The 143,259-nt window shown below is 43.9% G+C and overlaps 5 protein-coding genes and 3 pseudogenes across 5 annotated transcripts in view; 6 read left to right on the forward strand and 2 right to left on the reverse strand.

Annotated features, from left to right (window-relative positions):
• Nucleotides 1-9,182: 9,182 nt before the first annotated feature.
• On the reverse strand, nt 9,183-13,578 carry LOC127214698 (sex-determining region Y protein-like; annotated as a pseudogene).
• A 13,015-nt stretch (nt 13,579-26,593) lies between these two features.
• LOC127214692 (ubiquitin-like modifier-activating enzyme 1 Y) lies at nt 26,594-46,584 on the forward strand. Its single transcript, XM_051174991.1, has 24 exons — nt 26,594-26,709; nt 26,840-26,895; nt 26,979-27,147; nt 27,235-27,369; nt 27,880-27,986; nt 28,221-28,311; nt 28,827-28,959; nt 30,593-30,690; nt 30,785-30,931; nt 31,033-31,209; nt 31,297-31,401; nt 31,484-31,564; nt 31,917-32,072; nt 34,139-34,304; nt 34,496-34,692; nt 36,452-36,516; nt 36,713-36,908; nt 37,473-37,547; nt 37,653-37,842; nt 39,171-39,259; nt 45,566-45,658; nt 45,774-45,965; nt 46,272-46,373; nt 46,480-46,584. Exons 1-24 carry the CDS (start codon nt 26,626-26,628, stop codon nt 46,582-46,584), a joined length of 3,009 nt encoding a protein of 1,002 aa, XP_051030948.1. The 5' UTR covers nt 26,594-26,625.
• A 164-nt stretch (nt 46,585-46,748) lies between these two features.
• On the forward strand, nt 46,749-60,329 carry LOC127214701 (uncharacterized; annotated as a pseudogene).
• Nucleotides 60,330-60,540: 211 nt separating this feature from the next.
• On the forward strand, nt 60,541-62,485 carry LOC127214702 (uncharacterized). Its single transcript, XM_051175003.1, is given in 5 exon segments — nt 60,541-60,550; nt 60,827-61,342; nt 61,345-61,422; nt 61,425-61,757; nt 61,998-62,485. Coding segments are annotated over 5 exon segments (1,425 nt in total).
• A 9,718-nt stretch (nt 62,486-72,203) lies between these two features.
• Nucleotides 72,204-81,919, forward strand: LOC127214693 (RNA-binding motif protein, Y chromosome, family 1 member B). Its single transcript, XM_051174992.1, has 8 exons — nt 72,204-72,384; nt 73,451-73,557; nt 74,605-74,779; nt 76,949-77,101; nt 77,623-77,731; nt 80,443-80,568; nt 80,642-80,730; nt 81,577-81,919. The coding sequence occupies exons 1-8, from the start codon at nt 72,276-72,278 to the stop codon at nt 81,915-81,917; spliced, it is 1,209 nt and encodes a 402-aa protein (XP_051030949.1). The 5' UTR covers nt 72,204-72,275; the 3' UTR covers nt 81,918-81,919.
• A 15,562-nt stretch (nt 81,920-97,481) lies between these two features.
• Nucleotides 97,482-118,546, forward strand: LOC127214691 (ubiquitin-like modifier-activating enzyme 1 Y). Its single transcript, XM_051174990.1, has 25 exons — nt 97,482-97,573; nt 97,704-97,759; nt 97,843-98,011; nt 98,099-98,233; nt 98,743-98,849; nt 99,084-99,174; nt 99,693-99,825; nt 102,244-102,341; nt 102,436-102,582; nt 102,684-102,860; nt 102,948-103,052; nt 103,135-103,215; nt 103,562-103,717; nt 105,784-105,949; nt 106,142-106,338; nt 108,095-108,159; nt 108,356-108,551; nt 109,115-109,189; nt 109,295-109,484; nt 110,800-110,888; nt 117,186-117,278; nt 117,394-117,585; nt 117,892-117,993; nt 118,099-118,199; nt 118,367-118,546. The coding sequence occupies exons 1-25, from the start codon at nt 97,490-97,492 to the stop codon at nt 118,500-118,502; spliced, it is 3,141 nt and encodes a 1,046-aa protein (XP_051030947.1). The 5' UTR covers nt 97,482-97,489; the 3' UTR covers nt 118,503-118,546.
• A 515-nt stretch (nt 118,547-119,061) lies between these two features.
• LOC127214703 (sex-determining region Y protein-like) lies at nt 119,062-129,971 on the reverse strand (annotated as a pseudogene).
• A 384-nt stretch (nt 129,972-130,355) lies between these two features.
• The window catches only part of LOC127214704 (F-box/WD repeat-containing protein 5-like), a 14,186-nt gene continuing 1,282 nt past the window's right edge, over nt 130,356-143,259 (forward strand). Inside the window, 1 exon segment of the mRNA XM_051175005.1 lies at nt 130,356-130,408. Coding sequence (XP_051030962.1) covers nt 130,356-130,408 — 53 coding nt within the window.

The raw sequence follows: 143,259 nt of genomic DNA on the forward strand, positions 1-143,259 counted from the left end.
CATCAAAGTTCCAGGACAGCAGAATTACACCTAAGGTAATTGTAACATCCTTTGCAATTTAAGCTGATATAAAATCTGAGATAAATTGTTCTATAACTATGGCAGATAATTTTACTATGCAGAACTTTAGGAATTATTTTACTTCATATGTAGAAGGGATTTTAGCAGAAGAAACTTATGATTGAACCAATATATACTTTTATTTTGTAATAGCAATGGGTTTCATCATTAACATGATATTCTTAAAGAAATGGTTTGAGATTACAGCAAACAATAAGGAACTTGTACAAACCATGGGAGACTTAGTAACAAAGATTCGAAACATTGAAAATGATAGAATTCAAAGCATAGAGACAAGGATTCAAAACATTGAAAATGATGGAATTCAAAACATAGAGACAAAGATTCGAAACATTGAAAATGATAGAATTCAAAGCATAGAGACAAGGATTCAAAACATTAAAAATGATGGAATTCAAAACATAGAGACAAAGATTCGAAACATTGAAAATGATAAAATTCAAAGCATAGAGACAAGGATTCAAAACATTGAAAATGATGGAATTCAAAACATAGAGACAAAGATTCAAAACATTAAAAATGATAGAATTCAAAACATAGAAAATACAGAAAAAAAGATTCAGAATATTGAAGATGGCGTTGGCGAGCTGAAAGGTATAATTTGTTTAATGTCAGATACTTCAATAACCAGAACAGAAACAATGCAATGCATTAACAAACTAACAAAAACAGCCCACTCCTGGTCGGAGGAAGCTACTAATAAGTTTAAAAAACTGGAACATCAGATAGAAAGACTAGATGACAGAATCTCTTCCATGTCTGAGGATAATGACAAGCTAGCAGATAGAACATTGTTTCTGGAAGGCAGTTTACACGCCATTCAGATAATATCTAAGGATGATAAGATTAAAAACATGAAATCATTTGTAGTTGGAGAAAGTAAGAAACTGACTGATACAATGAAGTCTCTAAAAAGTTATTTGATTCAAGAAGTTCAGACACTCAAAGAAACAATGGTGAATAGATTTCAGGCTTTAGAAGACCTTCAGTCTGATACATCAAAAGAAAAACTACAGGTAACAGGGCATGAAAAAGATTTAAAATTTTCCACACCATTTAGGGTCAGGGGAGCTTTCCCTGTATCTATTCATGAAAAGCCAGCAACAAAGAAACATCCAAAAGGTGTCGTTACATATCAGTGGGAACCAATACGTATGAAAGATTTAAAAGGTATAAAGGAAGCAGTAGTCTCTTATGGCATGCACTCACCTTATGTGAAACAATTAGTAGAATCATGGACATGGAATAACAAGGTAACCCCTAAGGATTGGGATCAATTAATATCAGCTGTCCTTGAAAGCGCCTCTCAAATAGAATGGAGGGCTTTATGGAGAGAGGAAGCAAAAGCTCTTGAACTTCAGGGCTTAAAAAAAGGGTATAAAGCTCCCCAAGATAAAATTCTTGGTGAGGGTCTCTATGCTGACCCAGAAACCCAAGCTGCCTATGATGAACACATCTTGTCTCTATGCAGTACAGCAGCTTTGAATGCTTGGGATAAGGTTCATAAATTAGGAGAGAGGATAGAACCCTATACCAAGATAAAACAAGGACCTAGAGAACGTTTTAGTATCTTTCTAGAAAGATTATCTAGGGCAGTACAATTAGAGATAGCAGACATAGATGCTAGGTGAATACTCATAGAATCTTTAGCTTATACGAATGCGAATCCTCAATGCAAACAGGTGCTTTGGCCTTTAAAAATGCGATCAGCACCCTTGGATGAATGGGTCCTATATACAGGCAACATTGAGTATAATGACAATAAGACTGAAGCATGGATAGGAGAAGCCATATCTAAAGGTCAGAGAAGATATCAAGATAACAGAGTTCCTTACTATGGTGACTTAGATGCTTGGGTAGGAGAAGCCATCCCCAAAGGTTTGAAAAGATATCATAATGTCAGATGTTATAACTGTGGTAAGATAAGACATCTAAAAAAAATTGTAGACAAAGCTTCCCTAGAAGTAACACCCCCAGGAATAAATCAAACAAAAGGCCTCAGCCTCCTGGGTTATGTAGAAGGTGTGGCAAAGACAGACACTGGACAAATAAGTGTAGATCGACCAGAGACAAGCAAGGAAACCCTTTACCATCGGGAAACTCCTTGGGGGGCCTCTCGAAGGCCCCCACGTCACAGGTGGTTCGAACATTCCCAGTCACAGTGGAAGACAATCTCCTACAGGACAATTAAAAAATTCTGTGCCTATTATAAAAACTCATACTGCTCTGGATGACGAACTAATGACGGAAGTTGAATCAAACATGACAAAAGGAAATGAAAAACGTATATTTTGGCAAACTGCTATAAATAGTCATAGGCCTAGATTGATAGTTAAGATGAATAATAGACTGTTTGAGGGTCTGGTGGACACAGGAGCTGACGTAACTATCATATCTAATAAATCTTGGCCTCAAAGATGGCCCCTACATGAAGTAAATGTTCAATTCTTAGGGATTGGAACCCTGGCTCAGGTAAAACAAAGCACGAGATGGATTGACTGTATAGGACCAGAAGGACAGAGAGGGAGGTTGAGACCATATGTGGCTGGTGTAGTGATAAATTTATGGGGTCGTGATCTATTACAACAATGGAATACACAGATTAACATTCCTCCTGTATTAGATAGGAACCATAGACGACCTCATGATTGTGAAAAGAATACTGTTAAGTACTATACAAGACAGAGACCAAATATCCAGGCAGTACAAAAACAAAATACAAATGCTGAACAAACAGAGGAACCAAAAGCCCTACCTTTAAAATGGCTAACAGAGGAACCTGTCTGGGTAGGACAATGGCCTATGACCTCTGAGAAGTTAGAAGCTTTAGAAAGCCTGGTTCAGGAACAGCTAAATGCTGGACATATTGAGGAATCAACCAGCCCTTGGAATTCTCCTGTATTTGTGATCAAAAAGAAATCTGGTAAACGGAGGATGCTTACAGACCTGAGAGCCATCAATAAAGTTATCCAGCCAATGGGCTCTCTACAGCCTGGAATGCCCTTGCCTTCTTTGATACCCAAAGAATGGCCTATTATAGTTATTGATTTAAATGATTGCGTCTTCACTATACCTTTACAAGAACAAGACAAAGAGAAATTTGCCTTCACGGTACCTAATTATAATAATTCTCAACCGGTGAAGAGATATCAATGGAAGGTTTTGCCACAGGGAATGCTAAATAGCCCCACCCTGTGCCAATATTTCGTACAAAAACCGTTATAAATAATTCGTAAACAGTTTCCACAATCCATAATCTATCATTACATGGATGATATATTGTTAGCTGACTCTAAAGGAGAAATATTAGAAAAAAATGTTTGAGAAAGTAAAGGAAGTTTTACCTCGCTGGGGATTACAGATTGCACCTAAAAAAATACAAAAAGGAGAGTCTATCAACTACTTAGGATATAAAATAGGTCTACAGAAAATTAGACCACAAAAAGTACAGATCAAAAGAGATCGCTACCAGACTCTTAATGATCTTCAAAAATTACTAGGAGAGATTTCTCAACTGCAAACCATAATTGGAGTAGAAGGGCATGATTTGAAAAACTTGAAAATGGCCCTAAAAGGAGATAAGGACTTGAATAGTCCACGAATACTATCAGCTGAAGCTGAGAAGGAATTAGAATGGGTAGAAAAGAGGATACTAGAAGCACATGTGGACCGTGTGGATCCAAACCTAGACTGTATTCTGGTTATATTACCATCTAGAGAATATCCTTCAGGGATTTTGATGCAGAGAGAAGATATCATATTAGAATGGATATTCCTACCACATAAACAGAATAAAAAACTAAAAACATATATAAAAAAGATCTCTGACTTGATTATAAAAGGTAAATTAAGACTTCGTCAGCTAATAGGAAGGGACCCAGCAGAAATTATAGTACCTTTAACTAATGAGGAAATTTCTTCCTTATGGAAAGATAACGAATATTGGCAGAGAGCTTGCAGTAACTTTTTGGGAACAATTAGCAACAACTATCCCAAAACTGAGAGAATCAAATTCATAAAAAAAACGATTTGGATTCTTCCACACATTGTAAGAAAAACACCTATTTCTAGAGTTCATACATTCTACACTGATGCAAATAAATCAGGTAAGGCAGGATATAAATCAGGAAATATTAACAAAGTGGTTCAAAGCCCTTACAATTCTGTACAAAAGGCAGAATTGTATGCCATTCTCATGGTACTTATGGATTTTAAAGAACCCCTCAATATAGTTACTGACTCTCAATACGCAGAGAGAGTCGTTTTACACATTGAGACTGCAGAATTTATTCCTGACAATACAGAATTAACTTCATTGTTTATACAGTTACAAGATACTATCAGAAAGAGGACTCATCCTATATATATAACACACATCAGATCCCATACGGGTCTGCCAGGTCCTCTAACACAAGGCAATGATGAAATTGATCGTTTATTGATAGGAAGTGTGCTAGAAGCCTCAGAGTTTCATAAGAAACACCACGTGAACAGTAAAGGTTTAAAAAAGGATTTTTCTATCACTTGGGAACAAGCCAAGGAAATAGTAAGGAAATGTCCTACTTGCTCATTCTATAACCAAACTCCTTTACCACCAGGCAGTAACCCTAAAGGTATAAATAGGAATGAAATATGGCAAATGGATGTGTTTCATTTTGCAGAATTTGGAAAATTAAAATATGTACATCACACTATAGATACATTTTCAGGGTTTCAGTGGGCTACTGCTCTGAGCTCTGAAAAGGCTGATTCTGTTATAACGCACCTTTTAGAGGTAATGGCCATTATGGGCATACCTGCACAAATAAAAACTGATAATGCTCCAGCATATGTCTCCAACAAATTGAAAGAGTTTTTTGAGTATTACAAGATAAAGCACATAACTGGTATACCACACAATCCTACAGGACAAGCAATGGTTGAGAGATCCAATCGTACTTTAAAAAAAAATGCTCCATAAACAGGCAGGAGGAACCAAAACACCCAAACACAGATTACATAATGCTTTATTAACATTAAACTTTCTTAATGCTGATGAAAAAGAAAAAACAGCTGCAGAAAGACACTGGACAATAAAAAAAACTTCTGAACTAAATCAGCCAGTGTATTTCAAGGATGTACTGACCTCAGAATGAAAAGCAGGATATGTGTTACGTTGGGGTAGGGGTTTTGCATTTGTATCTACAGGAGAAGAAAAACTATGGATACCATCTAAGTTAATCAAGATCCGAGTTGAACAAAAAAAAACATCTTAATAAAGAAAAATGACAAGTCATCCAACAAACTAGGTCCTATGAGGTGTGCGGAGGCCTCTCAAAGGTAGGGGAAGTGTTCTGTTCTTGTTTTTACAAAAAAACAGAGAAAACCTATCATCAAACAGCCAAAAGACACTGAACATGTAGGTGCCTACAGAAGAAAAGACAGCTCTTCAAAAACAATCACTTAAGGAAGCAGAATCTGATATATGGTTAAAAAAAAATATTTAATTGTAGTAAACTATTTCTATATAGAAATCTATTTCTCTCTATTATCTAATATTCCTGAAGTCCCAAATTTTGTAAACCAATGCTGGCTTTGGAGTTGGATTTGGCTTTCCTTCTCTAAATTCAAGCATGTTATTAAGATTAAATTCATGGTTTCTGCCTTAAATCAAGAAGCCAATTGGTGTAAGGCAGAAGAAACAAAATCTGGGGACTCATATCTTATACAATTTTCTCTCTGAAATCCTAATTTTCTCACATACTTTTAATGCTTATTGTTGTCTTTCCCTAATGCATACCTTAAAACTTGAAAATTTTACTTAAATATTGATATGTAACTTTTCCACAAGGAATAATAACATAGAAGCCTCAGCCTAGACACATGTGGGAGGGCCAGGCCATGCTCCAAATAATATGACAGACTTGAAGATTCACCATGGAAGGCCTCACACTCCTTGGGGAGCACAATGGTAATGGGATGGGGGTTGATGGGAAAACTGGGGTGGATGGGAGTGCCCAGAAACTGGAATTGACATGTAAAGCAAGCTTGTTTCAAAGTTAAATTAGACAAAATTATCAAAAGAAGTCATAAGTCTAAGGTTTTCTATATGAAAAACAGTCATCTCTACTTTAAATCCTCAGGATGCATACCCAATCAGCAACACTTTTCTTTATCATTATCATTATTAAATCTTATAAGGAGATGAGGGAAGAAATAGGTACAAGGAATTAATCATAGCCTTTAGTCACCTAACCATCTATCACGGTAAAGAAGGATCAGGATAAACAAATAGGCCGAATAGATGTTTATTCAGGGAGAAATAACTTACAACCTAGACAGATGAACACCAGGAAATTCAACCCGATCCTCTCCTGTCCGAGTCAGGCCAGAAAGAGACCACCTTTCCTGGCCCCCTCCGACCTCCTTCCACAGGTCACTCCGCCCATGGCTCCACCCCCAATGGGCGTGGCCAGTGCCACAGAACTATCTCCCTACAACCATCCTATTTAGAATTGGTGCATTAGCCAACTTGGCCTAACTGTGATTGTTACTGTCCTTGACCAAAATGAGTCTTTCACTTCACTATTAAAATGGTGCCTTTAAATTGTTTCCAAGATTTTTTTTTTTTTTACCTAGCAGCTATTAACGAAGTAATGACTTAACCTATCCTTTAGTCATTACTTAAGCTTTGTTTCAGCTGTGCACAGATGGATGCTGGCTGAAAGAGTGTAAAAGCATGGCTTATGACTGCTTCGTGCTAGCACCCTTGGGTGTGGGCTCAGATTAAGATTCCCGTCCTTTCAGGTGAATGAAGGAGAGAGGCTGGTGGTTTCCTCTTTCCAAAGTGCTGCTTCACATCTTCTCATGACCCCTGGAAACATGCATGGCTTCCATCAGAGATAAAATCAAACAAACAAACAAACAAACAAACAAACACTCCTTTAAAGGTAACTAGCTATCTTTATTTAATTTTATATTCTACATTATTAAAGTTGAGGGCACATTTTTGTTCAAAATGAAGCAAAAGAAAGCTCCCTGTCACAATTGAGGAGATTTAAAGTTCGTTTTTGTGGAATACACAACAAGAACAAGGATATTGGTATCTACAACATAGTTTTACCCTTCCTATTTTCTGTTTTCTGGCCATCAGGTCTTCTCACTGCTGTGGGATTATGAGCTCCAGAGTGTTCTGTGGGCCTTTCTCACTGGGGTCCTGTATGCCTGTCCCATCTGAGCCAGGGGAAAAGTGTAAACCTTGTTAGGAATAGATGGACACAGGGACCATTTACGATGGTGGGTGACTGCACTTGTAGTCTGTGCTGTGGCTGCAGTACACTGACCCAAGGCCTACATTGGGCAAGGCCTGCCTTGGTAACATACAGTCAGCCCTGGGGTGCACTGCATGGGTCCCCTTGACCACTTTGAACCTGTGCAGGTACCATGCTCTAGCCTGTGTGAACGCCCACAGGACAGGGCTGACCTTTGATCCTGCTTTCCTGCTCAGAGTCACACCTGTCTCCAGGGTAAAGTAAAGCCTGTAGGGACCTCCTTCCAGGACCCATTGAAGTTCTTGTGTTACAGTTATAGGATAAAACTGCAGGGGGTGTGGTCCTGTGTGGGGGTTCCCAAGGTAAGGGACCACCTAGGAGAGCATAGCAGGTTCATAGCAGGAGAGGGTGACCGTGGTGAGGGAAATACATGCCAGGCAGATGGAGCTTGAATGAGGAGTTTATTTAGAAAGGGGAGTGAGGGGGAAGGGAAGAGACATAGAGGCAGCAGGAACTGAAAACAAGAGATAGAGAAAGAGAGAGAGGGAAGGAGTGGGAGAGAGACAGAGACAGAGGGAGAGAAAGACACACAGAGAGAGGCAGGCAGAGAGAGAGAGACAGGGAGAAAGAGAGAAGAGCTTGAAAGAGTAAAGAGAGCAAAGAAAGCAAAAGCAAAAGAGTAAGCAAAGAAAGTGGGCAGGGGCCCGACTTTTAAAGGGGTCCTTTACACCTGCCTGCAGACTGTACTCATGAAACCCTGGGCTGTCCAGGACTCTGCCTGAGTGCATTCTGCCAGGTGACAGGGCAGGCCAGCCTAATGCCCGAATCCTTACACCCACTCTTGTCCCTTCCAAGGTTGGCAAGTGTCACATTCTGATCATCAGCCACCTAATGTAACATGGCTGTCCTTGAACTCATCACCCACCTTGCTCAGCTTCCCAAGTGCTGGGGTGATAGGTGTGTGCCACCAGGCCTGGACTGTGATGTGCTGAGGACAAGATTCAGGGACTCTGGGCATACTAGGTGGATGTTCCACCCACTGAACCACAGCTAGCCAGGTGCCATAGCTCCACATAAACAGAGTGTCCTGTGGCTTCCCTTGAAACCCAGTCATGGTTCAAGTGCACTTGGAGTAGGCAGGCACAAGCTGCACTACCCATAGCACATGCTGTTGGCATAGGGAGACTAATGGGGTAGTCCTGGCTTGGGTATGAGACAGACTCCTGCCCTTGTCACTCTTTGTGTCCCTAGAGGATGGTGGTGTCTCTGCCCTTCCTGCTGTATGCTTGGATCTCAAGCCCAGTGAGTGTGGGTGATACTTGTTTCCTGTGCATGTATTCAGATGGCCATGGCCTCTGCTGCCCATGCCCTAGACTCCCCCACCCCATTCCTGGAGCATGACTGACCTGTCAGCTGTGTGCCACATACTCCAGGACCTGCCTCATAGCACCCCGGGCTCATGGGCGGGGGTACTGTCCGCTGTATGTTCTCCACCACCAGCTCCCCGGATTAAACAGGACATGGAGACATGATAGGGGGAGGAGGAGGAACACAAGGGACACTCTGTGGCTGGGACGGGGGCAGAGATGATGAGGCCAAGCTATAGTAGGTGTCTGTGGACTGGACAAGCTCAGCATACTATGAAGTGAGGTGTGAGAAGGCTAGGGCTGCCAGGCTCCTCAGACTGATGCTGGCAGGCCTGCGTGATGGATGAGCTTACATTTCTCTGGGTTGCCCGCATTTGCATAGGGCTTGGACTCTATCCCCCAGTTTGGCATTTAAGGTGACTGTCAAATATGAAAGTGAGCCAAATTTTAGTTTTTTAGGAGGGGCCTGGTGACATGTGTCTTGTTAGACCTCCCATGTGCCTACACGGGTCAGCGCAGTGCTGATTAGAGACATGGCTGGCCCCCTGCTGTGGTTGCCCACTTTCCCTAGGTGGGCAGGCCTCTGCAGAGTGGACAGGTACCCCCACAGAACAGTCATGCACAGCAGCAGCCCACTGGTGGAGCCTCTGTTGATCAGTGGGGTTCTGGGACAGATGTGGATGGTGACTGTCCCCACTCTGGACCACCCAGTACACCCTAACCTGGAACCACTTGGTGCAGTGAGGGACTGCCAGGCTCTCACGGAAACACTCACCATCCAGGACATCTTCCTGGATGCATAGAGAGCCATGAAGTCTTAGAAGGGAGAATCACTGAGTCGATCCCTGCTGAGCTACAGTCTCACGGGGTGGATGTGTCCCTCTTCACTCCCCACTGACCTCAAACTGACAGTGCTCCCCCCTTGGCTCCCTGAGTGCTGTGATCAGGAGCTGACACCATGCCCAGCACCTATAATATTTGTGATATTATCTAACTGGGTGATGTTCCTGCAGGTCTCAGACCTGGGACCTCGTTGCAGGGAGGATCCTGTTCCTTAACCACAGGGTCTGCATTACACTAAGGGGGGAAAGACTTTGCATACCCGTGCAGAGGCCCTGAACATCGGACTCCAGTACCCCAGAATCAGTGCCCTGCTATCCCTGTGACACAGAGGTACAACTGGGTGTGTGTGCTGCCCCCTAGAGATTCAGGATAGGAAGCTCAGGCCAACCTTTTCTTTTAATTCCCACAAGAGAGGTGAGGCTGCAGACAAAGTGACCTTCACACCAGTCTCCAGGCTGATAACAGGGTTGGCATCCTGGTCAGACAAGACCTCTTACTTGTCTTTTGCCACTTTCTGGGGGTAACCATGACGAGAGGCCACATGCCTCCAACAGAAGAGGGAATGCATATGTCATGAGTTCCTCTGTCCACCCCAGGTACCTGAGGCTAGGGGACCAGATCCTTCATTGAAAACCTCTATGTGACTTAATACTCATCAAGAAAGCAAACGTTGAAATGCTGAGGAGCCTCTGTATGTATTGAGTTCCCGTTGCTCCTTAAGACCAGCGACTTAGTAGAAAATCAACTGGCAATGAGCAAAACTTTTTCCAGGAACTGAAGGAATTTAAATGGCCCTTTTCACAGGCCAAACACCTCTATGGACAGACAGAAGAGACTGTCTGACTGCCACTGCATCTGTGAGTACAAAGACCAGGAGTGACTTGAATAGATCTTGCCTTCTGCCTGACTCAGTTCTGGGAATGACAGGATGCCTTTCATTGTGTGCTTTGGGGCCTGGAATTGAAGTCAGGTTGTTTCTCAACTGCTTTTCTCCCCTGTGTTAGTTTTCTTGTTTGCTTTTTAGGGGTTTTGGAGACAGGGTTTCCCTGTAAATCTCTGGTTGTTCTGGAACTCACACCACAGACAAGGCTGGCACCAAAGTAGGGGATTGGCCTGCCTCTTTCTGCTGAGTGGTGGGATAAAAGGCCAGGCCCCCAGAGTCAGCCCACAGGTTTTTGTTTGTCTGCTTGTTTTGTTTTGTTTTTGTTTTTTAACAGGGTCTCCCACAGGAACCTGGTTCTCCCTGCTCAGCCAGAATTCCTGGAGAGTGTCTCCACTTTTGCAGGCTGCCTGAAGGCATGAACCACTGTGACTGTAAGACTGACCTTAAGAAAAGAAAAGATAAAGAAAGTATCAGGGTCTCACTACATAGACCAGGATAGGCTACATGTTCTAGGAGTCATGTGATTTCTTCTGGGAAACGTTTATAGTTCACTGCATAATGCTGGGCATGGCCATAGGAGCACATGTACTGCCTGCTCTCTTGCTTTCTCTGTACCAAACATATTACTGGCTGCCTCTGTTTCACTTTCTCAGAGTTATGGATAAAATACCTGTTCTTTAAGGAAAACTTTCCCCTGAAGACTGCCCTCTGGGAGAGCCAGAGAGGATGTTGTTAAAAGTACACAGTAGACCTGGTTCAGCCCCTAAAGTCTTTGATGTTTCAGGTGTGACCCATGAATTCAGGCTGCTCAAGGACAGGATGTTGCCTAGCCAGTCACCTTCTTGTTAGCCTGAGAGAGTCACAGCAGTTAATGACAATGCAAATTTGCATATGTGTAGATCTGTAGAGAATGATTTGAAACACAACAGTCTTGGAGAAATGATAATAAATTGATATCAGGAGTTAATGGGACCAGGAATAGTCTAGGAATAGTGAAATACGCAGAATCATAGAAACCCACAATGTCCTCCCTCTAAATTACAATACTGTTACAATACTGTAGGGAGTTGAAAAGAAGGAACATGAGTACAAGGTATGAGCAGTGCCAACTATTGAGGGTGAGTTTTTAGTCATGTAGATACAGGAGATAGAGTAGTAGAGGATGAAGAAGGAATTGATCCAGCCTTGCTTGGTGATTTGATCCTGAGAACTTAGATTTTACCAGTGGTCTAAACTGTCAACTAGAGTAAAAATTCCCTTTCTCTCTGCATGATAATTAACTGCTACTGATGCCAACTGTGGACACTGTTGTCCCTGTAGGCAGGCCTGGTTACAACACTCCCCTTTTCCCTTGCAATACTCTGGTGTTACCTTATTTCCAATGTACTAAAGCATGGCTGAGGATTCAGAGAGCAAAGTCGGACTGAAGCCATAATAGAGATCAGGTGGTGGTGACACACACCTTTAATCCCAGGAATCAGGGGTTTTAACCTCGGCACGCTCAGTCCCCCGAAAGACTGAAGCGTCCACAGGTACCTGTGTGTTAACAATAAACAACCTCTTGCACTTGCATCCAGTGTTCTGGTCTCGTCTCTTGGGGGCAAGGGCCTTCCCCCGTGACAGGCTCCAAACTCTTGGGGTCTCTTGGGGGTCTTTCATTATTAGTGGCCAAAGCGAGCCCAGTCATGCTAATTCCTGAGTCCCTTTGGCCTGGACCTAACTCGTGGTCTCGATAGTTCCCCATACTGTAAATGTACGTTGAATGTTACCCGAATTTGTTTCGTTTTTAGAGCTGAGCACTAAGTATGAGTATGAGATCATTAGTCAGATATTCCTCCCAACAAAGTACTAATTCACCTTCTCTCAGGTTTGTTAAAGTCTTGTAATTCTTCATCTTAGAGAGGGACTTTGTGATATTTCTCCAGTTCAGATTGAAGGGCAACTGATGCTATGTAGCTTTGGTCTGTAATACTTTTGTAGAAAATCTTTTATTTAATAAAACAGCTAGATATTTAAAGACAGACAATATTTAAGAGAAAAGCAGGCTTTATTTTGCCAAAAGATGTTCTAAAGAGTTCAAAGCATACTTCATAGGTGTGGAGTAAGATGATGTAAAGAACCCTGAAAGAAAAAGATGTTTTGCATTTTCAAAGAAGCACAGGCTGTTTTTCCACACCATTAAGCTCTGTGCTTTTCTTATAGATGAACATTGAAGAGTTACAGATAAACAACACTTTCCACAGTGATGTAACAGGTATCTATTAAACAACCTTAAAATTGGGTAAAATCCCTTCCAAGTATTCTCCTTTCTTATATACGAATCATCTTTACCCACCTTATTTTGGAATCCAAACAAAATAAGCATGGTCTTTATTACAGGAGAAGGGTAATCAGTATCCAAACTACAGGTGAGAAATCTGAGGCTGCAAATTATAACAAGAGGGAATATTGACATACATCCCAACAGAAGCCACTGCCATTGCACTGCCACACTGTTTTATTGATGTGATGCTGCTAAGTTGTGTGGTCACCGGTGATGTCTGTTGTTGGTAAAGTACGTCCTGCTGCTGCTGCTGTTGCTGCTGCTGCTGCTGCTGCTGCTGCTGCTGCTGGACTGAGTACTCAGTGGGGACGTCCACATGCTAGTGCAAATAGCTTAGTTGGATCCTGGAGGGAAAGTGTGCAGTCCTAGGCCTGTCCTCTCTGTATGTGAATGGGCACAGGTTCTTGTCCCCTTGCAGCTGGTTGTGAAGTTTTGAAGAGGCATCTGCAGGCAGCAAAGTGTCACTCCTCTGTGGTACTTTAGCTCTCCGGAGAGGCCTGTACTTATAGTCTGGGTATTTCTGTCTGTGTAAGGTCTTCAGTCTCTGTGCTTCTTGGAAAAATGGCCTTTTTTCAGCTTCTGTAAGTGATTTCCACTGGTATCCCAGTTGCTTACTGATTTCTGCATTTCCATCCTTGGATTCTCCAGGGCTAACTTAAGCCTCTGAGTCCTAGACCATACCATAAATGCATTCATGGGACGCTTGATATGGCCCTCCATCCCCTCTAATTGACTGCCACCAGTCCCAAAGCACTTCTTTTCTCCAGAGGTGAAGACACCCTGTGGCTGTAAAGCTTGACTGTAACATTCAGGATTCTATATGCTGAACATGGTTGATGAATTATGTTGTAACCAAGATTAAGACAGAGAGGTTTGGAGTGTAGGAGGGCTGTAGGGATAGAGACAAACACACACCCACACCCACCCACCCAGCCACCCACATGCACACACCAGAGAGAGAGAGAGAGACTAGGTACAGGGGAACAGAACAAAACTTGACATGTAAGAGCTAAAGCTTCTCCCCAAAATGTGTTTGTTACAAAAATTTGTTACTTAAAGTTTGTAGCAAAATATTCATCTCTCCTCCTCCAGCACCTCCCTTAGCCCAGCCCCAAAGTAATAACCATGCCAGAACCATGTAGACCTATGCAATGTCAAGCAAAACCACTCTAATTTAGTGACTGTTAGATGCCGTGTTTCTACACTTGTAAAAATGCATCACTACTTCTATCACTACACATTGAGGTACAACAATGTACCTGTAATGTAAGTAATTTTTATGATGGACTAATATAAGAAACTAAAAATCAAAACAAAAACAAATGAAACTAAAAACCAAAACCTACAAGGGGGGGGGAGAGGGTTGGCAGTGAAAGGAATAACCATGAAAGCTAACATTTGTATCCTACTCCTCTAAGGAAATGTAACACTGAAAACAAAAATTAATAGTACAACTTGGTTCAATGCTCCAATATAAATATGTATATTTTGCTAGAGGGAAAACCCTGTTGTACAGCACATGCTTGGTTTTGAAGATAGGAAAAAAGTAGGTTATGTTTTCTATAAGGTTGACCTTAGAACTTATAATACCTAATGGTTTTTGCAGTAGGTACACAGGTAACAGTAGTTTCTTTAATCACTTCTTTTGTGTAAAGGTCTTCAGCCTTCTCTTGTTAAGGTTAGGTGACAGAATGCCTTCTGACTCAACAATGTCTATCTTCAGAGTGCCATCACTGCCTGCTGGACTTGTTAAATACTAATATTTTTTCAAATAAGGAGGACATAGACAAGGTCATTGGACCTTCACTTGAGTATCCAGTCGCCCCTCCAACTGGTTGTAGGTGCATAGGTCCTAACTATATGAAACCATGAAGTTTTATGGGTATATAGGTTAAACAGGAAAATCAGGAGGAAGTCCACCTACACAGCCTTGAAAACCATTATATAAAATGTATTGCCTAACATCTCTCCTTAGAAACTTTCCACATAAAAATGATGGCTTTATTTGCTACTTTTATGTCTCATGATATATGAAAACATTTAAATCAATATGTACAGTGCAAAATTATATATATTAATATCAAGTATATCACACACACACACTGAAATGCCTAAATATATTTTTTGGTGTCAACTCTCTGAATAACACTCCTATATTTGAATATTGTGTGTCTTTAAAGTCAAGCTGTTTTATTAAAATAAAAGGTTTTGTACAAAAGTTTTACAGACGAAAGCTACATTTTGAGGGTCTGGTTAAGCATCAGAAATGAAATAGGTATAGCAACAAGCCATATATGTAACTTAAGAGTCATGTACACAGAGTGACTGGAGTAATACAGAGGCGAATGAATTAGCCATCAACTAAATTGGCAGATATTAATCTGAGGAACCACTGTACATGCCTACTTTTGGTTATTATAAACAAGCTTAAAATGAAACTGAAGACCACACAGCAGCCACTACAATACTTTCCTCTGGAAACCTCAAGGGACTATATAAACTTATTGTTAACACCAGTTTTCTGAAGTTTTATACCCACAACCTATCATCTTAACCACCCCCCAAATGTTCTCATTATAATTTATGTTGCACTAAGTGATCTTGTTCACACACTTCTTAATGACTGAGTAAGCTTGCCACACCTGTAAAACATAGGTTGGAGGAAAATAACATTCACAGAGCCTCAACTGTATCATCATTTACACTAAGTACAATGCAACATGGAGTATTATTTAGACAGTCATGGGGTTTAATGAGCACCTTGAAACAAATAAGTTCTTCATATGGTCTTAAAACCTTTGAGCTTTACTCGATTTTGAAAACTATCTAGTGTAAGCACTAAATTATAGGCACTGTTTTGTGTAAATTAATTAAAAGATTGTTGTCTAGATTTCATTGATACAGTGACACTAACATATTTTTAAGGGTTGGGATTTTGTTTGTTTGTTTTTGTTTTGTATGACATGTTTTCTCTGAGTAGCCCTGGCTGTCCTGGAATGTGCTCTGTAAACTGGGCTGGCCCTGAAGTTACAGAACCCACCAGTCTCTGCCTCCTGAGTGCTGGCATTAAAGGCGTGCACCACTACTAGCCAGTGATTGGGTTTTATGCCTGTGTTACAGCACTGTTTTAATGCCAATTACACAATTAAGGTTCCATCAGCTTTTTAACAACAGCTTTCTAACTCAACTGAGTGCAAATATATCTATCCATCCCAATGAATACTAAGTATCTTTCTCTGGAAGATACTTAGTCTGCATGCATTCTCCATCATCACTTTTGTTATTTAACCTTTCTGTGAAATTTATGCAAAGTGTTAGTTAGCTAAGAACTGTCCACATTCCAGAACCAGGAGGTTCCTACCCTCATCCTCACCCTGCCTAATGTCTCAGCAACAATGCCCTCCTATCACCAGGGCCAAGGTGACACATTTCCTCTGTCCCCACCTTACCCGGGTTTTCCATATGTAAATGCACCATATCCCTACCTCTCCTTAAATCTGACATCTGATCCTGCCAGTGTGTCCATCCTCACTCAGAGGTACCCACTTTTCAAATTGGTGAAGTCTGTTCGGTGGTATCATTTCTGTGACATTCCTAGACCCTCATCACCTAGATACTCTGTGGCTACAAAACTTTCACACAAAGACTTGTACATACAGGACAGTGATCTCATGATTACTTTGACTGTCTAGACTTCCTCTTCCTCACATAGAGAACTGCTTACAAATTATGTTCCTCCCCCTCCTTTATGGACCCCCATGCAAGGGAAGCTTTGTAGTTCTTCTGGCTTCAATCTCAAGCAGTGCTCTCCCTAGAATTTTCTGCCTTCTTCTCCAGAATGTGTACCACTCTGCCCACTAATCAATAAGTAAGCACTGGAATTGGTCGCTAAACTCTTGAACATTTTGAGAGATGCTGCTCTGCTTTAGCTGCTGTCCCCACCTCAATTTTCTGATATTTTCTGCTCTGAACATTTTCATGGCCTACCTAAAGGCCAAAACCTGAGCATGAACTACAGTATCTGAGAGAAACTTCCAGAATAATAGTGCAAAAGTGGCCTACAGAACAGATCATAGAGAAACAGTCAGATATGCACATGTTCTGTTTTTATTATGGAGAGAACTGGACCAAGGTGCATGAGATTTCAGTAAAATGACACAGGATAAACCTATGGTGTAAATACCAACTATGCTAGTTCTTGTATTTTATTTCCAGAAACAGTACATTAAAACCACTGCATTGTTCTCAAAGTCATTTTTTGCACCAGGGATACATCCTGGCTCCATTGTCTGAGGTCCCTTAGACTGCTCAGTCCTTCTGGCTGAGACCCATATTCGGGGGTCTCTGAGTCATTCCCATGCTGGCTTCCCAGCTGTCAGTCTAGTGGCCCTTAGGTCCTCATTGTTCAGGTAAGCTGTCTCTATGTGTTTCTGCAGCCTGGTCTGTCTTCTCCATCTGCATCTGGGTTCTAGTTCGACTCAGTGTTTATGTATGGGTGTTTGATCCTGTTTCCAACAGGCATTAGTTGAGGCCTCCATGGAAAAGTTAGTTGTTGATCTCACTCTCCGGGAAGGGCATTTATGACAGCCTTTCCATGGAAGCTCAAATTGTTAGTTGGGAGTAGTCTTGTAGTTCTCTAGACCTTTCTTTGTGTTCAATTTTATCTTCAAACCAATACTGGCTCATTCTTTTATGTTCTCTCTCTCTTTCTCTCTCTGTCTCTGTCTCTCTCTCTCTTTCCTGTCTTCTATTCCTAATCAGGCTCAATCTTCTTGGTCACACATGGTTTCCTTTCCTCCCCCTTGTTTTTCCTGCTTCTCTCTCCATTCACTGTCCCCCCCCCCACTTCCCCTGTGCTCTGGGGGACTTGCCCCTTCCCATTTCTGTGAGGGACTTTATACGAATTTCTTAGAATACACCTTGTATCCTTGTATCCTAGTTCCTCTGGTGATGTGAATTATAGGCCTTAATCTAGAGATAGGAGAGAAGCCCTAGTCCCTACTTCACATGACCTGTCAGATCTACATGACCCCAACTGGATGGCATTCCCCTACATATGGAATTGGGGTGGGAGGATGGGAGGAGAGGGTGGTTAAAGTGCATCTGAGAGAGCAGAGAGGGTAAAAGGGATGGATGGAGGGAAGTAAGGAGGGAGGGAGAGGGAACTTGGATCGACATGTAAAATAATAAATTAAATTTAAAAAAGTGCTTTGACTCCAAAATTTAAGTTCAAGGACAAGTTACTGGGAAAAGGTTTTCTATTTTTGTTTCCACAGAAAATGAAAAGCTGGGGATTCCTTCCAGACTAATGTGGTTTGATCATGCCAGACAGCCTGAAACAGAGTACAAGGTGATCCTACATTCAAAACAGCTGGACAAAGCAGCCCTACAGACTAGAGCCAGGATATCTGAATCTTCTTCGAATCCCCCAAGACAGCGCCCCTTACCAGCAGGAAGTAGTTTGGAAAGAACAACGCCAAAATTCCCAAATATTGTCTATAAGTGTTTGATTTCATTTAAATGGACTTTGTTATATAAAATAATTTTAAAAAATTTAAAAAAAGAAACCCTGAATTGTGTCAGTGAGCATCTTTTTCCTTTTGAACAAATATGTGCCCATTAAATCAGGCAGAATGTAAAATTGAGTTAGGATTAGCTAATTATCTTTAAAACAGCCTTTTCTTATCTCTGAAATAAACACTTGTTGCTCCCTGGACTCGTCCTTCTGATCTGGGAACTCTGAGACCCTTTGTTCCCTGATATTTGCATTTCAAACTGAAGATGCCCCCTCAACACACATACACACACAGAGAGAGACAGAGACAGACAGAGACAGAGAAAGAGAGAGACAGAGAGAAACAGAGAAAGAGAGAGAGACAGAGAGAGACACAGAGACAGAGAGACAGAGACAGACAGAGACAGACAGAGAGAGACAGAAGGAGAGAGAGACATTGAGAGAGACACAGAGAGAGGCCCATTAGGGAAAAACCTCCCAGGGTAGTGCTCTCCTTGTTACCAGTCTTAGCAAAACTGGCTTTCAGACATCAGCAGCCACTTGTTAGAAAGAGAAGGAAAGCTGCACTCAATAAAGTCTAAGTTTTCTAACCCACAACCAGACCCCCATATTCTGATTCTGTCAACCTTAGTCAAACATCTTCAGAGGTAGTTCAAATGCCATGTTAGTAAAAAATTCCCTAAATATTAGTAATGGTAAACACTGACATCAAAGTACTGTGAGGTTGGGAAAGAAAATCCTGGGAGACTATTAATAATGTGAGAAGAGAAAGATGTACTCTGTTGAAGTGGTAGTCCATAAGCATGAAAATTGGAACAGAGAGGATTTGGGGAAGTGAACCAAGTTTAAGAAAGGGGCATTTCCATGAGGAAGGTCTACATATAACTTCTGCCCAACCAAGTAAAGGATATGGGAGGCCATGACTGCCTGGTTCCACTGTGAGCCAGGACACATTTGCTGCAAACACAACTCTGCTTTCCTGTGCACAGATTTTTTAGGAAGAAACCTGTTGAGAGGCAGCCAGGAAAGCTGCAACACTGGGGTGGCTCCTGAGACCCTGAGAATAGGACTTTCCCCATCTGCTCAGGGGGTTGCTGTGATCATTCAGGAGAGGGAGGATGCAAAACCCAGTCACCATGTAATGATCGACACATCTCTCCTAAGATCCCAATAAAGAGCATAAATACCCTTTCACTACAGGAGGGTTGTCATTGGGACAGAAACACAAGCCATAGGTTCGAGGTAAAGGATGTCCGTGTCCACTGTGTCCTGGACCCTCACATAGTCCACAGGGAAGCCCCTAAAGACCAACTCCACATGTTCCCTCATAGTCTGGGCAGGATGAGCTTACACTCGCCTGCCACAGAGGGAAGGATACATGGGAAGTCAGGGATCCCCAGCCTGTGCATGGCTAGGGATGGAGACTTGGGAGGTACCCAAATGCTGACACTGAAGCTGCTGCTGTCTGGGAGAGACAAAGTAGAAAACACTTCCCATTGCATGGGAATGAAGCGCTGCCTGCCTGCCTGGCATCCCACACACCAAAGCTCTCAGTGGAAACCTAATGCCATGATGCAACAGAGTTAGTATTGCTATGCTCCCCAGACAAGGAGGCAAGTTGAAGTGGCACCTGGAAAAGATAATTTCCTGCACCTGTTGGAAGTACAGAATGTGGTGGAGGTTGAGACAGATTGCTTATGCCCTGGGGCTGGAAGGAGACAGTCTTACAACATGTAGATCTGTTAGGATGAGACACTGCATGGGGACCATGGCAGGTTCCATGATGGGTGAGGGTGACTGAGTCAGGGGACAAAAGTGCCAGGCACACAGAGATTAAGTGAGAAGTGAAGTTTTATTAGAAACTGGAGGGAGGGGGAAGGAGAGAGAAAAGAGGCAAAGAGATACAGAGATAGAGAGAGGACAGAAGATAAGAAGGAGATAGGAAACGCCCTGTCTGCCCCAGGGGAACAGTGAGAAGAGAGAGCAGGAAGAGAGCTGGAAAAGCAGAAAGAGAAGAGAGCAGAGGGACAGAAGCTAGAAAGAGAGCTTAAGTGGGCAGAGGTCTTTCTTTTAAAGGGATTGCCCCACCTGTGTGCAGACTGGTACTCATGGAACCCTGGGCTGACCAGAGGACTGCCTGAGTGCATTGTGCCAGTGACAGGAGCAGGGAGCATAATGCACCAATCCTTTACTTATTTAAACAGTGAGGAGTTGTGCATGGCAGTCAGGGGATAAGGACTTTGCGTTATCATGAGGCATTCCTGCTGACCTGGGTCCGGGGCCCTGACCATCCCAGGGCGACCCGAGAAAGCTAAGTGCTGCCAAGTCCTGGGGTTGCTGGTTGTTTAATCGCAGTCCAGGGTGTCTGGAACTCTCTGGTTCCATTTCCACCTGGAAAGATATTGGAAGAACAGAGGACAAGGTTAAGAAAAAACATTTCTTAGGTCCTGGTACTTAAAAAGGAGGAGTTAATAAGACTAGGGAGGATCTCATGAGCGATTCACAAGACAGGCCTCTGGAAAGCTTCGGGTCCTCCTGTATTCAATAGTACTTCACACAGTCCTCTCTGTCTTCCTGGACAGGAAGGAGCCACTCATCCTACAGGGTATCTGACCCCGAGTGAAAGATGTCAAGATGGCACTGTTTGCCACTGTCAATACCCTTGAAATCTGACAATGGCATTGTAGGATGCCATAGCCTAACACTGATGTGTGTTTTATATATAAGATAGGTCTTATTCCTCATTGTTTCTTGTAACTGTATAAACAATGAAGATAATTCTGGACTATCAGGAACAAATTCAACAGTCTCTGTGTGTAAGATGACTCTCTCTGCATATTGGAGGTGCTGACTACATTAAGGGTATTTGAAACACACCATACTCTCCAATAACTACACTGAACCCCATGCAGTGGACAGGATACACATCTGACTCTCTATGATCTCTCCTTGATTTATTCATCTATGGATGTTTTATTTTCCTTCATATCTATGTTCTCTCTCTCCCTCTCTCTCTCTGTCTGTCTGTCTGTCTCTGTCTCATAAAGTATGAAACAAGGGCTCACTGTGTAGCCTTGCCTAGGCTCATATTTAGAGCAATCTTCCTATTTCATCTTCAGGAATATTAGATTCCGCAGCCCTTACACATAAGGGGGGTTGGTGTTTTAGGTAGTTTTCTCCATGAGAAGACTTAGGGTGCGCAGAGCTGTAATCCTGTGTCATCCTTGGCCTTTGTCACAGCAATAACCCATGCTGACTGTTCTTCTTGGGCAGTATGTCTGACACTAGTGTGAGGGAAGTTTCTGTGTGTGACAGGACCTGCAGCTAGCACTCAGTGGGTTACAGTAACCATACTTACACATAGTAGGGCAGTCACCCATGCTCTCTGGCCAATATGTTTACTGTTGTAAAGGCTGTCCTTAATAAAGGTGGGCAGGGGACAAGATAGGCAGCCCTGCCCTGGCAGAGCTACAGATATGTGAAAGGGCATGGGGCTTCAGGAAAGTCTAGAAGTTAGTAGAAGGCCTTGGGCATCAACAGAGAAATTCCATACGGGAACACACGCCAGGTGCTTTGGTGCAGAAAAGGGTGGCTGTCCTCTGGCAATGTTCTTCAATTTGCAGGCCAGAGGCTCAAGCACACAGGTCAGGTTGCCAAGCAAGAGGCCAGCCTTAGGTCCTTACTCTGTCCATGAGGACAGGAAATTCTGGAGGGCTGGAGGAAGGCACCCTGTGGGACAGACATGCATGTGACCTGAGTCTTGACATGCTGGACCCTTATCACCTGGAACTCTTCAGGGTCCTGTGCCCGCTGAGGCTCTTCTGAGGCATGGAGGGACTGAGAAGTTTATCACATGACACATCAGCACCTGGCATTTACTTGGCACTGGGTGGTGGCCATCCCTAACCTGGCAATAATGAGGTGGATAACAAGGGTGAGTGTTCCTGAACCTGGGACTGTAAGTGTTCTTCTAATTGTATCCTTCTTGATGTCTCTGGAGGCCAGATGAGGACCCGGGGCTGTGGTTACGAGAGAGCATCACAGACATACTCGAGTTCTAGGGCTCAGGTCAGCACAAAAAGTGTCCAAAGGGTAAAGCATGAGAAGACACAGAACTCCAGCGTTGGTAGATATCAGAGGTAAGTTACAGAGGGGTATGAGAGGTCAGGGGACATGGACAGAAGCCCATGGACACGGTGACATGGGAAGACAGTGGACATCAGAGGTCACTGGACTTGGAGACAAGACCCATCAGAGGACAGGGTGACATCAGAGGTCAGTGAACATAGGGACCTCAGTGTTCAGAGGACATGTGCGTTTGTAGCCCTGCTCCAAACCCTTCCCTCAAGATGCCAAGATTGGGCCCTGTCCTGAGTCACCTCAGTCCACACTCTGCCCCTAAAAATCCTGTTCTTGGAGGCTCCACCTCTCAGAGGACATTAGAAGTCCCCACCTCAGGGTTCACTCATGGTTCTTGGATTTCTCTTCCTCAGGGCTGACCCAGGAATGCTTTGCAGATGGGATCAATTGCCTACAGTGAGACATTGTGTAGTCAGAGAGAGAGAGAGAGAGAGAGAGAGAGAGAGAGAGAGAGAGAGAGAGAGGGGGGGGGGGAGGGACGGGGAAGGCAGGCAGGCAGAAAGACAGACAGACAGACAGAGTGTGGTTTATGTTTGTTCTTGGATCCCTCAGCTGTGAGTAGTCTTCTCCATCCCATCCAGGGAACCCCTTGTGAGAAGAGGGAGCAATGTGGGCAAGAGCCTGAGGGGATGGAGGACACCAAGAGAAAAAGACCCTTCAAATCTGAACTCACACAGATGAAACAGGAGACACAGGTGTAATCCACTCTCCTTTTTGTCACCATCTCCCACAAATTGACACAGAGACTCATAATTAATCATGAAACCTGGGCCTTGGCTAAGCTTTTTCCCAACTAGCTCTTATACCTTAAATTAACCTGAAATTATTATTATATCACATGCCTCAGTTACCTCTCCTCTGAAATATATGTCTGACTTTCTCAGTGTGTTACTGGTTGGTGTCTCCTTAGTTCCTTACTCTGCCCAGAATTCCTTTATTTTTGACTATTCAGACCTTTATTAAACCAATCACAGTGATACCTCTTCACACAGTATAAACATATATACATTCACCACACACACACACACACACACACACACACACACACACTGTGATGGAATTGAGGAGGTCAGGAAAATTTTGAGGGAGTTGGTTCTCATTCTGCTGTGAAGTTCCTCGGCATTGAACTCAAATTGTTAGGCTTGACAGCAAGTGCCTCTACACCTGAGCCATCTCACCCTCTCCCTTTATCTGTGTTTGGAAGGAGCTGTTGTGAGTATGCACTGAAGAAGGTCGATATGTGATGTTTACTATGAACTCAGGCAATAAAATATTTGAGTTTCAGTACGGTGTGTTTGTCTTCCATAATAATTCACAGGGAGTTTTATTGAAAGACCCCCACTATGCTTATTGCCTGTTTAAACTGCTCTTGCTAATTTGCCAGGGTCAAGTTATGAGAAAAGTACAGGAGGGAACCAGGTGCTGCTCTCATCCAACGCCAACCAGGTATCTGTGGTCTGCAGCTTGGACCAAAGCAAGGTCAGCAGGACGGTATCCGGGATGCTGAGAGAGTCATAACTGACTTCTTTGTATTCTTTGTGCCCAACCCGAATAACCAACTGTCCTTTGGTTAACTACAACTGCTACATTTAGATGAAACAATGAAATCCCTGTAGCCATGCTTCTGCTTCTGTAAGGCTGCTTCTTCTGGCCACACCAACCCTGTATAAACTGCCTGAGTTTTAACCTCTGCACGCTCAGTCCCCGAAAGACTGAAGCGTCCACAGGTACCTGCGTGTAAACAATAAACAACCTCTTGCACTTGCATCCAGTGTTCTGGTCTCGTCTCTTGGGGGCAAGGGCCTTCCCCCTGACAGGCTCCAAACTCTTGGGGTCTCTTGGGGGTCTTTCATTATTAGTGGCCAAAGCGAGCCCAGTCATGCTAATTCCTGAGTCCCTTTGGCCTGGACCTAACTCGTGGTCTCGATAGTTCCCCATACTGTAAATGTACGTTGAATGTTACCCGAATTTGTTTCGTTTTTAGAGCTGAGCACTAAGTATGAGTATGAGATCATTAGTCAGATATTCCTCCCAACAAAGTACTAATTCACCTTCTCTCAGGAGATGTTAAAGTCTTGTAGTAATTCTTTGTCTTAGAGTGGGACTCTGTGATATTTCTCCAGTTCAGATTTGAAGGGTGAACTGATGCTATCAGTTTTCAGATCTTTGTTATGCAAGTATGGTACTGAAATTTCATAGATACAGCTTCGATGGATTTTTCCTTCATAATTTGGCTTCCGTTGTGCGCCGGGCCTCGTGTGCGTAGCAATATTCCCTCCCAGCGTGATCGAGGGTTTATATTTTTGTCAGCTTTGCTAGTTTTAAAGGTGCAAGTGTTATTTAGGATGGCATTGGAGGATGGAGGATGATTTTTGTTTCAGTCAAGAGGGACAAACACCGTGGCTAGCTCAGCACCAAGGACCTCTTGCAGGGGGTGGAGAAGCAAAGTGCCACAGCACGGGCGAGTGCCTAGGGGCTTAAATTTAAAGGCATGTTCTGGTTAGCTGTCATGTTGTGCTACCTGCCTGTATGCGAGCATTTTTGCCAGCAGGTGATTTTCCTGTGATTTCATGCCATGCATGCTTCCTGTCCAGGAGGAGGCATCAGCATCCCCGCATGGAAGGTAGATTGTATCAGTGAGCTCACATTCCCCACAGGCTAGAGCGTAGACCCTCACGTGCGGATTCCTTCCTGAGTGCTGCGCTGCGCTGCGCGCGTCCTGCGTCATAGATGATTCATGAGTGGGCGGGCGTGGTCTCGCGCTCCTGCTTCCGCCTCTGCTTCCGGCTGGGCAGGGGCCATCTTGTTCCCTCGCTGAGGAGGAGGTCTGTCCTCCTGTGGAGGCAGTTTCCAGGATCGCAGCAGGCCGGGGACCTGAAGGTGGGGCCTGTACTCGTCTGGGGCCGGGTCTTCGGGGAAGAGGAAGTAGGGAAGAGCGTGGCAGGCAAGGGGGTTCTGCTGGGTGGGCGGCGCAAACCGCCTGTGGCGGAGGCTTCAGCGGCTGTCGGAGGAACCCCGGGCCGCTTGTTGGAGCGGGCGGCCTGGAGGGAGGGACGTTCCAGTGAGAGGATTTATAGCAGGTTGAGGAGCCCACTTTTACCTCACTACCTTAGATTCAGGGGCACAGGAAGGTAGTTGGTGGTTTCTGTGAGTTTGTGCACGGAGTACAACTCAGGGCCTGGATGGAGTAGGACTCAGGGCCGCGCTGAGCAGGCCGATTACCTGTGTGCGCGTGCCGGTGTGCGTACCTGTGCGTGTGTGTACGTGTGCGCGTGTGTACCTGTGTGCGGGCCAGTGTGTGCCTGGGTGTGCGTGTGAGTACCTTTGAGCGTGCCTGTGCTCGTGTGCGTGCCTGTGTTTTTGTGAGTGTGTGTACTTGTGTGTGTGTGCGCGTGCCTGTGTGTGCCTGGGTGTGTGTGTGCGCGCGCTGGTGTGCCGTGCCTGTGCGCGCATGTGTGTGTTCCTGTGTGTCTGCCTATGCGTGCCTGCCTGTGTTTGCATCTGTGTGTGGGTGTGGATATCTGTGTGTGCCTGTGCATGTGTGTGCATGTTCCCCCTTTCGTGTGTGTGTGTGTGTGTGTGTGTGTGTGTGTGGAGAGACAGAGACAGAGAGAGAGAGATCTGTGTGTGTACATTTCATGAATCTTGTTGCCTTTCTCAACTCTGACATCACCTGACCTTAAAAGAGCACTTAAGAGTCAAGCCATTTCCCTTAAACAGAAGACTGCATCTCCTTTTCTAAGATAGCTCCCAGGTTTCATTGTGCCATCCGGCACTTTTCAGTTTGCCGTTCCAGCTCTCCCCATGAAACTCAAAGGATCACATATGTGAAAGGAACTCTTGAAATACGCAGTCCAGCCACACTTTTCATGTTCCAGCCCAGATTCAGTCAGAGCCTGCACAATTCCTATCTTGCCTCAAGAACTTTCCTTGGGTGGCTTCAAAAGCAGACTTCAAAATACATAGAACTTGTTTTTAGTTACACTAAAAACTTTAGGATCCAGTTAGTGTCAACTACTGGATCTTTCCTGTGCCTCTCAAGAGTTTGGTTTCCCCATTGAGCCCTTAAGCTGCCTTACTTTGTCAGGATCCATCCTGTCTTTCTCCTCTGTCAGAAAAGGAGAGTAGTAGCAACTTAATTTCTCCCTGTGTTGCCAGCATAAACTTCCTGCGCACGTGTGCCTCATTGCTGATAACCCCTTTACCTTCAGATAGCCAGCTCGATGTTGTCCAAGAAACGCAGAGTGTCTGGACCGGACACGGAGGTGGATTCTTACTCGTCTCCTACACCCCCTGGGTCAACCAAAGTGAGTATCTGACTTTACAGGCTTTCAGGATGGAAACAATAGGTGGAGGGTGGTAAAGTACCTCATATTTTTTTCACATGGCCAGCCCCCATTACCCTTATCTCTCCTGGAACTCCGTGTTGATTTTTAGGGAACGTCAGAAGACAAGGACATGGACATCGATGAAAGCCTCTACTCTCGTCAGCTGTGAGTAGTATCCTAGGGCAGGAGATGCAGAGTGGAAGGAGACAGGGTGGGTCAGGCCCTAACGTGGAGTTCTTTGCCGACAGGTATGTACTAGGTCATGAGGCAATGAAGCACCTCCAGAATTCCAGTGTACTGATATCAGGCCTGCGAGGTCTGGGTGTGGAAATTGCCAAGAATATCATCCTTGGTGGGGTCAAGGCTGTCACTCTCCATGACCAGGGCACTGCCCAGTGGGCTGATCTTTCTTCCCAGGTATCTCGTTTTGGCTTCTCCTTGCCTAGGTCCCAGCTTGTGCACTGCCTGTGTTTTCAGCACTGTCATCCTCCATCCTTTCTGTAGTTCTACCTGCGTGAGGAAGATATTGGCAAAAACCGAGCTGAGATATCCCAAGCTCGCCTTGCGGAACTCAACAGTTACGTGCCTGTGCATACCTACACTGGAGCCCTAGTCGAGGACGTCCTGAGTGGTTTTCAGGTATCCCCAATCTTCCTGCCTTTTTCTTTCAGCTTTGTTGTCATTTGGGCGGCCTCGGTGTGTCAGACTTTGTGCTGGGAAACTAGGAGGTGAAGGCAGTAGTTAGAGCTCCCCAGAGGGGCAGATTCGCTTGTACAAGGGCTCTGAAACAAAGCACCTGCATGTGTAATTCTCAAGCCTTGCACAAGCAGGTGTAATGAGAGGAAACTCAGGCTGACTGGGTTGTCAACTGTCGCTGTGTATACCCTGGCTGTAGGTAAATTAACTTAGCCAGCTCAGACCTCGTACGTGCAGCACTACTATTATATTTGTTGTGTTTGGGAGTGTGTTTTTTAAAGCTTTTCTCTGTCCCTTGAGTGTGTCACCCTTGAGACTTGTGTGTTCACATGGAGAAGGCTGAGCCCGACAAGCGTGGGTGTTGTTTTCTTCCCCCCTTCTCCTTCAACCTTGTCAGCTTTTATGTTTCATTCTCTCCCTCCACCCCAAGCCTGAGCCTGTTGGTCTTTACAGGTGGTGGTTCTTACCAATACTGCTTTAGAATATCAGCTGCAGGTGGGTGAGTTCTGTCATAGCCGTGGAATCAAGCTGGTGGTGGCAGACACTCGGGGCCTAGTTGGGTGAGTTCTTGCCTCTTCCTTGTCTGACTTCCACTGGATGTGGGCGGGCGGGGTGTCTTCCCAAGCCTTCAGGTCCTCCTCCACCAAACACATCTGCATTAAGCTTTTGCTTTGTTTTGCTTTGCTTTGCTTTTCCTGTGCGGTATGAGCATCATCTGATCTGCTCCAGTACCTTGAGAGCTGGAAGGCCCTGTGCTTAGTCCAAAGCTCCTCTCCTGTTGCCTCCCTCCCTAGACAACTGTTCTGTGATTTTGGAGAGGAAATGATTCTCACTGATTCAAATGGGGAACAGCCACTCAGTGCCATGGTTTCCATGATCACCAAGGTAAAAGGACGCCAGCCCCATAGGTTCTAATGCGGAACTGGGTGGTAATTGTCCTTTCTTTTCTCTGCTTTTCCTATTTTCTGCACGCCTTCCGTTTTCTCTCCCCTCTCCTCCCTTTCTTTCTTTTCTTGACGTTTCCTTTTCCTGTCCCTCTCATTTCATCATTCTTTCCGCACCCCAGCCCCTCCCACCCAGCCCTCCCCCCTTCAACCCCCCACCCCCACCCCCTCCTGACTGTTGAACTAGGGGCCTGTCACTAAAACAGTTGAGTAGCCTGCCACCCAGGTAATACTGTTAGCCACTAGTTGACCTTACTTGCTGTCAGCATGCCCTAGCCTGCAAATCCTGCTTGCTGTTTGCTTTGTTTTTGTTGTTTTGTTTGTGTTTTTGTTTGAGACATTCTCAGTAATGTAGCTGAGGCTAGCCTTGACTAGAGGGTGACCTTGCTGCCTTTGCGTCCTTAGAGTTGTGACTAGGAGCATGCTGCTTAACTCTTACTTTTCTTTCCGAATCAGGAGAGTCCGGGGGTCGTCACCTGCTTGGAGGAATCCCATCACGGATTTGAGAGTGGTGACTTTGTCTGTTTCACAGAAGTTCAGGGCATGAGTGAACTCAATGGCATCGGTCCCATAGAGATCAAAGTTCTGGGTATGGCAAGCCCAGGGAAGGAGGTTGAGAAGTGGTAGTACAGAACAAAGGGAAAAGTGGCTCTCTGTGATATGGGCTGTCTCCGAAGCCAGGAGATCCACTGTAGAGCTTGCCAGGTACACTGGGCTTATCTCAGACTCAGCATTGACTTACCTCTGCCTGCCCCCAGAGTGCTGCGATTGAAGCCATGTGCCACCTGGTGAAACACTGCCTTTAACTTGTGCCACCCCGCCACAGCCCTCCCCCCATTGTTGCACTGCTGTTTGTCAGACAGCCCAATCATTCTTGGGTTTACTCCCTTTTGATTTTCTGGGATGTAGCTTAGGCAAATCCTTCCTAGTACATAAGGCCGGTAAACTAGGTTCTGATACACTAGGGCCTGGAAGGATGGCTCAGTTGTCAAAGAGTGCTTGTTCTATACTCCTCATGACAGGATTTGGATTTAGACACAGCCTTGTAAAATGCTGTTTCATGGTAGGACACGGCAGTACCTATGGTACTGTAGGGAAACCCTAGCACCGGGGAGGTGGGAGGGGCAGATGATCCTGATGGGGTCACCTCAGCCATCCTACCTGCTTCTCTGAGAAAGTAACTGGAGGTCATAAGGTGGTGATGGAGTTGAGGAGAATCACCTACAGTTCTTTAAAACGGCTAGGGTATGCAGTTGGCCAATAGAGTGGATCCCCACAAAGGCGTGAAACTAACACAGCTCCTGTGAAGATAATGTCCCTTAAATTAAGAAAAGTAGGAGAGGCCTGTGACCTCAAATTGTGTCTATGTGTGACTTTCTGTGTCTATGTCTCTGTGTGTCTCTCTGGGGCTGTGTGGTTGTGTATGTGGTGTCTCTGGTATGTGTTTGTATACGTGTGTCAGTGTGCGTGTGCTTACCTATGTGTGTGTGTGTGTGTGGTGTCGAAGTGTGTGTTTCTGTCTGTAAGCTACGGTAGTGTGTATGTGTGTGACTTTCGATGTCTATGTCTCTGTGTGTGTCTGTCTGGGGCTGTGTGGTTGTGTCTGTGTGGTGTGTGTCTGTATATGTGTGTCAGTGTATGTTTGTGTGCTTACCTATTTCTGTGTGTGTGTGTTGGGATGCCTTGGTACAGACACATGGAGCATCCATTGTAGTTTATGTATCTAAACCAGAATCCTGTCTTCTGGGAAAGCAGGGAGCACTTGGAATCATTGAGTCAAATTGTTGGTCAGAAGGGGAATACTGTTCCCTCCCATGTTTTTTTCCCCCTCTGTGTTGCAACAGAAGCAAGATGTGTCAGCACCCAGAGTCTGAGGCCAGAGAAGTGAGATTGAGATCACTCTGCTTGCTTTGGGGAGCTGCCTTTGAACTCTGAATCCTCCTGAGTTGACTTCTGGCATTCTGGGATGAGAGTTGTATACTCCAATGCCTTTGGTGGGCGTGGTTTTTGCTTGGCTTCGTTGTTGCCCTGGTTTTCCCCCCAACCTTCCCTGTCCCTCCCCCACTCCTCTGAGTAAAGCTTGCTGTATAAAACATACAACTAAGGTGTTAGGCCTGTAGTGTCAGGTTTTTGTGCTTTGGTTTAGTTGGTGCATTGATCTTTGGAGAGTGGCTGAGGCACTGCATGGGCTGGCAGTCTTCTCCATCTTTTTCATCTTTCAGGTCCCTGCACCTTTAGCATCTGTGACACATCTGGTTTCTCTGACTACATCCACGGAGGCATTGTCAGTCAAGTGAAAGTATCTCAGAAGATCAGCTTTGTGAGTAGGTGGGGAAGGGTTGTGGGTAGATGAACTCATGTTTTGGGGATTCCTAGGTGGTTCACATCTGGACTTGATGATCCATTTTCCACAGAAACCACTACTCGCCTCCTTGACAGAACCAGATTTTGTGGTAGCAGATTTTGCTAAGTGTCGTCACCCTGCTCAGCTGCACATTGGTTTCCAGGCCCTGCATCATTTCTCTACTGAACATGGCAGGCTTCCTCGGCCCCATAATGAGGTAAATGTGTAGAAAGCCAGCCAGACACCGTGGCGTGTAGTGCCTAGTCTCCCTGCAGTAGGGTATGATAGATACTCTCTTGGTTCCTTGTATCCAACCAGGAGGATGCAGCAGAAATGGTGACCTTAGCACAAGCTGTGAACACTCGAGCATCGCCAACAGTTCAGCAGGATTGCTTGGACATAGACCTCATGCGGAAGCTGGCACATGTGGCTGCTGGGGATCTGGCACCCGTGAATGCCTTCATTGGTGGTTTGGCTGCCCTGGAGGTCATGAAGGTCAGCAGGAGTGGGAAGGTGCTGTGCCTTGCTGAAACCATCTCTGCCCCTTAGTTGCAGTGGCTGCTGACAAGGCTCTTTTCCCAGGCTTGTTCTGGGAAGTTCATGCCCGTTAAGCAGTGGCTGTACTTTGATGCCCTTGAATGTCTCCCTGAGCACAAAGTGGCTTTCATGGAAGATAAGTGCCTGCCGGTAGGTCAGTGGGAACAGTGGGACTTTGGGAACGTCTTGAGGGGAGCCTCTGTCTAACCTGCCTTTGTTCTCGTAAATCTAGCGCCAGAACCGTTATGATGGGCAAGTGGCTGTATTTGGATCTGACTTCCAAGAGAAGCTTGGCAAGCAGAAGTACTTCCTGGTGATTGACACTAATGGATTCTCTCTCCCTCTCTCTGTTTCTGTCTCTCTTACTGTTGTTCCCTCTCTGACACTCCTCAAACCCCCCCCCCCGTCTTTCTCCCTATCCCCACGCACTCTCTCCCCCTCTCTCCCACATCCTTTTGAGGAGGGAGGGGTCTTTTGGTTTTGGTATCCTGGTCACATCACCATGTTGAGGATATGCCTGTGCATCTCTGTTTTTCCTTTGTTTCCTCCTCCCTCAGTCACCCATAGGATTTTCCAGCCCTGTGACTTTGTGGTGTTACGTGGTGTTACGTGTGCTTTCACATGGGCACTCACTGTTACTGATTAGACTGTGTGCCTACTTCCAGGTAGGTGCGGGTGCCATCGGCTGTGAGCTGCTCAAGAACTTTGCCATGATTGGCCTTGGCTGTGGGGAAGATGGAGAAATCACAGTTACAGACATGGACACCATTGATAAATCAAATCTGAACCGACAGTTTCTCTTCCGACCCTGGGATGTCACAGTGAGTACCATGGGGTGGCTTTCTCTTTGCTTTGGTACTAACCTAATGACCTTCATGTTTCAGCTTTCTGTGTCCTACATTCGTTCCTACATTTCAGTCATTCAGGTGTGAGATCAGTAGACGTTATTACCTGTCACATTGTTTCATTGGCCTGGTTTTCCCTCTTAACAATCTCAAGATTGATGCCTGTTTATTTCAGATGTGACCTTGGGAGATGGGGTAATACAAGCATACCTGGGAATTGTCTAAAGGTCGGTGTTCCCTTGACTCGCTGCTCATAATGCGCTTCTCCCTAGCTTCATTTTACACTGTGCATTCTAGACCCTGGATTTAGAAAACAGAAGGTAACAAAAGAAATGTTCCTGGCCCCATGTAATGGGTGTAGTGCAGCAACAAGAGAAATGTTCCTGTCCTTCTCTAATACGGTACAAGGGAGCAGTTTCCTGAAGCCTCTTGATGTCCTCTTCCTGTAACACGTGTACCGACTCTGCAAACCCAGTAATATCTTAAATGATCTTAGATACTATTTGTCTTTCCTTACCCAGATTGCTCCATCAGTGGAAAGGAGAAATTTCTTCCATACTTGTGGGATGCCTTTCCTAGTTCTGTGAAGGAATTTTCCAGAGATGATTGGGTTGTGATGACATACATACGTATGTAAATGATAAGGTCAGACAGGGCAGGCTTTGTGGCACTTGCCTCTAGGTAGACTTCCATCATGGGGAGACCGATACCTCTGAGGTTATGACCAGCCTGGACCACAGGACAAACACAGTAAGCAAAAGCTAGCCTGGCATGGCACAGGTACCGAATGTACAGCAAAATAGAACTTAAAAAATAATAACCTCAGGAGATGAATAATGTTCTATGTTTGTAGATCCCCTTCATAGTCTTTAAAGTAATAGAAAACGGATTTAGGACTTTAGGAATGCCATGGACATAAAACTACATCTGTTGTCAGGTAGTATGTACACGAATTTTACAAATACACAGATTTGTAAAAATCTGATGTGGTGTGACTCCTCAGGGAAATTGTGTGTTAGAAACATTATTCATGATAAATGCTTCCTATTTATCTTGACATCCTGTGCTAAATGGACTCATGCTTTAAATAGTCTGCTTGAAGTTCTAACATGGTGCCCAAAGCTCGTCGTTTGAAGAATGTTCTTAGCACATGTTTGACTACTGTTGTAGTGAGTGAGTACATGGATGGGGACTATGGTTAATATTAGAATGTCAAATGTGTAAGAGAAGTAACAATTGGGAATGTCAGAGGGGGCTGGTTTTCAGGGCTTATGAAGACTCCCCCCCCCCCAGGGAAATTGGCATTCCAGGAATGAAAGGGGTATGTGGACGAACACGTAACCACGCAAAAAAGTAGTGGAAGCCTGAAAGAGGTATGAATGGGGCTGTGTGATGTTAAAGAATAGAGAGTCCAGGCAGATGAGGTCACAATCGGTTTATACCGTAAATGAAGTGGGACCAGAGGAGGATTTTGAGCAGTGGTATGTGACTCAGACTTTCAAAGAACCTTCTTGTCTGTGGTTTTAGTTAGGTTATTCTGGATGTAGTTAACTGAAAAACCAGTAGGTGTTAGGCCATTCTGACCCCTTGTTTCTTCTTTCAGTTTTTCTTTCTACTCACCTTTAGAATTTGAATGTGCTTACACACTAAAATGTAAACACCCCCAGCAACATACCCACGTACACACACACACACTCACTCACTCACTCACTCATTTATGATCTAAGAAAATACCAACTTCAGGAGACTCAAAATAGCCTGTATCCAAATTTCTTTTATAATTCTTAAAGCACAAGAAAACAGAGACTCACTCCTGTGGATAATAGGAATACTTAGTGCTGTCATAAAAGAGCATTCTTTGGTCCCTAACCTCCTTTACAGTATCCCCCCTCCCCCCACAGGTGGTATTTACATAATTGGAGCCTGCTTCTCATTGAGCCTTGTTTTGCTCTTCATGAGATAGATGTCTCCCCAGATCTCTCGATGGAGTTGTTGTGTGTCAGTGAACGGGAAACAGCTGTGTTCTCCATATTTCTACACAGAAATTAAAATCTGAGACTGCTGCTGCTGCGGTGCGTAACATAAATCCACACATCAGGGTGTTGAGCCACCAGAATCGAGTGGGCCCAGAGACAGAACACATCTACGATGATGACTTCTTCCAGAACCTGGATGGTGTGGCCAATGCTCTGGACAATTTGGATGCTCGTAAGTATGGAGTCAAGTGAAGACAAGAGGTAGGGGTGTGTGTGTGTGTGTGTGTGTGTGTGTGTGTGTGTGTGTGTGTCTGTGTGAGTGAGCACACATGTGCTTGTGTGTTTTATGATGTTCTTGTGTTCCTGTGTTTAACATTCCTGCTGCTCACCTGCCAATCCCCCCCCCCATCCGTCTCCCTGAAGGTTTATACATGGACCGCCGTTGTGTGTACTACCATAAGCCTCTGCTGGAGTCAGGCACAGTGGGCACCAAGGGCAACGTGCAGGTGGTTGTTCCCTTCTTGACAGAATCCTACAGCTCTAGCCAGGACCCACCTGAGAAATCCATCCCCATCTGCACACTGAAGAACTTCCCCAATGCCATTGAGCACACCCTGCAGGTGATCAACCTTGGGAGGAATGGGAGGCAGAAGGGTTGGTTAGTCAACAGGTCACCAAGCCTCTGCCCTTCCCAGCCTCCAAATTCCCGTTTGCTCTGTGCTGTGTGCTGTGTGCTGTGTGGTGTGTCCAGAACACGTGCCTTGACTATACCAACACCCAGAGTACCTACCAGCGACTCCTTTCTTCTGAAAAGAACTTCACATTCGCTCACATCTTGAGTGTGCTGTCAGAGTGTCTGAGACCTTACGAATGTCCACCCTGTTGTAACTAGCAGACATGGTTCTTTTGAGGTCCTTGTTCACTTCTGGTAACAACACTCACAAGATTGCACAAGTTCAAACCAGCAAAACCCCAGCACAAAGTAGGGGAAGCCCTCACACAGCCCGCACCACCACCAAACGCACCCCCCAGTCAAGATAGGATACCTGCTCATAAAGGGAAAATGTGTTGTCTAGACTTGAATGTTATGGTGTATACCGACCACATTCTAGGGAAGGTCTCTGTGCCTAGGAGGAGATGGCTGAATGGACATGCTGTTTTTCTTGGATACTTTTGGTATTTCTTGTCTTGCTAATGGGCTTTGCTTCTTCCTCTCTTTGTTATGACTTCACATTTATTGTGCTTTCTTGAGAGAGGGGTGGGGAGTAGAGGGACAGGAGAGAGAGAGAGAGAGAGAACATGAGTTAAGTGGGTAGGGAGTTCAGGAGTTTCTGGGAGGTGTTGGCACAGGACAAAAATATTGTGTGAAAAGGATACAATTGAAGAGCCTTGAGCTTTTTTTTATTTTAGAAGGCGTTAAGAGAGCATCATTAAACCTGTGTCTGAACAGTGAGAATGATCTATGTAAACAGTGCTTGCAAAAAAGAAAAAAGAAGAAGCAGCTAATATCGTCTACTGATTTCATTTTCACCTGTAATAATGAGTGCATTTTTGGCTTGATTAAATCCTACTCAGATATGTTAAGCAGCTAGCTGGTTTGTCAGTGTGGCTTCTGCCTGTACAATCAAGTATATAATTTCTGATGTCCTTGGATGGAAAGTTGACCCAAAGCCTAGTCCTGCTTCTGTTCTTTCAATTCAAGGAGAAACCTGTTTTGATTTCTCTTGGCTCATAGGTTTGTAGTGTAGTCTATTAAGGACTTGCTAAGGAGTTGGAGATCAGGAGGAAATCCATTGTGGAGAGCTTCAACCGTATTGCGGTGCCGTATTCTTTGCTACAGGTTATGGAATTGTTCTCCGAGTCTGCACAGCAGGCAGAGAGGCACAAAAGGTTTCAGAATGTGTTCGGTGCATTTTTTAGGAGCACTCTCTGTTCTGTAGATGAGATTCCTCATGTGAAAAAAAATGTGCATTGAAGTCGTGCATAGTAGTGAAGTAATATCTACCAGAGATTTTGTAAAGCATTTAGTTCTGGATACGGTTTTGTCATATACATCGCAGGACTTTAGCACTGGGTCTGCAGTTGGCACTGTCCTCAGTAATGCGGTAGGTGTATGCTCATCCACTTTGATGAGTGCAGCTACTACAGTTACATGCGAGGCTGTAAACTGAGATGGGTACAGGGGTGTTTATTCCTTTGCTGTGGGTCATAAGACTAGGTAGGTAGTATGTGTGACAGTTAGAATTCAGAACCTGAATGCACTAGTTAGAATTCAGAACCTGAATGTACTCTCCACCCAGAGCAAGCTCTACTATCTGGTAGCCTCACGGATATGTACAGAACCTTTGTTGACTGGCATTTGTTTACTCTTGTCTGTAGTGGGCTCGGGATGAGTTTGACGGGCTCTTCAAGAAGTCAGCACAAAGCGTTAACCAGTACCTCACGTAAGTAACAGACACTGCCTTGCCAGCCAAGTAAGGCATCCTGCCTTGTGTCCCTCAGGCAAGTGGATGAGCTGTTTGATGAGTTAATGGTTGCTGTGGGAGGTGGTCAGGGCTGACTTTTCCATGGAGAAAGGAGGCTTGTCCAGAAACCTTATTTCCAGGCCTCTGAAATAATCCAGCTCTATGTGTTGGACAGAGATCCCAAGTTCATGGAGCGCACACTGCAGCTGTCTGGCACCCAGACTTTGGAAGTACTGGCGGCTGTACAGCGTACCCTAGTCTTGCAGAGGCCAAACACTTGGGCTGACTGTGTGACTTGGGCCTACCGGCACTGGCACACCCAGTATTCTGACAACATCCAGCAGTTGCTGCACAACTTCCCTCCAGACCAGGTATCACAGATGTGATGGGTCCATTTGGCCAAAGGGGCTTCCTGGAAATTGGATGGTTACTGACCCGTGGAGAGCTGCTTGCAAGCGTCCTACAAGTACTTTATGCGCACCCGTTTGTGTTTCCCTTCTTGCCGTCCCACAAGGAAGGGGCTTAGGTTCCTTTCTGCCTGCACTTGTTGTGGGCTGAGGCAGGTCAGATTGCTCAGGATGGTTGTGGTGACAAGTGAGACATCTATGGTTAAGCATACAGCAAGCTGTGGGTTCAAGTCCAGGAGCCTTTGATAGTGGGTCTTGTTGGGTGTAATGCCTTGATACGCCATATCGGTGAAATCAGTGCAATAATGGCGAGTGGTAGTTTAAGAAGAATTAATGTGCACAAATTCATATTGCATGAGTTTAGTACCTCATATAAATCAATAAGTTTAACTCGCTGTGTGTGTGTGTGTGTGTGTGTGTGTGTGTGTGTGTGTCACTCAAAGGGTGGTGAGCATATGCTTCTCGGCCCAAGGATTGCTGGAGAGTTCCTTCTCTCCCAACCCTGTCCTTAACTTTGCATTCTCTTAGCTGACAAGCTCTGGTGCACTCTTCTGGTCGGGGCCAAAGCGCTGCCCACACCCGCTCACCTTTGACACAAACAATGTAAGTGTCTTTGGGGTCTCCTAGGTGGGTGCCTGGGGAGTGGGTCTCTACCCCTCCCCAGTAAGGTTGCTGAGCTCGCTTTTCTTTGCCATGCCTTTCCTTCAGCCCCTGCATCTGGACTACGTGATGGCCGCTGCCAACCTGTTCGCCCAGACATATGGGCTAGGAGGGTCCCAGGACCGCGCTGCTGCGTCCAAACTCCTGCAGACTCTGCAGGTCCCCAGGTTTGCTCCCAAGTCTGGTGTCAGGATCCATGTTTCAGAGCAGGAACTGAAGAGCACCAGTGCCACATTTGGTGAGAATGCTTTGCCATGAGTTCAGGGATCCCATTTGTCTCCTCTCCCCCTTAGCCTCCCCTCTGGTGTTTGCCACAGGCCGTGCCTTTTACTGTATTTCTGAGATTTACCTAGGCTGCCTTCTTTTGCATCTGTGCTTAAGGATGGATGCTTGAAGCGAATTTCTGTATCTCATTTCTTTGCACTATAGGTTAATGGAAATGTTCCATTCCTTCTCTTGTGTGGTATCTTCACAGAAGTCTACTTCTTGTTTCTGTTGATTGGCTTTCATACACCAAGACTGTGATTTCTCCCTGCCCTCTGGTGTCTTGATACCTTTGCTGCTTTGTCTGGTGACAGGTCTCCTCTGTTTTCCCACCGGGGCATGTGTCTCAGACTTTCCTCTGTGCCAGTGCCCTCTGTGTGTCTGCTAGAGACACATCTGGCTTTCTGCACTCCCATCTCCTCCTCCTCTGATATCTCTGAAGAGACTCTTCTCTTGTGCAAGTCTCCCACCGATACAGTTCTCGATTTCCCTTCCATAGTGTTTGTCTCTCGGCGTTCCTTTCTGTATATACTATTTGCCAGAGATTTCCTCTTCAGAATCCTCTCATTCTTACTAGCAGTATGTGTGCTTCTTTCCCCTATACCATTGCTTGTCATTTCATTCTGTGAACTTAGGTGAATCCCTTTCCCCCCCAGATCCATTGTCTTCATCTTACCCTGTTGAACAACTATGCCTGTTGAACAACTTCTCCTGGCCTCCACCCCCTCACTGGCCCTGAAAACCTTTGTCTGCTTTTTGTTTCTTTTGTTTGACCACCAGCTGTACCCTATTCGTTGAGCCATAGAGGTTGAGTAACTATGCCTGATTTTTCTAGAGCAAATCTGTCTTACTCAGTGTCATGGCTATGCATTGATAGACACCTGTAATTTCCTCTCTTTGACCTTAGTAGTGTCTAGGTGTGTTCATCTGTTGAAGGATAATTTCTTTGTTTGTGTCCTTTATCTCTTATGGATATGCTACCTCCTTTCGAGTGTGTGTGTGTGTGTGTGTGTGTGTGTGTGTGTGTGCGTGCGCGCGCGCGCGTGCGTGTGTGTTCATCTTTGTTACTGGGGTTCTCCAAGTCTTCCTGGACTTGTTTGTATTTTTTAACCCCATGTATGTGTGTCCTTTTCCAGGGAACAAGAGAAGTGTTTTCTCTTGTCTCTTCTGGTCTTCCCTCACAACTTCCGGCATGACTCTCCTTTTCAAACACCTAAGTGAACACCACCCTTCCACTCCTGATTTCACCTTGGGCAAGTGCTACGGGTTCACCAGATTCAATGGTGTTCCTTCACTTTTCAGAGTACAGCCACCTGGAGGAACTCAAGACTTCACTTCCTCCTCAAGACAAACTCGTTGGATTCAAGATGTACCCCATTGAGTTTGAAAAGGTATTTGGTGGGTTACACAGGATGGTTAGTGTGATGGGCACAGAGGCCTTTGTCAATGCTGGGGGCCTAGAGTGGCGTCCATCTGTTTCATGGAGAAGTTTCTTTGATGAAGGGTGAGAGCTACATCTGTGGGTATTTTAGAATCAGTCCCCAGAGTGCAGTTAGGAATGAGGCTGGTGAGGTAAAGAGGTACTAGCAGCTTCTTTAAGATGGCTTAGGGGCCCAGTACTTGGCTTGATTTCCACAAACCATCAATGGTTCCTTTCAGTATGTTCAGTGGATACATCTCCAAACAACTGCCCCACCTAAGACTCAGGAAGGGGAGGGGGGCGGGTGAAAGGAATATAAGATCCAGAGGATAAAGATAACTGCTGCTTTGAGAGCCTGTCACCTTGACGTGACAGTGTACACTAGGGCTTCCTAAACAAGACCCGAACGGAGATGGCACCAAGAGACATTTTCCTGTTCAAAACAACTTTTACATTTAAATATATTTTGATCATATTCTTCCCCTTGCAGTTCATCAACCCCTCCTTCCCCACCCAGCTTTTAAGTTCATCCTCAAAAAGCAAAAATGCAGTACGACAACAAAACCCCCAAAACAACAAACCCCACCAAACTGCAAGGAATTAAAAGCACTCACACACATGCTACCTGTTTAGTCCATTATGTGCTGTTCAACTCCTCCTGAACATTATACCTGCCTTGAAGTAGTTGTTAACACTCGGTTGGAGAAAACTGATTTTTCCCTCTCTGGGAAGGTACAAATATCTGTTCACTTCATTGCCTTTACCTAATGACATTACTCTTGTACATCATTTATTTTAAGTGTGTGTGCGTGTGCGTGTGTGTGTGTGTGTGTACATGTGTACTAATAGCAGAATAATATTAAACAAAAACTGTCCAGCAGAAGGCAAATTTAGCTCATGAGAAGGGACATGAGTCAGAGACCCACCCACATGTTTGCACATTCATGAATTCCATCAAAAACACTGATGTGGAAACCATAAGAACTTTGCTTGTGTTGACTTAGAGGGCCTTGTTTGTTTTGATTCGCCAACGCCTCTGACGCTTGCACTCTTTCTGCCTCCTCTCCCTCAAGGTGTCCTGAGGTCTGAGAAGTGGAACTTCATGGGTCCATCCCATTTAGGGATAAGTGTTCCAAGGTCTCCCACCCTCTGCATAATGTCTGGCCGTGGGTGGATGTCTATAACCCATCTGTCACAGAGGGAAGCCTCTCTGATGCTGGTTGAATAAGACGCTGATCCATGTCGATTAGGGGTCATGATTTCCTTCTTTGCTTTTAGACCAGTATGTGCTTTCACACTGGGTCCCTAGCTAGTCTCAGGTTCTTGATCAGACAGCCAAGCATGGTCTGGTATGGGTTCCATCTCATGGTGTAGGCCTTACAATCAAATCAGTTACCGGTTGGTTACTCCCGCAAACTTTGTCCCACAGTTTCCCTACAGCATATTGCAGACAGGACGCAATTGTAGATAAACTGTGGTTAGCTTGGTGTTTATCTTCTCTGGAGAGAGTGCAAATAACACACACACACACAGAATGAGAGAGAGAGAGAGGAAAGAGAGAGGTACACACATGTATATATGAACATCCACATATGAATGTATATATGTGTAGGTGTGTAGATGTGAGTATGAGTTTTAGGTTTTTATATACCCTTTTTACATCACCTTACTTTGAGCTGTCTCCCCATAGTCTCCCTTCATTTTTCTTATATGGAGAATCACATTTATTAATTTTTGTATATAGAACATTCCTGCACTTCTGGAATAGAGCCTACCTGATCATGGTGGATGGTCTTTTTGAAGTGTTCTTGGTTTAGGTTTGCAGTTTTATTGAGTATATTTGCATGGTTGTTAAGTATTTTTCATTCACATTCAAAAGGGGACTTGGTCTTTCTTTGGCATGTATGTGGTCTGGTTAGCAGGGTAGCTGTGGTCTCACAGGTGAGTTCTGCAGTAGAGCTCTGTATCTACTCTTTTAAATAGTTTTTCAGGTATTGGCATTCAGTATCCTTTGAATGCCTGATAGAATTACATGCTAAAATTATCTGAACCTGGCCTTTCTTTGGTTGGGAGACTATCATGACTTCTCTCCCACTGTAGATTATAAGTCTTTTTAACTAGATTGTCTGTTCTTGTTTTAACTTTGGTAAGTTAAGTGTGAAGAAAATTATCCTTTTGCTTAGGTTTTCCAATTAGGTGGACCACACATGTTCCTAAAAGCGTGTTTTTAAGCCAGGAAGTGGTGGTGCATGCTTTTATTACCAGCACTTGGAAGGCAGGGCCAAGGATGAGCTCAGTGAGATCGATGCCGTCCTGGTCTACAAAGCAAGTTCCACGACAGCCAGGCTTACACAGAGAAACCTTGTCTGGAAAGAGTAAAAAAGTAAAATTAAAAAGAAGAAAGAAAGAAAAGTATGTTCTTTCTTAAGATGCTTTGAATTTCCTGCCTGTTGTCTTCTTTTCATCCTTTATCTTTTTTGTGAAAAGTTTGTTAATATGAACTGACTTTATTAAAGAACGTACTGTTGTTTCATTGTGTTGTTTGTTTGGTTTTTTTTTCTCTTTTATTGATTCCAGTCCCAAGTTTATTTCTTGCTGTCTACTCCTGTTGGGTGTGACTCCCTCATTTTTTTTTCTAGAGCTTTTGTGTGTGCTGTTAAGTTGCTAATAGGAGATTTCTGGGTTCTCATCCATAGGCCTTTAGTGCCTACTAACTTTGCTCTTTGTACCACCCTCAGTGTGCCCTTGAAATTGGCTACGTTGTGTATCCATGACCATTCAGTTCTAGGAAGTGTTTCATTTGTAATTTCTGTCTAGACCCTTTTGTCATTCCGGTAGAGAGTTGTTCATTTTCCATGAGTTTGTAAGTTTTCTATTGTTGACCTCCAGCTTTAATCTGGTGTGATTTCATGTTTGGTACCTGTTGGGATTTCTGTGTTGATCATGTAACATGATCAGTTTTTCACACACCATGGGGTGCTGATAAGAAGGTGTGGTCTTTTATGTTTGGGAGAGATGTTTTATATATTTATTTAATGTTTGTAAGTATATATCTGTTAGACCCCTTTGTTTTGTTTATAAACACAGCGCCTCCATTTTTCTCTTTGTTGTTTTCCTGGATGGCTTGTCTGTTGTTGAATCTGGGATACAGAAGTCTCCCACTATCTGTTTGTATGGATCAGTGTGTGCTCTCAGCTGTAGTAGTGGTAGTGTTTCTTATGAAGTTGGGTGCCAGTGTATTTGGGGCATAGACATTTAGGCTTGAAATGTCCTCTTGTTTGGCTCCTTTTTCCTTTGATGCAAACATAGTGTCCTTCCATCTCGTCTATTAGTTTAGTGTGAAGTCTGTTTTGTCAGACATTAACATAGCTACACTAGCTTGTTTCACAGTTCCATGTGCTTGGAATATCTATCTACATCTTAATACCTTGAGGGGATGTGTAAACTTCCCGGGCATTTCTTGCATGGAAGAGAGAGGTGGATTCTGTTTTCACGTCCCAAAGTCCATTGTTAGCGTGCGTGTGTCTTCTATTTAAGTATGTGAGACTACTTATTGAGCAATATCAATGACCAGTAAAATTTTGTCTTGGTGGTGGTGGCAGAGGGAGGTATTGGTGATAGAGGTGGGTGGTAACGGTGGGTGGTGGTGGTAGGTGATGGGGTGTGTCTGTGCCTGTGCCTGTGTGTGCGTGTGTGTGTGTGTGTGCATGTGCCTGCATGCATGCATGCTTTCATGTGAGCAGGCACCACCGGTGCCTCTCTCCTTCCCTTCTATGATTTTCTGATCTCGGGATGTTCACTCCCTGCGTTTTCATGGTTGTGGTTAAACTGTTTAGGTCGCAGTTGTCCTGTCACTTTTTGCAGGGCTGCATTTCTGGATAGCTGTTGCTTAAATATGTTTTCCATAGGGAGTATCTTATTTTCTCCATCTATGGTAAATGAAACTTTTTCTGGGTACATTAATCTGGGCTGGCATGTGTAGTCTCTTACAAGTATATATAGTCTGTCATCTGTCCATCCCAAGTTGTTCTCTGAGAAGGTGATTGCAATTCCATTATTCTGCTTCGTCACTTGTCCTTTATCCCTTGCAGCTTTTTAACATCCTTTCTCAGTTCTTCATATTTAGTGTTTTATGTGGTGTGAGGACTCTGGTTTTTCTGGTCGAGTCTTTTTGGTATTTGTTGTGTGTTGTCGTACCTTTATAGGCATCTCCTTTAGGATAGAACAATGTTGTCCTATTGTTTTGTTGGAAACACTTTCTGCGCCTTTGACCTCTGATTTTTCCACCACCTCTATCCTATTATTCTTAGGTGTCCCTGATTTCCTGGATACCTCAGGGCAGGTGTGGATTTTTAGAGTTAGCGTAGTCTTTGACAGAAAGTTTCCATGTCTTCTATGTTATCTTCAACCCCTGAGATTCTCTCTTGCGTCTCCTGTGCTCTGTTAGTGAAACTTCCCTCTGTAGTTCCTCTTCAGGGTCCCAGATTTTTCATCTCCAGATTTCCCTCAGTTTGGGTTTTCTCTATTGATTATTTCTCCTTTGGGTCCTTGCCTGTTTTGTTCATTTCCTTCCACGACCTGTTTGTGTTTCCAGAGGTTACTTTAAGAGATATTTACTAATTTTATCTTGAAGGTCCGCTGTCGTATCTGTCAAGGCTGCTTTATGGTATTTTACTTGTGTTTCAGCCGTGTTGGGACCGCTGTGTTTGGGTTGCTGGGCTCTTGTGGAGACATAGTGCCCTTGCTGTTGTTGATAATGTTTTATGACATCTTGGTATCTGTTGGTGGGGAGGTTGTAATTCTAGGTGCTGAAACCTGCTCTTGTCCTTGTTGGGATGAGCAATTACTTCCTAGGTGTCTGTTCTCGCTCTGCTATTTAGGAGGGTATGGTGGCTGCACATTGCTTGTAGGAAAATCCTCTGGGGTACTGACAAGTGTGGGTACTGGGGTTTGCAGGTAAATAGTGTTGCTTGCTGTTGGGACCTGAGACCTAGGAATTGGAGTAGGCTTGGGATGGTGGGAGGGCTTCTCAAAAGGGAGGGAAGTTAGGTGTTTCACCAGAATCTCATTGCTTATTACCTTTGTTAGGGGGCTGGGGGTGAGAAAGGGGCACTGACCTTGGAAGAGCTGACTTGGAAGGGATGATATGGAAGTAGCTTACCTGGTTCCCTGCTGGGTAGGGCATGCCTGTGGGTTCCCAGGGAGTGCCTCCTGAATTGCAGGGTTGAACAAAGCAACTAGTAGGTTGGAGACTATGGAGGGAAGATCTATGGAATCTTAACAGAGATGAAGTGGCAGGAGAGGGTGCCACATGTGATCTGCTGCAGAACTAGGAATGAGACTGGCAGATTTGGTTCGGTAGAGCTGAGGGAGATTGGGGGTTTGGACTTGGAAGAATTCAGAGAGAGATGAGGATGTGGTTTAAGTTACACCACATGTTTTCCAGACCAGAGTGTCCTGCATTATCCAGGGAATCCTGAAGTATAGGGCTGAGATAAGCACAAGACAGAGACAGTGGGGTGGGGGGGATAGGGGGGATTAGGGGGAGGGGAGAGAGAGAAAGAGAGTAAGCATGGGAGGGAGGGTGGGAGAGGGAGAGAGAGAAAGGAAAACAAGTGACAAGTGTAGGTGTGTTAAGAGGAAAAGCTCTGTGGGATCCACAAGAGATGAGGTCTGGGGTGGGGAGCCTGCTTCACCCATTCTGCTGTGAAGATGATAGTGGGCGACTGGACTCCCACGAGGAAGAGAATGAAAGGGGAAGGTCTACAGTACTATACCTGGTTCCCGGCAGGGCAGGAGTGGCCTGGGAGTTCTCAGGGAGTTGCCTAATAGGAAGGGAGGTGTCTCATGGAATCCAGCCCAGGGACAAAAAAAGTAGAGGCAAAGAAGGGAGTCTGAGAGCAGGAGAAGTATTCCCTCCCGAGTCTTCTAATTGCTTATTGTGTACAAAGTTGTCAGCCCTGCAGTCATGGATCACATGTAATGATCACAGACTTAGCAAGCTCTGTTTATATATTTAGGGGTATTATTTAAAAGTAACCTGGAAGGAGCCATGCTTTTTCAAGAGAAGAAGCAGGGCTTAGAGGATTTGGGAGTGATTTGAATGAGGAAAGGAGAGAGAGAAATGGCATAATTACATTTGGCTTATTAAAAAAGCAATTTCATGATAATTACAAAAAGGCCCTTAGGCCTTCAGTACATCATGTAGTCACCGGTGTTCTGGGGAGAAATTTGTGTCCTGCAGAGATGTTCACCTTAGTTCTCTACTGAAAACAAGGATGATGACAGCAACTTCCACATGGATTTCATCGTGGCAGCATCCAACCTGCGGGCAGAAAACTACGGCATTTCCCCGGCAGACCGGCATAAGGTCAAAGGAGTTTTACCTACCGTTGACCCTTGCCCAGGGTGTTTTCCTTTGGGTCTTTGGTAGGCCCCTAACACCTCTTACTCAGTAATCCCTGTTTTCACTGTCTGTCTTACAGAGCAAGCTGATTGCAGGGAAGATCATCCCAACCATTGCAACCACCACAGCAGCTGTAGTCGGGCTTGTGTGTTTGGAGCTGTACAAGGTGGTTCAGGGACACCAACAACTGGAGTCTTACAAAAACAGTTTTATCAACTTGGCTTTGCCTTTCTTTAGCTTTTCGGCACCCCTGGCTCCAACCTGTCACCAGGTATGGTGCCAAAAAGTATAGGTAATGTTGGTGTTGCCGTTTAGAAGAGCTGGCAGCATGGGTTCATTGTGAGTCCTGTCTGTCTTCACTAAATCAAACATTTAATGCTGAGGTTGGGGGAAGGAGACAGCTGGGTCTTTGTGGTGGGTGTCCTTTTCGTTGCAAAGATTCCAGCTGCTGACTGACTGATCATGCTCAGTTCAGGCCACAGGAGTGTTGTTGACAAAAGGGCTGTGGTTAATACATGCTAAGAAGAACATTTGGGGTGGGGGTAGCCCCTCTCTTAGCACTTGTCTTGTCCTCCAGTACTATGATCAGGAGTGGACATTGTGGGATCGCTTTGACGTACAGGCACTACAACCTGGCGGCAAGGAGATGACCCTCAAGCAGTTTCTAGACTACTTTAAGGTAGGGAACTTTCCTCCTGGAACTCCCCTGTGTGTGGGGAGTTGTTCATTTGCTTTAGCACTGTCCATCTCACAGTCACCACCCCCTTCCGTCTGAACCCCTGCAGACAAAGCACAGGCTGGAGATCACCATGCTGTCCCACGGTGTGTCCATGCTCTATTCCTTCTTTATGCCACCCCCCAAGCTCAAGGAACGGTTGGATCAGCCGTGAGTTAGCCTCTCTGGGCTGGTGGGAGTGGAAGCCTCCTGGGGGATTCTCGGCATCCCACTGAGTGTGCTACTCACACAGTTCACTTTCTTTCGCTGTAATGTGCCTCCTCCCTTCCCTTCATATTTGCTGTCTTCCCTCTTAACTCTGTGTTCCCTGGCTTCAGGATGACAGGGATTGTGAGCCGTGTGTCAAAGCGAAACCTGGGCCATCATGTGAGGACCCTTGTGTTTGAGCTGTGCTGCAACAACGAGAGTGGAGAGGACGTCGATGTTCCCTATGTACGATACATCATCCGCTGACCTCTTACTGACTCTTGTCTTTCAGTTGTGTTAGCCTGTGTCAGAACCCTTCTAAGGTGTGAAGACACCTGAGTCCAGACTTGCTTGTTTCTAGAATTTTTCATACCGCTCTTCACATGGTTTGGCACTGGAATTCACAGTAATAAAATTTTCAGTCTATAAGCAGTGTGTCTTCCTCTCCTGTCAAGGGTGGGAATGCTGTAATCCCGGTGAAGAAGTGGAAGCCTTAATCTAAGATGAGTAGGTTACAGGGACAAAAGTCCAGCAGCGCAGAAGCAGCATGCACGGTGTCCAGTATTCAAATACAATACCGAAGATGAAACGTCCACTCCTGTCATACACTTGTGTTATGCCGACTTTCCCCCTTGTTGTGTCTGCTTGGGGAGAACTCACTGTGGTGGCTGCCTGTCCACAGTGAGGTCAGCCCTTTCTTTCTCCAGCCTCGCATCTGTCATAGTGATGTTCAGACGAAGCACAGACCCCAGTTCCGGCTGCTGTGGGTTGGGATCCTCTGTCTTACCTTCATCCTGCCCCTTGATTGTGTGTCCCCTGCCAATTGCTCATCTGAAATAAGGGGATGAAAGGTGGTTATTAGGGATAAAGCCCGAAAGTTGATTGCTACTTCATGTGTGTAGTATTATTGAGTATGTATCTACCTGCCTGTGTTTTTTTTGGATTTGCTATTTGCACTAATCTACCTCTTTCAGTTGGGACAGCTCTTTACATTTAGGAGAATTGTCAGGTCTCGGATGCCCTCCCTGTAACACCCATTCACGCCCCCGAACCCAGGCACATAACCTTTTTGCTGCTTGAGTCAGAACTGTATTTGCGTGCATTTTGCCATTAATCTCTCTGTGACTTGAGGGTTTCTTGAGTTGAAAATGTTTGATGCTTTGCTAGTCGCCACTTTTGTAAAAAGTGTTCATTCCTGAGACGACGTGATTTCATTCCTGTATCTTCTGCAGTGCCGGCGTCCTGTGTCTGAATGACTGTTGTCTGTATTTGACTTGGAACGTGCTATGAAGAGTTACATTGATTGAAAGACAGCATTGCGCAGTATAGTTATGTGGTTGGCAGGTGTAGCCTCTTGGAGCATCTTTTCTAAGCCCTTGGAGGTCTGAAGTAATTCTGGAGAAAATACCTTTGTGAATAAGTCAAGGGTCACTTTTCCTCTGACAGCGTTGAATACTCTTTGTCCAGTAGTATCTGCATTTTTCATTTTTAATTAAAATGTCTCCCTATGATACATTTTGGTCTTTTCCACCCCCACCCCCACCCCTCCAAAACTCTTCCTCAACCCGTAACTTCTCAAACAGTTACTGCCTTGTGAGATAATAGTATTTTTTTTTTTTCATTTCCTTACCCCTTCCATTGCCTCCCCCTTAATATTCCAATAAATTCCTCCTTGCCCTTTGAAGTTCATGGCTGCTTTTCCTCCCATTAAATTCTATTATATACACACACGCGTGTGTATCTACATCTATTTCCTAAAAAGGAAGTGCTTGCTCACTGTAATGTCATTTGCATGTATGTCTCCTGGGCTGCACCATTTAGTATTGGATAAACAAATCGGTGTGCTTCTCCCTGGGGTGGTCCGTCTCCCCCATTCCCAAGGGGCATGTAGATCCTCTAGGGCTAAGGACTCTTCCAGTCCACATTAGTGTGGTTGTTATTCCTGTTCATCCTTGTTGCGCTCATGTTTAGGCACTCTGATTGGTAAGCTTTTGCCATTCCAAGCAGGACACATTGTCACAGCAGACCTCTGTCTCTTGGGAATCTTTCTTCCCCCCTCTTTTGTAGTGGTTTTGAGCCTAGGTACAGGATTTGTGTTTGTAGTTATGTCCATTGGCCCCAGGCTCCACAACTGTTTGCATTCTGATTGGGTGTCCTTTTTAGTAAGGTCTCTTACCTGTTGCAGCGGGCTTTCTGTGATCAACTTCTCTGTGGGTTTAGGGATTATGCTGTAGGCATTATTCGGGTTTGAAAAGTGGTGGCTGAACATTCCTCTCAGAGATCTGTGACTTCCTTAGATCTTGGTCTCATTAGCTAGGTTTCCGGACCTGGCGTTTTAAACCTAATGGGACCAGAAGGAACTTTTTGGTCATGTCTATTTTGACTTCCAAATGTCTTCTGTATTTCCATGTGCACACATTTCCCTGGATTTGGGGAGTTTGGGGATATGATTCCACTGAACATGTTTGTTTCTTCTCCTGTGCTTGTTGTCTCCTGGTTCTAGTACTTGGATAATTTTGTTAAATTAGAAACAATCTTATTTTACCTGTCAATCCCAGTTCCTTCTCTGTCCCATCCTCCCATGTCCCCCAATGACCCATTCTCTTTCTGCTTCCATGGGCGACCCAGAGAAAACTCTCTGATCTTAGACACAAGGGAGAGGGTCTAGGCCCTGCCCCAAATGATGTACCACATGGATTCCTAAATGTTCTTTCATTGTATCCCAGAGTTGTTGAAAGTTGTGGTAATACTTGCTGTTTTTTCCATTTGGTATCTTCAGCCCATCTCCACTCCCTGATAATTCATTTCTTTCTGGTTGATTTAGCTGACTGATGATGCTTGCCCTGAGTGTTTGACTTCTTGACCTGTTCTTCTATTCTATGGTTTCCTTCTTTCTCCTTTGTTTTCTTTTCCTCCAGGAGCTGAACTTTTATGGGATTCTTGAATGGTTTTCTACTCGGCTTTTCTTTCTTGTTATTTTGTTGGGTTTTTATATATATATATATATATATATATATATATATATATATATATATATACATTTTTACTGTGCAGATCTGTTTTGGCGAATCGTCTGTGTGTCATGGATCATTTTAGAAAGTAACTTTAACTCTTTGTCGTTTCAAACATTTCGTTATGATTAAGTTGACTAATGAAGTCTTTCAGACTTTTAGAGGAGTCATCTTGTATGTCTAGTCACATATATGTGTTTTTTAAGTTATAAGATGAATACAACTGTCCTCTGAGTATCCTACTTTTGTATCGCTGCACTGGGGGCTGTTGTAAGCTTTTCTTCAAGTCACTGTACACAGAAGAACCAGGACTGAGGATAGGTGCAACAAAAGAAAACAGGCCAGATACTTCATTATACCACACAAACATGACCTATACCCTCAGTACTGTAGCAAAGAAAGGAACTAGTGTGCAAGGATAACAGGCGAGGAATTTCAAAATTATTAAGCCAAGATTATAATAGCAAAACAATAAGCAATATTAATGCAATAACAGAGAACTAGAGAGGAACTAAAGTAAAACACACACACACACACTAAGGGATGGGATTGAGACAAACCTTAATTCTAACACTGGGTGGCAGAGGCAGGGAGATCTCTGAGTTCACTGGGCTACATAGTTCTAGAACTCCCAGTGCAACATAGAGAAACTGTTGTCTTAAGAACAAAGAAAAATACACAGAGCATTAGTTATTACTAAAAATAAAATAAAGGAAACACTGGTTGTCAGGATGCCTCAGCTAAAACAGCATGAGAGGAAACTGTTGTTGCAGACAACCTACAAGAAAACACGCGCAGACACAAACACGCACACAGGAACGTACACATGCAAGTGTGGACGCACACACCAGGGTCTTCTCTCCCTGACCCCATATTGGACACAAAGCACTTTTTTCACCACGGCGGGATCCTTTAATACCCTGGGAAGAGAAGTTAAAGTGTCTAATTTCTGACTGGGGCTGCAAACAGCAGCAGAAGAGCTTGCAGATCTTATTTGTAAGAAAAGAAACAAGGTCTGTGTTAGAATGGGCTAGGACGTTTGGTGTATTTTCATTGGGGATGTTAATTAGGGGAGCCAAAGAGGGCCTGTGATTGTTGAAGGAAAATACTTTGACTTGGTAGTCAGCTCAGGAGGAGAATGTGGCCAACTCTAGGAAGAGTTGGTAGCTAGGAATGTAATCTAAATGATTTAACCAGGCAGAGGAATTGGGGATAGAGGGTCCAGCAGAAAGGCAAGGCCCTGCCTGCCAGAGCCCCAAGCTCCAGTGGGCTCCCTTCATTCCCATCTGTTTGGTTTATGTCTTGAGTACGGGGGTTTGGGGAAGTGGCTGCTGTTCCCTCTGGCTGCCTCCAGTTAACATTGGAGCATTGCTGTTAGGGACCCGAGGAAGCTGAGTTGTTGGTCAAGGCCTGGAAGCAGAGGCTGTGTCTGTCAATGACCAGGTTGTATGGGAACATCTGAAGCTAGGGAAGTCTGTGAGGCTGGGTCAGGATGTCAGGAATTAGATTCCCTGGGAAAAGCTGAGGCTGGCTCTGGGTTGCTGAAGCAGTCTCATGATTTGAAATCAGTTGTGCAGATAGAAGAGGGACGGGTGAAGTTTAGCATTTTAGGGAGAAAATTTATTCTTTCTTTCTTTCTTTCATCTTGGATGTGCATGAGAAATAGTTTCTTATTGCTAGGTCTTGGGAAGAGGAGTCCCAAGACCAGGGAAAGAGGGAGAAACCCCAACCTAAGGAATAGGCAGTAGGAAGGAAAGCTCAGTGTGTTGGTTGATGGAAATGTGTTTGGAGTTCTGGAGAAGAGCTAACCACATGCTGGAGTGGGCTATTGTCCCCACAGAACCTAGGTTTGATGGCTACTTGCCTTTGTCTTGCCACTTCCCTACAAGTGTATGCTTTTTAAGGTGTCCTCCTATGATCCGCAACTAATCATCTTTTGAGTTACTCTTCAACTAGTTGCCCCATTGTATGGATTGTATATGGTCCAAAACTTAGTTTTCATACAAAACACACAACACAAAGGCTAACAAGCGGGAAATGGCCGTGAAGGGGGAAACACAATAAATAGGAAAAATGGCTAGGGCTGTGGCTTTTTTCCTAAACTGTTTCCACACCAGTGTGAGACTAGTTCAGATCTCTAGGATCCACAAATGCCAGCTTCCTGATTCCAGCACCTGGATGTTGGATATGGGGCACCTTGGGGACAAGCTGGATAGCTGAGCACTCTGAGTCTGCCAGGTCCATGTGGAACACCCTGTCCCACGTTTAAAGTGAATCTTAAGTGATGAAAATACCCAGTGTCAGTCTTGTGGAGTTTTCCCTCGAGCACGTTTACAGTGCTTTACTTTGTTTACCTTGGTTTCAAATTTAGAATTTTACTTTCTCCAAAATTGTGATCGGAAGTTTTGTTGGGTGTAATAGTCTGAACCGGCAGCGCTGGTCTCCTAACAGTCTGAAGCATCTGAAGCACATCTGTCTGGCTTTTAGGATCTCCATTGAGAGATCTGGTGTAACCCTAATAGACCTGCCTTTAAGTGTTATTTGCTGTTTTCTCCTTGCAGGTTGTACTATTCTTCGTCTGTGTTGTACATTCCGTGTTTTGATAATTATATGAGCAGGGGCTCTCTTTTCTGGTCTGATGACTTGGGTGTTGTAAATGACTCTTACACCTTTATAGATGTCTCTTCCTATAGGATAGGGACATTTTCTTCTATGATTTTGTTGAAAATACTCTCTGTTTTTGGACCTGTGTTTCTTCTCGTTCCTGTATTCCTATTATTCTTAGGTGTGGTCTTTTCACAGTGGCCTAGATTTACTGGCTGTTTTGTGCCTAACTTTTTGCCTGCCTGCCTGCCTGCCTGCCTGCCTGCCTGCCTGCCTGGCTTTCTTCCCTCTCTCCTTTCCTCCTTCTGTCCTTTTCTCCCTCACTCTCTCCCTCCATCCCTCCCTCTCTCCCTCCATCCCTCTCTCTCTCCCTGCCTCCCTCCCTCCCTCCCTTGCTCCATTCTGTATTTGTCTTTTTTTTTTAATTGAACACTTTCTTAAACTGAAATATCCATTTCTTCTATCTTCTCAGCACCTGAGTTCCTCTTCCTTCTGTATTTTTATATTTTTTGGTGAGTGTTACGTCATTTTTCATCTCAGTTCTACCTCTTCAGTTTGGGTCTTCTAGTGATGCTATCTCTATTTTCCTGCCTTGGATTGCTTTCTTCATTTCGGCGTACCACTGTACGATTGTGTTTTTATAGACTTCATTAGTGGGTTTACTCATATTCTCCTTAATGTCCTTGAGCATATTAATTTAGCTGTCTTGTGCTTCAGTTATATTGCATTGTTCAGCAACTCCTGCACTAGTGTTCCTGGGTTCTGATGGAGATATACTAACATGATTGTTTTTATTCTGGTGTCTGTCCATCAGGCTGTCACTGTAGATGTTCAAATCTGCTCTGGTCTTTGTTAGAGTGTGTTCTGCTGCATTGTTTCTTTTGCTGTATCTCAACCTTATGAGAGTTTGGTCGTTGTCATTACCTGTTAGGGATGTCCCTGACCTTTTACAGGTGTGATCACTGAGGGTGTCCACTAGGATATGTTTCTGGGATTAGGAGACTGACTCTAAAGAATGGAGATGGGCCAGCAGGTCCAGGTGGTGTGAGTTATGGGGTACACTTGTGAAGGTAAGGGATTTTACTCTATAGAACTGCCTGGGGAGGGTATGGATTGATAGCATTGGCTTAAGGCAAGGAGGAGTAGCCCATTTGCCGTCAATTGGTTGCCATCCACACACCCAGTTCCCCAAGACAAGGTAAACTTCAGAGGAGGCCCTGGGTAGACTCCAGAAACTCCAGGAGCTTCTCACTTATTCTCTGGATTACAAAGACTTGGAGATTCTGAGAACCTCTCACTTTTTGACTGAGTTCACCAACTCTCCCCATGTCCTGTGACTGTTGGGACGTCCACTTTGACACATATTTTTATCTGTCCAGAAACCCGGAGACATCTTCTGGCTTCCAGGAAAACAGTCTACAGTCCTGCCGGCCAGATCTTTAAAACGGACTCTAAAAGCTTTGTCTTAGCCAGCTGCAGCCCATAAACTCATCCAATTTGGGCACAGTACTCTGATATTGGCCAGTCCAGTCGCCAATTTCAAACATTAGTTTTGAGGTTGCTATAGGCCTCGACTATTTTCTCAAAGAAAAAGGGGCCCCCAGCGTTCAGCAGCTTGGGGATTGAGAATCAAGCATAGAGTCGCTGAACTAATCACACAATTAATTTTACTATCAGATGGAGTAAAAATTAATTCTCTGGGGCCAACAAAAGAGGTCAAAACATACTTCTCTGGAGCTGTCAAGAAAGGGAAATACACATACACACTCACACACACACACAAACACAGGCACACACACACAGAGCACACACTATTGGGGTGTTGCAAACATGTCCCACTCTTATTTCTTTTCTCATCTCTGTCCAGATACATCCCTTTGTCTCTGTCTTAGAGTCTTCCTTCTAACTAACCTTATTTTTCCCCTTATACATTTGATATCCCAGAAAATCTTTCAAACAATATAAAAATGATAATGTGGTTTCATTCCATTTTTCAAGTGAATTACAGTGAATACAACTGAAAAACATCATGTTTTCCATATCCCTTAATATGATGAAATGTTTTAAGAATTTACATGTGAAAAGCATATTATCCCAAGAACACACATACATTGATGTCCAAGCAGTTTGGTATTTTTTTCAGTTAGTTCTCTGGCCCATAGGCTGCACCCACTACCTGCAAAAAAACAAACAAACAAACAACAACAACAACAACAAAAAAATCACTTTATCTCAAAAGTTAATCTTATTTAAAAAATCTTAAAAGATTTATAAGTCTGGAATCCAGTTGCAGAGAGGGAGGACTAAATAGCAAAGGGGTCAAGACCAGGCTACAGAAGCCCACAGAAATAGTTGACCTGAACAAGGGGGAGCTCATGGATTCCAGTCTGAAAGCTGGGAAACAAACAACCAGCATAGCACCTGAAAGACCCACTGAGGGAGTGGACCCTCAGGCCCTGACTCAGGAACGGCACCCCCTAAATCAATCACGAGAAGCAGTCTTGATGTAAAAGCATGAGGGCTTTTATATTCCAGTGTACCAGGGTCCACAGCCATACTCCACACAGGGTAGGGAACTGGAAACCCTGGGTTCAGGGTTCAGACAGCTTTTACAGGGTTACAACAAAGCCCGAACATTACAAACCAATCATATCATAGCATCCAGTGGGGACTAATCAATTTGAACTATCAAAGCCCGCGCTTAGCCCAGATAGGCTTCAGGGTAGTGTGACAAGGATCATTTTCTGTTCATTCGTTCTCATTCGTTCGCAGGTGCTGTGGTAAACGGCCCTGTCGTAAACAGTCAAGAATGTGACCTTTTGCCTACTCATTGCTAGGGGGCAGAGTCTAGGGAGAATTAGGCTAAATTTTTCCATCCTTACACACCAACCCAGACACCCAGAAAATGGGTGTTCTTTAAAAGGACTGTGCAGTCTATGCGGCTTCTGGTAGCGGGTTAGTATTTAGATTATCCTGGAGGGTGTCTTTCTGCCCAGAGGTCTGGAAGGAGGTTAAACATGAATTTTGTTCCAAACCTCAGTGCTTGAGTTTTTCCTAGGGGCCGTTGAGGACATTATTTCCATTACCTGGAATACAGAGGAGCCAGTCAGTCTGGGTACCTCAATGGCCTCTCTCCTTTGAAAAGCTTGCTGTAGCTAAATCTTTAGTTCAAGAACAATTAAAATTAGGACATATTCAGTCTACCGTTTCACCCTGGGTTACACCCATTTTTATGATAAAGAAAAGGTTGGGGAAATAGAGTTTGTTGCATGATTTAAGAGCCATAAATAAGCAAATGCAAGTTATGGGGCCTGTGCAGCATGGCTTACCTTTACTGTCAGCTTTACCCAAAGATCGGTCCATTATAGTGGTGGACATTAAGGATTGTTTCTTTTCCATCCCATTGTGTGCTAAAGATAGTGTTAGAAAATTAAAAAAATTCATGTTTAACCTCCTTCCAGACCTCTGGGCAGAAAGACGCCCTCCAGGATCATCTAAAGATAGTGTTAGATTTGCCTTCTGTTAAACATGAAGAACCTGATCTGCATTATAAATGGGTAGTGCTGCCCCAGGGCATGGCTAATAGCTCCACTATGTGTCAACTTTTTGTAAGTCATGCCATTGCTCCCATTAGAGAAAGATATCCTGAGGTGTGATATGGATGACATTTTAATGGCCAGTAAAGACTTAAAATTACTACATAAGGTATATAGAGAGTTGGTAAAGATCCTAGAGAACCAGGGACTATATATAGCCCCAGAAAAGGTACAACAGGGCAATATTATTGATTACTTGGGAGCCAAGATATATAAGGACCACGTAGTGCTTCAGAAAATTACTTTAAGATTAGATATTTTGCAAATCTTAAATGATTTTCAAAAATTAATAGGAGATATAAATTGGATTCGGCCATTTTTGAAACTTTCCAATCAAGAATTGAGACCTTTATATGATATATTAGTTGGCAACCCTGATTTAAATTCTCCTCGGGCATTAACTGATGAGGCCCCAATGGTATTGCAAAAGGTGGAACAAGGGCTGAGCACGGCGTCTCTAATGCGGTGCATTCCCGATCAACCCATTTGGCTTTGTATCCTGGCAACTGCGTGTCAACCCACAGGAGTACTGTGGCAGGGGGCACCGTTACAGTGGATCCATCCCAAAAGCTCAGTGACTAAGTTTGTAGAGCATTATCCGACCAGCATTGCTAATCTAGCTCTAATGGGGATCCAATTTTTTGGATGTCAGCCTGAAATGCTTATTACCCCATATTCTGCTGCCCAAATAAAAGTTTTAATTGCCTATTAGATGAATGGGGTATTTTAAAATGTAGTTTTGATGGAGATATAGATAACCCAAGCATCCCATTTTGAGCTCTTTTAAGGAACATCCTGTTATTTTCCCAAAAGTTATCCATAAAGTACCCATTGAGGGTGCAGTAACCTTTTTTACGGATGGTTCTAAGACTGGGTTCGGCACGTATGTAATTGACAAATCGGCCCCAATTATTTGTCAGTTTATGCCAGGCTCGCCTCAAATAGTGGAGTTTCAAATAGTGTTAGAGGTTTTTAGAAAAGTTTCTGAAGCCTTCGATTTAATTTCTGATTCCAATTATGTTGTTAATTTGGTTAAAAATTTGGAGGTAGCTGAAAAAATAAAAACTAACAGCCCTGTTCAGCCACATGTAACCCAGCTACAAGAGCTCATTTGGAAACGTTCGCAACCCTTTTATATCCAACACATTAGAGCACATACTGGATTGCCTGGACCAATTAGTGAGAAAAATGAATTAGTGGATAAGTGTACCTGGATGCATTTTATATTTGCCTCTCTCCCAATTGATAGAGCTCAGCAATTTCATTCTCAATTTCATGTTAATTCAAAGGCCTTGCAGCATCGCTTCGGAATATCCAGCACAGCCGCTCACAATATAGTTAAAGCTTGTAAAAATTGTGTAGTGTATTTACATCTGCCTACTTGGAGGATTAATCCTAAAGGATTGGCCCCTCTTAGAATATGGCAGATGGATGTTACTCATATCGCTGAATTTAGCACATTAAGGTATGTGAATGTCTCTGTGGATACATGATCAGGAGTGATACATGCTACTCCTTTAAATGGAGAAAAGGTACTGCTTAGAAGCTTGGGCTGTATGGGGTATACCTCAGTGATTAAAGACTGATAATGAACCAGTGTATACTGCTGCATCTTTCTCTGCATTTTGCAAGCAAATGCAGATAAATTTGAGACAAGGTCTTTCCTACAACCCACATGGTCAAGGCATTGTTGAATGAGCTCACTGAACTTTGAAGGAATGCTTAATAAAACAAAAAGGGGAAGAGGCCAAGGCCGCACCCACAAAGAGAGTATCTCTAGCACTACTGACTCTTAATTGTTTTCAACTGGATGTGGATGGGTGCTCAGCTGCTGATAGCCATCACAGTGTCCTCCCCATTGATAAGGGATTTATAAAATGGAAAGATGTCATTTCTGGACTATGGAAGGGTCCTGACCCTGTGTTATCATGGGCGAGACAGTCTTTTTGTGTTTACCCACAGGATCAATCAGAACCTCTGTGGATTCCTGAAAGACTGACCAGGAGGGTTCCTGCCTTTGAAGATGGAAAGGCACATAAGCAGAGTGATGCACCTGATGCTGACGATTATGATGGTGGTACTGGTCAACAAGATGGAAGCGGATCCACGATGGGGGATCCTGTCAGTGTTTCCTAAACCCATGCCAATTAGGCATTCTGCCCAAGTTTTTCACAAATTTTTTAGTAGCAATTTAAGTTTAAATTTACCTTTTTTGCCTTTAGATAAACATATTCGTCCTGTAGAGGAAAATGTTAGTTTTGTCCTGGGAGGGGTGCTTATCCTAGTCAGTCTCATTGCTTTATGGTGTGTCTGCAGGATGAGGGTTACACAGAGGAGAAGTAATGCCATGATTGCACAAGCCTTCACAGCCCTGGAGGCAGGGCAATCACCTCAGGTTTGGTTAACTGTGCTTAAAAGCTAAGCAGTCATCATGCTCAGGATGGTGCACTTCCTCCTTCTGTGGCCTATCTGGGATTGCCAGGTGGCATGAGCTGATTGGGCAATGAGTGCATATTTAAGGGCTTGCTGGGGCTGGGGGGAGCAGAAGATTGTTCAAGATTCCTGAATAAACTGCTTAAAGCAGAGTCCAAGCATTGTATCTTCCTTGCTGGTTGAGGTGGTCGTGATACACAGGTACCTGTGTGCAAGCAATAAATAACCTCTTGCACTTGGATCCAGTGGTCTGGTCTCATCTCTTGGGGGCAAGGGCCTTCCCCCCTGACAGGCTCCAAATTCTTGGGGTCTTTTAGTTGGAGGTTCCACCGAGATTGGAGACCCTTTCCTGGAGACTGACACTGCGCCCACCAGGAGGTAAGCTGGCCAGCATTTGACTCCTTGTTCTGTGTTCTGTGTGCTTTGTTCGTGTCCTCCATATGTCATTTTGTTCTGGTAGGCGGCTTGAGAAGGAGCTGATGGGCTCGGACTTCTCCCCCCATCACCCTGGGAGACGTCCCAGGGATCTGGAGTGCCCGATTTTTTGGGGCCCACAACGAGTCCCAGGGATTCGTGGTTTTGGAGGGGCCAGAGGGCTTAAGACCCTCTGTGCCTCCAACTCAGTATCTGGTTTCGGTTTTACGCCGAAGTCGCGCAGCGCATCTCCGTGCCGGCTGTCTGTCTGTTCTGTTTGCCTTGTCTATTTACTTGCTTCTTTATTTTGAAAAAGACATGGGACAATCTGTAACTACCCCTTTGACTCTGACCCTAGGTCACTGGAGCGACCCCAGGGCCAAGCGCACAAGCCGTCAGTTGACTTGAAGAAAAAGAGATGGCAAGTCCTGTGTGCTTCAGAATGGCCGACATTTAACGTCAGCTGGCCCTGTGATGGGACTTTCGACCTTGGTATTATCTTGCAGGTAAAGGAATGAGTCTTCGATGCCGGGCCCCATGGACGCCCTGACCAGGTGGCCTATATTGTCACCTGGGAAAATCTGGCCTCTGACCCACCCTCTTGGGTGGCTCTCTTTGTCAACTCCAAACCCCCTTCTAAATCTTTCCCCGAGACTGATGTGGCCCCACTTTCACAGGGACCCACTGCTCCTCCTTTGCCTTCTTCTGTACCACTCATTCCCTCTCAGGCTTCTGCCAAATCTCAATTATATCCTGTCCTCAAGAAAGAGAAAACCCTTCACTCCAAACCTATTCTTCCTGCTGATAAGTCTGATCTTATAGATTTACGTTCAGAAGACGGAACCTCCCCCCCTTATCAGCCCCTTACCCAGGGCACTGTAGGTGGCGGTGATGCCCGGCAAAGGGGTCCGGACAAGCCAGACAGTACCAGTACCACTCCTGCCCTGGACAACGGACAAGAAGACACTACTGCAGACTCCCCAGTAGCTGGCAGACTCAGTGGTCGAAGGGAGACAGCCACAGAAGGAACCTCCCGAGCCTTTCCCCTGCGCCAGACTGCCGGACCAGGAGGCCAATTTCAATACTGGCCTTTCTCGGCGTCCGACCTCTATAATTGGAAATCTAACAACCCCTCCTTCTCCAAAGACCCTGTAGCTCTCTCTAATCTAATTGAATACATCCTAATAACCCATCAACCCACTTGGGATGACTGCCAACAGCAGAAAGAAAAATAACGCATCTTCCTTGAAGCCCAGAAGAACGTCTTGGGGAACAACGGGAGACCCACTCAGTTGCCTAATGAAACTGAGGAAGCTTTTCCCCTAAATCGTCCTGACTAGGACTTTAACACCGCCTCAGGTAGGGGACACCTATGCTTTTATCGCGAGTTACTCATAACGAGCCTCTGCGGCGCTGAACACGGTCCCACGAATTTGGCTCAGATAAGACAGATAACCCAGGGACTGAAGGAAACTCCGACTGCATTTTTGGAGAGGCTAAAGGAAGCCTACCATATGTATACACCCTTTGATCCTGATAGTCATGAGCAAAGGGGCAATGTTTCTATGGCTTTCATTTGGCAGTCGGCTCCAGATATTAGGACTAAGTTGCAGAGACTAGATAATTTACAAGATTATAGCCTGCAGGATCTCGTAAAGGAAGCAGAAAAGATCTTTAATAAGAGAGAGACACCTGAAAAAGAAAGAAGAAAGACTCAGAAAGTTGCAGGAGAAAAGAGAGGATAAGTTAAAGAAGGAGCTAGAAGAGAGAGAGAAAGAGATCATAGGAACCAGAGAGAATTAAGCAAAATCCTGGCCATTGTAGCTCAGAATAGTCATAATTCAGGAGGTCAGGAGAGGAAGGGAGATGCAAGAAGGTAGATCGAGACCAGTGTGCCTACTGCAAAGAAAAAGGCCATTGGGTCAAAGATTGCCCTAAGAGACTTAGAAATTAGAGGCGTGGGGACGGACCCCCAAGACCAACTCAGCTTCTAGCCCTAGATGAGGACTAGGGCAGTCGGGGCCAGGAACCCCCCCCCCCGAGCCCAGGCTAACCTTAAGAGTTGGGGGTCAGCCAGTCACCTTCCTGATGGACACTGGAGCCCAACATTCAGTTCTCACTGAAACGAACGTGCCATTGAGTACCAAAACAGCTTGGGTACAAGGAGCCACCGGAGAAAAACAATACCAATGGACCACGGAGAGGAAAGTTCATCTCACATCAGGTAAAGTCTCACATTCCTTTTTGCATGTACCGGACTGTCCATATCCATTACTGGGTCGAGATCTACTGACTAAATTAAAAGCCCAGATCCATTTTGAAGGATCAGGAACCAAAATCTCTGGCTCACAAGGGGCTCCACTTCAAATATTGACTTTGCAATTGAAAAATGAATGTAGACTTTTTGAAAAGCCTCCTGAACAGCAGGAAGGAATGGACTTATGGTTAAAACAACACCCCCTGGCCTGGGCAGAAACAGGGGGCATGGGGCTGGCCATACAACAGCCACCCCTAATAATTCTCCTGAAGGCAACAGCCACCCCTATCTCAATTAAACAGTATCCTATGTCAAATGAGGCATATCAAGGAATCAAGCCTCATATTAAGAGACTATTAGACCAGGAGATCTTGATCCCCTGCCGATCCCCATGGAATACTACACTTCTGCCTTAAAGAAACCAGGAACTGGAGATTACAGGCTAGTCCAAGATCTTAGGGAAGTCAATAAGCGAGTGGAGGACATTCACCCCATGTGCCAAATCCCTATAACCTACTAAGCACCCTGCCTCCTACTCATCCCTGGTATACTGTTCTGGACCTAAAGGATGCTTTCTTTTTCCTGAGGCTGAGCCCTCAGAGTCAGCCTTTATTTGCTTTTGAATGGAAGGATCCAGAACTGGGCATTTCAGGGCAATTGACCTGGACACGCCTACCCCAGAGGTTCAAGAATAGCCCCACTATCTTTGATGAGGCCCTTCACCAAGACCTGGCAGACTTCCAGATCAGTCATCCATCTCTGATCCTACTACAGTATGTGGACAACCTCCTCCTTGCAGCCACCACTGAACAGGACTGCAAAACAGGTACTGGGGCCCTAATACGAATACTAGGGAACCTGGGATACTAAGCCTCTGCCAAAAAGGCCCAAATATGCAGACAGGAAGTCACCTATTTGGGATACAAGCTAATGGATGGGCAAAGATGGTTGACACCTGCCCGCTAAGAAACTATATCTCGTATACCCATCCCCAAAAACCAACGTCAACTTAGGGAATTTTTGGGGACTGTGGACTTTTGTAGACTATGGATTGCGGGGTTCGCAGAGATAGTGGCCCCCCTTTACCCGCTAACCAATCAAGACACACCTTTTAAATGGACTGAGGAACAACAGCAGGCTTTTGATGCTATCAAGCGGGCCCTGCTGTCCTCACCAGCCCTGGGCTTGCCAGATGTCACCAAGCCTTTTGAACTCTTTGTTGATGAAAAACAGGGCTATGCAAAAGGAGTCTTAACCCAAAGGTTAGGACCCTGGAGACGGCCCATTGCCTACTTGTCTAAGAAATTAGACCCAGTTGCATCAGGATGGCCTCCATGTCTCCGGATCAAGGACGCCACCAAATTGACTCTGGGACAGCCAATGACCATACTGGCGCCAGACGCAGTTGAGTCCCTCATCCGTCAGCCACCAGATAGATGGCTATCTAACGCCCGTCTAACTCACTATCAATCCCTGCTCCTGGATGTAGACAGGGTCCAGTTCGGGCCAATAATAATCCTGAATCCAGCCACCTTGTTACCGCTGCCGGAGTGACCAGCATCCCACGACTGTCAGCAGATCCTTGTGGAGATGCATGGAACATGGCCTGATCTGACCGATCAGCCCTTAAAGGACACGGACCACACCTGGTTCACAGATGGCAGCAGCTACTTACTAAATGGTGAGAGACGGGCAGGGGCTGCAGTGACGAATACCACAAAGGTCATATGGGCCACTGCACTCCCCAGAGGCACCTCTGCTCAGTGAGCTGAACTCATTGCTCTGACTCAGGCTCTCCAGATGGCAGCAGGTAAGAAGCTTAACGTGTACACTGATAGCCAGTATACCTTTGCCACCTGTCAGCATAATCCTGGCCCTTCTCCTAGGGGCCGGAATAACAGCAGGAATAGGCACAGGAGCCTTGAGTCGAGTCAGCCAATATGAATCTCTTCATACTGCTATGACTGCAGACCTAAAGGCAATAGAAAGATCCATTAGAGATCTCAAAGACTCCCTAGTCTCCTTATCTGAGGTAGTTCTCCAAAACCGGAGGGGACTTGACCTCCTATTTTTAAAGGAAGGGGGCATATGTGCTGCCCTCAAAGAGGAATGTTGTTTTTATGTGGACAAAACAGGAGTTGTGACTGAGACCCTAGACAAACTATGGGATCGGTTGGAAAAGAGACAGAAAGAATTTGAGGCCCAACGGAAGGTTTGAGAGGCTTTTTAATTATTCCCCTTGGTTCACAACCCTGATATCCACCATCATGGGACTGCTAATTATATTCCTTTTGATTCTTACCTTTGGTCCCTGCATTCTGAACAGACTAATACAGTTCATGAAGGAACGCTTGTCAGTAATTCAAGCCTTAGTTTTGACCCAACAGTATCAGAGACTAAAACAATTAGAAACTGAACAACAGTGAATAAAAGGTTTTATTCATTTAATAGAAAAAGGGGGGAATGAAAGACCCCCACTATGCTTATTGCCTGTTTAAACTGCTCTTGCTAATTTGCCAGGGTCAAGTTATGGGAAAAGTACAGGAGGGAACCAGGTGCTGCTCTCATCCAACGCCAGCCAGGTATCTGTGGTCTGCAGCTTGGACCAAAGCAAGGTCAACAGGACAGTATCCAGGATGCTGAGAGAGTCATAACTGAATTCTTTGTATTCTTTGTGCCCAACCCGAATAACCAACTGTCCTTGGTTAACTACAACTGCTACATTTAGATGAAACAATGAAATCCCTGTAGCCATGCTTCTGCTTCTGTAAGGCTGCTTCTTGCCACCCCAACCCTATATAAACTGCCTGAGTTTTAACCTTGGCACACTCAGTCCCCCGAAAGACTGAAGCATCCACAGGTACCTATGTGAACAATAAACAGCCTCTTGCATCCAGTGGTCTGGTCTTGTCTCTTGGGGCAAGGGCCTCTCCCTGACAGACTCTGAACTCTTGGGGTCTTTCAAAGGGACTCCACAAACCCTGTGAGGTATTGGGGATCCTCTGAGAAAGGAAGGTAGTTAGTTTTCCAATTATAAAGATCTGAGGAGGAGAAAGGCCAGTACTGTAGGGGATGCAATCTGGCCACCTGACACTGGGGGGGGGGGGGAGTCAAATGTGCACAGTGGCAAGTTCACAACTCCGTCTGTCCGTCCACTCTGGCGTGGTGGCTCCTTTCCCACTGCCAGAGCCTGAGCTTCAGGGGGGATGGAAGGTTCCCTTGCAGCACCCTGGTCTATAGCTCATCCATCCAGGTGAAGGATCAGAACTGTATCAAGAATGACTTTGAGAGACACTGAGGAAGGATAGTGTTAGCCTCTGGTCAGTCACCTCACAGAGGCGACAGCGGGGAGGGAGCCTGGAGTTCGCCCCCCCACCCTGGCCCAGAGCTGCAGTGGCGTGCTCCTGGGAGGTGGGGTACATGTGCTCTCATGGTGTCGCTGGGTCTCCTGGCCCCTAAGATGGATCCGCACAAGTGCTCACAGGTGGTGGGTTAACATGAGAGCCAGGTCAAGTCTGAAAAACAGTTAACAGCTTGGATAATCTCAGCATTAAAAGGGTTCCCTTTGGTGGCCATCCAACACTGAATGTCGGCCACTCAGGCACAAAAGTCTGCCAGAATCTACCTAACTTCAACTGACAAATTATGGGCCCAATACTTAACTTTAGTCCAGTGGTCAAGAGTCAAAATAAGGGGAATTGTCAGTGGTCACCATCTGTCCTATGATAAAACTACAGACAAAAACAAATAGAATGAAAACACACAAGACAGAGACTAACGGATCCAGATCCACACTACCTGTCCGCATCTTCCACAAGTTTGCAAAAGAATTGATAGCCATGGGGGAGGAAGCTTCTGCTTCAACAATAGAGCTCAGTCTTATCAACCAACAGAAGGAAGCAACCAGGTGTCCCTGGACCTCCTCACCCCCCACCCCCAAGGGCATCCCCCAGGGCAGCAGCCTGTGATCTTCCTAGCACATCTGCTGATCAGAGTCCCCTGGTCCTTACCCAAGAGGACAGCTGCAAACTGAAACCGAGACTGCACGTTCCAGAAAACAGATACTTAAAACAGAGACGCTGGCCGGTACACACACACACACACACACACACCAGGGGGGATCCCTTTACCTCCAAGTTGGTTCTCGAGTGTGAGGGGTGGTCGCAGTTTCCTGGCCAATACACCAAATGAAAGACTTGCAGAGCGTGGACCTTCACGCTCCCACTCAGGAAAGGTGACACCCCAAATCATTCACGAGAAGCAGTCTCGATACATATAGCATGAGGAGTTTTTATTCCAAGTGCACTGGGGTCCACAGTCATATGCTACACAGGGGTAGAGGACTGAGGACCTGGAGGGCAGAATTGAGACAGCTTTTATAGGATTTACATCAAAACTAACAAGGCCAGCTTCAAAGCTAGCCTCTTATTTTCACTAGGCCTAAAGGCAAGGTAAGCAAGGTCGTGGGATGGTTCAACACTTGGATGGTTAATAAGGTTTCCAAGGTTACAGAGATTTCATAGAGTACATAGTTTTTACAAGGCAGGATTGTTTAGTGCACCTGCAAGGTAAGGGGTTTTTCTTTCTCTAGGACCAGTGGACTCAGTGGCCTTTTCCTTGAGCAGTTGGGAGAATGTTCTCTCTAGTCAGGGAGCTATCTATATCTATTGGGAGAAGCATTTGTTCTTTCTGGTTTTTCCTTTTTGCATGAGTTCCATCTTCTAGTTTTCTTTGTGGACAGGATGACCTATAACAATTCCCAAACTGTTGTTGTGGATAACAACATTCCTCAGAAACCAGGTGGTTAAGAATAATAATAATAATTTCCAGAAACCGGTCATCATGATGTGACCAAGCAATTTCATGTGTTTTCTTTTTCCTGAGCTTTGCATGTAGCTAGGGTGGTTTTTAAATTTTAAATTTAAATTTTAAAATTTCTAACTTTTAGTAGTCATTAGCGAGTTAGGCTGTATTCTCATCCTTTCAATACATTCACATGGTATATTGCATTGTAAAGGTTATGTGATTACATAGGGAGAGAAGATACTTCATTTAAAGCAGCAAGCTGGTATGTTATGATGGTCTGAAATGAAACCAATGTTGCAAGTGAAATACTGCTTCTTTTGCACCCATTTTGTTAGCAATTCCCTTCTTGTGGAAGGCTTGTTTGGCAGATACACATTTAAAGTAGTAGAGTTGGAAAACAGACTTTAATCACTGGTTTCATCAAGAGATCCAGAATTGTAATAATCAATGTACCCTACTTAGAAACTAGGATTAGTAAGGGGAATCCCTTGAGGAGCATTTTAAATCCTGATAGTTCTTTTCAGTTTTACTAATTAACCTCAGTAGAAATGTAGAATAGACTGAAGGAGAATATTATGTTTTGGTGACAATGTGCTGTCAACTATGGCCTGGCAGCTCCTTTGTGCTCAGTTAAATGATGTTCTCCTCTCTCCTGCCATCCCTGCCGTGGAGAGCACCCTGTTCTCTACTTAACCTTACTTGGAGAATTTCTCTTTGCTTGGATGCCTGACTTATTTCTAGTATGAATCTTGATGCTGTTCCCTGCAGAAACTTTCCCCCTTTTTCCCACATAGTAATTAGGCATTGTACTATGATGACAAAGACTTGTAATAGAGCTTTATGATAGAAGTGTACTGCTTAATGAAAATTAGCTGATTCACAAGAAATGGACCCATTCCTATATATTCCTTGTATTCTGGAATAAAGCTAGCAGACTCATTGAAGTTGTCTCCCAGAAACATGTCTCCACTGTACTCACAGGCTGTACATAGCTCTCTGTCATCTTGTCTGCCTCTTGTCCTTGTGGACTGGTGTCCAACAAGAAGTCAGGAAAAAGGGGATTCCCAAACAATATACAGCACAAACAATAGCAAACACAATCAATGAGATAGTTTATGCCATAATAATATATGTACTATAACTGTTTTTTAAAATGTACTTATTGATAAACAAATATCTAAATATTACTGGCTTCAATCAAAAAACATGCTGTGGATTAACCTGGATGGTGAATTCTACCCTTAAATTGTTTTTGCACTTTTGGGTGTAGCTCATCTGTAATATTCAAAATTGTTAGTAAAAAAAAAAACTCATGCTTTTTTAGAGGGTTAATGTTTTAAATTTCAATTTCAAAAGGTAAAGCAACAACTATACTATTTAACAGTAACTCTCTGACTTTGATTTACATATAAGGATATGAATTGTCATACAAAATAAAACTAAACATTGCTTTATAAGTGACATATGAAAAAATATTAACTATTTTTTGAAACATTGGCTGTCTTCTTTCAAAAAGTCAGCAGGAGAAATTTGTCTCTGAAAATTTTGTTCTGTTTTTATTAAATCTATACAGATTGATCTATCTAAGCAAACTTTTTATGGTATCAGTTTCTGACGTTCTGAAAGAAGTTCTTTCTAACACACACTTTTTTTTTTGAGACAGGGTCCTCCTACAGAACTCTGGTTATACTAAAATGTGTTATTAGACCATGTCTTGTACTCTTAGATATCCATCTGCAACTGCATCCAAGTGCTAGGAGCAAAGGGTACACCAAAATGGCCCTTTTACATCATTTTCAGAATGTTCTTCATTGAGCACTGTAGATGTTTCATTTGCAGCCCACCAAACAGACTTAAATTTGTCTTTTTACATTATTTCCCAAAGTTTTCTAGCTAGTTTCATATCAAAAGAAATCTCAACTAAGAAAATATCCTCACAAGTTTGACCTGCACAAGTTTGTGGGTGCATTTTCTTGACCGATGATTGATGCAGGAGGGTCCAGATCACTGCTGACAACAATATCTCTGGACTGGTGATCCTGGATAAGATAAGAAAAGCAGGCTGAGAAATACCTGAAGAATTCTGTAAGTGGCATTTTCCCATTGACTCTGCTTCAGTTCCTAACTCCAGACTCCTACCCTGATTCTCTGACCTGAATTCTCTTAGCCATGGAGAGTTGTAAACAAAAACAAAACAAAACAAAAAATTCATCCCTTCCCAATTGGCTTTTGATCATGGTGTTTAACCACAGCAGTAGAAAGAAACCTTAACTACCTGGGCAGTGATGGCACACATGCTTAATCTCAGCATTTGGGAGGCATAAAATATAACATTAAAGGTCTAGCTATTATCTAAGAAAGATGCTTATGGTACAAGTACCAAAACCTAAGTGATGACCTGCTTTAATCTCCAGTAGGTGCTTATAATCACAATCCCTGAGACTTGACTGCTAACTAGCCTACCCTAATTGTCATGCCACAGGTCCAGTAAGTGAACTTTTCTCAAAAAAAAAAAAAAAAAAAAAAAAAAAAAACAGCTTCAAAAATTTGACACCAGAGGTCACCATATTTATGCACTCCCAAAGTACTCATATAGATGGAAAACACACAAAAACCCACACATACAAAATATGACAGTAAGTACTGAAAATTACAGGTAAGAATATGCAAGAATGAATATATATATACATATATATTATGCATATGTATATATGTATTTATGTATGTGTATTTACACACACATTTATTTAGGTATAGGTAAGTAAATTTTATAACTAAAGTTTTTTTTTCATAGGATAAGATTTAATCAAATTTCCCATTCACAACTCCTTACAGTTTCTCCTCATCTCCCTGGAATCCAACTCCATACCTGTTATTTCTCTCTCTTTAAAACACAAACATGAAACAAAAATTTTCAAGATTTTCATGCACAAAAAGGCCCACAAAAATGGTGAACAAAATATACCAACACAAGCAAAAGATATTAAGACAAATGATGTTCAAAGAAAACAATATGAAACAAAAAGTTCTCAAAAGTTTCATTGGGTTTGTTTTTTGTTGGCAAATTATTACTATGCATCGGGCCAGGGAAGTGTGATTAATATACCCAGTGAAACTGAATTTAAGAAAACTAAGTTTTCATTTGCCCTTAGCTATCAGTTGAAGATATGAGTGTGAGCCTGGTCCTCCCCCAGTGCTAAGAATCTATGTACCTGTCTTGAACCTGTGTAGGTCTACAGTTATATTTTTTAGTAGAAAAAAATAATGCTTTATTTTTCTGGGGTTAAAGAAATCTTGTTAACCCAGTACAGTGTGTTTAAATAACCCTCAGAAGAATTTTTCTCAAAATTGCCTTTAATTTTAGTATTTGTGTCTAATTATTAAAAATATCTAATAAGTAAAACTGATAATTTTATAATTAAAATCAGGAAAACAAAGAAGTGTGGTGTGTGAGTTTGTGTGTGTGTGTGGTGTATGTATGTGTTCATTTGTGCTGTAGTATATTCTCATGAAAGCAGTTCTCAGTTTATTTTTTTTTTCCACAGCCTCTACCTAAACCTACAAATTATTGATTTGGTTAGACTGACTGGGTAAGAAGCCTTCAGATTTCTTTTCTGAAAAACGGCTAACTCCTGGGATCCGAAATCAGTTACATAGTAAGCACTTTATACACTAGGGCATTTATCCATGGCCTTCTCCAGTCCCCACAAACCATCAGCTTTAAATCTGTAATTCTTTAATTTTAAGGAGTTTCCCTTAATTTTTTTTTTTTTTTGGTATGTTTTAAATATCATCCAAGTACTTTTTCTTTACAATTTAAAAACCCAATTACAAGCATATGGACCAGTATATTATCTGTATTTGGATGAATGATAAATGGTAGAAATTTCATAGTAGTTTTTAAAGAGCTTGATGGTAAGAAGGAAAAAAGAAAAGAATGCATATATATTTGTGAACATATTTTGGTCATTTAAAATTTTTAAACGGACAACAGGGATGTGGTACAGCGCCACAACAGCCTTAGGGTCACTGATGCCCTGGTAAGTGCTAACTCTGGCCCATTGGAGGCATGGACTTGCAATGTGGTGTTTCTTCTCGTAGCTGTTCTAACAAATTCATCTATTCATCAATTTTTATGCCCCTATGCTGACCTCGCACTCAGTAAGTACAGTTTTTATCTCTGACTCTGAAATCCAACACCGAATCCCCCCTCAAAGAGGTCCGATCTTGGTTTAATCCTCTGCATCTCCCGATTTCCCTACTTCCTTTGCGCTTGAAGACATCCGGGTCCCTCTGCCCTATTTATATTTGTTGGGAGACGGACTTGAGCGGTTAGTTTAAGTCCGGGTTACTTCAGTCTTGTGTGGCTGTTTGCGACAGAGCTTAAGAAATCAGAAAAAGGTAATGACTTCGTAATTTTAGTAGTAAGCAATGATTTTATACCTCAGGAAAGATAGCACAGTTTATTATCTGCTACAACAGGAGAAATATAATTTAGAGTGAATTTTCTGTCATACTTGGTAGGAATGTTTTAAAATGCTAATTTGAATGTACATCATAATATGTATTTCATACGGGAGTTCCGTTATTTTATGAAAAGGGGCACAAGTCCATAATATATGAGAGTAAACTTGTTTGAGAAGGACGGAATTGGAATCTAAACTTTATATTTTTCTGATAATAGATGACTGATGTTTTTAAATTAGTTGCTGCTATTTGTTGTTTAACTTAAGTTTTTGGCGATACGGAATTGTAAGGTATTTGGCCGAACGCACCGAGTGTATAGGCACCATTTTGTTTCGAGCGCTGTCTTTGTTCGTTCCACAACAAAGAGGTAGCTTTTCTGCCTCAGAGTGCGAGAACGGAACTTTAATGGTGCTATATTCTGCAGGCCAACACTTGTTACTGCCATAGTACCTTTGTCTAGGGCCAGGCGCCTGATAAAGCTACCACGTATTTACGGTGGGCATCAGAAAGACGACGCCTGTATAGAGTAGGCTGCCGGACTATGGCTTCCCGGTCGAGACAAGCTCGTGCTACGCCATTATGTTGATAGGTTAGAGTGCAGGATGACGTTACCGGTTTACATTAGGCTCCACCTCCTACAAGGGCAGGCTGAAACTACTCTACCACTGCGATAGGTTAGACGTGAATACGTGACTTGCGCCTGCGTACTGCCGGGTAGTTAAGACACCGCCTTCTGAGGTAGTCTCGTGCTACCGCCTCGTGCGACAAGCTCTATCTCCATGGCTGCTGACTAGATAGAACAGGTTTGTGGAATGCTGCTGGCGTATTATGGGTGGGCTGGTGGGACAAGGGGTTGTACGTAGAGCCGACTTGTGAAAATGCAGTGATTTGAAATGGCAGTTTTCTAAGATACAGCCCCCTCGTTACATTAGGCTGCGAAGATGCTGCTGCCTGCTCAGGTGTATTCCTCTAAGATATCTCCGACAGTGTATGGCCAGCCTGTGAAATGCAACAGCCTGTTTGTGAATAATGCTAAGACACCAGTTTCCCTGAACTAGGGGCTTGTGGGAGGAAGCTACCGGGTAAGGCAGGCTAACAAGATTCCTCAGTGCGGGTGGGCCACACTGGAAGTACATCAGAGCCCGTAAGCCAAGGACCCTAAGATACTGCTGCCTGGGTAGGGCGCACTACTGAAATGCTGGGTAGGGCAAGTAGACAAGTTTCTTAGACTCGGGAAAAAAAAAAAAAAACAAAACAAACAAACAAAAAAAAAAAAAACAGGCTTCTGCTGTAGCACTCGCGCAAAGAAGGTTCCTGACACGATTCAAGGGAGACCTTACCCTTTGAGAATCCTATGCACATGGGATACTTCCTGAAAACCCGGTAGTGAGGATTGTCTATATAAAGCCACAACAGCGTAGCCTGAGTAGGACATATTTGTTGGACCGTAATCAGGCTGGGAAAAGCAAACTAGTGGACCAAGCCATCAGAATAAAACAACTGCTTCTTGAGAAGTACAGGGCCAGAGATCCACCTCTGACAGAGTAGGACAGGTTCATGGGATGCCAAGGATTGTGAAACGTAGAAAATGGGTCATCCATCTAGTAGCATAGACTGATAGAATACCACACTTGCAAAAGGCTAGTAATGGGTTGCACCAGTGTGGGTAAAACAGAGTAGTGGGCATCTGTATCTAAAAACGTGGGCTTGAGGAAAGAGAGAGTTTGGAAAGGGCTGATTGAATGGCTGCCTGTGTCTTAGTAAAACAGTCTACCATCTGTTTGGGTATGGGAGGGTAGTTGAACGCCTATCTTAGGTTAAGACAGGGTTCGGTTACATTTGTAAGAGCACACTTATGGAATAGTATACCTCGTGGTTTGCCTGTGTTAATGGGGCCAAATCTCCTGGAACTGGAATTATAGTTTGAACTAACATGTGCTAGGAATCAATCTGCATCCTCTGAAAGGGCATCCAGTCCTCTTCAAGTGATGACTCATTTCTGCAGTTTCATAGTATTCTTGTTTTGGGCATATTATAATGGTATTTTATCCTTTTATCTACTTACAGAAAAATGGCAGAAGTTGATCAGCCTGGGAAAATTTTCATAGGAGGCCTCAACACAGAGACCAAACAAAGAACTCTTCAAGTAGTATTTGGAAGATTCGGACCCATAACACAAGGTACCTCTTATAACCAAACTATAAGTCTCTTCAGAATAAATATAAAGTAGTTTTTGTAAAGGATACAAACTACAGTATGTTCAGTTTTGTAATGGGGTGTGTGTGTGTGCGTGTGTGCATGCATATATGTATGCTAAGGATAAATGATAAAACACAATAACAGGCTTGCACTAAATTTATTTTGTGTTAATATTAAGAATAACAATGATAATATGAAGTGTACGATTTTAGATCTTTGTTTTCTTTTCTTTTTCATATTTTACATATGGATCCCAATTCCTTTTCCTCCCTCCTCTTTTCCTTTCTCCTTCCTTCCCTCTTATCCCATCCCCTCCCACACACACACACACACACACACACACACTCCCTCCACAGGGAGCGCGGTGCCTCACATGAAGGGTCATCTAAATCTGTCAAGTCATTTGCAGTAGGGACTAGGATTTCTCTCCTACCTCTAGGTTAAGGGAGTTTCCCTACGTGGGGAACATGCTCTCAAAGTCCTCTTGTGTCCTGGTTCCACTGTCTGAGGTCCCTTAGACTGCTCAGGCTTTCTAGCTGAGACCCTTGTTCAGGGGATCTGAGTCAGTCCCATGCTGGATTCCCAGCTATCAGTCTGGGGGTCTATTAGCTCCTCCTTGTTCAGGTCAGCTGTTTCTATGTGTTTCTGCAGCATGGTCTTGTCCTCCCTCTCTGCATCTGGATTCTAGTTGGACTCAGTGTTTAGTTGCAGGTACTAGATGAGGGCTCCATGATGGTATATAAGATAGTCATCAGTCTCATTATCAGGGAAGGGCATTTATGGTAGCCTTTCCACTGTTGCTCAAATTTTTAGTTGGGGTCAACTTTGTAGGTCTCTGGACATTTCTCTAGAGTCGTTTTGTTTGTTTAGTTTTTGTTGTTGTTTTGTTGTTTTTTTTTTAATGTATACTTTGCCTTAATGATTGGTGCTAAGTTGTGCCTAGCCTGTCAAATTAAGGATCCTGTGAATTACTAACTCTTAAAGAACTGATAATTTTAGAAATAGCTTTATTAGTTTGTAAATTAGAAATGTCTATGTATATTGCAGTTATTTTGATGAAAGATCGGGAAACTAAGAAGTCTAGAGGATTTGCTTTCATTACTTTTCAACGTCCTGCAGATGCTAAGAATGCTATCAAAGAAATGAATGGAATGGTAAGAATATAGTTAGAACATAGTATGTTAGGCAGTTAATACTATTAATTCATGTTTTCAGTTTGCTAAAATATGAACCAAAATTATTTGACACATTTTGTTTTTCTTTTTGTGTACCAATAACAAAATTATAATTAGTAGAAGATTTTAAACATTGTCATATGCATGGTATTAGGTTCATGTTTTACTTCGGTGTGAATTGTGATATAATCTTTAAGAGAAACTCAGAGTAAATAGGAATTAGCATACTGTTGGAAAATTGGAAACGTTTGGCAATTTATGCAAGAAATTTTGTGGAAAATACTCTTCAGAAAGTTGTTTGAGTAAAATTCATCTCCAAATAGATTGAAAGTCTTAATAGACACCAAGTAAGTCAAAATGATTTTATTGTCAGAATGTATGACTAGATACTTCCCTCAACCATTGCTTATTTTTACCAACTTGAAATTCTCTTTTTGTCTTTCAAAAACAGCTGTCTTATGTAAGAATGATTTTAAAAATGATCACCTCATTACTTCATGAAATTGTTTAGAAAATTGATACTTTGTTTTCCTGTGACTAAAATTTCCCACAGCAGTTTCATATATAAGTATATGTGTATATATAAACACACACACTTCCACTTCCAGTAACTTTCATGTTTCTTTTCTTTGGGTTCTTTAATATACCATGTTGTTTTGGGTTTTTTTTTTTTTTTTTTTTTTTTTTTTTTTTTTTTTTTGGAAAACAGGGTTTCTCTGTATTGCTTTGTCCTGGAACTCACTCTTGTAGACCAGGCTGGTGTCGAACTCACAGAGATCCACCTGTCTCCCAAGTATAGGAATTAAAAGTGTGTGCCACCATTGCCTGGTTGCCATTCTGTATTTAAACTTTATTTTTCAGATTGTAAAAAATTTATGTTCTCTGGTTTGTCCCATCATTTTTCTTTCTGAAAACATGAACTTTTGTAAAACATCATTCTAAAAATTAATACTTGATGCAGTAAAGGTGTAAAGTATTCAAGTTAATAAATTTATCAGTGTTAGTAATATTCTTGATCTTTTTTAGTCTTTGGATGGAAAAAAAATTAAAGTAGAGCAAGCCAACAGACCACCACTTGAAAGTGGTAGTCGGCGGAGACTACCACCCTTTTCAAGAGCAAGAGGCCCTTCAAGAGTTCTGAAATGTGGCAGAGGAGGAAGTAGCAGAGGAAGAAGTCGTCCTTTGCGTGAAGAAAATTTGGGTAATTTTACATAGTAGTAGCAATAGGACTGAAAGTTAGATAATGTAGTCAGAACTATTTCTTTTATCCATATTCTTATAAGCAAAACTATTACTTTTAATTAGAAAAGTATCGCCTTTTTTTTTTTTTCGTTGTGTTTTTTGGGTTTTTTGAGGCAGGGTTTCTATGCCTGGTTGCATGGTTGACCAAGAACTTGCTCTGTAGGCCAGGATGGCCCTGAACTCAGAGATCTGATGTTTTTCTTCTGGTTTAGTAGCTACACATGAATCTAGTGATACTTTAATCATTGTCTGCTGCCCCAGTGCCCCTCAGTCAGCACCCTTGTAGACCCTAAGACCATGGCCTGGTGGGACTGCCATTCCTGTGTTATCCAGGTTTAAATTAATTCTTCTTCATCCTGTATATCAGTAGGACTCAGAAGGCAAAAGCCTGGGGTGAAAACCTAATAGCTCAGAGAGGCTCAGTAGCAACTAGCTGACCTTCCTTTTTGGCTGGAGATACTACAAGAGACAAGTCTCTTCCTTTGACCTTGAACCAAGAGAGTTCTCCCCCCCCCCCATTTTGTTCCTGTGTGTATTCTCTATCCAAATTCCTTGCTTGTTTATGGCCAATTCTGGTCAGCTAGTCACTGACTCTGCCCCCTGACTCAAGGCATAACTTTACTGGGAACCTCTGGGGTGTCAGAGTGCCATCAAAATATTCCACAAGAAATCCAACTGCCTCTGCTTCCTGGTTGTCAAGAGTAAAAGCATGCATTATCACCACTGAACTAAAAATTATTTAAAGTACTGTGAGATTAATATAAACAATTGAAAATTTAATTTAAAATTTAGTCAGTCTTGTATAACATAGTATAAAAGAATTCAAGGTTCTTAAGCTATTTATATAAGCTCTCAGCATTCAACAGGTTTTCTGCAAAATGTATTTCTAATTATGTTTTTAGTTTTCTGCTGTAGAGCATCCCACTATCAAATGTGAATTGTACCTCTATTAGGGAAGTTAACATCCTAATATGAAAATAAACTTGATTCCAAATGCTCACACAACTCAAAAATATATATTTCAAATATTAGATGTTTTTGTGCATTTATCTAAAACACTATTCATTTGTCCTTTAGATGACAATTAGTATATATGCCTGCTGAACAAATTTATCCTCCTGTAATTACCTAAACCTTGAACAGATTATCTAAACCATGGTACAGATTAAAAGAAACCACACGTGGTATGTAAATGAGAATATGATGCATTAAAATGGTCAAGAGTATTTTCTCACTTTAGAAAATAAATGTAAAGTTTATTAGAATATGTATTTTATTAACTAATTTAAATAATCAAGATATGATAACAGGTTATCTATTGACAGGTGGTATATTCTAAACTGATTTTACATTTTGTAATGTTATACAAAATGTTCTTAATAGTTAACTCTAACGTTAGTTTCACATGCATGATAATCAAATTTTATTTGATTAAAATGTTTGAACTAGATGAACAGTGGTGGTGCATGCCTTTAATCCCAGCTCTCGGGAGGCAGAGGCAGGTGGATCCCTGTGAGTTCGAGACCAGCCTGGTCTACAGATTGAGTATCAGGATAGCTTCCAAAGCCACAGAGAAATCCTGTCTCAAAAAAATGTTTAAACTAAAATGATTTTAAGAATTTAATATGTATATCGTAAATATTACTTTCTAAATTAAAATAATTACTCTGTGTCTGTATCTTAACAACAGTATGATGTATCATTTCCTTTTTCACTGTATTTTTGTTTTTAGGTTAGTTTTTGGGTTTACATTTGGATAACAATTTATTGCATAGGTATGTGTTGCAGAGTATTATCAGAGACAAGAAATACATGAAAGCTAATCCACTATTTATAGTTAATGAAACAATTATGTTATAAGTATTTTTTTTCTTCCACTCTAGTTCTTTGCCATTTATTTAACAGACTACTGTTTTTAGTTATGCTATAAATGTTCATATTGCCTTTATCAACATACTGTTTGTTTGGATTATAGTTATAAAAGGAAGTAGTAAATTTTAACAATTTAGAAAAGTACTAGTTTCTAAGACCACAGTATTGCTTAATAAAGGTTTATGGTGATAAATCGACCTTATACTATGAAGTATTGATGCCCCTTATCTAAGAAGATTTTTTTCTTTAAATACAGATGATGATGGATATACTACTGATTTTGACACGAGTTCTTCTCGGAGACACTTTGCAGTTAAAAGAAGTTCATCTTCAAAAAATGAAGGGCCTTCTTCTAAAAGATCTGCTTCTTCTGCTCTGACAAGAAACAGTACTGGACTGAGAGGACGGGGTAAGTACTTGCCTAACAGGTAATGAGAATAAGAAAATTTTAACAAGTTGCCAGTAGATGTTTGACAGTTAACAAGGTTATACAAAACACACATATAAAACAAAGTAAGAAATTTCTAGGTTTCTAGGATTTAGAGAATTATAGATGGTAGAAAGCCAACATGATGAAGCATGCAGTAATCATTATTAGTAAATATCATTAAAATATAAGTGGGAGAAATTTATAGGTAAAATAATGAAATAATAAATTACAAGGAAAAAATTCTTAAGAATAAAATAATTAAAACAGTTCATTTAAATCATTTGTGAGGTACAGTTTACTGATATGACTTATAGGAGGATGTATGTTAGAAAATGGCACAGTTAAGTGATTAGTATTGTTAATACTAGACAAGTGTACAGATCTTGTATTACAGTATTTTAAAAGTTACTTTGGAAACAAAAATCTATTGCTTTTAATTTTACTATGAAACATTTGTAACTTGAAGTAATTGTATAGTAATTGTGTTGATGTATTTCCAGAACCACATGGTAGAGAGATTTCTAGAAATGTGCCAAGAAGAGAGACGGTGTCTTCTAGAAGAGAAGACTATGTATTACCAAGAGATGATGGCCACTCTTCTAAAGATAGGTAAAGGAAAATAGCAAAATTGTTAAGTTTTCATTGTTTGGGTAATATGTTAGACTCTTTATTATATTCAGTATCATACAAAAATATTTTATGTAATCTCAAAGCCTTTTCTTTTTTTTTAATTTTTTTTTATTTTATATAACCAAGTCCATTTAAATGAAAACAAACATTTATAGACAATATTGGGAATTGGGCATCATTCTTTCCAAACTACTTCCTGCTGGTAAGGGGCGCTGTCGTGGGGGATTCTAAGAAGATGCAGAAATCCTGGCTGTAGTCTGTAAGGATGCTTTGTCCAGCTGTTTTGAATGTAGGATCACCTGGTACTCTGTTTCAGGTGATCTGACTTGATCAAACCACATTAGTCTGGAAGGAATCCACATCTTTTCATTTTCTGTGGAAACAAAAATAGAAATCCTTTTCCCCAGTAATTTGTCCTTGAACTTAAATTTTAGAGTCAAAGCATTTTTTTTAATTTAATATTTTATATGTCGATCCCAGTTCCCTCTCCCTCCCTCCCTCCTTCTCCACCTTACTCCCTCCCTCCTTCCCTCCCTTTTACCCTCTCTGCCCTCTCACATGCACTCTAACCACCCTCCCATCCCCCCCACCCCAATTCCATATGTAGGGGAATGCCATCCAGGTGGGGTCATGTATATCTGTCAAGTCATGTGAAGTAGGGACTAGGGCTTCTATCTTGTCTCTAGATTAAGGCAGTTATCCCTCCATGGGGGATATGTTCACAAAGTCCTTTTGTGCACCAGGGATACATCCTGGCTCCACTGTCTGAGATCCCTTAGACTTCTCAGTCCTTCTGGCTGAGACCCATATTCAGGGGGCCTGAGTCAGTCCCATGCTGGCTTCCCAGCTATCAGTCTGGTGGCCCGTTAGCTCCTCCTTGTTCAGGTAAGCTGTCTCTATGTGTTTCTGCAGCCTGGTCTTGTCCTCTCCCTCTGCATCTGGGTTCTACTTCAACTCAGTGTTTATGTATGGGTGTTTGCTCCTGTTTCCAACAGGCATTAGTTGAGGGCTCCATGGATAAGTTAGTTGTTGATCTCACTCTCTGGGAAGGGCATTTATGGTAGCCTTTCCACAGATACTCAAATTGTTAGTTGGCAGCAGTCTTGTAGTTCTCTAGACATTTCTTTGTGTTCAATTTTATCTTCAAACCAATATTGGCTCCCTCTTTTATGTTCTCTCTCTCTCTCTTTCTCTTTCCTGTCATCTATTCCTAACCGGGCTCAATCTTCCTGGTTGCACGTGTTTTCCTTTCCTCCCCGTTGTTTTCTCCTACTTCTCTCTCCATTCGCCACCTTATTGCAGTAAATAAGGATCAGGATAAACAAATAGGCCGAATAGATGTTTATTCAGGGAGAAATAACTTACAACCTAGACAGATGAACACCAGGAAATTCAACCCGATCCTCTCCTGTCCGAGTCACGCCAGCAAGAGCGCGCCTTCCTGCCCCCCTCCGACCTCCTTCCTCAGGTCACCTCCGCCCATAGCTCCACCCCCCAATGGGCGTGGTCAGTGCTACAGAAGGACTACCTCACTACACCACCTTTCTTATATTATAACTACCTTCCAAGGCTGGTGAGATGGTTTAGTAAACTAACTAATCTGCATGAAGGCCTAAGGAGATGCCCAGATACCATAAAGTCTCAGGAATTTTTTATCTGGCTTCTACACAGTAGCTGGTACACACATGTTTCTCACAAATACACACAAAGAAAAACTAGTTACATGAAATATCTTGTACAAACTGACAAGATGGCTCAGTGAGGCCATACTTCTTTCATAACATGAAGACTTGAGTTCAAATAATCAGCACCCATGAATAAAGTCATTTATAAAGCCAATAATCTCATCTATGTTCTGAGGACCTCATGGGCCTGGTAGCCTTTAGACTATATGGAAATTTTCCAGGATAGTGAGAGACACCGTCTCAGACAAAAATGTAGAATATACCTAAGAACCAACAGTTGAGGATGTCCTTTCACATTCACACTCCTGCTCTGTATATGGGTAACTTAAAAAAATATACCATCTATTCTCAATACACAAAATAATCACCTTCAAGTCACACAATCATACTTTTTTCTACATATATAATAATAGTAGATTCAAACAATATACCATATTCTGATTTGAGCTGTTTACCTTAAAATAGTATTTTCAGTTTAATAGGATTTAAATTATTTCATTTCTTTTATGACTTAGTTACATTCTATTACATGTCCATAATATTTAAGCTGCCTGGTCTTCTTGTGACATGACAGTGTTAAAGATATTTATGTACAGATATTAGAGTTCTTATTTCCAGTTATTTAAAGTGTACTGGAGTTGAATTGTTGAATTTTGTAAAATTGCTATTTTATATAACTCCAGTGATATGTCAAGGTTTTAAGTTTTTCATAATCTGTTCCTCTCCCAAGCATTGCATTGTCTGCATTTTTTAAATTTTAGCAATTCTGATAGCTGTACTTCATTAGCATATTTAATTTTTATTTATTCTTAACTGTTCCTTAATTTTAAGGGACCCAGTTCATGTTTGGGACCATTGGCATATATTGCTTAGATAAGTACCCATTCATTTATTTTACCAGATCCCCTGGATTAACTGACCATGTAGCCAGAACTAATTGGCCAGTTCCAGGACAATGAGAAACTCATACATAAAAAGGTAGATGGTTATTTTTAATTTCTTAAGTTATTCTAGGAGAGTTTATCCCAGTTCTCGAGATACCAAGGAATATGCTTCAACATCTAGAGGATATGGATACCGTGATTATGACTGTTACAGCTCTCGGGATGAACATGCTTCTAAAGTCCTCAGGTATTACAATTTCTTGTGAAATGTGTTCCTGAAAGTATTCTTGTGTTAATTAAAATTTTATTTTGAAATTTAGTGAACATGTTGACTATCGCAGGGGACGTGATAGAGATTTTTCTGGATATTCCACTGGAAGCTCATACAGAGATACATATGAAAGTTATGGTAAGAGTCTTAATTTGACTTCATGAATAATTTCTGTCTGAATTTTACAGAAATGTATTATTGATTAATTTGAGGGTGTTTACATTGTAATTCCTGAATTCTTAACCGATTTCTATTAATAAGCATTTATTCTTATGTTTATTGTATGTGAAAAAACATTTTAACATAGTATCCATCTGTATTACTGAGTACAGAGACAATATGAATAGTTTTTTAAAAAAAAAAAAATCCCACCCCATCCAGTAGCTGATGGAAACAGAGGCAGACACCCACAGCTAAACACTGAGCCATACTCCTGGAATCCAGTTGCAGAGAGGGAGGAGTGATGAGCAAAGGAGTCAAGACCAGGCTACAGAAACCCACAGAGACCGCTCACCTTAACAAGGGTGGGGGAGCTCATGGATCCACTCTGACAGCTAGGAAACTAGCATTGAACCAACCCAGATCCCCTGAATATGGGTGTTAGTTAGTTGCGAGGACTGGCAGTCTGTAGTATACAAATGGACTTTGGGAGTCCACTCCACATAGAGGGATACTCTCTCAACCTAGACACATGGGGGAGGGGCCTAGGCCCTGCTCCAAATGATGTGACAGACTTTGATGATCCCTTATGGAAGGCCTCACTCTCCTTGGGGAGTGGATAGGGTTGGGATGGGGGTTGCTCTAGGGAATGGGAAGACAGGAGGGAATGTAAACTAAGATTGCTTTTAATTTCAATAACAATTTTTCCATTTTCAGGAAATAAAAGAATATATTCGAAAGTATTTGGACCTCAAAAAATCATAATATCATATAAAAATAAAACATAATTTTGTTGTTTCTTACTTGGTTATTTATCTGTTTTAGGAAGCTTCCATGAGGCACAATCTGCAAGAGGGACTTACAGTGGAAACAACCGCTATGATGACTATAGTAGCTCACGAGATGGATATAGTAGAAGCCGAGAAAATTACTCAAGCAGCCGAAGTGATATATATTCAAGTGGTTATGAACGTAGTGATAGGCAGGGAATGCTTCCACCTATTGATAGGGAATACCATGAGCATGGAAGCAGACAAGAACGAGGGCATTCACCTATGGATAGGATGTATACTCTTTCTCGTGAGTCATATAGTAGTAGTTCAAGGTTTGGGAGCACCAGTGGAGGTCGTGGAGAAAGCAGATATGAAAGTGGAGGCAGGTACTAAAAGTCTTAAGTTATGTACCTAACTTCATTTGAAGAAAAATAAAATGTTATCCTTATGTTACCTGAATAGTAAAGTATGTTGATTTAGGAGATAAGGCATATACTGAGTTTATTGTGAAGTACATTGGTTTTGGGGGAAAGTAAAATAGTTAACTTTCCATCCATGAATTCTTCTAGAAGTTAAGATGTTAAGATGAGAAGAATGTAACTGATAAAAAGTAACTCTTTGTTAACTAAGACTTGTTAATGTTAATTTGAACAAATAGAAGTTATTAGTAGAGATTAAGTTTCTGCATTTTCATATAAGTAAATAAAAATTGAAATGAAATGCTATTGCCTGGTTTTGTAGTTGAGTAATAGGAACATAGAAATGCCTTTATTTAACTAATGAATTCATACATATGCTTAAGGATTAAGAGTCACAAACTGAGTTATGTTTAAATATATAGTAGAATTTTGTATCATTTGGAATAAGCAACTTCATTTAAATATATGCAGCTATATATAAGATATAGATAATATACATAATATATAAGCCTGCAAAAGCTCACAGAATGAGCATGCATAAGTATGGTGAGCATGCATAAGTATGGTCACCCATGCTTCAGGTCTGTTTCTGTACCATATTCTTATCAAACAACTTTCTGACCAATGTGTTGGTTTCATTATAGCCATGGTATTGACTTTATAGCCATCAGGAAAGATTGCAGTCCTGGAAGTAAAACCTTAAAAGAACACAGTGTGGAAAATGCTAAGACTGAAAATGGTAAAAGGAGAAAGGACAGAAAGTTGAGAAGGATGAAAGATCTCTGTGTACTAAGGCTATGTTACAAGATCAGTCAACTTTTGGATACATAGTAGATTGATGGCTCAAATATAAATCCATTACCATATAAATGGAAAACTAGAGGCATTTTGCCTCTAAAGGGACTGAAATTGTTAAAGCTTGGGTTCTGTGATCTTAGAAAGCTAAAACTAGTTCCAGTATCTACAATTAGTTCCAGTATCCACTAGCCTTTGATCCCTTAGTGTTAGCACTTGGAGTGTGGTGGAGCACAGCTGCAAATAGGAGGCTCTAAGATGACAGGCAGCAAAAATTAAGGCCTACACTAAAGACCTGTTGTGGAATAATCCTCTTGTACAATGTGAATATGTGGTAAAGCTAACTGGTTAATAGCTAGGAAGGAATAGGTTACATAGGAGAATGGAATAAACTACTCTGAAGACGTATAGGGTCACCAGCTAAACAGAGGAAGCAAAACAAGAATAAAATGAGGTAACAAGCCATGAGCCATGTAGCAGCATGTTATAGATATGGGATAATTTGAGTTGTAAGCATTAGTTCCCAAAAAGCCTAAGCCATGGGCTGAGCATTTATAACAAGTGTCTGTGTGATCATTTAGGAGCTTGCTAGTAAGACAGAAACTTCTGCTGCCAAACTGGCAGTGAAATAAGCCAGTGTATCCTTACTCTTGCTTAAATCTTGACTCACATCTTCCTAAGTTTAGCCCTCACCAGTGTTCACAGAAGCTCAGAAAAATGAAGGACCAGTCATTTGATCTGACATTCCATTTCTGTGCAGTTCTATGGATCAAAAGCTAGGTTAAGTGAAATTGGATGCCAGGTTTTATATCCAGGGCTATAGGGATTACTGTTAACTCATTGCATACCTAAAACACATTGTGCTATAATAACATTCCTAAGTGTAATTCTTTAGACTTCATAAGACCTTAGGGATTTCTTTTTCACATAGTGGAGATGTGGTAGATTACTGTTGATAAAAAACAGTGTATACCCAACCATATACATTTTTTTTAAGACAGGGTTTCTCTATATTGTTTTGGAACCTGTCCTGGAATGAACTCTACAGACCAGGTTAGCCTCACTCAGAGTTCCACCTGCCTCTGCCTCCCAAGTGTTGTAATTAAAAGGGTGTGCCACCACTGCCTGGCCAGAGTCAACCATATTTTTTATAAGAACTTGTCCAGTATGTTTTTCACACCCTGCATAGCTAAATCAGTTGAGAAAGGAGCCACCCTTCACATAAGGGACATTTAGGCCCAGAGTGCTAATAGGGCCATAAAAACTGCAATGTGTGCATGAGCTACTGTTAGGAAAGATGCTACTGAGAAGACAAAGGAACTACTTGGATATCAAGACAATTTTTGGTGTTCACTGTGCTACCAATTAATTTTCTGCAGATAACTAAGAAAAAACTACTCAAGTCATGGAAAAAAAACTTAATATCTAATTCTTGCAGTGGGTCAGGGAAGTTAACTACAAAGTTTGATTAGCAAGTGAATTGCCAAAATATGCTTTCCTCAGCATCATCATCTTAGCAGGTTCTGCCTTGATTCAAAAAATTGTAGACAAGCATTGCCTAGTACTCTTACTATATACCTTTAGCTTTGTATGTATTCACTTCCAATCAGATACCTCATGCAGTATGTGACATGGGTTTCTACTTCCTATTCATCTTGAACTGCTAAGGATAGATCTAACCTAATGCTCAAGGAGTTTATTTTTTGTTTTCTTTTTCTGATGTTAAGCAGTTTTCTGCAATGCAATGTCAGAGTGGCCTCCCATATCCCTAGTGGGTGGTCATGAGATTCTTGTTTTCCTTATCTCAACATACTGCTGCCTTCTGGAGGTCAACAAAGGTGTCTATTAGAATATGTACTTATGAAGGCCTATTGACTTATGGATGGGGTATGCAGGATAAACATAAGCACAGCAAAGGTAAAGAAAGATAGCTTTGGAGACCAGCACAAAACAAAGTGAATGGAAGTATAAGAAGTTATTAGAATGAAGATTGTATATTGAGTCCCAGGGCTTATGGCTTAGAAAAAGGTGAGCAACTTCTGCTCACATGTCATTAAACTTCAACAGGAAGCCAATTCCTAACTTTTTTTTTCCACATGTATCAGAGCAAAAACAATATAATGTTTCAAACTCCACCATCAATTTAAAACCCACTTGTCTGACATGGCTACAGAAGTGACAAGATCACAGAAGTAGCAGATCACAGAAGACCTTGGGGAACCATCTCTGCTGAAACAACAGATGAGTTAGCTATCTGTTAAAACCTATCAGGCTTAGTTCCTGCTGGGTTCAGGCTCTTTGTACAATACTTAGTTTGTCTTTGTTAGCTAAGTTTAGATGTAAGACACAGACACCTAGGACTAGATTAGACAATAGTGCAGGGAAAAAAAGTACCTGCTGCTATCCAGTAGCACATTCCTGTAATGTAGCCATAGGCCTGCGGTGCCAATCTCATAATTGCAGTGTCAATTGCTTGCCTATGGCTCTTAGACTTCTCTTCTGTTAGCTGGATTTTTTCTCCCATCCCATGCCCCCCTCCTAAGGGAGGGTGATGCCTTCCAGGAGGGATCATCAAAATCTGTCAAGTCATTTAGAGTAGGGACTAGGCCTTCCCGTCTTAAGGGAGGATTCCTCCACGGGGGATGTGTTCCCAAAGTTTTTGTGCACCAGGGATACATCCTGGTTCCACTGTCAGAGGTTCTTTAGAGTGCCCAGGCCTTCTAACTAAGATCCATGTTCAGGTAATCTGAGTTGGACCAATGCTGGATTCCCAACTATCAGTCTGGGGTCCATTAGCTCCTCCTTGTTCAGGTCAGCTGTCTCTGTGGGTTTCTGAAACCTGGTCTTGTCCTCTCCATCTGCATCTGGATTCCAGTTTAGCTCAGTGTTTAGCTGTGGGTGTCTGCTTCTGTTTCCAACAGCTACTAGAAGAGCGTTCTAGTTACCCATCAATCTCATTATCAGGGAAGGGCATTTATGGTAGCCTTTTCACTGTTGCTCAGATTGTTAGTTAGGGTCAGTCTTGTAGGTCTCTGAACATTTCTCTACAGTCAGTTTTCTCTTCAATCCTATAATGGCTCCCTTTTTTATGTTATCTCTCTCCTCTCATCTATTCCTCCCCAGACTCAATCTTCCTAGTCCCACCTGCTTTCCTCTCCTCCCCTTCTCTTTCTCCTACTTCTCTCTCCACTCACTGCCCCCCCCACACACTCCCACTTCCCCTGTGCTCTGGGGAACTTGTCCCTTCCTCCTTCTGTGAGGGACTTTATATGAATCTGTTGTATCCTAGTTCCTCTGGTGATGTGAATTATAGGCTGGTCATCATTTGATCTAGGTCTAAAATCCATGTATGAGTGAGTACATACTGTGTTCCTCTTTTTGGAATTGGGTTACCTTATTCAGGATGGTTTCTTCAAGTTCCATCTGTTGTTCTTTTGTTGCAGCTATTGCCTATGAAACACAAACACAAGACTCAGCGCCCACGTGGAATTTATTGAGAGAGGGGAGAGAAAGGGAGGTAGCTGATGGCCAACCGAAAGCAGGGGGGAGAGAGAGAAAGGGGGTGGGGCACTTGCTTAAAAAGGGGGACTTGCACATGTGTAACTGAGTCCCCTGTGCAGCCAGGTAAAGCCTGACCTAAGGATGACATGGCCATGAGTGTCCTGCCCATTGTTGGGGGCAGGGTCAGCAGACTGCTGGTTTCCAACAGTTAGGGTTACAGTTGGGGCATACCCCAATCATTGGGAAACAGAGGTTGTATCATATACAGAACTGAACGTAGTTTCCCTGTACTATAAGATGGCTTTTAAGCTGAAATTGGAGGAAGGGCAGTTCTTTAATTGCTTTTAACTAATTTTTAGTTTAGTGTTTAATTTTAACTCACGTGTTAAGTTTCAAACTTGGAACTGACAGCTGAGGTACCTATCAAAGTTGACTGAGCCTCTAGGTTCTCTCAGCATAACCTCAGTCCTTACCTGCTACAGGGTATGACTGGCATACACCACCCGGTATCCTGCACTCCCCACCCCAGGGCTGTGCTGCCCTGACTCCCAAGGCTCTTCGCTGCACAATCCAGACAATTTGGTCGTCAACTCCTTCTTACCTTTGACCTCCTGGTTCTGCACCTGGTTCTCCTCTCCTCCCTCTCTCTTCCTCTCCCCCTTATTTGGTCCCCAAAGTTAGGCCTCTAGGCAAAAGACCCCATTCCCTCAAGGGCTTAATGAAGATTCCACCTTGCTGCAAAGGGAAGCATTCTCCTTAGTACTGGAAAGAGAAACTTGTGACCCTTCCATTAACACATGACTATAGAGCCTCATAACATCTCAATGTTAGGTCAGTGTTAGCCTCTAGGCTCCCTCAGTTCCTACCCACAACCCCCCCCCCCCACATCTCACAAGTCCCCTTTCTCACATTCCCATTTAACCCTGAATGATTTTCCACTGTTGATTTGCTTGCTTTTCCAGAAAGACTGCCTTGGCTTTTTGGAATAAACTTTTTCTCTTTTCAACCACAGAGTGGCTATTTTGATTTCTTTTCTGTGCCCATTTTCATCCATCTGGTGCCAGATCCCAGGGAGGGGCATAGATAAGCACCACTCCCAAGAGGCCTGGCCTCTTCTAGGTGAACCAAACTGGTAATTTTTGTCCTCCTGAGTGTGGATCACTTCAGGTGCTGGCTTCTGACACACAAGTATTTGGCTCTAAATTCTAGAGTCTGGTGCCTCCACCTGCATTAACCATTCATTTCTCCTTGACTTGGTGAAGGAAATCCATTCTACAGCACCTTGGGCAGCCCACAATGTAAACACATTCCCCATACTCCCCTTTGTGCTGCCCACTATGTTGTTATATGCACATGAAACATGAACCACAAGACTCAATGAATCCACAACAAATCCTTATTGGGAAAGGGAAAACAAGGGTGGGGTAGGAGACCAGGAGCAGAGAAGGAAGAGAGAACGGGTGAGAGGCACTTGCTTAAGAGGGGAAGATGGCACATTTGTACAGAGTCCTTAAGTAATGCATGATGTAGCCACACGAAACAGGGAATTTTGAGCTATCTAAGTGTCTACCTGAATGTTGGAGTATGTGCCCTGCTGGTTGTCAAAGAACAGGGGTCATCATACTGGCAAGATACCAATACATACTCCCTGCAAAACAATTCTGTCTCCAACCATTTACTAAGGCAATTGCTCCATTTCCTCAGTTACAATCCTCCCTTCCGAAACCCTACGCCACTACCATCTTCTACCTGGTATAACCACTTTTTAACAGATTACTAACTCAAATGAGTGCAAATATATCCATCCCAATGAATACTAAGTATCTTTCTCTGGAAGGTGTCTGTTATTTTACCTTTCTGTGAAATTTATGCAAAGTGTTAGTTAACTAAGAACTGTCCACATTCCAGAACCAGGAGGTTCCTACCCTCATCCTCACCCTGCCTAATGTCTCAGCAACAATGCCCTCCTATCACCAGGGCCAAGGTGACACATTTCCTCTGTCCCCACCTTACCCAGGTTTTCCATATGTAAATGCACCATATCCCTACCTCTCCATAAATCTGACATCTGATCCTGCCAGTGTGTCCATCCTCACTCAGAGGTACCCACTTTTCAAATTGGTGAAGTCTGTTAGATGGTGTCATTTCTGTGACATTCCTAGACCCTCATCACCTAGATACTCTGTGGCTACAAAACTTTTACACAAAGACTTGTAGATACAGGACAGTGATCTCATGATTACTTTGATTGTCCAGACTTCCTTTTCCTCACATAGAGAACTGCTTACAAATTATGTTCCTCCCCCTCCTTTATGGACCCCCATGCAAGGGAAGCTTTGTAGTTCCTTCTGGCTTCAATCTCAAGCAGTGCTCTCCCTAGAATTTCCGCCTTCTTCTCCAGAAGGTGTACCACTCTGCCCACTTTTCAATAAGTAAGCGCTGGAATTGGTAGCTGAATTCTTCAACATTTTGAGAGCTGCTTCTCTTTTTTATCTGCTGCTGTCCCCACCACAATTCCCTGATATTTTCTGTTCTGAACATCTTCATGGCCATAGCAAAAAGTCAAAACCTGAGCATGGACTACAGTACCAGTATCTGGGAGGAACTTCCAGATAATAGAGCAAAAGTGGCCTACAGAACAGATCATACAAAAACAATCAGATATGCACATTAACAATTCATAATATGCAGAGAACTGGACCAAGTTGCATGGGATTTCAGTAAAACAACACAGGATAAATCTATGGTGTAAATACCAACTATCCTAGTTCTGGTTGTGTATTTCCAGAAACAGTACATTAAAACCCCTAAATTGTGTCAGTGAGCATCTTTATCCTTTTGAATAAATATGTGCCCATTAAATCAGGCAGAAAGTAAAATTGAGTTAGGATTAGCTAATTATCTTTAAAGGAGCCTTTTCTTATCTCTGAAATAAACACTTGTTGCTCCCTGGACTCTCCCTACTGATCTGGGAACTCTGAGACCCTTTTTTCCCTGATATTTGCATTTCAAACTGAAGATGCCCCCTCAACACACACACACACACAGAGAGAGAGACAGAGACAGACAGAGACAGAGAAAGAGAGAGACAGAGACAGACAGAGAGAGACAGAGAAAGAGAGAGACAGAGAGACAGAGACAGACAGAGAAAGAGAGAGACAGAGAAAGAGAGAGACAGAAAGAGAGAGAGACAGAGAGACAGAGAAAGAGAGAGAGACAGAGAGACACAGAGAGAGACAGAGACAGACAGAGAGAGACAGAGAGAGACACAGAGAGAGGCCCATTAGGTAAAAACCTCCCAGGGTAGTGTTCTCCTTGTTACCTGTCTTAGCAAAACTGGCTTTCAGACATCAGCACCCACTTGTTAGAAAGATAAGGAAAGCTGCACTCAATAAAGTCTAAGTTTTCTAACCCACAACCAGACCCCCATATTCTGATTCTATCAACCTTAGTCAAACATCTTCAGAGGTAGTTCAAATGCCATGTTAGTAAAGAATTCCCTAAATATTAGTAATGGTAAACACTGACATCAAAGTACTGTGAGGTTGGGAAAGAAAATCCTGGGAGACTATTAATAATGTGAGAAGAGAAAGATGTACTCTGTTGAAGTGGTAGACCATAAGCATGAAAATTGGAACAGAGAGGATTTGGGGAAGTGAACCAAGTTTAAGAAAGGGGCATTTCCATGAGGAAGGTCTACATGTAACTTCCGCCCAACCGAGTAAAGGATGTGGGAGGCCGTGACTGCCAGGTTCCACTGTGAGCCAGGACACATTTGCTGCAAACACAACTCTGCTTTCCTGTGCACAGATTTTTTAGGAAGAAACCTGTTGAGAGGCAGCCAGGAAAGCTGCAACACTGGGGTGGCTCCTGAGACCCTGAGAATAGGACTTTCCCCATCTGCTCAGGGGGTTGCTGTGATCATTCAGGAGAGGGAGGATGCAAAACCCAGTCACCATGTAATGATCGACACATCTCTCCTAAGATCCCAATAAAGAGCATAAATAACCTTTCACTACAGGAGGGTTGTCATTGGGACAGAAACACAAGCCATAGGTTCGAGGTTGTCCCTGTCCACTGTGTCCTGGACCCTCACATAGTCCACAGGGAAGCCCTAAAGACCAACTCCACATGTTCCCTCATAGTCTGGGCAGGATGAGCTTACACTCACCTGCCACAGGGGGAAGGATACATGGGAAGTCAGGGATCCCCAGCCTGTGCATGGCTAGGGATGGAGACTTGGGAGGTACCCAAATGCTGACACTGAAGCTGCTGCTGTCTGGGAGAGACAAAGTAGAAAACTCTTCCCATTGCATGGGAATGAAGGGCTGCCTGCCTGGCTGGCATCCCACACACCAAAGCTCTCAGTGGAAACCTAATGCCATGATGCAACAGAGTTAGTATTGCTATGCTCCCCAGACAAGGAGGCAAGTTGAAGTGGCACCTGGAGAAGATAATTTCCTGCACCTGTTGGAAGTACAGAATGTGGTGGAGGTTGAGACAGATTGTTTATACCCTGGGGCTGGAAGGAGACAGTCTTACAACATGTAGATCTGTTAGGATGAGACACTGCATGGGGACCATGGCAGGTTCCATGATGGGTGAGGGTGACTGAGTCAGGGGACAAAAGTGCCAGGCACACAGAGATTAAGTGAGAAGTGAAGTTTTATTAGAAACTGGAGGGAGGGGGGAAGGAGAGAGAAAAGAGGCAAAGAGATACAGAGATAGAGAGAGGACAGAAGATAAGAAGGAGATAGGAAACGCCCTGTCTGCCCCAGGGGAACAGTGAGAAGAGAGAGCAGGAAGAGAGCTGGAAAAGCAGAAAGAGAAGAGAGCAGAGGGACAGGAGCTAGAAAGAGAGCTTAAGTGGGCAGAGGTCTTTCTTTTAAAGGGATTGCCCCACCTGTGTGCAGACTGGTACTCATGGAACCCTGGGCTGACCAGAGGCTGCCTGAGTGCATTGTGCCAGTGACAGGAGCAGGGAGCATAATGCACCAATCCTTTACTTATTTAAACAGTGAGGAGTTGCGCTTGGCAGTCAGGGGATAAGGACTTTGCGTTATCATGAGGCATTCCTGCTGACCTGGGTCCGGGGCCCTGACCATCCCTGGGCGACCCGAGAAAGCTAAGTGCTGCCAAGTCCTGGGGTTGCTGGTTGTTTAATCGCAGTCCAGGGTGTCTGGAACTCTCTGGTTCCATTTCCACCTGGAAAGATATTGGAAGAACAGAGGACAAGGTTAAGAAAAAACATTTCTTAGGTCCTGGTACTTAAAAGGAGGAGTTAATAAGACTAGGGAGGATCTCATGAGCGATTCACAAGACAGGCCTCTGGAAAGCTTCGGGTCCTCCTGTATTCAATAGTACTTCACACAGTCCTCTCTCACTTCCTGGATAGGAAGGAGCCACTCCTTCCTACAGGGTATCTGACCCAGAGTGAAAGATGTCAAGATGGCACTGTTTGCCACTGTCAATACCCTTGAAATCTGACAATGGCATTGTAGGATGCCATAGCCTAACACTGATGTGTGTTTTATATATAAGATAGGTCTTATACCTCATTGTTTCTTGTAACTGTATAAACAATGAAGATAATTCTGGACTATCAGGAACAAATTCAACAGTCTCTTTGTGTAAGATGACTCTCTCTGCATATTGGAGGTGCTGACTACATTAAGGGTATTTGAAACACACCATACTCTCCAATAACTACACTGCACCCCATGCAGTGGACAGGACACACATCTGACTCTCTATGATCTCTCCTTGATTTATTCATCTATGGATGTTTTATTTTCCTTCATATCTATGTTCTCTCTCTCCCTCTCTCTCTCTGTCTGTCTGTCTGTCTCTGTCTCATAAAGTATGAAACAAGGGCTCACTGTGTAGCCTTGCCTAGGCTCATATTTAGAGCAATCTTCCTATTTCATCTTCAGGAATATTAGATTCCGCAGCCCTTACACATAAGGGGGTTGGTGTTTTAGGTAGTTTTCTCCATGAGAAGACTTAGGGTGCGCAGAGCTGTAATCCTGTGTCATCCTTGGCCTTTGTCACAGCAATAACCCATGCTGACTGTTCTTCTTGGGCAGTATGTCTGACAGTAGTGTGAGGGAAGGTTCTGTGTGTGACAGGACCTGCAGCTAGCACTCAGTGGGTTACAGTAACCATACTTACACATAGTAGGGCAGTCACCCATGCTCTCTGGCCAGTATGTTTACTGTTGTAAAGGCTGCCCTTAATAAAGGTGGGCAGGGGACAAGATAGGCAGCCCTGCCCTGTCAGAACTACAAACATGTGAAAGGGCATGGGGCTTCAGGAAATCTGGAAGTTAGTAGAAGGCCTTGGGCATCAACAGAGAAATTCCATACGGGAACACACGCCAGGTGCTTTGGTGCAAAAAAGGGTGGCTGTCCTCTGGCAATGTTCTTCAATTTGCAGGCCAGAGGCTCAAGCACACAGGTCAGGTTGCCAAGCAAGAGGCCAGCCTTAGGTCCTTACTCTGTCCATGAGAACAGGAAATTCTGGAGGGCTGGAGGAAGGCACCCTGTGGGACAGACATGAATGTGACCTGAGTCTTGACGTGCTGGACCCTTAGCACCTGGAACTCTTCAGGGTCCTGTGCCCGCTGAGGCTCTTCTGAGGCATGGAGGGACTGAGAAGTTTATCACATGACACATCAGCACCTGGCATTTACTTGGCACTGGGTGGTGGCCATCCCTAGCCTGGCAATAATGAGGTGGATAACAAGGGTGAGTGTTCCTGAACCTGGGACTGTAAGTTTTCTTCTAATTGTATCCTTCTTGATGTCTCTGGAGGCCAGATGAGAACCCGGGGTTGTGGTTACGAGAGAGCATCACAGACACACTCGAGTTCTAGGGCTCAGGTCAGCACAGAAAGTGTCCAAAGGGTAAAGCATGAGAAGACACAGAACTCCAGCGTTGGTAGATATCAGAGGTAAGTTACAGAGGGGCATGAGAGGTCAGGGGACATGGACAGAGGCCCATGGACACGGTAACATGAGAAGACAGTGGACATCAGAGGTCACTGGACTTGGAGACAAGACCCATCAGAGGACAGGGTGACATCAGAGGTCAGTGAACATAGGGATCTCAGTGTTCAGAGGACATGTGCGTTTGTAGCCCTGCTCCAAACCCTTCCCTCAAGGTGCCAAGATTGGGCCCTCTCCTGAGTCACCTCAGTCCACACTCTGCCCCTAAAAATCCTGTTCTTGGAGGCTTCACCTCTCAGAGGACATTAGAAGTCCCCACCTCAGGGTTCACTCATGGTTCTTGGATTTCTGTTCCCCTGGGCTGACCCAGGAATGCTTTGCAGATGGGATCAATTGCCTACAGTGAGACATTGTGTGGTCAGAGAGAGAGAGAGAGAGAGAGAGAGAGAGAGAGAGAGAGAGGGCGAGAGAGAGAGAGAGAGTGAGAGAGAGAGGGAGAGAGAGGGAGAGGGGGGACGGGCAGGCAGACAGGCAGAAAGACAGACAGACAGACAGACAGACAGACAGACAGACAGACAGACAGAGTATGGTTTATGTTTGTTCTTGGGTCCCTCAGCTGTGAGTAGTCTTCTCCATCCCATCCAGGGAACCCCTTGTGAGAAGAGGCAGCAATGCGGGCAAGAGCCTGAGGGGATGGAGGACACCAGGAGAAAAAGACCCTCCAAATCAAGTGAGCAGAGTTTATATGAACTCACACAGATGAAACAGGAGACACAGGTGTAATCCACTATCCTTTGTGTCACCATCTCCCACAAATTGACACAGAGACTCATAATTAATCATGAAACCCGGGCCTTGGCTAAGCTTTTTCCCAACTAGCTCTTATACCTTAAATTAACCTGAAATTATTATTATATCACATGCCTCAGGTCCCTCTCCTCTGAAATATATGTCTGACTTCCTCAGTGTCTTACTGGTTGGTGTCTCCTAAGCACCTTAGTTCCTTACTCTGCCCAGAATTCCTGTATTTTTGACTATTCAGATCTTTATTAAACCAATCACAGTGATACCTCTTCACACAGTATAAACATATATACATTCACACACACACACACACACACACACACACACACTGTGATGGAATTGAGGAGGTCAGGAAAATTTTGAGGGAGTTGGTTCTCATTCTGCTGTGAAGTTCCTCGGCATTGAACTCAAATTGTTAGGCTTGACAGCAAGTGCCTCTACACCTGAGCCATCTCACCCTCTCCCTTTATCTGTGTTTGGAAGGAGCTGTTGTGAGTATGCACTGAAGAAGGTCGATATGTGATGTTTACTATGAACTCAGGCAATAACATATTTGAGTTTCAGTACGGTGTGTTTGTCTTCCATAATAATTCACAGGGAGTTTTATTGAAAGACCCCCACTATGCTTATTGCCTGTTTAAACTGCTCTTGCTAATTTGCCAGGGTCAAGTTATGAGAAAAGTACAGGAGGGAACCAGGTGCTGCTCTCATCCAACGCCAACCAGGTATCTGTGGTCTGCAGCTTGGACCAAAGCAAGGTCAGCAGGACGGTATCCGGGATGCTGAGAGAGTCATAACTGACTTCTTTGTATTCTTTGTGCCCAACCCGAATAACCAACTGTCCTTTGGTTAACTACAACTGCTACATTTAGATGAAACAATGAAATCCCTGTAGCCATGCTTCTGCTTCTGTAAGGCTGCTTCTTCTGGCCACACCAACCCTATATAAACTGCCTGAGTTTTAACCTCAGCACGCTCAGTCCCGCGAAAGACTGAAGCGTCCACAGGTACCTGCGTGTAAACAATAAACAACCTCTTGCACTTGCATCCAGTGTTCTGGTCTCGTCTCTTGGGGGCAAGGGCCTTCCCCCTGACAGGCTCCAAACTCTTGGGGTCTCTTGGGGGTCTTTCATTATTAGTGGCCAAAGCGAGCCCAGTCATGCTAATTCCTGAGTCCCTTTGGCCTGGACCTAACTCGTGGTCTCGATAGTTCCCCATACTGTAAATGTACGTTGAATGTTACCCGAATTTGTTTCGTTTTTAGAGCTGAGCACTAAGTATGAGTATGAGATCATTAGTCAGATATTCCTCCCAACAAAGTACTAATTCACCTTCTCTCAGGAGATGTTAAAGTCTTGTAGTAATTCTTTGTCTTAGAGTGGGACTCTGTGATATTTCTCCAGTTCAGATTTGAAGGGTGAACTGATGCTATCAGTTTTCAGATCTTTGTTATGCAAGTATGGTACTGAAATTTCATAGATACAGCTTCGATGGATTTTTCCTTCATAATTTGGCTTCCGTTGTGCGCCGGGCCTCGTGTGCGTAGCAATATTCCCTCCCAGCGTGATCGAGGGTTTATATTTTTGTCAGCTTTGCTAGTTTTAAAGGTGCAAGTGTTATTTAGGATGGCATTGGAGGATGGAGGATGATTTTTGTTTCAGTCAAGAGGGACAAACACCGTGGCTAGCTCAGCACCAAGGACCTCTTGCAGGGGGTGGAGAAGCAAAGTGCCACAGCACGGGCGAGTGCCTAGGGGCTTAAATTTAAAGGCATGTTCTGGTTAGCTGTCATGTTGTGCTACCTGCCTGTATGCGAGCATTTTTGCCAGCAGGTGATTTTCCTGTGATTTCATGCCATGCATGCTTCCTGTCCAGGAGGAGGCATCAGCATCCCCGCATGGAAGGTAGATTGTATCAGTGAGCTCACATTCCCCACAGGCTAGAGCGTAGACCCTCACGTGCGGATTCCTTCCTGAGTGCTGCGCTGCGCTGCGCGCGTCCTGCGTCATAGATGATTCATGAGTGGGCGGGCGTGGTCTCGCGCTCCTGCTTCCGCCTCTGCTTCCGGCTGGGCAGGGGCCATCTTGTTCCCTCGCTGAGGAGGAGGTCTGTCCTCCTGTGGAGGCAGTTTCCAGGATCGCAGCAGGCCGGGGACCTGAAGGTGGGGCCTGTACTCGTCTGGGGCCGGGTCTTCGGGGAAGAGGAAGTAGGGAAGAGCGTGGCAGGCAAGGGGGTTCTGCTGGGTGGGCGGGCGCAAACCGCCTGTGGCGGAGGCTTCAGCGGCTGTCGGAGGAACCCCGGGCCGCTTGTTGGAGCGGGCGGCCTGGAGGGAGGGACGTTCCAGTGAGAGGATTTATAGCAGGTTGAGGAGCCCACTTTTACCTCACTACCTTAGATTCAGGGGCACAGGAAGGTAGTTGGTGGTTTCTGTGAGTTTGTGCACGGAGTACAACTCAGGGCCTGGATGGAGTAGGACTCAGGGCCGCGCTGAGCAGGCCGATTACCTGTGTGCGCGTGCCGGTGTGCGTACCTGTGCGTGTGTGTACGTGTGCGCGTGTGTACCTGTGTGCGGGCCAGTGTGTGCCTGGGTGTGCGTGTGAGTACCTTTGAGCGTGCCTGTGCTCGTGTGCGTGCCTGTGTTTTTGTGAGTGTGTGTACTTGTGTGTGTGTGCGCGTGCCTGTGTGTGCCTGGGTGTGTGTGTGCGCGCGCTGGTGTGCCGTGCCTGTGCGCGCATGTGTGTGTTCCTGTGTGTCTGCCTATGCGTGCCTGCCTGTGTTTGCATCTGTGTGTGGGTGTGGATATCTGTGTGTGCCTGTGCATGTGTGTGCATGTTCCCCCTTTCGTGTGTGTGTGTGTGTGTGTGTGTGTGTGGAGAGACAGAGACAGAGAGAGAGAGATCTGTGTGTGTACATTTCATGAATCTTGTTGCCTTTCTCAACTCTGACATCACCTGACCTTAAAAGAGCACTTAAGAGTCAAGCCATTTCCCTTAAACAGAAGACTGCATCTCCTTTTCTAAGATAGCTCCCAGGTTTCATTGTGCCATCCGGCACTTTTCAGTTTGCCGTTCCAGCTCTCCCCATGAAACTCAAAGGATCACATATGTGAAAGGAACTCTTGAAATACGCAGTCCAGCCACACTTTTCATGTTCCAGCCCAGATTCAGTCAGAGCCTGCACAATTCCTATCTTGCCTCAAGAACTTTCCTTGGGTGGCTTCAAAAGCAGACTTCAAAATACATAGAACTTGTTTTTAGTTACACTAAAAACTTTAGGATCCAGTTAGTGTCAACTACTGGATCTTTCCTGTGCCTCTCAAGAGTTTGGTTTCCCCATTGAGCCCTTAAGCTGCCTTACTTTGTCAGGATCCATCCTGTCTTTCTCCTCTGTCAGAAAAGGAGAGTAGTAGCAACTTAATTTCTCCCTGTGTTGCCAGCATAAACTTCCTGCGCACGTGTGCCTCATTGCTGATAACCCCTTTACCTTCAGATAGCCAGCTCGATGTTGTCCAAGAAACGCAGAGTGTCTGGACCGGACACGGAGGTGGATTCTTACTCGTCTCCTACACCCCCTGGGTCAACCAAAGTGAGTATCTGACTTTACAGGCTTTCAGGATGGAAACAATAGGTGGAGGGTGGTAAAGTACCTCATATTTTTTTCACATGGCCAGCCCCCATTACCCTTATCTCTCCTGGAACTCCGTGTTGATTTTTAGGGAACGTCAGAAGACAAGGACATGGACATCGATGAAAGCCTCTACTCTCGTCAGCTGTGAGTAGTATCCTAGGGCAGGAGATGCAGAGTGGAAGGAGACAGGGTGGGTCAGGCCCTAACGTGGAGTTCTTTGCCGACAGGTATGTACTAGGTCATGAGGCAATGAAGCACCTCCAGAATTCCAGTGTACTGATATCAGGCCTGCGAGGTCTGGGTGTGGAAATTGCCAAGAATATCATCCTTGGTGGGGTCAAGGCTGTCACTCTCCATGACCAGGGCACTGCCCAGTGGGCTGATCTTTCTTCCCAGGTATCTCGTTTTGGCTTCTCCTTGTCTAGGACCCAGCTTGTGCACTGCCTGTGTTTTCAGCACTGTCATCCTCCATCCTTTCTGTAGTTCTACCTGCGTGAGGAAGATATTGGCAAAAACCGAGCTGAGATATCCCAAGCTCGCCTTGCGGAACTCAACAGTTACGTGCCTGTGCATACCTACACTGGAGCCCTAGTCGAGGACTTCCTGAGTGGTTTTCAGGTATCCCCAATCTTCCTGCCTTTTTCTTTCAGCTTTGTTGTCATTTGGGCGGCCTCGGTGTGTCAGACTTTGTGCTGGGAAACTAGGAGGTGAAGGCAGTAGTTAGAGCTCCCCAGAGGGGCAGATTCGCTTGTACAAGGGCTCTGAAACAAAGCACCTGCATGTGTAATTCTCAAGCCTTGCACAAGCAGGTGTAATGAGAGGAAACTCAGGCTGACTGGGTTGTCAACTGTCGCTGTGTATACCCTGGCTGTAGGTAAATTAACTTAGCCAGCTCAGACCTCGTACGTGCAGCACTACTATTATATTTGTTGTGTTTGGGAGTGTGTTTTTTAAAGCTTTTCTCTGTCCCTTGAGTGTGTCACCCTTGAGACTTGTGTGTTCACATGGAGAAGGCTGAGCCCGACAAGCGTGGGTGTTGTTTTCTTCCCCCTTCTCCTTCAACCTTGTCAGCTTTTATGTTTCATTCTCTCCCTCCACCCCAAGCCTGAGCCTGTTGGTCTTTACAGGTGGTGGTTCTTACCAATACTGCTTTAGAATATCAGCTGCAGGTGGGTGAGTTCTGTCATAGCCGTGGAATCAAGCTGGTGGTGGCAGACACTCGGGGCCTAGTTGGGTGAGTTCTTGCCTCTTCCTTGTCTGACTTCCACTGGATGTGGGCGGGCGGGGTGTCTTCCCAAGCCTTCAGGTCCTCCTCCACCAAACACATCTGCATTAAGCTTTTGCTTTGTTTTGCTTTGCTTTGCTTTTCCTGTGCGGTATGAGCATCATCTGATCTGCTCCAGTACCTTGAGAGCTGGAAGGCCCTGTGCTTAGTCCAAAGCTCCTCTCCTGTTGCCTCCCTCCCTAGACAACTGTTCTGTGATTTTGGAGAGGAAATGATTCTCACTGATTCAAATGGGGAACAGCCACTCAGTGCCATGGTTTCCATGATCACCAAGGTAAAAGGACGCCAGCCCCATAGGTTCTAATGCGGAACTGGGTGGTAATTGTCCTTTCTTTTCTCTGCTTTTCCTATTTTCTGCACGCCTTCCGTTTTCTCTCCCCTCTCCTCCCTTTCTTTCTTTTCTTGACGTTTCCTTTTCCTGTCCCTCTCATTTCATCATTCTTTCCGCACCCCAGCCCCTCCCCACCCAGCCCTCCCCCCCTTCAACCCCCCACCCCCACCCCCCTCCTGACTGTTGAACTAGGGGCCTGTCACTAAAACAGTTGAGTAGCCTGCCACCCAGGTAATACTGTTAGCCACTAGTTGACCTTACTTGCTGTCAGCATGCCCTAGCCTGCAAATCCTGCTTGCTGTTTGCTTTGTTTTTGTTGTTTTGTTTGTGTTTTTGTTTGAGACATTCTCAGTAATGTAGCTGAGGCTAGCCTTGACTAGAGGGTGACCTTGCTGCCTTTGCGTCCTTAGAGTTGTGACTAGGAGCATGCTGCTTAACTCTTACTTTTCTTTCCGAATCAGGAGAGTCCGGGGGTCGTCACCTGCTTGGAGGAATCCCATCACGGATTTGAGAGTGGTGACTTTGTCTGTTTCACAGAAGTTCAGGGCATGAGTGAACTCAATGGCATCGGTCCCATAGAGATCAAAGTTCTGGGTATGGCAAGCCCAGGGAAGGAGGTTGAGAAGTGGTAGTACAGAACAAAGGGAAAAGTGGCTCTCTGTGATATGGGCTGTCTCCGAAGCCAGGAGATCCACTGTAGAGCTTGCCAGGTACACTGGGCTTATCTCAGACTCAGCATTGACTTACCTCTGCCTGCCCCCAGAGTGCTGCGATTGAAGCCATGTGCCACCTGGTGAAACACTGCCTTTAACTTGTGCCACCCCGCCACAGCCCTCCCCCATTGTTGCACTGCTGTTTGTCAGACAGCCCAATCATTCTTGGGTTTACTCCCTTTTGATTTTCTGGGATGTAGCTTAGGCAAATCCTTCCTAGTACATAAGGCCGGTAAACTAGGTTCTGATACACTAGGGCCTGGAAGGATGGCTCAGTTGTCAAAGAGTGCTTGTTCTATACTCCTCATGACAGGATTTGGATTTAGACACAGCCTTGTAAAATGCTGTTTCATGGTAGGACACGGCAGTACCTATGGTACTGTAGGGAAACCCTAGCACCGGGGAGGTGGGAGGGGCAGATGATCCTGATGGGGTCACCTCAGCCATCCTACCTGCTTCTCTGAGAAAGTAACTGGAGGTCATAAGGTGGTGATGGAGTTGAGGAGAATCACCTACAGTTCTTTAAAACGGCTAGGGTATGCAGTTGGCCAATAGAGTGGATCCCCACAAAGGCGTGAAACTAACACAGCTCCTGTGAAGATAATGTCCCTTAAATTAAGAAAAGTAGGAGAGGCCTGTGACCTCAAATGCCGTCAAAGTAGCATGATGATGTGTGGTACTATTTGTTACATGCAAGGTATTTGTGTTATATATTTGATGCTGGCTTTCATTGCACTGGCATGCTGAGCTTCATCCCTAAAAGATTTAACAAGTTAACCTTGGGACTCAACTCCTTTCTGTGGCCCAGACTTGGGTGAGTGGGATTACTAAACACTCAAGGAGGTCCCATATTTTCTGGCATGATTTCTGCACAGGCTGGGACCTATATGATCAGTCATCGATGAGACAGGACTGAAGGCTGTCTAAAAGTTGTATGTAGCCTTCCAGTGGTCCTGGGCTCTGTGAATAGAAACTGTTTGTCACAAAGGGAAACCTGGCTCTCAGGAGGTAGATGCAGGAGGATTAGGTATTCAAGCTCATCCTTAGCTACAGAATAAGAGCCAGCCTGCGCTATAGAAACACTAGTCTCCAAATCAAGCAACAGACATTGACAATTGCTTTTGTGTGAACATGGACAGGTTTTTGGTTTTGTTTTTTTTTTCTTCTTGTCACTCACTAAGTAGGAGTAACACAGTAGTGGACATTAATACACCAAGTAGGTCACAAGTACCTAGTTTGATTCCCAGAACCAGTGTTGGATAACACACATGCTATGGCTTGCATCTCTAAGCATAACTTTTGGAAAATGGAGACAACTGGATTTCTTTTTTACTCTTGTTTTGTATTTACTGACGTGTGTGTGTGTGTGTGCGTGCGCACGCGTGTGTGTGTGGTGTCGATGGTTGTGTTTCTGTCTGTCAGGTACGGTAGTGTGTCTATGTGTGACTTTCTGTGTCTATGTCTCTGTGTGTCTCTCTGGGGCTGTGTGGTTGTGTATGTGGTGTCTCTGGTATGTGTTTGTATACGTGTGTCAGTGTGCGTGTGCTTACCTATGTGTGTGTGTGTGTGTGTGGTGTCGAAGTGTGTGTTTCTGTCTGTAAGCTACGGTAGTGTGTATGTGTGTGACTTTCGATGTCTATGTCTCTGTGTGTGTCTGTCTGGGGCTGTGTGGTTGTGTCTGTGTGGTGTGTGTCTGTATATGTGTGTCAGTGTATGTTTGTGTGCTTACCTATTTCTGTGTGTGTGTGTTGGGATGCCTTGGTACAGACACATGGAGCTTCCATTGTAGTTTCTGCATCTAAACCAGAATCCTGTCTTCTGGGAAAGCAGGGAGCACTTGGAATCATTGAGTCAAATTGTTGGTCAGAAGGGGAATACTGTTCCCTCCCATGTTTTTTTTCCCCCTCTGTGTTGCAACAGAAACAAGATGTGTCAGCACCCAGAGTCTGAGGCCAGAGAAGTGAGATTGAGATCACTCTGCTTGCTTTGGGGAGCTGCCTTTGAACTCTGAATCCTCCTGAGTTGACTTCTGGCATTCTGGGATGAGAGTTGTATACTCCAATGCCTTTGGTGGGCGTGGTTTTTGCTTGGCTTCGTTGTTGCCCTGGTTTTCCCCCCCAACCTTCCCTGTCCCTCCCCCACTCCTCTGAGTAAAGCTTGCTGTATAAAACATACAACTAAGGTGTTAGGCCTGTAGTGTCAGGTTTTTGTGCTTTGGATTAGTTGGTGCATTGATCTTTGGAGAGTGGCTGAGGCACTGCATGGGCTGGCAGTCTTCTCCATCTTTTTCATCTTTCAGGTCCCTGCACCTTTAGCATCTGTGACACATCTGGTTTCTCTGACTACATCCACGGAGGCATTGTCAGTCAAGTGAAAGTATCTCAGAAGATCAGCTTTGTGAGTAGGTGGGGAAGGGTTGTGGGTAGATGAACTCATGTTTTGGGGATTCCTAGGTGGTTCACATCTGGTCTTGATGATCCATTTTCCACAGAAACCACTACTCGCCTCCTTGACAGAACCAGATTTTGTGGTAGCAGATTTTGCTAAGTGTCGTCACCCTGCTCAGCTGCACATTGGTTTCCAGGCCCTGCATCATTTCTCTACTGAACATGGCAGGCTTCCTCGGCCCCATAATGAGGTAAATGTGTAGAAAGCCAGCCAGACACCGTGGCGTGTAGTGCCTAGTCTCCCTGCAGTAGGGTATGATAGATACTCTCTTGGTTCCTTGTATCCAACCAGGAGGATGCAGCAGAAATGGTGACCTTAGCACAAGCTGTGAACGCTCGAGCATCGCCAACAGTTCAGCAGGATTGCTTGGACATAGACCTCATGCGGAAGCTGGCACATGTGGCTGCTGGGGATCTGGCACCCGTGAATGCCTTCATTGGTGGTTTGGCTGCCCTGGAGGTCATGAAGGTCAGCAGGAGTGGGAAGGTGCTGTGCCTTGCTGAAACCATCTCTGCCCCTTAGTTGCAGTGGCTGCTGACAAGGCTCTTTTCCCAGGCTTGTTCTGGGAAGTTCATGCCCGTTAAGCAGTGGCTGTACTTTGATGCCCTTGAATGTCTCCCTGAGCACAAAGTGGCTTTCATGGAAGATAAGTGCCTGCCGGTAGGTCAGTGGGAACAGTGGGACTTTGGGAACGTCTTGAGGGGAGCCTCTGTCTAACCTGCCTTTGTTCTCGTAAATCTAGCGCCAGAACCGTTATGATGGGCAAGTGGCTGTATTTGGATCTGACTTCCAAGAGAAGCTTGGCAAGCAGAAGTACTTCCTGGTGATTGACACTAATGGATTCTCTCTCCCTCTCTCTGTTTCTGTCTCTCTTACTGTTGTTCCCTCTCTGACACTCTCAAACCCCCCGTCTCTCTCCCTATCCCCACGCACTCTCTCCCCCTCTCTCCCACATCCTTTTGAGGAGGGAGGGGTCTTTTGGTTTTGGTATCCTGGTCACATCACCATGTTGAGGATATGCCTGTGCATCTCTGTTTTTCCTTTGTTTCCTCCTCCCTCAGTTACCCATAGGATTTTCCAGCCCTGTGACTTTGTGGTGTTACGTGGTGTTACGTGTGCTTTCACGTGGGCACTCACTGTTACTGATTAGACTGTGTGCCTACTTCCAGGTAGGTGCGGGTGCCATTGGCTGTGAGCTGCTCAAGAACTTTGCCATGATTGGCCTTGGCTGTGGGGAAGATGGAGAAATCACAGTTACAGACATGGACACCATTGATAAATCAAATCTGAACCGACAGTTTCTCTTCCGACCCTGGGATGTCACAGTGAGTACCATGAGGTGGCTTTCTCTTTGCTTTGGTACTAACCTAATGACCTTTATGTTTCAGCTTTCTGTGTCCTACATTCGTTCCTACATTTCAGTCATTCAGGTGTGAGATCAGTAGACGTTATTACCTGTCACATTGTTTCATTGGCCTGGTTTTCCCTCTTAGCAATCTCAAGATTGATGCCTGTTTATTTCAGATGTGACCTTGGGAGATGGGGTAATACAAGCATACCTGGGAATTGTCTAAAGGTCGGTGTTCCCTTGACTCGCTGCTCATAATGCGCTTCTCCCTAGCTTCATTTTACACTGTGCATTCTAGACCCTGGATTTAGAAAACAGAAGGTAACAAAAGAAATGTTCCTGGCCCCATGTAATGGGTGTAGTGCAGCAACAAGAGAAATGTTCCTGTCCTTCTCTAATACGGTACAAGGGAGCAGTTTCCTGAAGCCTCTTGATGTCCTCTTCCTGTAACACGTGTACCGACTCTGCAAACCCAGTAATATCTTAAATGATCTTAGATACTATTTGTCTTTCCTTACCCAGATTGCTCCATCAGTGGAAAGGAGAAATTTCTTCCATACTTGTGGGATGTCTTTCCTAGTTCTGTGAAGGAATTTTCCAGAGATGATTGGGTTGTGATGACATACATACGTATGTAAATGATAAGGTCAGACAGGGCAGGCTTTGTGGCACTTGCCTCTAGGTAGACTTCCATCATGGGGAGACCGATACCTCTGAGGTTATGACCAGCCTGGACCACAGGACAAACACAGTAAGCAAAAGCTAGCCTGGCATGGCACAGGTACCGAATGTACAGCAAAATAGAACTTAAAAAATAATAACCTCAGGAGATGAATAATGTTCTATGTTTGTAGATCCCCTTCATAGTCTTTAAAGTAATAGAAAACGGATTTAGGACTTTAGGAATGCCATGGACATAAAACTACATCTGTTGTCAGGTAGTATGTACACGAATTTTACAAATACACAGATTTGTAAAAATCTGATGTGGTGTGACTCCTCAGGGAAATTGTGTGTTAGAAACATTATTCATGATAAATGCTTCCTATTTATCTTGACATCCTGTGCTAAATGGACTCATGCTTTAAATAGTCTGCTTGAAGTTCTAACATGGTGCCCAAAGCTCGTCGTTTGAAGAATGTTCTTAGCACATGTTTGACTACTGTTGTAGTGAGTGAGTACATGGATGGGGACTATGGTTAATATTAGAATGTCAAATGTGTAAGAGAAGTAACAATTGGGAATGTCAGAGGGGGCTGGTTTTCAGGGCTTATGAAGACTTCCCCCCCCAGGGAAATTGGCATTCCAGGAATGAAAGGGGTATGTGGACGAACACGTAACCACGCAAAAAAGTAGTGGAAGCCTGAAAGAGGTATGAATGGGGCTGTGTGATGTTAAAGAATAGAGAGTCCAGGCAGATGAGGTCACAATCGGTTTATACCGTAAATGAAGTGGGACCAGAGGAGGATTTTGAGCAGTGGTATGTGACTCAGACTTTCAAAGAACCTTCTTGTCTGTGGTTTTAGTTAGGTTATTCTGGATGTAGTTAACTGAAAAACCAGTAGGTGTTAGGCCATTCTGACCCCTTGTTTCTTCTTTCAGTTTTTCTTTCTACTCACCTTTAGAATTTGAATGTGCTTACACACTAAAATATAAACACCACCAGCAACATACCCACGTACACACACACACACACTCACTCACTCACTCACTCATTTATGATCTAAGAAAATACCAACTTCAGGAGACTCAAAATAGCCTGTATCCAAATTTCTTTTATAATTCTTAAAGCACAAGAAAACAGAGACTCACTCCTGTGGATAATAGGAATACTTAGTGCTGTCATAAAAGAGCATTCTTTGGTCCCTAACCTCCTTTACAGTATCCCCCCTCCCCCCACAGGTGGTATTTACATAATTGGAGCCTGCTTCTCATTGAGCCTTGTTTTGCTCTTCATGAGATAGATGTCTCCCCAGATCTCTCGATGGAGTTGTTGTGTGTCAGTGCACGGGAAACAGCTGTGTTCTCCATATTTCTACACAGAAATTAAAATCTGAGACTGCTGCTGCTGCGGTGCGTAACATAAATCCACACATCAGGGTGTTGAGCCACCAGAATCGAGTGGGCCCAGAGACAGAACACATCTACGATGATGACTTCTTCCAGAACCTGGATGGTGTGGCCAATGCTCTGGACAATTTGGATGCTCGTAAGTATGGAGTCAAGTGAAGACAAGAGGTAGGGGTGTGTGTGTGTGTGTGTGTGTGTGTGTGTGTGTGTGTGTCTGTGTGAGTGAGCACACATGTGCTTGTGTGTTTTATGATGTTCTTGTGTTCCTGTGTTTACTCTAACATTCCTGCTGCTCACCTGCCAATCCCCCCCCCCATCCGTCTCCCTGAAGGTTTATACATGGACCGCCGTTGTGTGTACTACCATAAGCCTCTGCTGGAGTCAGGCACAGTGGGCACCAAGGGCAACGTGCAGGTGGTTGTTCCCTTCTTGACAGAATCCTACAGCTCTAGCCAGGACCCACCTGAGAAATCCATCCCCATCTGCACACTGAAGAACTTCCCCAATGCCATTGAGCACACACTGCAGGTGATCAACCTTGGGAGGAATGGGAGGCAGAAGGGTTGGTTAGTCAACAGGTCACCAAGCCTCTGCCCTTCCCAGCCTCCAAATTCCCGTTTGCTCTGTGCTGTGTGCTGTGTGCTGTGTGGTGTGTCCAGAACACGTGCCTTGACTATACCAACACCCAGAGTACCTACCAGCGACTCCTTTCTTCTGAAAAGAACTTCACATTCGCTCACATCTTGAGTGTGCTGTCAGAGTGTCTGAGACCTTACGAATGTCCACCCTGTTGTAACTAGCAGACATGGTTCTTTTGAGGTCCTTGTTCACTTCTGGTAACAACACTCACAAGATTGCACAAGTTCAAACCAGCAAAACCCCAGCACAAAGTAGGGGAAGCCCTCACACAGCCCGCACCACCACCAAACGCACCCCCCAGTCAAGATAGGATACCTGCTCATAAAGGGAAAATGTGTTGTCTAGACTTGAATGTTATGGTGTATACCGACCACATTCTAGGGAAGGTCTCTGCCTAGGAGGAGATGGCTGAATGGACATGCTGTTTTTCTTGGATACTTTTGGTATTTCTTGTCTTGCTAATGGGCTTTGCTTCTTCCTCTCTTTGTTATGACTTCACATTTATTGTGCTTTCTTGAGAGAGGGGTGGGGAGTAGAGGGACAGGAGAGAGAGAGAGAGAGAGAACATGAGTTAAGTGGGTAGGGAGTTCAGGAGTTTCTGGGAGGTGTTGGCACAGGACAAAAATATTGTGTGAAAAGGATACAATTGAAGAGCCTTGAGCTTTTTTTATTTTAGAAGGCGTTAAGAGAGCATCATTAAACCTGTGTCTGAACAGTGAGAATGATCTATGTAAACAGTGCTTGCAAAAAAGAAAAAAGAAGAAGCAGCTAATATCGTCTACTGATTTCATTTTCACCTGTAATAATGAGTGCATTTTTGGCTTGATTAAATCCTACTCAGATATGTTAAGCAGCTAGCTGGTTTGTCAGTGTGGCTTCTGCCTGTACAATCAAGTATATAATTTCTGATGTCCTTGGATGGAAAGTTGACCCAAAGCCTAGTCCTGCTTCTGTTCTTTCAATTCAAGGAGAAACCTGTTTTGATTTCTCTTGGCTCATAGGTTTGTAGTGTAGTCTATTAAGGACTTGCTAAGGAGTTGGAGATCAGGAGGAAATCCATTGTGGAGAGCTTCAACCGTATTGCGGTGCCGTATTCTTTGCTACAGGTTATGGAATTGTTCTCCGAGTCTGCACAGCAGGCAGAGAGGCACAAAAGGTTTCAGAATGTGTTCGGTGCATTTTTTAGGAGCACTCTCTGTTCTGTAGATGAGATTCCTCATGTGAAAAAAAATGTGCATTGAAGTCGTGCATAGTAGTGAAGTAATATCTACCAGAGATTTTGTAAAGCATTTAGTTCTGGATACGGTTTTGTCATATACATCGCAGGACTTTAGCACTGGGTCTGCAGTTGGCACTGTCCTCAGTAATGCGGTAGGTGTATGCTCATCCACTTTGATGAGTGCAGCTACTACAGTTACATGAGAGGCTGTAAACTGAGATGGGTACAGGGGTGTTTATTCCTTTGCTGTGGGTCATAAGACTAGGTAGGTAGTATGTGTGACAGTTAGAATTCAGAACCTGAATGCACTAGTTAGAATTCAGAACCTGAATGTACTCTCCACCCAGAGCAAGCTCTACTATCTGGTAGCCTCACGGATATGTACAGAACCTTTGTTGACTGGCATTTGTTTACTCTTGTCTGTAGTGGGCTCGGGATGAGTTTGACGGGCTCTTCAAGAAGTCAGCACAAAGCGTTAACCAGTACCTCACGTAAGTAACAGACACTGCCTTGCCAGCCAAGTAAGGCATCCTGCCTTGTGTCCCTCAGGCAAGTGGATGAGCTGTTTGATGAGTTAATGGTTGCTGTGGGAGGTGGTCAGGGCTGACTTTTCCATGGAGAAAGGAGGCTTGTCCAGAAACCTTATTTCCAGGCCTCTGAAATAATCCAGCTCTATGTGTTGGACAGAGATCCCAAGTTCATGGAGCGCACACTGCAGCTGTCTGGCACCCAGACTTTGGAAGTACTGGCGGCTGTACAGCGTACCCTAGTCTTGCAGAGGCCAAACACTTGGGCTGACTGTGTGACTTGGGCCTACCGGCACTGGCACACCCAGTATTCTGACAACATCCAGCAGTTGCTGCACAACTTCCCTCCAGACCAGGTATCACAGATGTGATGGGTCCATTTGGCCAAAGGGCTTCCTGGAAATTGGATGGTTACTGACCCGTGGAGAGCTGCTTGCAAGCGTCCTACAAGTACTTTATGCGCACCCGTTTGTGTTTCCCTTCTTGCCGTCCCACAAGGAAGGGGCTTAGGTTCCTTTCTGCCTGCACTTGTTGTGGGCTGAGGCAGGTCAGATTGCTCAGGATGGTTGTGGTGACAAGTGAGACATCTATGGTTAAGCATACAGCAAGCTGTGGGTTCAAGTCCAGGAGCCTTTGATAGTGGGTCTTGTTGGGTGTAATGCCTTGATACGCCATATCGGTGAAATCAGTGCAATAATGGCGAGTGGTAGTTTAAGAAGAATTAATGTGCACAAATTCATATTGCATGAGTTTAGTACCTCATATAAATCAATAAGTTTAACTCGCTCTGTGTGTGTGTGTGTGTGTGTGTGTGTGTGTGTGTGTCACTCAAAGGGTGGTGAGCATATGCTTCTCGGCCCAAGGATTGCTGGAGAGTTCCTTCTCTCCCAACCCTGTCCTTAACTTTGCATTCTCTTAGCTGACAAGCTCTGGTGCACTCTTCTGGTCGGGGCCAAAGCGCTGCCCACACCCGCTCACCTTTGACACAAACAATGTAAGTGTCTTTGGGGTCTCCTAGGTGGGTGCCTGGGGAGTGGGTCTCTACCCCTCCCCAGTAAGGTTGCTGAGCTCGCTTTTCTTTGCCATGCCTTTCCTTCAGCCCCTGCATCTGGACTACGTGATGGCCGCTGCCAACCTGTTCGCCCAGACATATGGGCTAGGAGGGTCCCAGGACCGCGCTGCTGCGTCCAAACTCCTGCAGACTCTGCAGGTCCCCAGGTTTGCTCCCAAGTCTGGTGTCAGGATCCATGTTTCAGAGCAGGAACTGAAGAGCACCAGTGCCACATTTGGTGAGAATGCTTTGCCATGAGTTCAGGGATCCCATTTGTCTCCTCTCCCCCTTAGCCTCCCCTCTGGTGTTTGCCACAGGCCGTGCCTTTTACTGTATTTCTGAGATTTACCTAGGCTGCCTTCTTTTGCATCTGTGCTTAAGGATGGATGCTTGAAGCGAATTTCTGTATCTCATTTCTTTGCACTATAGGTTAATGGAAATGTTCCATTCCTTCTCTTGTGTGGTATCTTCACAGAAGTCTACTTCTTGTTTCTGTTGATTGGCTTTCATACACCAAGACTGTGATTTCTCCCTGCCCTCTGGTGTCTTGATACCTTTGCTGCTTTGTCTGGTGACAGGTCTCCTCTGTTTTCCCACCGGGGCATGTGTCTCAGACTTTCCTCTGTGCCAGTGCCCTCTGTGTGTCTGCTAGAGACACATCTGGCTTTCTGCACTCCCATCTCCTCCTCCTCTGATATCTCTGAAGAGACTCTTCTCTTGTGCAAGTCTCCCACCGATACAGTTCTCGATTTCCCTTCCATAGTGTTTGTCTCTCGGCGTTCTTTTCTGTATATACTATTTGCCAGAGATTTCCTCTTCAGAATCCTCTCATTCTTACTAGCAGTATGTGTGCTTCTCTCCCCTATAGCATTGCTTGTCATTTCATTCTGTGAACTTAGGTGAATCCCTTTTCCCCCCAGATCCATTGTCTTCATCTTACCCTGTTGAACAACAATGCCTGTTGAACAACTTCTCCTGGCGTCCACCCCCTCACTGGCCCTGAAAACCTTTGTCTGCTTTTTGTTTCTTTTGTTTGACCACCAGCTGTACCCTATTCGTTGAGCCATAGAGGTTGAGTAACTATGCCTGATTTTTCTGTAGCAAATCTGTCTTACTCAGTGTCATGGCTATGCATTGATAGACACCTGCAATTTCCTCTCTTTTGACCTTAGTAGTGTGTAGGTGTGTTCATCTGTTGAAGGATAATTTCTTTGCTTGTGTCCTTTATCTCTTATGGATATGCTACCTCCTTTCGAGTGTGTGTGTGTGTGTGTGTGTGTGCGCGTGTGCGTGCGTGCGTGTGTGTTCATCTTTGTTACTGGGGTTCTCCAAGTCTTCCTGGACTTGTTTGTATTTTTTAACCCCATGTATGTGTTTCCTTTTCCAGGGGACAAGAAAAGTGTTTTCTCTTGTCTCTTCTGGTCTTCCCTCACAACTTCCGGCATGCCTCTCCTTTTCAAACACCTAAGTGAACACCACCCTTCCACTCCTGATTTCACCTTGGGCAAGTGCTACGGGTTCACCAGATTCAATGGTGTTCCTTCACTTTTCAGAGTACAGCCACCTGGAGGAACTCAAGACTTCACTTCCTCCTCAAGACAAACTCGTTGGATTCAAGATGTACCCCATTGAGTTTGAGAAGGTATTTGGTGGGTTTCACAGGATGGTTAGTGTGATGGGCACAGAGGCCTTTGTCAATGCTGGGGGCCTAGAGTGGCGTCCATCTGTTTCATGGAGAAGTTTCTTTGATGAAGGGTGAGAGCTACATCTGTGGGTATTTTAGAATCAATCCCCAGAGTGCAGTTAGGAATGAGGCTGGTGAGGTAAAGAGGTACTAGCAGCTTCTTTAAGATGGCTTAGGGGCCCAGTACTTGGCTTGATTTCCACAAACCACCAATGGTTCCTTTCAGTATGTTCAGTGGATACATCTCCAAACAACTGCCCCACCTAAGACTCAGGAAGGGGGAGGGGGCGGGTGAAAGGAATATAAGATCCAGAGGATAAAGATAACTGCTGCTTTGAGAGCCTGTCACCTTGACGTGACAGTATACACTAGGGCTTCCTAAACAAGACCCGAACGGAGATGGCACCAAGAGACATTTTCCTGTTCAAAACAACTTTTACATTTAAATATATTTTGATCATATTCTTCCCTTTGCAGTTCATCAACCCCTCCTTCCCCACCCAGCTTTTAAGTTCATCCTCAAAAAGCAAAAATGCAGTACGACAACAAAACCCCCAAAACAACAAACCCCACCAAACTGCAAGGAATTAAAAGCACTCACACACATGCTACCTGTTTAGTCCATTATGTGCTGTTCAACTCCTCCTGAACATTATACCTGCCTTGAAGTAGTTGTTAACACTCGGTTGGAGAAAACTGATTTTCCCTCTCTGGGAAGGTACAAATATCTGTTCACTTCATTGCCTTTACCTAATGACATTACTCTTGTACATCATTTATTTTAAGTGTGTGTGCGTGTGCGTGTGTGTGTGTGTGTACATGTGTACTAATAGCAGAATAATATTAAACAAAAACTGTCCAGCAGAAGGCAAATTTAGCTCATGAGAAGGGACATGAGTCAGAGACCCACCCACATGTTTGCACATTCATGAATTCCATCAAAAACACTGATGTGGAAACCATAAGAACTTTGCTTGTGTTGACTTAGAGGGCCTTGTTTGTTTTGATTCGCCAACGCCTCTGAGGCTTGCACTCTTTCTGCCTCCTCTTCCTCAAGGTGTCCTGAGGTCTGAGAAGTGGAACTTCATGGGTCCATCCCATTTAGGGATAAGTGTTCCAAGGTCTCCCACCCTCTGCATAATGTCTGGCCGTGGGTGGATGTCTATAACCCATCTGTCACAGAGGGAAGCCTCTCTGATGCTGGTTGAATAAGACGCTGATCCATGTCGATTAGGGGTCATGATTTCCTTCTTTGCTTTTAGACCAGTATGTGCTTTCACACTGGGTCCCTAGCTAGTCTCAGGTTCTTGATCAGACAGCCAAGCATGGTCTGGTATGGGTTCCTTCTCATGGTGTAGGCCTTACAATCAAATCAGTTACTGGTTGGTTACTCCCGCAAACTTTGTCCCACAGTTTCCCTACAGTATATTGCAGACAGGACGCAATTGTAGATAAACTGTGGTTAGCTTGGTGTTTATCTTCTCTGGAGAGAGTGCAAATAACACACACACACACAGAATGAGAGAGAGAGAGAGGAAAGAGAGAGGTACACACATGTATATATGAACATCCACATATGAATGTATATATGTGTAGGTGTGTAGATGTGAGTATGAGTTTTAGGTTTTTATATACCCTTTTTACATCACCTTACTTTGAGCTGTCTCCCCATAGTCTCCCTTCATTTTTCTTATATGGAGAATCACATTTATTAATTTTTGTATATAGAACATTCCTGCACTTCTGGAATAGAGCCTACCTGATCATGGTGGATGGTCTTTTTGAAGTGTTCTTGGTTTAGGTTTGCAGTTTTATTGAGTATATTTGCATGGTTGTTAAGTATTTTTCATTCACATTCAAAAGGGGACTTGGTCTTTCTTTGGCATGTATGTGGTCTGGTTAGCAGGGTAGCTGCGGTCTCACAGGTGAGTTCTGCAGTAGAGCTCTGTATCTACTCTTTTAAATAGTTTTTCAGGTATTGGCATTCAGTATCCTTTGAATGCCTGATAGAATTACATGCTAAAATTATCTGAACCTGGCCTTTCTTTGGTTGGGAGACTATCATGATTTCTCTCCCACTGTAGATTATAAGTCTTTTTAACTAGATTGTCTGTTCTTGTTTTAACTTTGGTAAGTTAAGTGTGAAGAAAATTATCCTTTTGCTTAGGTTTTCCAATTAGGTGGACCACACATGTTCCTAAAAGCGTGTTTTTAAGCCAGGAAGTGGTGGTGCATGCTTTTATTACCAGCACTTGGAAGGCAGGGCCAAGGATGAGCTCAGTGAGATCGATGCCGTCCTGGTCTACAAAGCAAGTTCCACGACAGCCAGGCTTACACAGAGAAACCTTGTCTGGAAAGAGTAAAAAAGTAAAATTAAAAAGAAGAAAGAAAGAAAAGTATGTTCTTTCTTAAGATGCTTTGAATTTCCTGCCTGTTGTCTTCTTTTCATCCTTTATCTTTTTTGTGAAAAGTTTGTTAATATGAACTGACTTTATTAAAGAACGTACTGTTGTTTCATTGTGTTGTTTGTTTGGTTTTTTTTTCTCTTTTATTGATTCCAGTCCCAAGTTTATTTCTTGCTGTCTACTCCTGTTGGGTGTGACTCCCTCTTTTTTTTTTTCTAGAGCTTTTGTGTGTGCTGTTAAGTTGCTAATAGGAGATTTCTGGGTTCTCATCCATAGGCCTTTAGTGCCTACTAACTTTGCTCTTTGTACCACCCTCAGTGTGCCCTTGAAATTGGCTACGTTGTGTATCCATGACCATTCAGTTCTAGGAAGTGTTTCATTTGTAATTTCTGTCTAGACCCTTTTGTCATTCCGGTAGAGAGTTGTTCATTTTCCATGAGTTTGTAAGTTTTCTATTGTTGACCTCCAGCTTTAATCTGGTGTGATTTCATGTTTGGTACCTGTTGGGATTTCTGTGTTGATCATGTAACATGATCAGTTTTTCACACACCATGGGGTGCTGATAAGAAGGTGTGGTCTTTTATGTTTGGGAGAGATGTTTTATATATTTATTTAATGTTTGTAAGTATATATCTGTTAGACCCCTTTGTTTTGTTTATAAACACAGCGCCTCCATTTTTCTCTTTGTTGTTTTCCTGGATGGCTTGTCTGTTGTTGAATCTGGGATACAGAAGTCTCCCACTATCTGTTTGTATGGATCAGTGTGTGCTCTCAGCTGTAGTAGTGGTAGTGTTTCTTATGAAGTTGGGTGCCAGTGTATTTGGGGCATAGACATTTAGGCTTGAAATGTCCTCTTGTTTGGCTCCTTTTTCCTTTGATGCAAACATAGTGTCCTTCCATCTCGTCTATTAGTTTAGTGTGAAGTCTGTTTTGTCAGACATTAACATAGCTACACTAGCTTGTTTCACAGTTCCATGTGCTTGGAATATCTATCTACATCTTAATACCTTGAGGGGATGTGTAAACTTCCCAGGCATTTCTTGCATGGAAGAGAGAGGTGGATTCTGTTTTCACGTCCCAAAGTCCATTGTTAGCGTGTGTGTGTCTTCTATTTAAGTATGTGAGACTACGTATTGAGCAATATCAATGACCAGTAAAATTTTGTCTTGGTGGTGGTGGCAGAGGGAGGTATTGGTGATAGAGGTGGGTGGTAACGGTGGGTGGTGGTGGTAGGTGATGGGGTGTGTCTGTGCCTGTGCCTGTGTGTGCGTGTGTGTGTGTGCATGTGCCTGCATGCATGCATGCTTTCATGTGAGCAGGCACCACCGGTGCCTCTCTCCTTCCCTTCTATGATTTTCTGATCTCGGGATGTTCACTCCCTGCGTTTTCATGGTTGTGGTTAAACTGTTTAGGTCGCAGTTGTCCTGTCACTTTTTGCAGGGCTGCATTTCTGGATAGCTGTTGCTTAAATATGTTTTCCATAGGGAGTATCTTATTTTCTCCATCTATGGTAAATGAAACTTTTTCTGGGTACATTAATCTGGGCTGGCATGTGTAGTCTCTTACAAGTATATATAGTCTGTCATCTGTCCATCCCAAATTGTTCTCTGAGAAGGTGATTGCAATTCCATTATTCTGCTTCGTCACTTGTCCTTTATCCCTTGCAGCTTTTTAACATCCTTTCTCAGTTCTTCATATTTAGTGCTTTATGTGGTGTGAGGACTCTGGTTTTTCTGGTCGAGTCTTTTTGGTATTTGTTGTGTGTTGTCGTACCTTTATAGGCATCTCCTTTAGGATAGAACAATGTTGTCCTATTGTTTTGTTGGAAACACTTTCTGCGCCTTTGACCTCTGATTTTTCCAACACCTCTATCCTATTATTCTTAGGTGTCCCTGATTTCCTGGATACCTCAGGGCAGGTGTGGATTTTTAGAGTTAGCGTAGTCTTTGACAGAAAGTTTCCATGTCTTCTATGTTATCTTCAACCCCTGAGATTCTCTCTTGCGTCTCCTGTGCTCTGTTAGTGAAACTTCCCTCTGTAGTTCCTCTTCAGGGTCCCAGATTTTTCATCTCCAGATTTCCCTCAGTTTGGGTTTTCTCTATTGATTATTTCTCCTTTGGGTCCTTGCCTGTTTTGTTCATTTCCTTCCACGATCTGTTTGTGTTTCCAGAGGTTACTTTAAGAGATATTTACTAATTTTATCTTGAAGGTCCGCTGTCGTATCTGTCAAGGCTGCTTTATGGTATTTTACTTGTGTTTCAGCCGTGTTGGGACCGCTGTGTTTGGGTTGCTGGGCTCTTGTGGAGACATAGTGCCCTTGCTGTTGTTGATAATGTTTTATGACATCTTGGTATCTGTTGGTGGGGAGGTTGTAATTCTAGGTGCTGAAACCTGCTCTTGTCCTTGTTGGGATGAGCAATTACTTCCTAGGTGTCTGTTCTCGCTCTGCTATTTAGGAGGGTATGGTGGCTGCACATTGCTTGTAGGAAAATCCTCTGGGGTACTGACAAGTGTGGGGACTGGGGTTTGCAGGTAAATAGTGTTGCTTGCTGTTGGGACCTGAGACCTAGGAATTGGAGTAGGCTTGGGATGGTGGGAGGGCTTCTCAAAAGGGAGGGAAGTTAGGTGTTTCACCAGAATCTCATTGCTTATTACCTTTGTTAGGGGGCTGGGGGTGAGAAAGGGGCACTGACCTTGGAAGAGCTGACTTGGAAGGGATGATGTGGAAGTAGCTTACCTGGATCCCTGCTGGGCAGGGCATGCCTGTGGGTTCCCAGGGAGTGCCTCCTGAATTGCAGGGTTGAACAAAGCAACTAGTAGGTTGGAGACTATGGAGGGAAGATCTGTGGAATCTTAACAGAGATGAAGTGGCAGGAGAGGGTGCCACATGTGATCTGCTGCAGAACTAGGAATGAGACTGGCAGATTTGGTTCGGTAGAGCTGAGGGAGATTGGGGGTTTGGACTTGGAAGAATTCAGAGAGAGATGAGGATGTGGTTTAAGTTACACCACATGTTTTCCAGACCAGAGTGTCCTGCATTATCCAGGGAATCCTGAAGTATAGGGCTGAGATAAGCACAAGACAGAGACAGTGGGGTGGGGGGGATAGGGGGATTAGGGGGAGGGGAGAGAGAGAAAGAGAGTAAGCATGGGAGGGAGGGTGGGAGAGGGAGAGAGAGAAAGGAAAACAAGTGACAAGTGTAGGTGTGTTAAGAGGAAAAGCTCTGTGGGATCCACAAGAGATGAGGTCTGGGGTGGGGAGCCTGCTTCACCCATTCTGCTGTGAAGATGATAGTGGGCGACTGGACTCCCACGAGGAAGAGAATGAAAGGGGAAGGTCTACAGTACTATACCTGGTTCCCGGCAGGGCAGGAGTGGCCTGGGAGTTCTCAGGGAGTTGCCTAATAGGAAGGGAGGTGTCTCATGGAATCCAGCCCAGGGACAAAAAAGTAGAGGCAAAGAAGGGAGTCTGAGAGCAGGAGAAGTATTCCTCCCGAGTCTTCTAATTGCTTATTGTGTACAAAGTTGTCAGCCCTGCAGTCATGGATCACATGTAATGATCACAGACTTAGCAAGCTCTGTTTATATATTTAGGGGTATTATTTAAAAGTAACCTGGAAGGAGCCATGCTTTTTCAAGAGAAGAAGCAGGGCTTAGAGGATTTGGGAGTGATTTGAATGAGGAAAGGAGAGAGAGAAATGGCATAATTACATTTGGCTTATTAAAAAAGCAATTTCATGATAATTACAAAAAGGCCCTTAGGCCTTCAGTACATCATGTAGTCACCGGTGTTCTGGGGAGAAATTTGTGTCCTGCAGAGATGTTCACCTTAGTTCTCTACTGAAAACAAGGATGATGACAGCAACTTCCACATGGATTTCATCGTGGCAGCATCCAACCTGCGGGCAGAAAACTACGGCATTTCCCCGGCAGACCGGCATAAGGTCAAAGGAGTTTTACCTACCGTTGACCCTTGCCCAGGGTGTTTTCCTTTGGGTCTTTGGTAGGCCCCTAACACCTCTTACTCAGTAATCCCTGTTTTCACTGTCTGTCTTACAGAGCAAGCTGATTGCAGGGAAGATCATCCCAACCATTGCAACCACCACAGCAGCTGTAGTCGGGCTTGTGTGTTTGGAGCTGTACAAGGTGGTTCAGGGACACCAACAACTGGAGTCTTACAAAAACAGTTTTATCAACTTGGCTTTGCCTTTCTTTAGCTTTTCGGCACCCCTGGCTCCAACCTGTCACCAGGTATGGTGCCAAAAAGTATAGGTAATGTTGGTGTTGCCGTTTAGAAGAGCTGGCAGCATGGGTTCATTGTGAGTCCTGTCTGTCTTCACTAAATCAAACATTTAATGCTGAGGTTGGGGGAAGGAGACAGCTGGGTCTTTGTGGTGGGTGTCCTTTTCGTTGCAAAGATTCCAGCTGCTGACTGACTGATCATGCTCAGTTCAGGCCACAGGAGTGTTGTTGACAAAAGGGCTGTGGTTAATACATGCTAAGAAGAACATTTGGGGTGGGGGTAGCCCCTCTCTTAGCACTTGTCTTGTCCTCCAGTACTATGATCAGGAGTGGACATTGTGGGATCGCTTTGACGTACAGGCACTACAACCTGGCGGCAAGGAGATGACCCTCAAGCAGTTTCTAGACTACTTTAAGGTAGGGAACTTTCCTCCTGGAACTCCCTGTGTGTGGGGAGTTGTTCATTTGCTTTAGCACTGTCCATCTCACAGTCACCACCCCCTTCCGTCTGAACCCCTGCAGACAAAGCACAGGCTGGAGATCACCATGCTGTCCCACGGTGTGTCCATGCTCTATTCCTTCTTTATGCCACCCCCCAAGCTCAAGGAACGGTTGGATCAGCCGTGAGTTAGCCTCTCTGGGCTGGTGGGAGTGGAAGCCTCCTGGGGGATTCTCGGCATCCCACTGAGTGTGCTACTCACACAGTTCACTTTCTTTCGCTGTAATGTGCCTCCTCCCTTCCCTTCATATTTGCTGTCTTCCCTCTTAACTCTGTGTTCCCTGGCTTCAGGATGACAGGGATTGTGAGCCGTGTGTCAAAGCGAAACCTGGGCCATCATGTGAGGACCCTTGTGTTTGAGCTGTGCTGCAACAACGAGAGTGGAGAGGACGTCGATGTTCCCTATGTACGATACATCATCCGCTGACCTCTTACTGACTCTTGTCTTTCAGTTCTGTTAGCCTGTGTCAGAACCCTGCTAAGGTGTGAAGACACCTGAGTCCAGACTTGCTTGTTTCTAGAATTTTTCATACCGCTCTTCACATGGTTTGGCACTGGAATTCACAGTAATAAAATTTTCAGTCTATAAGCAGTGTGTCTTCCTCTCCTGTCAAGGGTGGGAATGCTGTAATCCCGGTGAAGAAGTGGAAGCCTTAATCTAAGATGAGTAGGTTACAGGGACAAAAGTCCAGCAGCGCAGAAGCAGCATGCACGGTGTCCAGTATTCAAATACAATACCGAAGATGAAACGTCCACTCCTGTCATACACTTGTGTTATGCCGACTTTCCCCTTGTTGTGTCTGCTTGGGGAGAACTCACTGTGGTGGCTGCCTGTCCACAGTGAGGTCAGCCCTTTCTTTCTCCAGCCTCGCATCTGTCATAGTGATGTTCAGACGAAGCACAGACCCCAGTTCCGGCTGCTGTGGGTTGGGATCCTCTGTCTTACCTTCATCCTGCCCCTTGATTGTGTGTCCCCTGCCAATTGCTCATCTGAAATAAGGGGATGAAAGGTGGTTATTAGGGATAAAGCCCGAAAGTTGATTGCTACTTCACGTGTGTAGTATTATTGAGTATGTATCTACCTGCCTGTGTTTTTTTGGATTTGCTATTTGCACTAATCTACCTCTTTCAGTTGGGACAGCTCTTTACATTTAGGAGAATTGTCAGGTCTCGGATGCCCTCCCTGTAACACCCATTCACGCCCCGAACCCGGGCACATAACCTTTTTGCTCCTTGAGTCAGAACTGTATTTGCGTGCATTTTGCCATTAATCTCTCTGTGACTTGAGGGTTTCTTGAGTTGAAAATGTTTGATGCTTTGCTAGTCGCCACTTTTGTGAAAAGTGTTCATTCCTGAGACGACGTGATTTCAGGTACCTTGTTTCCTCATGTGTATATTGCATTCCTGTTTCTTCTGCAGTGCCGGCGTCCTGTGTCTGAATGACTGTTGTCTGTATTTGACTTGGAACGTGCTATGAAGAGTTACATTGATTGAAAGACAGCATTGGGCAGTATAGTTATGTGGTTGGCAGGTGTAGCCTCTTGGAGCATCTTTTCTAAGCCCTTGGAGGTCTGAAGTAATTCTGGAGAAAATACCTTTGTGAATAAGTCAAGGGTCACTTTTCCTCTGACAGCGTTGAATACTCTTTGTCCAGTAGTGTCTGCATTTTTCATTTTTAATTAAAATGTCTCCCTATGATACATTTTGGTCTTTTCCACCCCCACCCCCACCCCTCCAAAACTCTTCCTCAGCCCGTAACTTCTCAAACAGTTACTGCCTTGTGAGATAATAGTATTTTTTTTTTCATTTCCTTACCCCTTCCATTGCCTCCCCCTTAATATTCCAATAAATTCCTCCTTGCCCTTTGAAGTTCATGGCTGCTTTTCCTCCCATTAAATTCTATTATATACACACACGCGTGTGTATCTACATCTATTTCCTAAAAAGGAAGTGCTTGCTCACTGTAATGTCATTTGCATGTATGTCTCCTGGGCTGCACCATTTAGTATTGGATAAACAAATCGGTGTGCTTCTCCCTGGGGTGGTCCGTCTCCCCCATTCCCAAGGGGCATGTAGATCCTCTAGGGCTAAGGACTCTTCCAGTCCACATTAGTGTGGTTGTTATTCCTGTTCATCCTTGTTGCGCTCATGTTTAGGCACTCTGATTGGTAAGCTTTTGCCATTCCAAGCAGGACACATTGTCACAGCAGACCTCTGTCTCTTGGGAATCTTTCTTCCCCCCCTCTTTTGTAGTGGTTTTGAGCCTAGGTACAGGATTTGTGTTTGTAGTTATGTCCATTGGCCCCAGGCTCCACAACTGTTTGCATTCTGATTGGGTGTCCTTTTTAGTAAGGTCTCTTACCTGTTGCAGCGGGCTTTCTGTGATCAACTTCTCTGTGGGTTTAGGGATTATGCTGTAGGCATTATTCGGGTTTGAAAAGTGGTGGCTGAACATTCCTCTCAGAGATCTGTGACTTCCTTAGATCTTGGTCTCATTAGCTAGGTTTCCGGACCTGGCGTTTTAAACCTAATGGGACCAGAAGGAACTTTTTGGTCATGTCTATTTTGACTTCCAAATGTCTTCTGTATTTCCATGTGCACACATTTCCCTGGATTTGGGGAGTTTGGGGATATGATTCCACTGAACATGTTTGTTTCTTCTCCTGTGCTTGTTGTCTCCTGGTTCTAGTACTTGGATAATTTTGTTAAATTAGAAACAATCTTATTTTACCTGTCAATCCCAGTTCCTTCTCTGTCCCATCCTCCCATGTCCCCCAATGACCCATTCTCTTTCTGCTTCCATGGGCGACCCAGAGAAAACTCTCTGATCTTAGACACAAGGGAGAGGGTCTAGGCCCTGCCCCAAATGATGTACCACATGGATTCCTAAATGTTCTTTCATTGTATCCCAGAGTTGTTGAAAGTTGTGGTAATACTTGCTGTTTTTTCCATTTGGTATCTTCAGCCCATCTCCACTCCCTGATAATTCATTTCTTTCTGGTTGATTTAGCTGACTGATGATGCTTGCCCTGAGTGTTTGACTTCTTGACCTGTTCTTCTATTCTATGGTTTCCTTCTTTCTCCTTTGTTTTCTTTTCCTCCAGGAGCTGAACTTTTATGGGATTCTTGAATGGTTTTCTACTCGGCTTTTCTTTCTTGTTATTTTGTTGGGTTTTATATATATATATATATATATATATATATATATATATATATATATATATACACATTTTTACTGTGCAGATCTGTTTTGGCGAATCGTCTGTGTGTCATGGATCATTTTAGAAAGTAACTTTAACTCTTTGTCGTTTCAAACATTTCGTTATGATTAAGTTGACTAATGAAGTCTTTCAGACTTTTAGAGGAGTCATCTTGTATGTCTAGTCACATATATGTGTTTTTTAAGTTATAAGATGAATACAACTGTCCTCTGAGTATATTTCCTACTTTTGTATCGCTGCACTGGGGGGCTGTTGTAAGCTTTTCTTCAAGTCACTGTACACAGAAGAACCAGGACTGAGGATAGGTGCAACAAAAGAAAACAGGCCAGATACTTCATTATACCACACAAACATGACCTATACCCTCAGTACTGTAGCAAAGAAAGGAACTAGTGTGCAAGGATAACAGGCTAGGAATTTCAGAATTATTAAGCCAAGATTATAATAGCAAAACAATAAGCAATATTAATGCAATAACAGAGAACTAGAGAGGAACTAAAGTAAAACACACACACACACACTAAGGGATGGGATTGAGACAAACCTTAATTCTAACACTGGGTGGCAGAGGCAGGGAGATCTCTGAGTTCACTGGGCTACATAGTTCTAGAACTCCCAGTGCAACATAGAGAAACTGTTGTCTTAAGAACAAAGAAAAATACACAGAGCATTAGTTATTACTAAAAATAAAATAAAGGAAACACTGGTTGTCAGGATGCCTCAGCTAAAACAGCATGAGAGGAAACTGTTGTTGCAGACAACCTACAAGAAAACACGCGCAGACACAAACACGCACACAGGAACGTACACATGCAAGTGTGGACGCACACACCAGGGTCTTCTCTCCCTGACCCCATATTGGACACAAAGCACTTTTTTCACCACGGCGGGATCCTTTAATACCCTGGGAAGAGAAGTTAAAGTGTCTAATTTCTGACTGGGGCTGCAAACAGCAGCAGAAGAGCTTGCAGATCTTATTTGTAAGAAAAGAAACAAGGTCTGTGTTAGAATGGGCTAGGATGTTTGGTGTATTTTCATTGGGGATGTTAATTAGGGGAGCCAAAGAGGGCCTGTGATTGTTGAAGGAAAATACTTTGACTTGGTAGTCAGCTCAGGAGGAGAATGTGGCCAACTCTAGGAAGAGTTGGTAGCTAGGAATGTAATCTAAATGATTTAACCAGGCAGAGGAATTGGGGATAGAGGGTCCAGCAGAAAGGCAAGGCCCTGCCTGCCAGAGCCCCAAGCTCCAGTGGGCTCCCTTCATTCCCATCTGTTTGGTTTATGTCTTGAGTACGGGGGTTTGGGGAAGTGGCTGCTGTTCCCTCTGGCTGCCTCCAGTTAACATTGGAGCATTGCTGTTAGGGACCCGAGGAAGCTGAGTTGTTGGTCAAGGCCTGGAAGCAGAGGCTGTGTCTGTCAATGACCAGGTTGTATGGGAACATCTGAAGCTAGGGAAGTCTGTGAGGCTGGGTCAGGATGTCAGGAATTAGATTCCCTGGGAAAAGCTGAGGCTGGCTCTGGGTTGCTGAAGCAGTCTCATGATTTGAAATCAGTTGTGCAGATAGAAGAGGGACAGGGGTGAAGTTTAGCATTTTAGGGAGAAAATTTATTCTTTCTTTCTTTCTTTCATCTTGGATGTGCATGAGAAATAGTTTCTTATTGCTAGGTCTTGGGAAGAGGAGTCCCAAGACCAGGGAAAGAGGGAGAAACCCCAACCTAAGGAATAGGCAGTAGGAAGGAAAGCTCAGTGTGTTGGTTGATGGAAATGTGTTTGGAGTTCTGGAGAAGAGCTAACCACATGCTGGAGTGGGCTATTGTCCCCACAGAACCTAGGTTTGATGGCTACTTGCCTTTGTCTTGCCACTTCCCTACAAGTGTATGCTTTTTTAAGGTGTCCTCCTATGATCCGCAACTAATCATCTTTTGAGTTACTCTTCAACTAGTTGCCCCATTGTATGGATTGTATATGGTCCAAAACTTAGTTTTCATACAAAACACACAACACAAAGGCTAACAAGCGGGAAATGGCCGTGAAGGGGGAAACACAATAAATAGGAAAAATGGCTAGGGCTGTGGCTTTTTTCCTAAACTGTTTCCACACCAGTGTGAGACTAGTTCAGATCTCTAGGATCCACAAATGCCAGCTTCCTGATTCCAGCACCTGGATGTTGGATATGGGGCACCTTGGGGACAAGCTGGATAGCTGAGCACTCTGAGTCTGCCAGGTCCATGTGGAACACCCTGTCCCACGTTTAAAGTGAATCTTAAGTGATGAAAATACCCAGTGTCAGTCTTGTGGAGTTTTCCCTCGAGCACGTTTACAGTGCTTTACTTTGTTTACCTTGGTTTCAAATTTAGAATTTTACTTTCTCCAAAATTGTGATCGGAAGTTTTGTTGGGTGTAATAGTCTGAACCGGCAGCGCTGGTCTCCTAACAGTCTGAAGCATCTGAAGCACATCTGTCTGGCTTTTAGGATCTCCATTGAGAGATCTGGTGTAACCCTAATAGACCTGCCTTTAAGTGTTATTTGCTGTTTTCTCCTGGCAGGTTGTACTATTCTTCTAAAAAACATCATGTTTTCCATATCCCTTAATATGATTAAATGTTTTAAGAATTTACAGGTGAAAAGCATATTATCCCAAGAACACACATACATTGATGTTCAAGCACTTTGGTAATTTTTTCAGTTAGTTCTCTGGCCCATAGACTGCACCCACTACCTGCAAAAAAACAAGCAAACAAAAAAAAACAACAACAACAACAAAAACAATCACTTTATCTCAAAAGTTAATCTGATTTTTAAAAAAAAAATCTTAAAAGATTTATAAGTCTGGAATCCAGTTGCAGATAGGGAGGACTAAATAGCAAAGGGGTCAAGACCAGGCTACAGAAGCCCACAGAAATAGTTGACCTGAACAAGGGGGAGCTCATGGATTCCAGTCTGAAAGCTGGGAAACAACCAGCATAGCACCAACCCAGACACCCAGAAAATGGGTACTGGGCAGTCTACGTGGCCTCTGGTAGCGGGTTAGTATTTATCCCTGGTGTAGGAATGGACTTTGGGAGCCCATTCCACATAGAAGCCTCAGCCTAGACACATGTGGGAGGGCCAGGCCATGCTCTAAATAATATGACAGACTTGAAGATTCACCATGGAAGGCCTCACCCTCCTTGGGGAGCACAATGGTAATGGGATGGGGGTTGATGGGAAAACTGGGGTGGATGGGAGTGCCCAGAACCTGGAATTGACATGTAAAGCAAGCTTGTTTCAAAGTTAAATTAGACAAAATTATCAAAAGAAGCCATAAGTCTAAGGTTTTCTATATGAAAAACAGTCATCTCTACTTTAAATCCTCAGGATGCATACCCAATCAGCAACACTTTTCTTTATCATTATCATTATTAAATCTTATAAGGAGATGAGGGAAGAAATAGGTACAAGGAATTAATCATAGCCTTTAGTCACCTAACCATCTATCACGGAAAAGAAGGATCAGGATAAACAAATAGGCCGAATAGATGTTTATTCAGGTAGAAATAACTTACAACCTAGACAGATGAACACCAGGAAATTCAACCCGATCCTCTCCTGTCCGAGTCAGGCCAGAAAGAGACCACCTTTCCTGGCCCCCTCCAACCTCCTTCCACAGGTCACTCCGCCCATGGCTCCACCCCCAATGGGCGTGGCCAGTTCCACAGAACTATCTCCCTACAACCATCCTAGTTAGAATTGGTGCATTAGCCAACTTGGCCTAACTGTGATTGTTACTGTCCTTGACCAAAATGAGTCTTTCAATTCACTATTAAAATGGTGCCTTTAAATTGTTTCCAAGATTTTTTTTTTTTTTACCTAGCAGCTATTAACGAAGTAATGACTTAACCTATCCTTTAGTCATTACTTAAGCTTTGTTTCAGCTGTGCACAGATGGATGCTGGCTGAAAGAGTGTAAAAGCATGGTATATGACTGCTTCGTGCTAGCACCCTTGGGTGTGGGCTCAGATTAAGATTCCCTTCCTTTCAGGTGAATGAAGGAGAGAGGCTGGTGGTTTCCTCTTTCCAAAGTGCTGCTTCACATCTTCTCATGACCCCTGGAAACATGCATGGATTACATCAGAGATAAAATCAATCAAACAAACAAACAAACAAACACTCCTTTAAAGGTAACTAGCTATCTTTATTTAATTTTATATTCTACATTATTAAAGTTGAGGGCACATTTTTGTTCAAAATGAAGCAAAAGAAAGCTCCCTGTCACAATTGAGGAGATTTAAAGTTCGTTTTTGTGGAATACAAAACAAGAACAAGGATATTGGTATCTACAACATAGTTTTACCCTTCCTATTTTCTGTTTTCTGGCCATCAGGTCTTCTCACTGCTGTGGGATTATGAGCTCCAGAGTGTTCTGTGGGCCTTTCTCACTGGGGTCCTGTATGCCTGTCCCATCTGAGCCAGGGGAAAAGTGTAAACCTTGTTAGGAATAGATGGACACAGGGACCATTTACGATGGTGGGTGACTGCACTTGTAGTCTGTGCTGTGGCTGCAGTACACTGACCCAAGGCCTACATTGGGCAAGGCCTGCCTTGGTAACATACAGTCAGCCCTGGGGTGCACTGCATGGGTCCCCTTGACCACTTTGAACCTGTGCAGGTACCATGCTCTAGCCTGTGTGAACGCCCACAGGACAGGGCTGACCTTTGATCCTGCTTTCCTGCTCAGAGTCACACCTGTCTCCAGGGTAAAGTAAAGCCTGTAGGGACCTCCTTCCAGGACCCATTGAAGTTCTTGTGTTACAGTTATAGGATAAAACTGCAGGGGGTGTGGTCCTGTGTGGGGGTTCCCCAGGTAAGGGACCACCTAGGAGAGCATAGCAGGTTCATAGCAGGAGAGGGTGACCGTGGTGAGGGAAATACATGCCAGGCAGATGGAGCTTGAATGAGGAGTTTATTTAGAAAGGGGAGTGAGGGGGAGGCTCTTCTGAGGCATGGAGGGACTGAGAAGTTTATCACATGACACATCAGCACCTGGCATTTACTTGGCACTGGGTGGTGGCCATCCCTAGCCTGGCAATAATGAGGTGGATAACAAGGGTGAGTGTTCCTGAACCTGGGACTGTAAGTGTTCTTCTAGTTGTATCATTCTTCAAGTCTCTGGAGGCCAGATGAGGACCCGGGGCTGTGGTTACGAGAGAGCATCACAGACACACTCGAGTTCTAGGGCTCAGGTCAGCACAAAAAGTGTCCAAAGGGTGAAGCATGAGAAGACACAGAACTCCAGCGTTGGTAGATATCAGAGGTAAGTTACAGAGGGGTATGAGAGGTCAGGGGACATGGACAGAGGCCCATGGACACGGTGACATGAGAAGACAGTGGACATCAGAGGACACTGGACTTGGAGACAAGACCCATCAGAGGACAGGGTGACATCAGAGGTCAGTGAACATAGGGACCTCAGTGTTCAGAGGACATGTGCGTTTGTAGCCCTGCTCCAAACCCTTCCCTCAAGGTGCCAAGATTGGGCCCTCTCCTGAGTCACCTCAGTCCACACTCTGCCCCTAAAAATCCTGTTCTTGGAGGTTCAACCTCTCAGAGGACATTAGAAGTCCCCACCTCAGGGTTCACTCATGGTTCTTGGATTTCTGTTCCCCTGGGCTGACCCAGGAATGCTTTGCAGATGGGATCAATTGCATACAGTGAGACATTGTGTAGTCAGAGAGAGAGAGAGTGAGAGAGAGAGAGAGGGAGAGAGGGAGAGAGAGAAAAGGAGAGAGAGGGAGAGGGGTGACAGGCAGGCAGGCAGACAGGCAGAAAGACAGACAGACAGACAGACAGACAGAGTATGGTTTATGTTTGTTCTTGGATCCCTCAGCTGTGAGTAGTCTTCTCCATCCCAGCCAGGGAACCCCTTGTGAGAAGAGGCAGCAATGCAGGCAAGAGCCTGAGGGGATGGAGGACACCAGGAGAAAAAGACCCTCCAAATCAAGTGAGCAGAGTTTATATGAACTCACACAGATGAAACAGGAGACACAGGTGTAATCCACTGTCCTTTGTGTCACCATCTCCCACAAATTGACACAGAGACTCATAATTAATCATGAAACCCGGGCCTTGGCTAAGCTTTTTCCCAACTAGCTCTTATACCTTAAATTAACCTGAAATTATTATTATATCACATGCCTCAGGTCCCTCTCCTCTGAAATATATGTCTGACTTCCTCAGTGTCTTACTGGTTGGTGTCTCCTAAGCACCTTAGTTCCTTACTCTGCCCAGAATTCCTGTATTTTTGACTATTCAGATCTTTATTAAACCAATCACAGTGATACCTCTTCACACAGTATAAACATATATACATTCACACACACACACACACACACACACACACACACATTGTGATGGAATTGAGGAGGTCAGGAAAATTTTGAGGGAGTTGGTTCTCATTCTACTGTGAAGTTCCTCGGCATTGAACTCAAATTGTTAGGCTTGACAGCAAGTGGCTCTACACCTGAGCCATCTCACCCTGTCCCTTTATCTGTGTTTGGAAGGAGCTGTTGTGAGTATGCACTGAAGAAGGTCGATATGTGATGTTTACTATGAACTCAGGCAATAACATATTTGAGTTTCAGTACGGTGTGTTTGTCTTCCATAATAATTCACAGGGAGTTTTATTGAAAGACCCCCACTATGCTTATTGCCTGTTTAAACTGCTCTTGCTAATTTGCCAGGGTCAAGTTATGAGAAAAGTACAGGAGGGAACCAGGTGCTGCTCTCATCCAACGCCAACCAGGTATCTGTGGTCTGCAGCTTGGACCAAAGCAAGGTCAGCAGGACAGTATCCGGGATGCTGAGAGAGTCATAACTGAATTCTTTGTATTCTTTGTGCCCAACCCGAATAACCAACTGTCCTTTGGTTAACTACAACTGCTACATTTAGATGAAACAATGAAATCCCTGTAGCCATGCTTCTGCTTCTGTAAGGCTGCTTCTTCTGGCCACACCAACCCTGTATAAACTGCCTGAGTTTTAACCTCAGCACGCTCAGTCCCCCAAAGACTGAAGCGTCCACAGGTACCTGTGTGTAAACAATAAACAACCTCTTGCACTTGCATCCAGTGTTCTGGTCTCGTCTCTTGGGGGCAAGGGCCTTCCCCCGTGACAGGCTCCAAACTCTTGGGTCTCTTGGGGGTCTTTCATTATTAGTGGCCAAAGCGAGCCCAGTCATGCTAATTCCGGAGTCCCTTTGGCCTGGACCTAACTCGTGGTCTCGATAGTTCCCCATACTGTAAATGTACGTTGAATGTTAACTGAATTTGTTTCGTTTTTAGAGCTGAGCACTAAGTATGAGTATGAGATCATTAGTCAGATATTCCTCCCAACAAAGTACTAATTCACCTTCTCTCAGGTTTGTTAAAGTCTTGTAATTCTTCATCTTAGAGAGGGACTTTGTGATATTTCTCCAGTTCAGATTGAAGGGCAACTGATGCTATGTAGCTTTGGTCTGTAATACTTTTGTAGAAAACCTTTTATTTTAATAAAACAGCTATATATTTAAAGACAGACAAAATTAAGAGAAAAGCAGGCTTTATTTTGCTAAAGGATGTTCTAAAGAGTTCAAAGCATACTCCATAGGTGTGGAGTAAGCTGATGAAAAGAAGGAAATCTCAGCTTTCTACAGGGACCTGAAAGAAAAAGATGTTTTGCATTTTCAAAGAAGCACAGGCTGTTTTTCCACACCATTAACCTCTGTGCTTTTCTTATAGATGAACATTGAAGAGTTACAGATAAACAACACTTTCCACAGTGATGCAACAGGTATCTATTAAACAACCTTAAAATTGGGTAAAATCCCTTCCAAGTATTCTCCTTTCTTATACACGAATCATCTATACCCACCTCATTTTAGAATCCAAACAAAATGAGCGTGGTCTTTATTACAGGAGAAGGATAATCAGTATCCAAACTAAAGGTGAGAAATCTGAGGCTGCAAATTATAGCAAGAGGGAATATTGACATACATCACAACAAAAGCCACTGCCATTGCACTGCCACACTGTTTTATTGATGTGATGCTGCTAAGTTGTGTGGTCACTGGTGATGTCTGTTGTTGGTAAAGTACGTGCTGCTGCTGCTGCTGCTGCTGGACTGAGTACTCAGTGGGGACGTCCACATGCTGCAAATAGCTTAGCTGGATCCTGGAGGGCAAGTGTGCAGTCCTAGGCCGGTCCTCTCTGTATGTGAATGTGCACAGGTTCTTGTCCCCTTGCAGCTGGTTGTGAAGCTTTGAAGAGGCATCTGCAGGCAGCAAAGTGTCACTCCTCTGTGGTACTTTAGCTCTCCGGAGAGGCCTGTACTTATAGTCTGGGTATTTCTGTCTGTGTAAGGTCTTCAGTCTCTGTGCTTCTTGGAAAAATGGCCTTTTTTTCAGCTTCTGTAAGTGATTTCCACTAGTATCCCAGTTGCTTACTGATTTCTGCATTTTCCATGCTTGGATTCTCCAGGGCTAACTTATGCCTCTGAGTCCTAGACCACCATAAATGCATTCATGGGACGCTTGATGTGGCCCTCCATCCCCTCTAATTGACTGCCACCAGTCCCAAAGCACCTCTTTTCTCCAGAGGTGAAGACACCCTGTGGCTGTAAAGCTTGACTGTAACATTCAGGATTCTATATGCTGAACATGGTTGATGAATTATGTTGTAACCAAGATTAAGACAGAGAGGTTTGGAGTGTAGGAGGGCTGTAGGGATAGAGACAAACACACACCCACACCCACCCACCCAGCCACCCACATACACACACCAGAGAGAGAGAGAGAGAGACTAGGTACAGGGGAACAGAACAAAACTTGACATGTAAGAGCTAAAGCTTCTCCACAAAATGTGTTTGTTACAAAAATTTGTTACTTAAAGTTTGTAGCAAAATATTCATCTCTCCTCCTCCAGCACCTCCCTTAGCCCAGCCCCAAAGTAATAACCATGCCAGAACCATGTAGACCTATGCAATGTCAACCAAAACCACTCTAATTTAGTGACTGTTAGATGCCGTGTTTCTACACTTGTAAAAATGCATCACTACCTCTATCACTACACATTGAGGTACAACAATGTACCTGTAATGTAAGTAATTTTTATGATAGACTAATATGAGAAACTAAAAACCAAAACAAAAACAAATGAAACTAAAAACCAAAACCTAAAAAGGGGGGTAGGGTTGGCAGTGAAAGGAATAACCATGAAAGCTAACATTTGTATCTTACTCCTCTAAGGAAATGTAACACTGAAAACACAAATTAATAGTACAACTTCGTTCAATGCTCCAATACAAATATGCATGTTTTGCTAGAGGGAAAAACCAGTTGTACAGCACATGCTGGGTTTTGAAGATAGGAAAAAACTAGGTTATGTTTTCTACAAGGTTGACCTGAGAACTTATAAGACCTAATGGTTTTTGCAGTATGTACACAGGTAATAGTTTCTTTAATCACTTCTTTTGTGTAAAGGTCTTCAGCCTTCTCTTGTTAAGGTTAGGTGACAGAATACCTTCTGACTCAACAATGTCTATCTTCAGAGTGCCATCACTGCCTGCTTAAAACAATTATAGCTGGACTTGTTAAATACTAATATTTTTTCAAATAAGGAGGACATAGACAAGGTCATTGGACCTTCACTTGAGTATCCAGTCGCCCCTCCAACTGGTTGTAGGTGCATAGGTCCTAACTATATGAGACCATGAGGTTTTATGAGTATATAGGTTAAACATGAAAATCAGGAGGAAGTCCACCTACACAGCCTTGAAAACCATTATATAAAATGTATTGCCTAACATCTCTCCTCAGAAACTTTCCACATAAAAATGATGGCTTTATTCACTACTTTTATGTCTCATGGTATATGAAAAAATTTAAACAAAGATGGATACTGTAAAATTATATATATTAACATCAAGTATATTACACATACACACACACACACACACACACACACACACACACACACAGACACAGACACACTGAAATGCCCAAATATATTTTTGGGTGTCAACTCTCTGAATAACACCACTATATTTAAATATTGTCTGTCTTTAATTGTCTGTCTGTTTTATTAAAATAAAAGGTTTTCTACAAAAGTTACAGACCAATGCTACATTGTGAGGGTCTTGTTAAGCATCAGAAATGGAATAGATATAGCAACAAGCCATATAGGTAACTGATGTCCCAACACTTAAGAGTCATGTATACAGAGTGACTGAAATAATACAGAGGGAATTGAATTAGCCATCAACTAAATTGGCAGATTTTAATCTGAGGAACCACTTTTGGTTATTATAAATAAGCTTAAAATGAAACTGAACACCACATAGCAGCCACTACAATACCTTCCTCTGGAAACATCAAGGGATTATATATTCTTATTGTTGACACCAGGTTTCTGAAGTTTTACACCCACAACATTTCATCTGATTTCATCATCTTAACCCCCCCCAAAAATGTACTCTTCATAATTTATATTGCACTATGTGATCTTGCTCACAAACTTCTGAATGTTTGAGCAAGCTTTCTACACCTCTAAAACATAGGTTGCAGGAAAATAACATTCACAGAGCCTCAACTGTAGCATCCTTTACACTAAGTACAATGCAACATGGAGTATTATTTAGACAGTCATGGGGTTTATTGAGCACCTTGAAACAAATAAGTCCTCCATATGGTCTTAAAACCTTTGAGCTTTACTCGATTTTGAAAACTATCTAGTGTAAGCACTAAATTATAGGCACTGTTTTATGTAAATTAATTAAAAGATTGTTGTCTAGATTTCAATGATACAGTGACACTAACATACTTTTTTAAGGATTGGGATTTTGTTTGTTTTTGTTTTGTATGACAGGTTTTCTCTTTCTGGCTGTCCTGGAATGTGCTCTGTAAACTGGGCTGGCCCTGAAGTTACAGAACCCATCAGTCTCTGCCTCCTGAGTGCTGGCATTAAAGGCGTGCACCACTACTACCTGGTGATTGGGTTTTATGCCTGTGTTACAGCACTGTTTTAATGCCAATTACACAATTAGGGTTCCATCAGCTTTTTAACAACAGCTTTCTAACTCAACTGAGTGCAAATATATCTATCCATCCCAATGAATACTAAGTATCTTTCTCTGGAAGATACTTAGTCTGCATGCATTCTCCATCATCACTTTTGTTATTTTACCTTTCTGTGAAATTTATGCATCCTCACCCTGCCTAATGTCTCAGCAACAATGCCCTCCTATCACCAGGGCCAAGGTGACACATTTCCTCTGTCCCCACCTTACCCAGGTTTTCCATATGTAAATGCACCATATCCCTACCTCTCCTTAAATCTGACATCTGATCCTGCCAGTGTCTCCATCCTCACTCAGAAGTAGCCACTTTTCAAATTGGTGAAGTCTGTTAGGTGGTGTCATTTCTGTGACATTCCTAGGACCTCATAACCTAGATACTCTGTGGCTACAAAACTTTCACACAAAGACTTGTACATACAGGACAGTGATCTCATGATTACTTTGGCTGTCCAGACTTCCTCTTCTTCACATAGTGACCTGATTACAAATAATATTCCTCCCCCTCCTTTATGGACCCCCATGCAAGGGAAGCTTTCTAGTTCTTCTGGCTTCAATCTCAAGCAGTGCTCTCCCTAGAATTTTCCGCCTTCTTCTCCAGAATGTGTACCACTCTGCCCACTTTTCAATGAGTAAGCACTGGAATTGGTTGCTAAACTCTTGAACATTTTGAGAGATGCTGCTGTCCCCACCACAATTTTCTGATATTTTCTGCTCTGAACATTTTCATGGCCATACCTAAAGGCCAAAACCTGAGCATGGACTACAGTATCTGAGAAAAACTTCCAGAATAATAGTGCAAAAGTGGCCTACAGAACAGATCATAGAGAAACAGTCAGCTATGCACATGTACTGTTCTTATTATGGAGAGAACTGGACCAAGTTGCATGAGATTTCAGTAAAACGACACAGGATAAACCTATGGTGTAAATACCAACTATGCTAGTTCTTGTATTTTATTTCCAGAAACAGTACATTAAAACCACTGAATTGTTCTCAAAGTCATTTTTTGCACCAGGGATACATCCTGGCTCCATTGTCTGAGGTCCCTTAGACTGCTCAGTCCTTCTGCCTGAGACCCATATGCAGTGAGGCCTGAGTCAGTCCCAGGCTGGCTTCCTAGCTATCAGTCTAGTGGCCGTTAGGTCCTCCTTGTTCAGGTAAGCTGTCTGTATGTGTTTCTGCCACATGGTCTTGTCCTCTCCATCTGCATCTGGGTTCTAGTTCGACTCAGTGTTTATGTATGGGTGTTTTATCCTGTTTCCAACAGGCATTAGTTGAGGGCTCCATGGATAAGTTAGTTGTTGATCTCACTCTCCGGGAAGGGTATTTATGATAGCCTTTCCACGGAAGCTGAGATTGTTAGTTGGGAGCAGTCTTGTAGTTCTCTCGACCTTTCTTTGTGTTCAAATCAATATTGGCTCCCTCTTTTATGTTCTCTCTCTCTCTGTCTGTCTCTCTCTCTCTCTTTCCTATTTTCCATTCCTAACCAGGCTCAATCCTCCTGGTCGCACATGCCTTCCTCTCCTCCCCCTCATTTTCTCCTACTTCTCTCTCCATTTGCTGTCCTCCCCCACTTTACCTGAGGACTGGGGGACTTGTCCCTTCCCAGTTCTGTGAGGGACTTTATATGAATCTCTTAGAATACAACTTGTATCCTAGTTCCTCTGGTGATGTGAATTATAGGCTGGTGATCATTTGATGTAGGTCTAAAATCCATATATGAGTGAGTACATACTGTGTTTCTCTTTTTTGTGACTGGGTTACCTCATTCAGGATGGTTTCTTCAAGTGTCATCCACTTGTCTGCGAATTTCAAGATACCATTATTTTTTTCTGCAGAGTAGTATTCCATTGTGTAGATGTGCCACATCTTCATTAACCATTCTTCAATTGAAGGGCATCTAGGTTGCTTCCAGATTCTTGCTATTACAAATAGTGCTGCTATGAACGTAGTTGAAGAGATGTCTTTGTTGCATGGATGTGAATCCTTTGGGTATATGCCTAAGAGGGGGATTGCCGGGTCCTGTGGTAAACTAATTCCCATTTTCCTGAGGAACCGCCATACTGATCTCCAAAATGGCTGTATGAGTTTGCACTCCCACCAGCAGTGGAGGAGTGTTCCACTTTCTCCACATCCTCTCCAACATGAGTCATCACTGGTGTTTCTAATTTTAGCCATTCTGGCAGTGGTAAGATGGTATCTCAAAGTTGTTTTGATTTGCATTTCCCTGATAGCTAAGGATGTCGAGCATTTTCTTAAGTGTCTTTCAGCCTTTTTGATTTCCTCCATTGAGAATTCTTTCTTCAGTTCTGTACCCCATTTTTTAATAGGGTTATTTGTTGTTTTGTTGACTAGTTTCTTGAGTTCTTTGTATATTTTGGAGATCAGCCCTTTGTCGGATATAGGACTAGTGAAAATCTTTTCCCAGTCAGTGGGCTGCCGTTTGGTCTTGTCAACTGTGTCCTTTGCCTTACAGAAGCTTCTAAGTTTGAAGAGGTCCCATTTATTAATTGTTTCTTTCAGTGTCTGTGCCCCTGGAAGGTGGTGTCATTTCTGTGACATTCCTAGACCCTCATCACCTAGATACTCTGTGGCTACAAAACTTTTACACAAAGACTTGTACATACAGGACAGTGATCTCATGATTACTTTGATTGTCCAGACTTCCTTTTCCTCACATAGAGAACTGCTTACAAATTATGTTCCTCCCCCTCCTTTATGGACCCCCATGCAAGGGAAGCTTTGTAGTTCCTTCTGGCTTCAATCTCAAGCAGTGCTCTCCCTAGAATTTCCGCCTTCTTCTCCAGAAGGTGTACCACTCTGCCCACTTTTCAATGAGTAAGCGCTGGAATTGGTAGCTGAATTCTTCAACATTTTGAGAGCTGCTTCTCTTTTTATCTGCTGCTGTCCCCACCACAATTCCCTGATATTTTCTGTTCTGAACATCTTCATGGCCATAGCAAAAAGTCAAAACCTGAGCATGGACTACAGTACCAGTATCTGGGAGGAACTTCCAGATAATAGAGCAAAAGTGGCCTACAGAACAGATCATACAAAAATACTCAGATATGCTCATTAACAATTCATAATATGCAGAGAACTGGACCAAGTTGCATGGGATTACAGTAAAACGACACAGGATAAATCTATGGTGTAAATACCAACTATCCTAGTTCTGGTTGTGTATTTCCAGAAACAGTACATTAAAATCCCTAAATTGTGTCAGTGAGCATCCTTTTCCTTTTGAATAAATATGTGCCCATTAAATCAGACAGAAAGTAAAATTGAGTTAGGATTAGCTAATTATCTTTAAAGGAGCCTTTTCTTATCTCTGAAATAAACACTTGTTGCTCCCTGGACTCTCCCTACTGATCTGGGAACTCTGAGACCCTTTGTTCCCTGATATTTGCATTTCAAAGGGAAGATGCCCCCTCAACACACACACACACACACACACACAGAGAGAGAGAGAGAGAGAGAGAGAGAGAGAGAGAGAGAGAGAGAGAGATGGAGACAGAGAGAGACAGAAAGAGAGAGAGAGACAGAAGGACAGAGAGAGGCCTATTAGGGAAAAACCTCCCAGGGTAGTGCTCTCCTTATTAGCTGGCTTAGCAAACCTGGCTTTCAGACATCAGCACCTACTTGTTAGAAAGATAAGGAAAGCTTCACTCAATAAAGTCTAAGTTTTCTAACCCACAACCAGACCCCTATATTCTGATTCTGTCAACCTTAGTCAAACATCTTCAGAGGTAGTTCAAATGCCATGTTAGTAAAGAATTCCCTAAATATGAGTAATGGTAAACACTGACATTAAAGTACTGTGAGGTTGGGAAAGAAAATCCTGAGAGACTATTATGTGGAAAGAGAAAGATGTACTCTGTTGAAGTGGTAGTCCATAAGCATGAAAATTGGAACAGAGAGGATTTGGGGAAGTGAACCAAGTTTAAGAAAGGGGCATTTCCATGAGGAAGGTCTACATGTAACTTCTGCCCAACCGAGTAAAGGATATGGGAGGCCATGACTGCCTGGTTCCACTGTGAGCCAGGACACATTTGCTGCAAACACAACTCTGCTTTCCTGTGCACAGATTTGGTAGGAAGAAACCTGTTGAGAGGCAGCCAGGAAAGCTGCAACACTGGGGTGGCTCCTGAGACCCTGAGAATAGGACTTTCCCCATCTCAACACCCCCCCAGTTTCATGTGCTCTCTGTCTCTCCCTGTCCCAGATTTGTCATCATACATAAGAACAAAACCAAAACAAACCTAAAAACCCCAACGAGACAAAAACAGCAAAAAGAACAACAAAATGCCCAAGTCTGTTTTGTGTCTATTCCGGGACAGTCCTGATGCCCAGGAAGTTGGTGGTTGACATTCCAGTGACACAAAAGAGGAGAAAAGTGATATTTGCTTTCCAGAATTTATGAATTAAAAATAGCCTTTTTACTTAGTAGAGGATCCTTGTTTTCACTTGTCCTTCTCAATATTGGCATTTTGATCTGTTTTGTGGTGGTAGTTCCCATAGTCTTAGTTTCCGTGAGAGCCTGGCAGTCCTTCACTGCACCAAGAGGTTCCAGGTTAGGGTGTACTGGGTGGTCCAGAGTGGGGACAGTCACCATCCACATCTGTCCCAGAACCCCACTGATCAACAGAGGCTCCACCAGTGGGCTGCCGCTGTGCATGACTGTTCTGTGGGGGTACCTGTCCACTCTGCAGAGGCCTGCCCACCTAGGAAAGTGGGCAACCACAGCAGGGGGCCAGCCATGTCTCTAATCAGCACTGCGCTGACCCGTGTAGGCACATGGGAGGTCTAACAAGACACATGTCACCAGGCCCCTCCTAAAAAACTAAAATTTGGCTCACTTTCATATTTGACAGTCACCTTAAATGCCAAACTGGGGGATAGAGTCCAAGCCCTATGCAAATGCGGGCAACCCAGAGAAATGTAAGCTCATCCATCACGCAGGCCTGCCAGCATCAGTCTGAGGAGCCTGGCAGCCCTAGCCTTCTCACACCTCACTTCATAGTATGCTGAGCTTGTCCAGTCCACAGACACCTACTATAGCTTGGCCTCATCATCTCTGCCCCCGTCCCAGCCACAGAGTGTCCCTTGTGTTCCTCCTCCTCCCCCCTATCATGTCTCCATGTCCTGTTTAATCCGGGGAGCTGGTGGTGGAGAACATACAGCGGACAGTACCCCCGCCCATGAGCCCGGGGTGCTATGAGGCAGGTCCTGGAGTATGTGGCACACAGCTGACAGGTCAGTCATGCTCCAGGAATGGGGTGGGGGAGTCTAGGGCATGGGCAGCAGAGGCCATGGCCATCTGAATACATGCACAGGAAACAAGTATCACCCACACTCACTGGGCTTGAGATCCAAGCATACAGCAGGAAGGGCAGAGACACCACCATCCTCTAGGGACACAAAGAGTGACAAGGGCAGGAGTCTGTCTCATACCCAAGCCAGGACTACCCCATTAGTCTCCCTATGCCAACAGCATGTGCTATGGGTAGTGCAGCTTGTGCCTGCCTACTCCAAGTGCACTTGAACCATGACTGGGTTTCAAGGGAAGCCACAGGACACTCTGTTTATGTGGAGCTATGGCACCTGGCTAGCTGTGGTTCAGTGGGTGGAACATCCACCTAGTATGCCCAGAGTCCCTGAATCTTGTCCTCAGCACATCACAGTCCAGGCCTGGTGGCACACACCTATCACCCCAGCACTTGGGAAGCTGAGCAAGGTGGGTGATGAGTTCAAGGACAGCCATGTTACATTAGGTGGCTGATGATCAGAATGTGACACTTGCCAACCTTGGAAGGGACAAGAGTGGGTGTAAGGATTCGGGCATTAGGCTGGCCTGCCCTGTCACCTGGCAGAATGCACTCAGGCAGAGTCCTGGACAGCCCAGGGTTTCATGAGTTCTAGTCTGCAGGCAGGTGTAAAGGACCCCTTTAAAAGTCGGGGCCCCTGCCCACTTTCTTTTGCTTACTCTTTTGCTTTTGCTTTCTTTGCTCTCTTTACTCTTTCAAGCTCTTCTCTCTTTCTCCCTGTCTCTCTCTCTCTCTGCCTGCCTCTCTCTGTGTGTCTTTCTCTCCCTCTGTCTCTGTCTCTCTGTCACTCTCCCTCTCCTTCCCTCTCTCTCTTTCTCTATCTCTTGTCTTCAGTTCCTGCTGCCTCTATGTCTCTTCCCTTCCCCCTCACTCCCCTTTCTAAATAAACTCCTCATTCAAGCTCCATCTGCCTGGCATGTATTTCCCTCACCACGGTCACCCTCTCCTGCTATGAACCTGCTATGCTCTCCTAGGTGGTCCCTTACCTTGGGAACCCCCACACAGGACCACACCCCCTGCAGTTTTATCCTATAACTGTAACACAAGAACTTCAATGGGTCCTGGAAGGAGGTCCCTACAGGCTTTACTTTACCCTGGAGACAGGTGTGACTCTGAGCAGGAAAGCAGGATCAAAGGTCAGCCCTGTCCTGTGGGCGTTCACACAGGCTAGAGCATGGTACCTGCACAGGTTCAAAGTGGTCAAGGGGACCCATGCAGTGCACCCCAGGGCTGACTGTATGTTACCAAGGCAGGCCTTGCCCAATGTAGGCCTTGGGTCAGTGTACTGCAGCCACAGCACAGACTACAAGTGCAGTCACCCACCATCGTAAATGGTCCCTGTGTCCATCTATTCCTAACAAGGTTTACACTTTTCCCCTGGCTCAGATGGGACAGGCATACAGGACCCCAGTGAGAAAGGCCCACAGAACACTCTGGAGCTCATAATCCCACAGCAGTGAGAAGACCTGATGGCCAGAAAACAGAAAATAGGAAGGGTAAAACTATGTTGTAGATACCAATATCCTTGTTCTTGTTGTGTATTCCACAAAAACGAACTTTAAATCTCCTCAATTGTGACAGGGAGCTTTCTTTTGCTTCATTTTGAACAAAAATGTGCCCTCAACTTTAATAATGTAGAATATAAAATTAAATAAAGATAGCTAGTTACCTTTAAAGGAGTGTTTGTTTGTTTGTTTGATTTTATCTCTGATGGAAGCCATGCATGTTTCCAGGGGTCATGAGAAGATGAGAAGCAGCACTTTGGAAAGAGGAAACCACCATCCTCTCTCCTTCATTCACCTGAAAGGAAGGGAATCTTAATCTGAGCCCACACCCAAGGGTGCTAGCATGAAGCAGCTTCATGAAGCATGAAGTCATATACCATGCTTTTACACTCTTTCAGCCAGCATCCATCTGTGCACAGCCCCCACTCCAGCCCCACCCTGACCCATCCCAACTCCAACCCCACCCTGAGCCATGTATCCTACACTTACATGTAGTACATGTAGTACATGTAAGTACATGGAAGGCATGTACTTACAGAGTAAAATCAGTGAATGATATTTCAGTCCCCTGCCTCTTTAATATCAAGACACACCCAGCTTGTTATGCACATTGATGCTCCTGGAATCTATGCTTTCCCACTTGAGGATATCTAACAGCTGTCCACACACTTCCTCCCAATTCCTTACACTCTCTCAGCCATTTTTAATTACACAATGTCTACAACACCCCCACTCCCCGTTAGTTGCTTTCTTTCTCCCTGACACAGAGTTAGGCGGCCATCCTGAACCTGGACACTGACTTTGTGGAAAAAGAAGGAGGCAGAAAAAGATAGGCAGAAAAGCCTAGAAGACACTAAAAACTAGACAGTCAAAAGGAGAGAATGCAGGCTTGGTGTTGCAGGAATAAAGGCTTAAGGTGAGAAGTCCCCAGAACTTAAAGATGATCCTATCTCACTTAGGGATGCAAGCTTGGAGACCCAGTAAAAACAGCCAGCATTAGGATTCACTGCAAGTTTTGTCTTTTCCTAACCCCACATGGAGTATGGCTGCGGACCCCAGTGTACTGGAATATAAAAGACCTCATGCTTTTGCATCAGGACCGCTTCTCATGAGTGATTTTGGGGGGCCGTCTTTCCTGAGTTGGGGCATGAGGGTCCATGCCCTCCACGGGTCTTACAGTACATACCTACTTTTGGTTATTATAAACAAGCTTAAAACGAAACTGAAGACCACACAGCAGCCTACAATACTTTCCTCTGGAAACCTCAAGGGACTATATAGACTTATTGTTAACACCAGGTTTCTGAAGTTTTACACCCACAACCTATCATCTTAACCCCCACCAAATGTTCTCATTTTAATTTATGTTGCACTAAGTGATCTTGCTCACACATGTCTGAATGACTGAGTAAGCTTTCCACACCTCTAAAACATAGGTTGCAGGAAAATAACATTCACAGAGCCTCAACTGTAGCATCCTTTACACTAAGTACAATGCAACATGGAGTATTATTTAGACAGTCATGGGGTTTAATGAGCACCTTGAAACAAATAAGTCCTCCATATGGTCTTAAAACCTTTGAGCTTTACTCGATTTTGAAAACTATCTAGTGTAAGCACTAAATTATAGGCACTGTTTTGTGTAAATTAATTAAAAGATTGTTGTCTAGATTTCAATGATACAGTGACACTAACATACTTTTTTAAGGATTGGGATTTTGTTTGTTTGTTTTTGTTTTGTATGACAGGTTTTCTCTGAGTAGCCTGGCTGTCCTGGAATGTGCTCTGTAAACTGGGCTGGCCCTGAAGTCACAGAATCCACCAGTCTCTGCCTCCTGAGTGCTGGCATTAAAGGCATGCACCACTACTACCCGGTGATTGGGTTTTATGCCTGTGTTACAGCACTGTTTTAATGCCAATTACACAATTAGGGTTCCATCAGCTTTTTAACAACAGCTTTCTAACTCAACTGAGTGCAAATATATCTATCCATCCCAATGAATACTAAGTATCTTTCTCTGGAAGATACTTAGTCTGCATGCATTCTCCATCATCACTTTTGTTATTTTACCTTTCTGTGAAATTTATGCAAAGTGTTAGTTAGCTAAGAACTGTCCACATTCCAGAACCAGGAGGTTCCTACCCTCATCCTCACCCTGCCTAATGTCTCAGCAACAATGCCCTCCTATCACCAGGGACATTTCCTCTGTCCCCACCTTACCCAGGTTTTCCATATGTAAATGCACCATATCCCTACCTCTCCTTAAATCTGACATCTGATCCTGCCAGTGTCTCCATCCTCACTCAGAAGTAGCCACTTTTCAAATTGGTGAAGTCTGTTAGGTGGTGTCATTTCTGTGACATTCCTAGGACCTCATAACCTAGATACTCTGTGGCTACAAAACTTTCACACAAAGACTTGTACATACAGGACAGTGATCTCATGATTACTTTGGCTGTCCAGACTTCCTCTTCTTCACATAGTGACCTGATTACAAATAATATTCCTCCCCCTCCTTTATGGACCCCCATGCAAGGGAAGCTTTCTAGTTCTTCTGGCTTCAATCTCAAGCAGTGCTCTCCCTAGAATTTTCCGCCTTCTTCTCCAGAATGTGTACCACTCTGCCCACTTTTCAATGAGTAAGCACTGGAATTGGTTGCTAAACTCTTGAACATTTTGAGAGATGCTGCTGTCCCCACCACAATTTTCTGATATTTTCTGCTCTGAACATTTTCATGGCCATACCTAAAGGCCAAAACCTGAGCATGGACTACAGTATCTGAGAAAAACTTCCAGAATAATAGTGCAAAAGTGGCCTACAGAACAGATCATAGAGAAACAGTCAGCTATGCACATGTACTGTTCTTATTATGGAGAGAACTGGACCAAGTTGCATGAGATTTCAGTAAAACGACACAGGATAAACCTATGGTGTAAATACCAACTATGCTAGTTCTTGTATTTTATTTCCAGAAACAGTACATTAAAACCACTGAATTGTTCTCAAAGTCATTTTTTGCACCAGGGATACATCCTGGCTCCATTGTCTGAGGTCCCTTAGACTGCTCAGTCCTTCTGCCTGAGACCCATATGCAGTGAGGCCTGAGTCAGTCCCAGGCTGGCTTCCTAGCTATCAGTCTAGTGGCCGTTAGGTCCTCCTTGTTCAGGTAAGCTGTCTGTATGTGTTTCTGCCACATGGTCTTGTCCTCTCCATCTGCATCTGGGTTCTAGTTCGACTCAGTGTTTATGTATGGGTGTTTTATCCTGTTTCCAACAGGCATTAGTTGAGGGCTCCATGGATAAGTTAGTTGTTGATCTCACTCTCCGGGAAGGGTATTTATGATAGCCTTTCCACGGAAGCTGAGATTGTTAGTTGGGAGCAGTCTTGTAGTTCTCTCGACCTTTCTTTGTGTTCAACTTTATCTTCAAACCAATATTGGCTCCCTCTTTTATGTTCTCTCTCTCTGTCTCTCTCTCTCTCTTTCCTATTTTCCATTCCTAACCAGGCTCAATCCTCATGGTTGCACATGCCTTCCTCTCCTCCCTCTCATTTTCTCCTACTTCTCTCTCCATTTGCTGTCCTCCCCCACTTTACCTGAGGTCTGGGGGAATTGTCCCTTCCCAGTTCTGTGAGGGACTTTATATGAATCTCTTAGAATACAACTTGTATCCTAGTTCCTCTGGTGGTGTGAATTATAGGCTGGTGATCATTTGATGTAGGTCTAAAATCCATATATGAGTGAGTACATACTGTGTTTCTCTTTTTTGTGACTGGGTTACCTCATTCAGGATGGTTTCTTCAAGTGTCATCCACTTGCCTGCGAATTTCAAGATATCATTATTTTTTTCTGCAGACTAGTATTCCATTGTGTAAATGTGCCACATCTTCATTAATCATTCTTCAATTGAGGGGCATCTAAGTTGCTTCCAGGTTCTTGCTATTACAAATAGTGCTGCTATGAACATAGTTGAACAGATGTCTTTGTTGCATGGATGTGAATCCTTTGGGTATATGCCTAAGAGGGGGATTGCCAGGTCCT

Source organism: Phodopus roborovskii, unplaced genomic scaffold (assembly GCF_943737965.1).
Source record: "Phodopus roborovskii unplaced genomic scaffold, PHOROB, whole genome shotgun sequence".
NCBI classification, from domain to species: domain Eukaryota; kingdom Metazoa; phylum Chordata; class Mammalia; order Rodentia; family Cricetidae; genus Phodopus; species Phodopus roborovskii.

Coding starts and splice junctions, on each gene's coding strand:
- LOC127214692 (XM_051174991.1), top strand. CDS start 26,626: ATGTTGTCCAAGAAACGCAGAGTGTCTGGACCGGACACGGAGGTGGAT. Junction 31,402..31,483: donor TGGAAGATAAGTGCCTGCCG/GTAGGTCAGTGG, acceptor TCGTAAATCTAG/CGCCAGAACCGTTATGATGG. Junction 32,073..34,138: donor TCCGACCCTGGGATGTCACA/GTGAGTACCATG, acceptor ATTTCTACACAG/AAATTAAAATCTGAGACTGC.
- LOC127214693 (XM_051174992.1), top strand. CDS start 72,276: ATGGCAGAAGTTGATCAGCCTGGGAAAATTTTCATAGGAGGCCTCAAC. Junction 77,732..80,442: donor GGCCACTCTTCTAAAGATAG/GTAAAGGAAAAT, acceptor TAATTTCTTAAG/TTATTCTAGGAGAGTTTATC. Junction 80,569..80,641: donor CATGCTTCTAAAGTCCTCAG/GTATTACAATTT, acceptor TTTGAAATTTAG/TGAACATGTTGACTATCGCA.
- LOC127214691 (XM_051174990.1), top strand. CDS start 97,490: ATGTTGTCCAAGAAACGCAGAGTGTCTGGACCGGACACGGAGGTGGAT. Junction 109,485..110,799: donor GAGCACCAGTGCCACATTTG/GTGAGAATGCTT, acceptor TTCACTTTTCAG/AGTACAGCCACCTGGAGGAA. Junction 117,279..117,393: donor CCCCGGCAGACCGGCATAAG/GTCAAAGGAGTT, acceptor TCTGTCTTACAG/AGCAAGCTGATTGCAGGGAA.